This window comes from Mirounga leonina, unplaced genomic scaffold (genome assembly GCF_011800145.1).
Source record: "Mirounga leonina isolate KUSES-001 unplaced genomic scaffold, KU_Mleo_1.0 Mir_200, whole genome shotgun sequence".
NCBI lineage: Eukaryota > Metazoa > Chordata > Mammalia > Carnivora > Phocidae > Mirounga > Mirounga leonina.
Window position 1 is genome coordinate 28,678,865 of NW_023270503.1, and position 136,608 is coordinate 28,815,472.

Here is a 136,608-nt window from a genome sequence, read left to right on the forward strand (position 1 = left end):
CCTGGCTTCCATGATGTCATAAGTAGGCAGACCCCCCCCCCCCCCCCGGCCCCCGAGCCCAGTCCCCATCCCATCAGCTCTTGTGGTCAGACCTCCAGCCAGGATGGCATGGAATGACGGAAACCGGGTGTACCTCCCCCCACAAGCTCATGGCTAGACCGGGGAGGCAGGGCAAAACCCCCCCCACCCCATTCGTGAGTAATAAAAACTCTGGCAGAGAGTGGGAGGAGAAGGGCAGACAAGTAAGGGAGACATGGAGCAACGTAAGGACCCAAAGGCCACAAGTTCACAGTACTGCCCTGCAGGTATCTGTCCCTCAAAAACTCCCTCAGAATTCCTAGGGAGTCAGGTGTCCCTTTGAGGGCCTCTCTGGAACCTGGACTCCGGCATCACCAGGCAGCCTTCTCCCCAGTCCTGAGCACTGCAGCCTGAGGTCCCCTCCTCAGGTCACAGATGGCCCGGGGAGTGGTCTGAACCAAACCCTGGGAACCTGAGCTTGCCTAGAATCAGAGATCTGTTGCAAAGACCTCATCAGAGCTGCAAACCCACACATCCCATCCCAAGGCACAAAAGACCTCTCATCTCGACCCCTCCTGACTGGACCATGGCAGATCACTTTGCCAGGCGGGCCTCCAAGAGCTCCCACCACCTTGTGCCTCCCCCAGGGTGGGCCACCAGAAGCCCAGCATTATCAGAACCAGGAGGCACTTGGATGTCCAGGCCCCAAACTAAGGGAAGGGGGAGATAACAGGAAAGGAAAAAAGGCACCAGGCTGACAAATTCATTTTTGCAATCGGCCCATTTCTGTTTGTCTGCTCAGACGCAGCTCTAGGCATCTGCACAAGCCAGATGGAGGAGGCTGCTATTTCTAGAAAAAAAAAGGGGGGGGGGGATGAGAGGGGAGGGAGGGAGGAGGTGGAGGCAGAGGGCAGAAGACCGGGTCTGTTTGCCCTAAAACCTCAGGCAGACCCATACCCCTTCCCCAGCACTACCAGACAGGGTCCCCCATTCAAAATAGGGCTGGGGCCAGGGCTGGGGTGAGGTGGGGTAGGGGAGAAGAAAGGCAGAGAAAGTTTAATTAGCCCAAGTCGACTACAATAGGCCCCCTCATGGGCTGCATCAGGTTTTCATTCATGAGCAAGCGACAGTGATCCAAAAATGCCAAGAACCGCCCCCCACCCCCCCGCAGTCTCTCCCCCCCCAACAGGAGTGCGTCCTCTAGCAGGCTGGCTGAGCCTGATGCTGTGTTCCAGACATCCCTCCTCAAAGGGATGTGAGTAGGAAGAATTAATTATTAAAGAGCAGCTGGTACTTCGGCACCGACTGCACTCCCTCCCAAGCTCCTATAGCTGATCCCCCTCCCCCTTCTGTAGAAACACAAACTACACCCCCCATCCCCAGGCCCCATTTCTAAACACACGGCTAAGATGCCACCCCTAGGGAAGGGAAAGCAAACCTTTGTCTCTGCAGCTACTTGGAGTGGGTGGGGCATGTGATACTGCTGCCCCCCACCCCCATTACTGGGCCCAGCTACTCCGGAGGACATACTGGGGAGGAAAGGGAGGCTGGCACAGGGGGCTGACACAGGGGTAACATGTTCTCCATGCTTGCCCCCCAGAAACGTGCACCTGGTCTCTGTCCCTCTGGTCCCTGGCATGCATACAGGACAGAGTGGGGATACTGGGGGCCCACCCCTCTAACTCAGAAAGACCCCTACCTGCCCTGTCAAAACAGAGGCCAGATTTAACTCCAAGGGGAGACAGAGCAAAGAGAGGATTCAAAAAAGGGGCAGGGGCAAACTAAGATCTCCCAAGCTTTGTGTTTAGAGGGAGAGGAAGGAGAGAAGACCGGAATGAAGAGGCAGGCAGCCCCCAACATGGCTCACCCACCATCCACAGCCCAGCCCAGCCCAGCCCAGCCCAGTCCAGCCTCTCAACTTATTCCCCCTCATCTCAGGGGCCCTGGTGTCTGGAACTCCGACTGAGGACCCTCTCTGCCTCTGTCCTCTGCACCTGAAGGGGCCCAGGGCAAGACCCCGTCCCCGGCTCCAGCCCTGCAGGGCAGTCTGGTCAGGAGTGCCTCTAGCCAAGACTCCTGGATCTCCCAACGTCTGCCTCCTTTTGTTCCTCCCATCTGGGACCCTCCTCTCCTCCCAGGTGAACCCAATCATCACCATCATCACCTCCAATCACCAAAACGAATTCCAGGTCCCAGAAGCACAGTGGTCACCGTCAGAGTGGTGGGTCTCGTGAGCATCCCCTCAAAAGTAACTGCAGCTGCTATCCTTCCTCTTGGGGGACACACCTCGTTTCAGAAGATCAACGGTGGGGGTATCAGGTGGTCACCTCTTCCCCCAAATGGGGCACCCCCACCTTCCCCACTTCTCCCCCCCACACACACAACAACCAGACTCCCAAATTAATTACTTATCACCCAGCCAGCGCTCATCTTCCCCCGGGCCCCAGAGAAGGGTGGGGTAGAGAAGCAGCCTCCCTCAAGTTAAAAAGCACAAGCCGCGTCCCTGCCTTTATGAGATACAGACCCGGGATTAAAAATGGGGGGTATCCACCCCAGAGAAGGAGGAGAAATTTCATCTCTCCCTGGCTCCGTCCGGGGTGTCAGCCGGAGAAGAGGGTGGAAACAAACGCAGTAACGCCTCACGGGGGAGGGGGTGAGAATAAAGGGAGCGAGAAGTAAGGTGGGCCCGCAGGCCCCCTCCTCACGCACGGAAGTCAAGGACACAAAACCAAGGATGTGTTCTTAGGTCTGGGTGGAAGCGCTGCGGGGTGGGCAGCGCCCCTCACCTCGGACTACCAAGAAAGGAGTGTCCAGCGAAGAGGGGTCTGCACAGAATCCGTGTGCAGGGCTCAAATCGCTCTGCAACGCAACATGCGCCGCCCGGGAGGGGGCAAATCAGGCAGCCCCCCCCGGTCTCCGGGCCGTTTGAGGGTGCGGGTCGCCGGAAGGTGGGCCCCTCCCTCACCTGCAGGGAATGTGCCCCTGCACAGGAGGGGCGTGGAGGGGCGCGCGCAATAACCCCAAGGCCCGGCTCCCGGGCTGGCGATGCTCCCGGGGGGGGGCGGGGGGGCGCCGACTGGCACCGGGCGCCGGGAGGAAGGAAGGGGGGCGCGGAGCGCGGCGCGCGCGCGGGGAGCCCGCGGGCAGCGACGGCAGCAGGACGGGGCGCCGCCTCGCGTCGCGGGGCCCCGGGGGAGATGGGATCTGGGGTGGTGCGGCGCGCTCACCCCCTGCGGCTCGAGCTCCGGCTTCGCGGGCGGCGGCGGCAGCAGCGGCGGCGGCAGCAGCGGCAGCGCCTCCTCGACGGCTCCTCCATCTTTGCGGCGGCTCCTCCGGCTCCGCTCGCCGCCGCCACCAACAACAACATTCGGAGACGTCACTCCCGTCACGTGACCCGACCCAGAGCTAAAAATAGACCCAGCGCCCCCCCCCCCCCCCCCAGCTTCAGCCACCACCAACTCCGCCCCTCCTTCTCGGCCCTCCCCGCCGGGCGGGGCCAGCAGCGCCACCGTGACAACTTCTTAAAGGGCCGGCAACCAGCGAAGGGTTGGGCTGGGGAGGGGGTGGAAGACAGGAGATCCGAGCCCAGCGAGGAGTGAGGGAAGGAGCGCTGCAGCGGACCCGGCCTGGCTGCTGGGCCCTGGCCTTTGGGACAGTCGACTTGCCTCCCTGCGCTTCCTCGACTTCCTTTTCAAACCGTGGATGGTGCAATCGTTGCCTGCCTGAGCTTCTCCCTAACACGTCCTCCCGCGATGGGGGAGGGCAACTGGGGATGGATTCCTAGGGACTGGGAGGGCTGCGGAGGCCCCATCTAGGGGGCTGGGCTGGGGGCGGATGGCTGGGGCAGGTCCCGAACCCACCAGATGCCACCGCACGCACTGCATCCATGCCAGGGAAAGAAAAGACTGGGGAAGGCCAGAGTATGGCTGTAACAGTTCAAGGCCTTCAAAAGGAAGATTTCCGGTTCCTGACTGACGCCCTCCTCCTCTACACCTCCCCTGAGGACCCAATATGAATATATGTGGTTAAACCTAGACAGTTTGTCAATGACCCAGTCATTTCACTAACAAAAACTATTCTAGGGAAATAAGCATTGTGTTCAAAAATAAGTATAGACGGAAAGAGGTTGTTTATAATGATGTGAAAAGTTGCAAACAACCTAAATAGCCATCAGTAGGGGATTGGCAAAGAAACTAGTGTACATCCACTCAGCAGAATACCATACAGACACTAAAAATTATATATGTCTGTATTGACCTGAAAGATGCTCATGATACATTGTTTTCTTGAAAATCAGGTATTACAGAATTGTTCCATTATTGTAAACAACAACAAATTAGATCCAAATGTCTGAATACGTGTGTACATTAAAAAGCCTAAAAGAATATATACCAAAATATTTACCTTTTGCTTTCTTCATCTTTCTGTACATCTGAAATTTTGCAACAGTCATGTATTACTTAATCAGAAAAAGTAAATGACATAAATAAATGTTTCTGTAATGAATGATAAAGGTTCTTCCTACAGAGTATCTCATGAATCAGTCCACTCTGGCCCCACCCCTTGGTCTAAACCAGATATCCCTCGCCTGAGATATCACTAGCTGCCTCTGTGACAGGTCCATTCCTGCCTCCAACCCAAGGCCCTTCCAAAGTCAGAGTGACCCTTTTAGAACACAAATCTATTAGGGGGAGGGCTTAAAACCCTTCTAATTTGTCATTGAAATCTGTATCTGGACCAGAAAAGTGGTTTCCCAACTTTAGGGTACTTACAAATATCTTTTTCAGTGGGGATGGGGCCCACAAATATTCATTTTTAATAAGTACCCCCGGGGAATTTTGCTGCAGCCAATCCTTCCTTCATACTTGGAAAAAAAGCAAATAAACAACCTAGAAGCTTCTATGTGATCTGGTCCTTTACCACCTCACCTCTCCTTTACCACCTCACCTCTCTTCCTTTAGCTGGCTTTCTCTTATATCCTTGAACTGTGTGCCCCTTGCTCCTCAGGACATTTGCACAGGCTGGGGTTGTTTTGTTTTGTTTTGTTTGTTTTTCCCAGAATGCCCCCCTCCCTTCTTCTCTTTGCCTGGCTAACTCCTACTCATCTGTAGAACTCAATTAAATATCACTTCCTGAAAGTGGCCTTCCTTGGTTCTTTCGCTAAATTGATTCCCCTTGTTATATACACTTTAACTGGCCCTGATAACAACTTGTAAATATGCACCTATTTGTGGTAGTATAGGTTCAGTGTCCGTGTCTTCCTCTAAACTGCAAGCTTCTTGAATGCAGAAACCACACATCTCCTCCCAGCACAGTGCCTGGAACAACAACAAAAAGACTTAATGAGTATTTGTTGAGTGAAATGAATGAGTATTAAAAGATTAGGTCAAAGCAAACACTTTATGACTAGACAATGGACTCTGAGCAGAAGGACCACCCCCACAGTCATCCCATGTCACCCCAAGACAGAGATCCTCTTGCCTCCACCCCGTAATGATGGTGCCACCCATTTGCTGTCACTCTTGATCAACCTTACGTTGTCTCTAGGGCGGTTGGGTTGGGTTGGGATTTTGCTTTCTCAGTGCTTATGTTTTGCCTCCCCAAACAGAGTATGAGCCACTTGAGAAAAGAGATAAAATCTTATTTCCTTTTGCCTTTCTAGCACCTAGCACATCACCTTGTGCATAGCAGGTACTCAGTCAAGGCTCAGGATCCTGAAGAGTCTGGAATTTCTTCTCTCAAGATCTCAGAACATGGGGAAAGAATCTCCCTCTGTGGGATGATAGATGTCAGTAACTTTCATGGAGTACCTTGGCTAAGCACTGCCCATTTCATAGAGGAGGGGACTGAGGCTCAGAGAAGCTAACTAACTTGCCCAAAGTCACAGAGTTCATGCAAGCAAGAACTGGGATTCAAACTCAGGTCTTGGGGTGCCTGGGTGGCTCAGTTAGTTAGGCCTCTGCCTTCCACTCAGGTCATGATCCCAGGGTCCTGGAAGCCTGCTTCTCCCTCTGCCTGCTGCTCCCCCTGCTTGTGCTCTCTCTCTGTCAAATATATAAATAAAGTCTTAAAAACAACAACAACAACAACAAAAATCTCAGGTCTCGGGTGCCTGGGTGGCTCAGTTGGTTAAGCAGCTGCCTTCAGCTCAGGTCATGATCCCAGGGTTCTGGGATGGAGTCCCGCATCCGGCTCCCTGCTCAGCAGGGAGTCTGCTTCTCCCTCTCTCTCTGCCTGCCTCTCTGCCTACTTGTGCTCTCTCTCTCTATCTCTGTCAAATAAATAAATAAAATCTTAAAAAAAAAAAACCTCAAGTCTCTCTGGCTCCCAAACACAAGGGACAGGGCTTGAAGGAGCTGGGCTCCCAGCATTCTAGACCTCTCCTCCAGAGGTCCCTGAAATTATGACCTCAGTCTCCCAGGGGCCAAATGCCCCAGAAGTTATATGATTTCACCATATTGGGCCCTGATGAGCCTTCAGATTTCCCCTTCTCAGGTAAGTGGGGGTTAAATAATCCTGCACTCACTCTACATGTGTTTTTGAGTACCTGGGGTAGGTGTTGGGGGTATAGAAATGAATCTGCCTTTAAGGAACTTAGAGTTCCTCACAAAGAATAAAACTGTCTTTTGTTATGACTTATAGGTCCTTGCTAGGAGCATTCTGCATGGAAACGAGGGTCATGGGGCTGTCTCATTAAATGCTGCCTCAGTGGGGCGCCTGGGTGGCTCAGTCATTGGACGTCTGCCTTCCTTCGGCTCAGGTCATGATCCCAGGGTCCTGGAATCGAGCCCCGCGTCGGGCTCCCTGCTCTGCGGGAAGCCTGCTTCTCCCTCTCCCGCTCCCCCTGCTTGTGTTCCCTCTCTCGCTGTGTCTCTCTCTGTCAAATAAATAAATAAAATCTTTAAAAAATAATAATAAATAAATGCTGCCTCAGTTTACCAATGTCGAGTGAGACTACAGATAGAATCGAGTAGCTGGTTAGGGAACTTCCGCCCCAGGGATCCAATAGCGAATTTGGCTTCTTGAAAGAAAGAAAGGAAATCAATTTTGGAGGAGAGCTGGGCCTTTAACCTATAGCCCGACAGGTTGGCAGCACTGTTGGACTTTAAGAAGAACGCATCAGGGGAGAAGACTGAGGATGCTGAGCAACACTGCTAGGGGCTCTGGGAGTTGCAACCCCCATCTGGAATCATGAGAAATGTCCCAGCCAGTACCTGGATCAAGAGAGAGAACAAGCTTCCTCCGTGCTCAGTGGACGCTGTTGAACTGATAGCACCCATTACCGCCACACCCCTCTTGCTCACCCAGGCCTAGGCCCTCTAAAGTTAGCATTGCCTTGGGGAACCTGGCTGGCTCAGTTGGTAAAGCATGTGAGTCATGATCTCGGGGTTGTGAGTTCAATCCCAACGTTGGGTGTAGGGATTATTTAAAAATAAAGTCTTGGGCGCCTGGGTGGCTCAGTTGGTTAAGCGACTGCCTTTGGCTCAGGTCATGATCCTGGAGTCCCGGGATCGAGTCCCGCATCGGGCTCCCTGCTCGGCGGGGGGTCTGCTTCTCCCTCTGACCCTCTTCCCTCTCGTGCTCTCTGTCTCTCATTCTCTCTCTCAAATAAATAAATAAAATCTTTAAAAAAAAAATAAAAATAAAGTCTTTTAAAAAATTAAAGTTAAAAAGATAAAGTTAGCATTGCCTACGGAACAGACAGGGCACCCAGTTCAAACGTGCCATCACTTCCATACTCTAACCCAGAATTTCTTATGCAGTGGAAATCCTCAGATCCATGGACAGGATTCCAGAGGCTCCGGCCAGAGTGGTCTAGCCCACAGTTTCAGCCTCGGGTAGAGCCACACTTACGTGGTCCTGCTGGCCTGCAAAGAGTGCCTGGGGTGAAAATATTCCAGTTGTGCCTAAATATAGCCTCAGGAAGAAAATAATATGGAACAAGGAAAAACTGAGCTGATAAGCCCAAGTAATACACATTTATCAGATATTTATCAAAGGAAATATGCATTCTTTAAATCTTGTATCAATTACCAAGGGTGATTTGTACATAGACATCTTGTATCTATTCCATCCAGCAAGAACTTATTGAGCATGTTGGGGTGCCTGGGTGGCTCAGTTGGTTAAGCGACTGCCTTCGGCTCAGGTCATGATCCTGGAGTCCCTGGATCGAGTCCCTGGATCGAGTCCCGCATTGGGCTCCCTGCTCTGCGGGGAGTCTGCTTCTCCCTCTGACCCTCCCCCCCTCATGTGCTCTCTCTCATTCTCTCTCTCTCTCAAATAAATAAATAAAATCTTTAAAAAAAAAAAAAGAACTTATTGAGCATGTTGAAAAGTTATGAGAACAGCACAGTGCAAGGTACTGTGGGGACAGCAAAAATAAATAAGGAAAATAAGAAAGCAGGACAGGAAGTGAGACAATCTGGGTCCTAGGATCAGCTCCATCACGGTGTGTTGTTGGATGAGTCATTTTCCCTCTGGACCTTGGTGTCCTTATCTGGGAAACAGGACTTGGACTTCTGTCCTCTGAGATCTCTTTCAGTTCTGACATTCTGTGAATTCCAAATTAGATGTGATGGCAGATGTGACTATATCCAGCATAGCTCCGGACTTCAAAGTTTGGGCTGGACCTTCATTCCTTGAGATGCTTTAAGGTCCAGTCCTGCCCTTGGGCTGTTGACAATATGTTCAAGAGCCAGAAGAGAGTTTATTTCAGGGCAAACAATTCATGTGCCCTGAGGCACAAAGCAAAGGCCGTCACTGGGGACTGAGTTATGCAGAGTATAATGCAAACAGCCCCCAGGATGCCTGAGTTGGGCTCAGGTCTCCCTGTGTGACCCTGAACAAGTCACTTGCTCTGACTGGGCCTCTGTTTCTTTACCTGTAGGACGAGAGGGTTGGACTGGATTTCCTTCCTTCCAGCTAGAGACATTTCTGGATGGTCCAACAAGGTGAAGTTAAGAAGGAAGGATGGAAAAGAAGTTCCTCCTTCCTTCCTTTCCTCCCTTCCCTCTAGGGTCCTCTTCTCTGGGCTTAGGGCTAAAGGGAACTGGTTTCAGGCCAGCATCCAACAAGAGTCATCTTGACTGAGGGGCGCCTGGGTGGCTCGGTCGTTAAGCGTCTGCCTTTGGCTCAGGTCATGATCTCCAGGTCCTGGGATCTAGCCCCAAGCCGTGCATCTGCCTCCCTGCTCAGAGGGAGCCTGCTTCTCCCTCTCCCTCTGCCTCTCCCCCTGCTTGTGCTCTCTCTGTCTCTCTTTCAAATGAATAAATAAAATCTTAAACAAAGTAAAATAAAATAAAATAAAAATAGACTGTTCTGGGTGCAACCACCATCATTTGTCATAGTGCAATAAAAAAAATACACACGTACACACACACACACACAAATACACATTTACAGAGAAAGAGCAGAGAAAAGCTGCCAGTCCTGTGGTCTGCAGGTCCCAGGTCCCACATCCACCAAGAGCCTCCCATAGCAGCAAGGTACCTGCTAAAGGACAGCAGGTGACCAGAAGGCCTAGGACAGAGGACTAGGCTTTTTAGCTCAGATCACCCCAGGAGCCTGGAGTGGTTCACATAGGACCTTCTTACCCCTCCAGCAGCAAGCAGAGCAGGAGGTCCAGGGAGATGACTGAAAAGGAAGCCTAGCCTCTCCCCCACATCCCTGCTAGGACCTGGAAGTGAGGCCCACGATTTCCTGGACGGTACAGGGTCCCTCCCTGTCTGCTCAAGAGTCAAGGCCACATGAACACAAGAGCACAAGGGACAGTTGTGGCCAGTCACGTCCCACATGTCTGCAGGTTCCTCTGGAGTGTCTTCCCTGGGCAGAGAATGTGTGTTGGGGAGGGAACAGAGGATGCAAGTGTGATCTCAGAACTTATGATCCTTTGGAAACAACAGAGCCCCACAAAGCAAGATGGGGCAGTGGGGAAGGAGGGAGCCTGGGAGACACAGGCCTCTATAGAAGCTCAGGCAAATAATTTGCCCTCTCTGAGCCTCAGTTTCCCCTCTGTGATTGGAGGGTTGGGTCCTTGAATTCTGGAAGGCTCCCTTGGCCCTGAAGTCATGAAACAATAGAGGACAAGACGCAGTGAACCTACATGCTACATGGAGGGGCATGGACCACAGCCACTCAAAAACTGGCCTAACTGTCCTCCCTCCAGCAAGCAGTCTTCAGGTGACATACATTTTGCCCCCCTTTCTTTGTACACATTTATTGAACAACTTCCTTTTGAAAGGGCTTGTCTCCTATATTATCATTCTCACAACTCTACAAGGTAGATATTATGCCCTCCATCTTCTAGATAAGGAGAGTGAGCTCAGGGAGGTTAAGTAAGTGGCCGGGCCAGGGCACAACCCAGGCTCTCTGGGTAGAGAACCAGGGGAGGTCTCCCCAGCTTTGAGGGGGTCTTCCCCAAATAGGCAGAGACAGCTATGTCCTCTTTCCCCGGGGAACTCCTTGAGGACCCAGGACCGCCACAAGAAGTCCTAGATTCATGTGTCTGGAAGGCACATTCCATCATCCTTAAGCAGCAGGGTCTTTGGTACGTCCATCCTGGCCAGCAGACAGCAGCAGACAACAGACTTTACCTGTACCGTTTCATTTCATCCTCCAGCCCACAAGGTGGGCGTTATTATTATTATTTCATTTTTAAGATGAGGTTCAGGAGGGGCGCCTGGGTGGCTCAGTCGTTAAGCATCTGCCTTCGGCTCAGGTCCTGATCCCAGGGTCCTGGGATCGAGCCCCGCATCGGGCTCCCTGCTCGGGAGGCCTGCTTCTCCCTCTCCCACTCCCCCTGCTTGTGTTCCCTCTCTCGCTGTGTCTCTCTCTGTCAAATAAATAAATAAAATTAAAAAAAAAAAAAAAGATGAGATTCAGGAGACTTTATAAACCTGCCCAAAGCCACAAACCCAGTAAGCGAAGATGCCTTCCTGGCCCAGACATCAGGAGCAGACCCCTGTCTCTAAATTCAGCAATGGCCACGCCTGGGGAAAGCCAGCATCATGGCTTCTACAATAAGCTATGAATTTGTTTAAAAACAAAGACTAGGGACGCCTGGGTGGCTCAATCAGTCAAGCATCTGCCTTCGGCTCAGGTCATGATCCCAGGTCCTGGGATTGAGCCAGGAGCCACTTCTTGCTCCGGCTCCCAGCTCAGCGGGAGCCTGCTTCTCCCTCTCCCTGCTACTCCCCCTGCTTTTACTCTCTCTCTGTCAAATAAATAAAACCTTCAAAATAAATAAATAAAAAATAAATAAAAACAAAGACTATTTTGGGTGCAGCTATAGCCCAGGTGAGTGGGGCGCGGAGCCTGCTTGGTTTAACCACTGGATTCCACCCTCCATGAGAGGGTAAAAACCCAGTCAGGACTGAAGCTCGGCCACTTCCTAGCTGTGAACTTGGAATTTTACTTAAACTCTTAAAATCGATTTCCTCACCTCCAAAAATGGGTAACATCCTCTTCCCTGGGTAGCTAGGGCCAGACAGGAGCACTTGTGTGAAAGGCTGCCCCCTCCCCCCCCAGCACAGGGTAAGCCCCACCCTCTCCCCTCCAGCCTCTCTGTTACCACTCCAGGGTTCTTGGGTGGTGGATAGGCTACTTACTGGCCACTCCCACTCCCTGAGCAAGGTACTCACCCTCCACACCTGAAATGACTCCTGTCCCCACCTGCTCTCACCTTGCTGTTTCTAGCTCCTGAGCTCCCCAGCCCACTCTCCCAGGCTTTGTAGAATTGCCCTGGGGATGGGTGGGGATGCAAGCCCCTACGTCCACCCCCAAGTCTGTTTCCCTGCTCCAGGAATCCTGCAGGAGCAAGGACTCCAGGCTGGGTTGGCCAGAATTAGCAAATAAAAATACATACAGGATGCCCAGTTAAATCTGAATTTCAGATAAACAAGGAATAATTTTGTATACTTATATTAAGAGTTCATGACTTTTGGGACACCGGGGTGGCCCAGTCCTTAAGCGTCTGCCTTCAGCTCAGGTCATAATCCCAGGGTCCTGGGATCGAGCCCCGCATCGGGCTCCCTGCTCAGCCGGGAGCCTGCTTCTCCCTCTCCTACTCCCCCTGCTGTGTTCCCTCTCTTGCTGTGTCTCTCTCTGTCAAATAAATAATCTTAAAAAAAAAAAAGAGTTCATGACTTTTTAAAACTTATTTATTTTTATACTTATATTAAAAGATTATTCCTTATCTGAAATTCAAATTTAAGTGGGTGTCCTCTATTTTATCTGGCATCCATACCCCGACCCCCTTGGAAGACTGACCTTAATGGCAGACAGCCCAGCAAATGGCTTTTATTTAGACTTTTTAAACAATTTTAAGTATCTTTTACATAATATAAAATTTACCCATTTTAAGTATACAAGTCAATGTTTTTTAGATTTACCAAGTTGTACAACCATCACAAAATCCAGTTTTAAAACATTTTCATCACCCAAATAAATGCCCACTTACATTAATTCCCATTACTGCCCCCACAAATTGTTTTTTTAAACATTTAATAAATTAATTGTTTCTTCTGCTGTAAAAGGTCACAAACTCTTAAATTTTTTTTTTTTTAATTTTATTTATTTGACAGAGAGAGACACAGCGAGAGAGGGAACACAAGCAGAGGGACTGGTAGAGGGAGAAGCAGGCTTCCCGCAGAGCAGGGAGCCCGATGCGGGGCTCGATGTGGGGCTCGATGTGGGGCTCGATGTGGGGCTCGATCCCAGGACTCTGGGATCATGACCTGAGCTGAAGGCAGATGCTTAACGACTGAGCCACCCAGGCGCCCCATAGGTCACAAACTCTTAATGAAGAAATTCCGGGGGAAAAAAATCAGAGAAAGACAAAGAAGAAAATAAAATTACTCCCAAGTCCATAGTCTCACGAGAACAATTGTTAATAATTGTTTCTGGGGCGCCTGGGTGGCTCAGTTGGTTAAGCTACTGCCTTCGGCTCAGGTCATGATCCTGGAGTCCCGGGATGGAGTCCCACATCGGGCTCCCTGCTCGGCAGGGAGTCTGCTTCTCCCTCTGACCCTCCTCCCTCTCATGCTCTCTGTCTCTCATTCTCTCTGTCTCAAATAAATAAATAAAATCTTTAAAAAAAATAATAATAATTGTTTCTGATCTTTTCTCCATGCTCATATTTTTAAGAGAAAAATGGTATCACACTGTATACAATATCTTACAATCTAATTTTTTATGTAATACATCATGAAAATATTCCCGTGCCATCAAATCTTCTTTCACAATATCATTTTCAGTGGCTACATAGTATTGTTTTGTTACTGTACCACTTTCTTTATTCAATCCCCTTTTGATGGACATTTAGGTTGTGTCCAATTTTTTCACCATTGTATTTTATTTATTTATTTTTAAAGATTTTATTTATTTATTTGAGAGAGAGAGAATGAGAGAGAGAGCACATGAGAGGGGGGAGGGTCAGAGGGAGAAGCAGACTCCCCGCCGAGCAGGGAGCCCAATGCGGTATTCGATCCAGGGACTCCGGGATCATGACCTGAGCCGAAGGCAGTCGCTTAACCAACTGAGCCACCCAGGCGCCCTTTTTTCACCATTTTAAATAATGCTGTGGTGCATGTTCATATAGCTAAATCTTTGTACACATCAATTATTACTTTCTTAAGATAAATTCTTAGAAGTAGAGTTGTTTTGTCAAAGGGTGTACACATTTTTAAGGCTTTCGATGCTATTTTCTGGACCAGTAAGGGACACCAGTATGGGGCCAGCTGTCCAAGTGAGAGGCCTCAGATAAGGTTCAGTCCAAGAGAAGAAGGCTGACTGAGAGGAGTAGTGGTATATAGGTGGTGGGGGGAACAGGTTGGGGAATGCGGAGGAGAGAAGCTACCAGGCTTTGAAGATTGCCTGGTACTGGGGAGACACTATGTGGGACTTCTCTGGAAACTAGAGGAATACTCTTGCCCCCTCTAGATCCCCTCTTCACCAGCAGCCACCCTCCAGGCAGTACCCCTCAGGGACGCCTTCCCTGCCACTCCCTGTTCCTCTTGATGCTCCTCCAAGCAAGCTGGATGACAGCTCCCTGAGACCCAGCCAGCTGCAGCCTGCCCTGAGCCCTACACACCCCCACAGCCTTGAAAGGGTCAGCCTGGCTTCCAAAGGCAGACCCTGGCACCTCATCAAGGGTCCAGCCTCCCTGCGCCGCCCCCACCCCCACCCCAGCCTTGGAGGAAGACCAACTGGGAGAGGCTAGAGCAGGTGGGTGTTGGATGGGGGGGCATAGATCTTGAGATGACTCACATGCCACCCGAGGGGAGAAAGGGGCTGGAGGATGAATGGATTGCAAACCAGAAGGAGGAGCTGAGGAGATGAGCTTTGGTGCCTTGATTCGCCCGCGTCAGTTTCTTCAACATCTGCAGTGCGTGGGGTTGAGCGATCCCACTGGGGGGTTGTAGGGGGGTAGGGCTGGGAGGCTGGCTGACGTTTGCTTCCCGCCTGCTGGGTCGGCCGAGCAGTTCATGAATGACTCACCTCATTGTCAGGCTGATTCACTGCTCTCCTGGGGACTTGGAGGGCGGGGGGAGGCCGCAGCAGCCCCCTCGGTACGACTCATACAGTCGCACACACGCGCGCACACGCGCGCAACACGCACACACGCGCGCGCGGGCGGGGCTCCAGCGTGTCCACTTACCTGCTGGGGCCAGGACCCCATAAATGGGTTTCCGGGGGGAGGAGGAGGGGGAGGCACACGGCTTGGTCTGCGGAGAACAAGTTTGAGGTTTCTGTCTAGTCCACCCATGGCTCTTTACATTTAAACTGATTAAAATTAAATACAATTAAAACTTCAGTTCCTCAGTCTGACTAGCCCCATTTCAAGTGCTCAGCAGCCACATGTGGCTAGGGGCTACTCTATTGGACACAGCGGATAGAAAATACCTCCATCGGGGTGGATGGGTGGCTCAGTCTGTCTTCTAAGCGTCTGTCTTCCCCTCAGGTCGTGATCCCAGAGTCCCGGGATCCAGCCTCTCCCTAAGCAGGGAGTCTGCTTCTCCCTCTCCCTCTGCCACTCCCCCTGCTTGTGCTCCCTCTCTCTCTCTCTCTCTCAAATAAATAAATAAAATCTTTTTTTTTTAAAGATTTTATTTATTTATTTGACAGAGAAAGACACAGCGAGAGAGGGAACACAAACGGGGAGTGGGAGAGGGAGAAGCAGACTCCCTGCCGAGCAGGGAGCCCGATGCGGGACTTGATCCAGGGACTCCAGGATCATGACCTGAGCAGAAGGCAGTCACTTAACCAACTGAGCCACCCAGGCGCCCCTAAATAAAATCTTTAAAAAAAGAAAAGAAAATACCTCCATCAACACAGAATGGTCTATCAGTAGCGCTGGTCTATACAAACTTCGCACACACAAAGCTGCACAAGCAGATCAGCCCTCCCCCGGCCCCAGACACTCGGCACCCCCACCCTCTATGCAGCACACAACAGACATTTAATTCCACTCACTCACACAACACCCACCCACCAACACGGTTAGGCAAGGCTCTCAATGTGTATACACATTTGCGGTGCATGCCGCTGTCCATACCAAGGCGAATGTAAATATAAACACTTAAACACACATCATCGCACTGATTCACATACAACGGCTCATACAATAAAAATACAAATTAGGGCAAAATGCATTTGCAAATATGCTGAAATAGATACAAACTCAAACCATGTGGTTCTCATAACAAATCTCAGCACATTTTCGCAAACTCAAGTACGGGGAAAGGGAACCCACATTGTTGAGCCCCTGCCAACGTGCCAGGCATGGAGTTAGCCATTTTGATGTATTAATTCATTTAATCTCACAGCAACCTTGCAAGGAAGATGTATTATTCCATTTTAATAGATGAGACAGCTAAGTTTCAGAGAGGTAAAGTAACTCAGTCACACAAGCCAGGGTCAAATATAAACCAAGATTTGTCTAACTTCATAGCCAATATGCAGCATGCTATCTCCAAACACATGTGCATAGGCGTGCACGTGCATGCACACACACACACACTCAAGGTGTACCCTCCTTTGTACCTAAGAAGGTAAGTCTTGTCGGCCAGCAACTGCAGGGATTTTTGGAAATAAGCATGGAGTTGCCCAGATTCATTTACATTCCCTCCTGAGACATGGCATTAAGTCATTCAACAAACACTTGCTGAGTGTCTTCCATGTGTCAAATTCTATGTTAAATACTGGTTCACAAAGGAAATGCCACAGTTGTTGCCCTGAAGGAGTTCAAAGTGAAGGTGTGAGGTGTGAGGGAAACCTAAAGACAATACAGGACACACAAGAGACCCAAGCTATAATGAAAGTAGGCCAAAAATGCAGGGAACCAAAGGGAAGGTAAGCTGGGTCTCCTGGAGCAGTAAGGGAGGCTTCTTAGAGGAGGCAACCCGTGAGCTGGGGCATAAAGAAGGAGTGGGGTGGAGAGGGATTGGTATGGATTGGGAGATTGGTTGAGAGATTAGCTAGGGCAGGGAGGCAGATGCCAAGACATTGCAGGCCCTGGGGATTTTATATGTCATCCCCCAGCAACTGGGGGAATTGAAAAATTTTTACAGTGGGAAATAGGACCCCATTTGCATGTTAGAAAGAATGGACAGAAGGGAAGAAAGCCTGGACTAGGGAAATCATGCAGGAAGCTACCACAATAGCCCAGACAGGAGTTGGTAAGGCTTGATGTACAGTGAAAGGCATCTAGACAAGGTGAGGGATAGACAGGGATGGGGGAGTTGGGGTCTATCCTGGTCCCGAGAAAGAGCATTGCAACAGGTTTCTGACCCATGAAAATGTGATGAAAGCCTGGATTCTCTCTCAGAACAAGGCATATATTCATAGGCACACTATCTTTTGCACATAATTATAGGGATTTTTAATCCCTGAAGCCCCAGGTTAAGAACCCAGTTCCTTGGAATTCTAACAGGCAAAACAACATGGTGGTTAAACCTGTGGAGGCTAGAATCAGCCAGCCTGCTTCATCACCTCAGCTCCACCACCTATTACTTATATGAACTTGGGCAGGACATTGACTCTTTCCTTTTGTGCAAAGCAGAAGTGAACCTAGCACCTATATTGAGGCTTGTTACAATAATCAAGTGAACCAATACATGGAAAGTTCCAGAATCTTGCTCAGGAAGTACTGGCTGCTATTACTACGGGTTAAATCAGAGTGTTATTAAGATGCACACATGGGGCGCCTGGATGGCTGAGTTGTGTTAAGCATCTGATTTCAGCTCGGGTCATGATCTTGGGGTCCTGGGATTGAGCCCTGCGTTGCTCAGTGGGGAGTCTGCTTCTCCCTCTCCCTCTGCCCCTCCCCCCCCCACTTGTACGCTCACTCTCACTCTCTCTGTCTCAAATAAATAAATAAAATCTTGTTGGGGCGCCTGGGTGGCTCAGGTGTTAAGCGTCTGTCTTTGGCTCAGGTCATGATCCCAGGGTCCTGGGATCGAGCCCCGCATCGCATCGGGCTCCCTTCTCAGCAGGAAGCCTGCTTCTCCCACTCCCCCTGCTTGTGTTCCCCCTCTTGTTGTGTCTCTGTCAAATAAATAAATAAAATCTTTAAAATAAATAAATAAATAAAATCTTTTTTAAAAAGACCCCCTCACTACACTTACTCCCCTTTGTACCCCACTTCATAGCTGGGGAATCTGTTGTCTTCTGGTGTGGCCCTCCAGCCTGCGTCCTAGCACCCATTTTGCCCTTTCCCAGAACCCACCCCTTCCCTTTTGGCTGAGTCTCCATTATCCTCAAGCCTGGTTCTTAGAATTAACATTAACCTCTCTTCTAGGAGGAGGGAGAGGCACCTGGGTGGTTCAGTTAGTTAAGCATCTGCCTTTGGCTCAGGTCATGATCTCAGGGTCATGGGATCAAGACCCTTGGCAGGCTCCCTGCTCAGCAGGGAGTCTGTTTCTCCCTCTGCCTCTGCCCCTCCCCCCTGCTCATGCGTGCTCTCTCTCAAATAAATAAACAAAATCTTAAAAAAAAAAAAAAAAGAAGAAGAGAGAGAAGAGGACATAGGCCCCATCACCATGGAGACCCAGTCCTTGCCTTTCCCATAAGATGACAGTAGGAAGAAGAAGACATTTGATTTGGGGGAAGGGGGACCCTTCAGCATGGGGGTCCTTCCCAACTCTAAAATCACAGACTACCTCCTCACTGTGTCCTGTCAGCTCCTCTCTAAAGTGTCCCAGGTCCTCATTTTCCATTTGCTCCGACCACCTACCCCCACCCCCATCCAGGTTCTAACAGGAGTTGGGGGCAGTAGATGCCAAATTTATTGAACTTAGAAAAGTGATGGAGAAGAAAACAGGATTTCCCATCAGAAGATCCACCACTGAGTGACTGTGTGACCCTGATGGGGTCTCTTACCCCCTGGGCCTGAGTTTCCTAATCTGTAAAATAATACTGGCCCCCCACTCTTCATGGGATCTTTGTAAAGACAAAATGAGCTAGCGGTTAAAATTGGAAGCTGCAAACTTCAGTGTGGGTAGGAGTTGCTCTTAGTCCTCTTGGCCTTTTGGGCTCTGTGATCCCCCTTCAGCTGGAGCTGACAGAGCCCAGAGGTCCCAGGACCCCTGCAACTGGGTCTCCAGGACTATCTGGAGCTGAGCAGAATGAGCTGCTCTTGAGAAGAGAAGCCCTGTAAGCGGGAGAGTTGGGGTTTTGTACCCCAGCTCAGAAGAAGCACAGAGGCTGTGAGGGAATTCCTAACTTGGATGAGAGTTAGGGGTCCAGCTTCCATCTCCCATCGCCATTCTGGCTTCCATTCTGACATGGGACAGGTAAACTGGTCCACAAGAAGCTATGATGGTTGCCCAGAGGTGAGGCCAGGCCAAGCCACTCTGGGGAAGATCCAAAGCTGGTTCAGATCACATCATTAAGAACCTGAGTCAGCTACCTTCCTCCTGCCTTTTGAGTCCTCAAATCTATGCGGCCCTAGCATCACTCTAACTAGCCCTATAATAACAAGCAAGAAGAAGAACAGAGAGAGGACTGAGGGCTGGCTCATGAGAGCTAGCTTTGCCAGCTCACTGGATCCGGGCCCATCTCTCTGCACAACTATCCTAGACTATCTTTTGACCTGTGTCTCCCTGACTTGTGAACTTGAGGACACAAGGAGTCTTATTAATTTCTCTACCCCAGTGTTAAGTACTGTGCCGGATACACATCAGTCATTGTACCATTCCTTCAATAATTCTATTGAGCATTGTGCTAAGTGCTGGGGACATAAAGTTTAACAAGCCAGACCAAGTCCCTGCCCTCATGGAGCTCATTTTTGTTTGGTTTTTGGTGCTGAAACCCGGGAGCTCATATTTTAGCAAGGAAGACAGACACACAATAGAGATGTAAACCATGACCATTATAAATTATGAAAAGTGCTGAGAAGGAAATAGAGTGTTGGGTCGGGGGATGGATGTTACTTGAGAGATGAGTGACAGGGAAGATCTGAGATCTAAGCTGAAATATGAAGGATTGAAAAGAGCAAGACCAAGAACATCTTTGCTTAATATATGTGTTGCAAGTATGGATGGCTAGATGAACAGACAAACAACCAATGGGGCGGATTCTAATGTGAACGAGAGTTAAGCTTCAGTACCCAGTCCCTAGCGTGCTTAATTCAAGAGAAGAGAGTGGGCGGGACTGGAGACCCAGGATTCCCAACCTGCTCTCCCAGAACTCCAGTTGAACCAGCCGGCCTGGCCCGAGGGGCCGCTGGGGGGCGACCGAGAGCCCACTCATTTCCCTTTAAGGCCGAGGCGGAAGACAGACGGAGGAAGGGCCTTTGTGTCGGCGGGATAGAAATAGGCCCGCCCCTTTAAGAGGGCGGAGACGCTGGAGTGGCGGCCACTTCGAAAGCGGTCCTGGGCTGCGGTCCCCGGCCTCCCGGCGGCCCTCTCTCGGCCCCCTCCCGGGTCGCAGAGTCCTGTCTTTGCGCCCTCGCACCAGAGACCCCGCTGCCCGGACTCCGCCTCTCCCGCCCGGGACAAGTCCGAGGCCCCGGCGACCCCTCGAGTCGGGGCCTGCCCGGCTAACCCTCGGTGGGGAGGCCGCCCGCCGTCGCCATGGTAATGCTGCGCCCCGGGCCGCGGAACTGCCTTCGGGCTTGCGGCCCCGCACTCGTGCGCGCTGCACGGCCGGGTTAGGGTTTGGGTCAGAGCGTGGTGGCTTCGGGACACCTGGGCTCTAGTCAGGGCTTGCCTGAGACCCTGGGAAGGCTCTCTCCACACACCTCCCTCTGGGCCTGGTTCCCTCCTGCTGCCTTCCATCTCTTCTTGGAGAAGTGCTCATCGTTCTCGGGGCGCTCAAACGTCACGCCTCCAGAGCCGACCCCCTCCCCCTAGCCGGTTACCCTCTGATCCTTGGACGCTGGGGGGTGGGTATGTCTAACTGCAGCTCTTGGCTGCTCTGGCATCTGGCGTTAGGCACAGCCCGCCGCGCTGGGCTTGACACATGCCTCAGAATTGGCTGCCCCAGCCCTGCTGCCTAGAAAGAAGGAGCTGTGGACCAGGGCATCCTGCCCTCCTGGGACGCTGGCTTTGGTGCATTGGATTAGATAGAAGGAAACCACTTGTTTCAGAAACAAGGCCACTGTGCTGGGCATGCCTGGATTTATGGTAACCTCTCCTACGTTTTTTTTTTTTTTAAGATTTTATTTATTTATTTGACAGAGAGAGACACAGCAAGAGAGGGAACACAAGCAGGGGGAGTGGGAGAAGGAGAAGCAGGCTTCCTGCAGAGCAGGGACCCCGATGCGGGGCTCGATCCCAGGACCCTGGGATCATGACCTGAGCCGAAGGCAGATGCTTAACAACTGAGCCACCCAGGCACCCCTCTCCTACGTTTGACATAGGTTCCCCAGGCCAAATCTTTGGGATGTTGCAAAATCCTTAGGCCCATGTGCACAGCGCTGAGTCTAAAGAATGACCCATGCTCCCTTTGTCAGCCTTCCCCTTGCCTCCTCCTCCCTCTTGCAAGGCGAATGCAGATGGACCCGAGTGGATTATTTTACAAGAAAGGACTCTAAATCATGTAAATCTTTAAGTAAATCCCATCTCTTCCCTCCTCATCCCTTATTCCTCCTTCAGCACTAGCAAAAAAACAAAACAAAACAGTACACCTGATGGTCTTGTTAGAATTGGAAGAAGCATAGTGAGGACAGAATGTACTTGCAAACAGTATCTCTCCTCCAACCTCAATTGCTTTGTTTTCCTTCCAGGCATGCAGTTTGCAGAAGCTGTTTACTGTGGAAGAAGAGTTTGAAGATGAGGTAAGGAAGTGTTGGTGATCAGAGATAGCAGAGGAGGTCTTGAGCTGTCAACACCCAGACCCAGAACATTTTGATGCAGTCTGCCCCAGCCTCCTTTTACTTGACACGAATAGCTTTTTTTGGCTGTGACAGGCTGAGAGAAGACGAGACATGTAAACAGCCTACTTAACTGTTTTAGAGGCAGAAAAACAGAGCTGCCTAATTGGCATACCTTTAAATTACAAGGGCCTTTGCCTGGAAGCTGGGTCATGTGGATGATTCAGTTCACCTTTATGATGGAATACTTGAGGTGGGAAGAAAGTTTATGGAGAACCAGAGACAACACAGTTAGTGGATGACAGGAGGCCTGGGGTCACCAAGTGGCTATGTGAGCCAGGGCAGATTACTTCACTCTCTGGCCTTCTGTTTTCTCTTCTGTAATAGGAGGGATGTTCTTTTGCCTCAGATTTTCTTCGCTTCCCTCTGTCTCAGAAGATGAGGGATTAGACTAGATCGGAAGCTGGCACATTAGAATCACTCCTGCTGAGGCCCTGACACACACCAATTAAATCGGAATTTCTGGGGATGGGCCCAGGCAGGGCTATTTCTAATCTTGGGGTATAGTCAGAGATCACTGAACTAGCTAGCAATCCCCACAGCTCTCTTCCCACTCAGATCCAATGGATATGGTTTCATCTGGGAGGTCCAAAATTGCTACCTGAAATCCTTCTCAGAAAGAGGCAGGATTTAAGTGAGTAAAATGCAAAAAAGGTAAGAATACAGCACCAACAACCAGGGTGAGGTCTTGGCCTCCTGATTCCAGGCTAACATACGTAGATACTAAACTACATTTATAGAGTAGAATTACTTTATTTATCAATGACAAGCCATTCAAACTTACTTTTTGTCTCCCAGTGCTGTGCTTTAAAAATCATGTTTAGAATTTGTCGAGATGCCCCATTTGTACCTAGTATGGTGATGAATGCTGCACCAGGGACCCAAGCCCCACGTTCCCCTTCCTATGAAGCTTTTGGAACCTAAGGTTTGAAAAGGAAAACAGACCTTCCTCAGACCTCTTAAAAACCGGTCTCTGGCATGTCTCATTCATTGAGGCCCTAAGACATGGTGACAGGGACACATATGGGTTCTAGTCCTGGTTCTGTGAAGTTACTTAACTTCTGAATCTCCACTTCTGCATCTGTAAAACAGGAATAATAACACCTATTAGGGCCATCATGAAAACTCATTGAGAGAATTCTGGTAAAATGTTTACATGGTCCCTGGCACCCAGTGCCATTTCAAACTGTTAGATGTTCTTGTCATCACTTGGGGACTTGAATTTTGTTTTTATATAAAAATTCAAAATTGCCAGCTTTGTTGAGGAGATGTGTCCTTGTCTTTGTCTTTCAGCTTTGGAAATGTGTAATTACAGGCTGAAAAAGTGACTGCTAAGTGCCCCACTTGGGTCTTACCAGGTGATGGGAGGACTGCTGAGCTGGCAATGGGATTAAGAGTGAAGGTCTCTGGAACACCTGGCTGGCTCAGTGGAGCATGTGACTCTTGATCTCAGGGTCTTGAGTTCGAGCCCCATGTTGAGCGTAGAGATTAAATTAAAAAAAAAAAAAAGAGTTCAAGTTTCTGTTCCAAGACCAGTCCCTTTCCCCCTTCCCCAGGCGGATGACGTCATGTCTAAGAGTGAGCCCTTTAGGGGAAAAGGGATCCATCAACCTCCAGGATCATCAGGATTTCATTGCTGCTATAATTCTGATATTGCTAAACCCCATGGTAGTCCTGCTGGAGTATGCTACTCCTGATAATACACAAAGCAGGAAAAAACCTTGCCCTGGCCCAGACAGTCCAATGCAGCGGCAGAGGATGGTGGTGGAGGGGACCTTCCTGTCAGTTAAATCAGCAGCTCTGACTCAAAAACACCCTCAGAACAGGTCTGTTGCTCTTGAAGGTGTCAATCTCACCTTGCTTCCCAACTGGAATCCGTACTTAATTTAACTTGCTTGAAAAGCTATATTTAACTTCTGCCTATTTTGCTAGATCCAAGGCCTCTGGCTTACTGAAGGCTGTGTGTGTGAGTGTGTGTGTGTGTGTCTGGTGGGTGGGGGGAGGAGTGGGTTGAGGACAGGCAGCATGACCAGCTGGAGAGACCCCTATTGCACAGGCTGGACACCAGGAAACTTGTTTCCTTGAGATGCGTGTGTGACCTTGGGTGATTTGATTCTCGGTGCCCAGGTATGTTTGCTTCTGCTGCTCCCCCGCCCCCCAGGAGAAGCTACCTAAAGACTTAGCCTTAGAAAATTTCTTTTTTTTTTTTTTAGGACTTTTTTCCTCAAGTTTTTAATTAATTAATTTGTTTATTTATTTTTAGAGGGGGGAGGGGCAAAAGGAGAGGGAAAGAATCTCAAGCAGACTCCCCACTGAGCGTGGAGCCCAGTGCAGGGCTCGATCTCACAACCCTGAGATCATGACCTGAGCCGAAATCAAGAGTCGGACGCTTAACTGACTGACCCACCCAGGCGCCCCTCTTCAAATTTTTATTTAAATTCTAGTTAGTGGGGCGCCTGGGTGGCTCAGTTGGTTAGGCATCTGCCTTCAGCTCGGGTCGTGATCCTGGGGCCCTGGGATCGAGCCCCGCATCGGGCTCCTAGGTCAGCAGGGAGTCTGCTTCTCTCTCTACCCACCCCTCGCCACAGCTCGTGCTCTTTCTCTCTCTCTCTCTCTCACAAATAAATGAATGGAATCTTTAAAAAATAAATAAAATAAATTCTAGTTAGTTAACATATAGTGCTAAAGATTTTATTTTTAAGTAATCTCTACATGCAAAGTGGGACTTGAACTCACGACCCTGAGATCAGGAGTCACATATTCCACCAACTGAGCCAGCCAGGCACCCCTGAATGTTTCTGGGATAAGTCTGGGGGTGCTGGGGCACCTGGCTGGCTCAGTCGGTGGAACATGCGACTCTCAATCTTGGGATTGTTAAGTTTGAGTCCCACATTGCATGTAGAGATTACTTAAAAAAAAAAAAAAAAACTTAAAAAAATAAAATCTTTAAAAAAAGCGGGGGAGTGGGCTTATGGGCAAGGTCAAAGGTGGTGAGAGACCCCACCACAGCCTTCCATGCCTTGGTTTCTTGCTTACGTGTATCTGTGCCTACAAACATACCACATGCCTGAAACAGTAAAAGCAGAGTGTTTCTTGATTTCTGGATGCCAAGACCCACCGTCTCTGCTTCTTTGTAGGACTTCTTGTCTGCTGTGGAGGATGCAGAGAACCAGTTTGCTGGCTCGCAGCCTGTGAAGGCTGGGTGCCTGAGACCCGTCTCTTCCAGGCCACAGGACTCTGTGCAGGCACAGTCTTCTGGGCAGTTGCCATCAGGCCCCACTGCTCCTTCAGAGGTTTTGCGCCTGTCAGCTCTGGGACTCCGCCTTCCTACCTCCAGCATGCCTGGGGCCATCAGGGGTCCACCTTCCGTAGGAACAGCCCCCCTAAGGCCCGTCTCGACTTCTAGCAGCTGGACTGGCCATCAGAGACAAGTGATACTGACCGAAGTGCTCAAGGAGCCAGCCAGACCCCAGACCTCCGCTTCCTGCCCCCTGCTCAGGTTTGAGAGCCAGCAACCAGTGACTGGGGGCTTCGAGGGGCCTGAACAAGATGAATTTGATGAGGTCCTGGCAAGCATGGAGCTGGAGGGGCCTGGCATGGAGCTGGACATTGGAGTCAGCAGTGAGGCCCCAGGAATCCTGCCCACCTGGCATCAGGAGGACTCAACAGTGGCTAAAAAGGCCCGGGTAGCTGATCTGAGCAGGTCTTGCCAAAAGGGGCCCATACCTGCTCCCCACATACCTAGTGTCCTGTCAGCCCACGATGAGCCTCCAGAGCCTGTTGTCCACTGTAGGACTCTACAACCCCCCTTGAGATCTGGTGCCACCAGCAACCTTCCCATCCCAACTGCTTCAGTGCTTCCTGCTCAGCAGCCCCCCTGGGAAGCCTGTCGGAAGGGCCCCCCAGTTCAGGCACCACAGCCTCCCCAAGCGGCTGGCAGGCCTGTTTGGAGCAGGCCTCAAAACCATTTCCCTGGTCACTCATTCCAGTGTCCAAATGCCTCCATACCTGGCAAATCTCATTTTCCCGGACCACGAACTCCCAACTCGATCTGTTCTACTCCCTCAAGGACTATCTCTGGATCATTTCCCCAGAGCCCCTTACAACCCCGAGCTCCAGTGTCTTCTGTCAAGTGTCCTCTCAGCACCCCAAAGAGCCCCCATTCCTCCCCGGCTCCCCAGGCAGTTCTGCAGACGCCCATCGTCACCAACCGCCTGGTGCAGCTGGTCACTGCCGCCCACCGGACACCCCAGCAGCCCGCCCACGCCAAAACTCGCCGCTTCCCCGGCCCGGCCGGGGTCCTGCCTCATCAGGTGAGGGACAGCTTGTCTTGGGCAGAAGCTGGACCTGTCCCGCACACGGGCGGGGCGGTGGGGCGGGAGGGAGAAGCAGGAGTTCCAGTGCCATCCAGTCCCACAATATCCTTACTCCTGGGGGGTGGGAGGGAAGGAAGGAAGTGTAGAGAGGGGGTTTCCAAAGCTGCAGAAGTTCAAAGAAGTGGGAAGGAAGAATTGAATGCTCGAAAAGCCACAGGTGAGAGAGCGCTTCAGGCTCTGAGAACTTCACGACTTTCCTTTGTTGAGCGCCTCCTGTTGCTAGCACTGGGGCGGGAAGATCCGTTCACTTATATTTACTAAGGACTTGTATGCGTTGGGCGATTTGCTTGGAACTGAGAACGCAGAGGTTAAAATAGAAGTAGCTCCTGTCCCAAGTTGTTCACGGCACAGCAGAAGAAGCCAATGTGAAGGAACGATGATACGTAAAATGCAGTGTCCCTGGGTGCTGTGGAGACACTGGGCTCCTTGGGCTTCCTGAGTGGGCTTTGGAGGGTCAGGGAGGAGGTTAACAGGTGTGTGTAGGAAGGCTGTGCTCTGGGAGGCATTTCAGCAGTGGGAAGACAGGGAAGAGTGTGTGCGAAGGCACAGAGGTGTAAGGGCAGGATGCTGTCAGAGGTACACGGAACAGGTCACTGTGGCTGGCGTGTGGGGTCCGCGTGGGGAAGCTGCGCTATGCTGACAGTTTGGATTTCAGCGATGGTGGAGGGACAGTATCCATCAAATCATCTTGGATCAGATTCCAGATCATGGGACCCTGAGGGTCCACTCTGGTTGTGATTGGTGTACTCCTTTTCTCGCATTTTAAGGGTGATTCAAATAATTTCTGCCCGTTCCTTGCCCTTTGCTAGCACTCTAAGGAAAATCCAAGGAGGCCGTCCACATTCCTCCTGGGCTGGAGCTCTGTGGGGAAGGGGTAGGTCCCTGAGAAGGGCCTTGGGGAAGGCTGCCCCTGGGCCTATCCCAGGCCTCTCTATCCGGGTCATTGCCTCCTTCAGGAAGCCCTGGGTTCTGCTCCTGGGCCAGCTCCAGCTTCCTCACATTTCCTAAACAATCCCCAAAGCATCTTTTTTGAGCTGCCAACAAGGCTCCCGAGACTTCGTTAGGAGAGATGTGATATGTGTTAATTGTCCCTGATAGTTTCCTGAACTCATTATGTAAGCCAGACAAGAAGCTGTACTTGTAGGTAACAGCTGCTGTGCTTGCTCTCACCTTCCCCTTCCCTCTCCCCTTGTAGCACAGTGAGAAGAATCTGGAGGAGATCGTGGTTTCCACACCCCAGACTCCGACTCACAGTGCTCGGGCTAAATTCCGGACAGAGGTAACTAGTTCCACGCAAATGCTGATTTCCTGGGCATCGTTTAAGAGCGAGCAAGGGACATCCCTGTGGGTTCCAGAAGGTGGGAAGCAGTCTACGCTGCTAGGCCTGTTCCCGGGGTCATGCACCAAAGGTCACGCACATGGTGAAGGCCGTTTGGAGAGGTGGCGGTTTTACTGGCCTAAGGGGAAGCCTCTCCTGATGCTGCCCGAAGTCATGCGTCCAGTCTTCTTTCTCATCTAAGAAAGGCCCAGCTAACTTCCATCTTCTCTCGGGGGAGGGAAGTGTCAGAAGTATGAGGAAATTGTATCTCAGGATCCCCTCCTCTCAGGTTTCGGGGAACTGAGCTGGGAAGCATCTGCCTTCGTCTGGCCTCCAGTGGGTTTCTTTTTGGTGGGTGAGACCCATCTTCCCTCCTCACTGGGATTCTGGTTGACCTGCTCTGCCCTCAGACCTACTTTTGCTTTTAATTCTCTTTGCTGCACTTCCACAGATCCACCAGCCTGCTTCAGATCCAGAGTAGCAAATACTCATCTGGATACAAAGCATTCTTTTTTTTAAGATTTTTTATTTATTTATTCGAGAGAGAGAGCGTGAGAGCAGGGCACAGGGAGGTGCAGTGGGAGAGGGACAAGCAGATTCTGCACTGAGTGAGGAGCCCGATGTGGGGCTCGATCCCATGACCTGATCATGACCCGAGCTGAAACCAACAGTCAGACACTCAACCAACTGAGCCACTCAGGTGCCCCAAAGCATTTTTTAATATAAGGAGGTTAATAGTCAAGCCAGAGGCATCCCAAATAAACTATGACTGGTTTCAAAATGGCTAAGGCACTCGGGGCGCCTGGGTGGCTCAGTCATTAAGCGTCTGCCTTCGGCTCAGGTCATGATCCCAGGGTTCTGGGATCGAGCCCCACATCGGGCTCCCTGCTCAGCGGGAAGCCTGCTTCTCCCTCTCCCACTCCCCCTGCTTGTGTTCCCTCTCTCGCTGTCTCTCTCTCTGCCAAATAAATAAATCTTTAAAAAAAGTGGCTAAGGCACTCTGGAAGCCTGTCAGTGTGTATGGGGGCTCCCTGGCCCTAAGACTTCTCGAGTCTATTACACAAGAGACGTAGCCTTTTGCTTCAATGCAACTAAAGTCAGGACTTGATTAAAATAAAATAAAAAAATAAAATAAGGAGCACCTTTGCTATCTCTGCTTAGTGAAAGATGTGCTATGCAACAAAATCTCACATACTGTTTTGTGATGTAGGAGAGGAGAGACTGGTCACCATGCTATAGGGAATTCGCCCTTCCCTCGCAGCCCCCCATCCTGTCTCAGCCAAGGTCTGTAGCAGGGTGAATCCATTAATGTAGGCTCCCCCTCTGCTCTGTGGTGCCAGATTGTTACTAGTTCCCAGGCATCGGCGGAGGAGGATTTTGGGCGAGGGCCCTGGCTGGCCATGAAATCTGCTCTGGGCCTGGACGAGAGAGATTCTACCTGCTTCCTCTGTACCTACAGCATCATCATGGTGCTGCGGAAGGTAAGGATCCTGGGTGCTGAGACGTGCAAGAAAGACCATTTTTCTCCTTTTCACCAACGTGCTGTCCTACTCCACCTTAGGAAAGGGGCTGTCCATTTGCTCCCTCTTACCCCAGGCCTATCTCTGAGCAGCTGCATGGAGGCCCTTTGGTTGTATCTTCCACTCACCCAGCATTTCACTACTATTGGGCACAGGTGGAAGGCGAAAGTGGGGTATGGGTATGTCTCTGCATGTCCAGGCCCTGGATGAGGTGGGGTGAGTACACGGCTACCTTTTAAGCTCCCTAGAGGTCCAGGGTCCCGTGCAGACATGTGCCCATGGCCCACGGTGATGGAGCTCTGTATAAATACATATATGCTGGAGAAAGGAAGCAGGGGGGATAAATGAAGGACCTGCCAGCCTCGGGTCTGCTAGAGAGAGACAGGATGAGTCCTTCAGACTGCCTTTTTGCCCTCCACAAATGGCAGATCCTCACCACATCTGTACTCTGCGCCCCCTCCCCTCCCCCCCAGCTCCCGGGTTGCCTTGGCACACTTGGGAACCTCACAGGTAGGACGTGGCTTGCTCAGCAAATGCCTCTCCTTGTAACCAGGCAGCCCTGAAGCAGCTTCCCAGGAACAAGGTCCCCAACATGGCAGTGATGATCAAGTCCCTGAGTCGGAGCACAATGGACGCCAGCGTGGTTTTCAAGGACCCCACGGGTGAGGAGTCAGGTCCTGGGAGAGTCTGATGAGTGGCCTTCGTTGAGTTCAGGAGATGAGGAGGAATCGTCCTCTCCATTCGCAGACGGGAAAATTGAGGCAGTGAATGGCCCACTTCCCAGCCAGGGCCCAAACCAGTCCCTGTGCTGCCCTTGACCCAGACTGATGGGCCATGTGGTATTTGCAGGAGAGATGCAGGGCACGGTGCACAGGTTGCTGCTTGAGACCCGTCAGAGTGAGCTGAAGCCTGGCTCGGTGCTGCTGCTAAAGCAGGTATGGGGAGCTCCGAACGGGGACCTGCTCTCCAACCCTCCCACCCTGGAGAAGGCCCCTGAGTTGTCTGCCTGGCTCCCATTCTTCGGAGGTGGATGGGGATGAGGGGTTGTGCTGTGAGGGCAGGAGGGTGGGTGCAGTAAGTGGTTCTTCTCTGGCCCAGGGCTGGGGCAGAAGCGATTTGTGTGACCCTGGTGCTGAGGCCAGCAAGGGGGAGGTAGGCGGAGGACCAGGTGGCATCTGAAAGCATCTAGTGCTCCATGAGGGCTCTGACCTTCCCCCTTCCTCGGCTCCAGGTTGGAGTGTTTTCTCCTTCGCTCCGAAATCACTACCTCAACGTGACGCCCAACAACCTGGTCCATATTTACAGCCCAGATTCCGGGGATGGGAACTTCCTCAAGCCATCTCAGCCCTTCCCCAAGGTAAGAGGAGCAGGATGGAAAGGAGACTGACAGGGCCTCTTTCTGGCTGGATCTTCTGGTATCTTCCCGTCCATCACCCTGGGGAGCAGAGGCGTGAAGGAGGCCGTTGCCCTGAGGTGAAGCGATGCCTGCGGGGACGGGGCCATCTCCTCCTGTTCCTGGTGCAGCCGCCTGCCAGCCGGTACAGTAACAGGACCTGGAGTAGCTGGCTTCTCGGGGATCTGATGGCAGACTTGGGCATCGGAGAGGATAGGAGTTACCTGAGAACTAACCAGGTTGTGGGTTTCCCAGCGGGTGTGGCCCTCAGATCTGACTCAGGGTCAGATCAGCTACAGGCGGCAGCGTGGAGAACAGTGAGCCACGTACGGCCTGACGTGTGAGCCAGCCCTTGCCCTGCGTCTGCCCTCTGGGCCTCCACCTCCACTGGGTGAGGGGGCACCTGCACAGAACTCAGGTGGGGACACCCCCCTTTGGGGAACTAAAGGAGACTGGGGTTCCAGGGAGCTCCACTCCAGGATAAGAGTGCAGAGCCAGGCCTTGACTTGGCATATGGTGTCCCCTCTGTGGCCACCTCCCCCCTTCCTGGGATCCTGGGTTGTTGTCATGGCCTGGCCTGGGGGTCAGGAGACCTGGGTCATGTCCCCGCTCTGCTGGTAATTTGTAAGTGACCTTGGGCAAGTCCAAGTCCTGTCCCCACCCCTACTGTTGCTTCTTCTAAAAAGTGAATGGGTTAGACTTGATGACTTCTACTCAAGTTACACCTTTAGCTCTAACGGGCTACTTCCATTGCTCTCATCTTTCCCCTTAACCTTCCACATTTTCTCAAAATCACCCCACTTCCAAAAAATCATCCTTCTTTTTCTTTTAAATTTCAAGGTATCCACACACACTGACAAAAATTGAAATGGTACAGAATAAAGCAAAACGTGAAACTTACTCTTCTCCATTCCCATCCCCTAGGGCTAATGATAGTTAACAGCTTAATTACTAATTTCCATTACCTGCCTGTATATTAGCTAGTGTGCAGATAGTTGGTGTTTTGGGTTTTTTTAGATTTTATTTATTTATTTGACAGAGAGACACAGCGAGAGAGGGAACACAAGCAGGGGGAGTGGGAGAGGAAGAAGCAGGCTTCCCGCGGAGCAGGGAGCCCGATGTAGGGCTCGATCCCAGGACCCTGGGATCATGACCTGAGCTGAAGGCAGACACTTAACGACTGAGCCACCCAGGCGCCCCTAGTGTGCAGATTATTAAAAGCTTTTCTTCTTCTTTTTTTTTTTAGTAGGGGAGGAACAGAGAGAGAGAGAGAGAGAGAATCTTAAGCAGGCTCCATACCCAGTGCATTAGCCCAACATGGGGCCCAATCTCACAACCCCTGAGATCATGACCTGAGCTGAAATCAAGAGTCGGACGCTTAACCAACTGAGCCACCCAGGTGCCCCTCAAAGCTCATTTTTAATCCCCGGCTAAATCCTCAACATATTTCTGAATGGCCTCTTCACTCTGCTCCAGCTATATATAGATTTCCTAAAACACTAGATACCAACAGAATTAGGAAAGAAAATCGCCCAAAAAAGTTTTTTGTGTTTTTAATTATCTGCTGTTTGGGGTGTTTGGTATTTCAGCTCCCTCCCCTGGGGGACTGGCCTCTGCCACACTCCTCTGTTGTGTCTTTCCTGAACCCCTACCTATTCCTTTGAGGTTGTCTGGGTGGACATGGAACTGTCCAGAAGGATGTCAGGGGCACGGGCATTAGTAACCAGGCTCTCTGTCCCCAGAACCCAGGAAGCTTCCCTGGCAGCCTCCATCATGAGACTGCAAAGTCTGGAAAAGGCCTCAGAACAGCACGGAATGCAGAGGCAGTGGCATCCCCTGAGGAAGAACTCCCAGAAGCAGGTAAGGCAGGCAGCCCACCCAGGAGCAAAAGCGGTTCTCCTTCTATTTCCTCTTGGATAGCACAGCCAGGAGAATCTGGCTGCATCTTTTCCCTCCTTCTGTGAATCTTTGGGCCTTATAGAATCTTACAGAAATCAGATGTGGTATCTTTTCTGGCAAGGCTGTAGGCCACAGACTAATTAGCAGTGTGACCAGGGGCCACATAAAGCAAATACAGTGGGATCCACAGGTCTCCCCCGTTTCTAGACCATGTGGTTAGCCACAAGGAGGAGATGGGACTGGCACCATCCTTGTACCTCACCTTGGGTCTTCCGGGGGCTGATTTCCCTATCCTGACTAAGCTCAGATACCCTTCAGGCAGTGCTGAGGAGTCAAACCTCCACGTGGTTAGGGTGGGACCAAGATACAGACCTGAGAAGCCCAAAAACATACCTGTCAGGGTATGGCCAGCTTGTTCTTCAGGAGGCAGCATCACCCAGGTGAAGCTAGCACAGTCCAAGTCTGATCCTTAGCTTTTGGATTCCATAAATTCAACCCTGTCTGGCCCCCAAGTTCATGGGATTATGGGTAAGTGTCTCACATTAACCAAATTCACATTAGACCAATGGATAAACCACAAAGCCCATTTACTTACAGCCTATGAAAAAGTATCTACCCCTTATGCTGGAATCTTCTCTGGAATGTTGCACTCGTTCCTTATAAGTAAGCTGGCTGACAAGCCAAACCATCATCAGAAGGTTGCTGGTGGTCATGAAATAAGTGAGGAGAGTTGCCTGTAGAATATTGTGGCTGGTGTCACATCTCCATTGTAGGGACAGACTTGCCAAGCAGGTAACCACTGGACAGGGTGGTTAACTGGACCACCCTGTGACTGGACAGGGCTGGGAAACACCAATACTAGCTCTTACTCTGATTCCCAGTTTCCTAGGCCCACAATGTCTGCTCATTCGCCTTCATTTAACATCGAGTTTCCCCAAACAGTCATAGTGTAGCTAGTGAGGGGCACTTTTTTTTTTTAAAGATTTATTTATTCATTTGAGGCGGGGGAGGGGCAGAGGGAATGGAAGAGAGAGGATCTCAAGCAGACTCCCTGCTGAGCACGGAGTTGAATGTGTGGCTCAATCTCAGGATCCCAAGATCATGACCTGAGCCAAAATCAAGAGTTGGATGCCCAACCGACTGAGCCACCCAGGCGCCCCATCACCTTTTGCTGTTAAAATCAAATTCCAGTCTTACTTCCCCAAGTACGGTGCTGGGCACCTTAATTAAATTTTGAATGCCAGCAAATGGACTTCCAGCAGTGTGTTTGTCAGGTGTTCTGTGCCAGACTGGAAGCTGGTCTCTGCAGGTGTAATGCCTAGTTCTTCTGACTCCGTGGGCTGCCTGAGCCCAGCCCTCACGCGGGACTTCTCTAGTTGGGAGCCATGACTCTGGCATCAGATGGAGCTTGAGTATGCTCCCCACGGGCAGGCTGTTTGACCTCTTTAAACTCCTTCTCTCAGATAAAGTGGGGATGGCAACAGGAAGAACCATGCCCTGTAAAGGGTACTGTGAGGACTGAAAGGGACGAGTACAGCAGGTGTGGCCCTGAGCATGCGCTCAGCGAGTGGTAGCTGCTATTGTTAACAGTAATAGTACCAGCAGGGATTGCTGAGGTCAGCTCTATTTCCAAGTTCACAGACATAAGCACCCAGCTGAGAACTGCAGTCAGGGACAGTTACTTTCATTCCACACGCCCAGGAAGGCCCATCAGGGAAGGGGCTGATGTCTCGCCCTCTTCAGGTGAGAAACCAGATTAATGGATGCCATGATTCTGAATGCGTCTCATGGCTTTTCCCGGCCTTTTGTCTTCCTCTGTCCAATGAGCGCGTCGCACTAGCGGACCTCTGAAGCCTATCTGCTCAAGCGCTATGCCTCTGGATGGCAAAAGGGGTATCACCAAGGCCAAGGGGAGTGTCTTTCTTGACTGAAAGGCCCGGGCATTTTGTCCCTGTCTCTTGTGGTGTGTGCGTGTGTGGGAAGCAGAGGGAAGATGGGGGTCAGGCCCGTTAGCCCAGTCACCACTGCCCGGGGGAGCTACCTCCCCAGCTGTGCAGCCAGGTCCAGGCCCCCCGAAAGGCAGGAGCTCTGGACCTGAGTCCTTTGGAACCCTAACGTTGTCACTAATTCTGTTTACCCTCTCCACGACCCCTGCAGATGACCTGGATGGACTCCTGAGTGAGCTCCCTGAGGACTTCTTCTGTGGGACCAGCAGCTGGGACTGCCCCACGGCAAGGCCCCCACCGTGAGCAGCCAGCCTCTTGGCACCCAGGTAAGGCTCTGGTTGGGTCTGATTGAGTCCCAGGGAGAGAGGAAGCCCAGCATGATGGGAGAATAAACAAAGCTCGGGACTATGGCTGCCCCTACCCAGGATGCCTTCCCTAGGAACGCCCTCGTCCCTCCGATTCTACACTGCTCTCACTTTGGGTCTTCTTTTGGCATTCCAGAACTCAGCCCAAGGATGGCCCTTCCACTCTACTGTCCTCCAAGCCCTTGGACGCAGCCGTTGTTCCTTTTCCTCCTGCCAACAGGGAAGGTGTGTCCCCCTCCGGCCTCCCCTTGACGTTAGAGGACCCCGATCCCTTTACTCCCTATTCCCTGGACAGCTGAGTCATCACACCACAGCCGTGGCGACCTGTCCCTCTGGTCAGGGGAGGAACACTCTCAGACTTCCCTCCGCTTTGTCTCGAGAGGCCTGCAGCTGCCCAGCTCACCTGTGCTCAGGTTCCCAGGTGTGGGGGCGGGGCTGGGGCTGCATGCGGCATCTTGTTCGGAAATAAAGCAGCTGCCCACTTCACTAGCCTCCTCTCCTTTCCACCCACCCCTGCTCCTTGTCCATCTGTCTTGCCGGTGGTGCTTTGGCTGGGGCGGAACCAAGCTGCTCCTTTTCCTTTTCTCTCTCTCTCTCCATAAACTTTCCTTTTAGACAGTTTTAGATTTACAGAATTATTGCAAGATAATCCAGGGAGTTCCTATATACCCCACACCCAGTTTCCTCTGTCATTAGCCTCTTATACTAGGATGCACACTGCTTACAACTAACCAGCCAGTGTTGGGACATTACTATGAACCGAACTTCATGCTTTATTCAGATGTCTTCAGTTTCCCTGTCGTCCTTTTTCTGTTCCAGGACCCCACATTCCATTTAGTTGCCGTGCCTCCTTAGGCTCCTCTTGGCTCTGGCATTTCCTCAGGCTGTCCTCGTTTTTCATGACTCTGATAGCTGCAAAGAGTACGGGTCAGGCATATTCCAGGATGCCCTCTATTGGACTCTGTCTCCTTAAAAAAAGACAAGACCGGAGTTACGTGTTTTGCCGAGGAAGGTATATTCTCGTCACACATCAAGGGTTGATGGTGACCTGATGACCTGGCTCAAGTAGCATCTGTCAGGTTTCTCTGCTGTAAATTTGCTTCTTCTCCCTCTTCATGCTGTCCTCTTTGGAAGGAAGTCACTAGGTGCAGCCCACACTTAACAAACAAGGAGTTATGTTCCACCCTCTCTAAGGACAGAATATCTATATAGTTTATTTGGAATTCTTCCTCATTTCTTAGTCCTACATTCATATCCGTCTGGATTCATGGGTGTTGTCTTATGCGTTGGGTTGTAATCCAGTGCCACTTTACCGTGTGGCCAAGCAAGTGCTTGTCACTGTAGCTTTGCTGTGCCACCTTCCAGACCAGAGTTGGACAAGGGCCATGTGCGGGGTGTAAAAGGTGTAATTATACCAAGTCGCCAACCTTGTTTTCCTTTCTGGGATGAAGGGAAGAAAGGAATTATCCCCCAACTCGTGGTTGAGGGGGTGTGGGTTAAAGACCCTAGTCTGACCACCAGCCTCCCCTGCCTCAGCCCCAGCCTTCCCGAAGGGGCTGTGAGTCCGAGGCCGCCAATGGGCTTGGGTACTGCTCTGGGGAAGGACGCTCATCTCTTTCTTCCCAAAGAAAGCCTGACCCCCTGGATCCCCGTCTCAAAGCTGAAGTGAGTGAGTGCTGCAAGAATTCCATGTTCAGCAGGCTGTTAGTGGGGCCCTGTTCGAGAAGGCTTTTGTGTTCCAAGCCCAGGAGCAAGAAGGGGCTAATTCACTAGCAACCCTCCTACCTGAACAGGTCGTGCACTTCCATCTCTTCTACCCACTGCTAATTCCCCAGCTCTGCCGATGCAGCTCAGATCTGGGCCGCAGCCCATCTACCCTGTATGGTCTTCCTGCACCTAAACCACCCCATACCCCTGGCCCGCACTACCATTCCCCACTCAACTCCCTTGAGCCCTGATCTCTACTTCTCACAGTCCTGACCAGGGTCCTGGCCTCTTGTGTGCTTCATCACCCTACAGGCTCAGCTCCCAGAAGGCAGGGTGGGGAATCCAATCACCTAGCATTGTTCTATCACTAGACCTGGGTTCCCTGTGGGTTCGTGCGTGGGCTGGAGTAAAAGCCTCCTCTTTCTGCCCTCAGGAAGCTAAGGACAGGAGACAGAACACAGGATATCTCTGGGGACTGGGTTGTAGTCAGAGTACCTTCAGGCGCATATGACAGACAAGAAGGCTGCAGAGAGGCTGAGGAAATCAACACAGCCTTGCACCCCACACGTCATGGCTACTGTGCGCCTCAGAAGGGGACACCCACCCCACCTTGGCCCCTCTTGGCCCCACCCAGCCTTGTCAGCTCCCAACCCTGGGAACTCAGCTGTGGGTGCTCAGCCAGGCCGTTGGCGGGGCAATTAAAACACCAAATGGGTTCCAACAGGGTTAATCACAGCTGCATTTATAGAGGCGCCTTTCTCTGAGGATCTCGAAGACCTTGCTGTGCATGATCTCATCCCTCCCTCTGGGATCCCCCACCCTGGAATACCACCAAGAAGCTGGGGCCAGAGTGGGTGAACGGCAGGGTAGGGGCAGTGCCGGAAGCGGCCCAGGCTGCTGCCACCCCCCTGGGCAGGCAGATGAGCGTTTGCTCTGGCAGAGAACAAGGGCCCCCAGTCGATGCCCTACACACGAGGGGCCAGCACGCGACGAGCCGAGCGCTCCCAAACACCACATCCAGACCTACTGTGTGCCCGGCCCTGCTGGGTTGCAGAGACCCAGCTGACTACATTCAGGTCCTGCTCCGGAGCCCACATCCAGCAGGGCGGGCTTCTGTCCAGGGCACATTGGGACAGGCCCTTCACAAAGTACGTGTGCGGTCCTCCTGGAGCACCGAGGGGGGCATGGCGGGGAAGGCTGAGGGGCCGCCACGAGAATGCCACGTGCACGAGGCCCTGAGCTGAGGCGTCGGGCTTACCTGGAGAGGGATGATGTTGGAAGTCAGCAGAAGTTTTCGAGCTAGGAAATGAACCGTCTTCGACAGATCCTGCCACCTGGGCGGCAGAGCCGAGAGGCTGTGGCCAGAGAAAGGAACACCGGGAGGCTGGGCTGGTCCCGGTGAGGGGCACTGCGAGGGTGACCGACAATGTGACAATGGGAGCTGGAACTTGTTTGCGTGAGGGGACCAGGGAGAGGAAGAAGTCCGAGGTCACTGTGCACGGGCGGGTGCAGAGCCAGGGAGGGGAGGAAGTGGGGCGGGCAGGGGGGCTGGGAGAGCCGCCGCGCTGGGGGACACAGACCAGGCCGACCCGAGGGGCTGAGGGGCTGCCCGCCCGCACACTGGGTGAGGTGGGGTGGTTAGGAGAGCTTCCGAGGCCTCCCGGGGCTAGCATCCCCCGCTCCGCCCGCCCCTTCCCTTCCCGGGCTCCGCAGAGCATCAGCCAGGGCTGTTTCATGGCCTCATTCCTCCCCCTAGAGGCTCCTGGAAGCAGAGCTGCTTTCTCCTGAGAGTGAATGGGTTTGTGGCTTGAAGGTCTCTTCGGTCAGAGTCCCCAGAGTTGCCAGGTCAACCCCTCGGCCTTCCTCAGGCAGGCAGGTGAGCCCTTTTAGGAGCTCAGGGATGGAGGGACATGAGATTTGTGGCGGGCAGTTTCTAGAGGCCGCGCTGTCCTGCTAGGGGGGCGGGGAGAGGCTCTCACCCCTGGCCACCCTCAGGTGGCCACAGCAGCATGAGCCAGTGCCGCATCTATGCAGTCCGGCCAGCTGGGGTCCTAGTCCTGGCTCCGCCGCTCACAAGCTGTGACCTTATTAAGCCTAAGTTCCTCATGGTTAAGACCGACACAAAAGCACCCATTTCAGAGGTGCTCCACTGTGATCATTAGCCTGATTGTGTACTTTATGGTCAAAACCAAGCTTTTTACCCTCAGGGAGCCAGGAAGTATGGCCCTTGGAGTGAAGACGGATATAAAAGTGATGTCCTTGGCGTAAAGCCCCGTGCACACATGCACAGTTACCCAGACTACTGCGGACACCGGAAGAGCTGTTTGGACCCGTCTCCGCCTGCCCTTACTTCCTGGGCTGGGGTCTGCCCTCCAGCCAACAGCTGAGAGGCTGGGGGCCTCTGGCTCTTCCTGTCCTGCCCATCTCCCAGATCGACTGTTTCACTCCCCTCGGACCTTGCCAACCCAAGCCGCTCCCTCCGGGCAAGTGGGAGGATGCCGACCCTGGGGTTCCTGCTGCCCCCTTGGGAGGGCATCAACAGGGCAGGGGTTGGCCTTGGCCCTGGGCTGGGGGGGGGGTTGGCCCAATACCTTCTCTGCACCAGGATCATGACTCTGGGCAAATGGCGTTTACCAGGCCGGCGAAGGACCTATTTATAGCCTCAGCTGCTCCTCGGGCCGGGTCACAAGGGAGGGGCAGGGCGGCTGCTCAGAACACGGGGGGTAGGCGGGCTGGGGGAACCCGGCTCTGCCCAGCTGCCGCCGCCCAGCCCCCCCGGCGCCCCTCCCCATGGCAGAGGAGACCTTCCCATTCACCTCCTCCACGCGGCGGGCTCTCCGGCTACAGCGGGAGTGGCTGGAGTGGGAGGACCGGCGGCGGGCCGCGGCCCAGCAGTGCCGTAGCCAAAGGTGCCCCCCCAGTGCCCGGGCCCGCCTCACCAGGCCGCGCCACTGCTGCCGAGACCCAGCCGTGCACAACGCTCTGTTCTCCGGTGACCTGCGCCAGGTCCAAGCCCTGTTCCAAGAGGAAGACGCTGCCAACATGACTGTGGAGACTGTGAGCAACCAGCTGGCCTGGTCAGCTGAACAGGGTAGGGAGCACCCGGTGGGGCAGAAGAGGACGAAGGGAGAAGAGGGTGGGGGTGGGGATGGGGGAGAGATTTGGCCCCATCCCCTCCCTCCAGAACACAGACTAGACCACTGCTTTCCACACCCATTCTAGTTCCCTCCTCAGCAGAGAGGAGGCGTAGTGGTTTGTATGTCTTTTCAAAATTAAAATTATATTAACATATCAATTACATAGGAATACAGTTATATTCTAATGCAGTATTTTCTCTGAATATATATATGTAAATAAATATATACACATATATATGTTTTTTAAAATTTTATTTTTAAGGGGCACCTGGCTGGCTCACTTGGTAGAGCATGTGACTCTTCATCTCAGGGTCGTGAGTTCAAGCCCCACACCGGGTGTGGAGCCTACTTGAAATAAAATAAAAATTAAAAATAAGTAAGATTTTATTTTCAAGTAATCTCTACACCCAGCGTGGGACTTGAACTCACAAACCTGAGATCAAGGGTCGCATGCTCCACCAACGGAGCCAGCCAGGCATCCCCACATAATATATATATTTTTTAATTTGAGAGAGAGAGTGTGTGTGTGCAGTGGGGAGGGGCAGAGGGGGAAGGAGAGAGAGAATCCCTAGAAGACTCCCCGCTGAGCGTGGAGTCCAATGTGGGACTCATCTCAGGACCCCAAGATCATGACCTGAGCCAAAATCAAGAGTGGGACACCTAACCGACTGAGCCACCCAGGCACCCTGTCCCCACAGTGCATAAATTATATTGTATGAGGGTGCCATGATTTATATAACTAGACCCCAAACAGACTGGGTAGATTGGGTTCCTTTTTTGTAAAATTAGTTTTAATAGCAATATGATGAACATCTTTGTGTACTTGCCAGATAATTTCCTTAGGCTCTATTCTGACCAGTGGGTTTGTCCACGTAAACCAAATACCTCAACTGAGATCACCCTGCTCTTAAGACTGGCAGAGATTGCCCCAAGCCCCACTCATGGATCTGGGGGCCCCAAATCCTTGGAGAGTTTACATTCTCACAGTCACTGCAAGCTCCAGGTTCCTGCTGGGCTTTAACTGTTAGAGATATAACCCTACCCAAGGTATTTTGGTCTTGTCCTGCAGTATGTCTATCATCCCCCAAATGGAACTTGGCCTTAATTTCAATCCTAATACAAAACAAAACATGCTTTACCCAAAATTTGACAAACCCAGGAATTTACTTCACCATAATACAAACAACTTAAACAGTTAGATATTAGGCATCTATATTCTTTATTTTTTTAATTTTTTTTTTTTAAGATTTTATTTATTTGGGGGCACCTAGGTGGCTCAGTCGTTAAGCGTCTGCCTTCGGCTCAGGTCATGATCCTAGGGTCCTGGGATCGAGCCCCGCATCGGGCTCCCTGCTCACGGGAAGCCTGCTTCTCCCTCTCCCACTCCCCCTGCTTGTGTTCCCTCTCTCGCTGTGTCTCTCTCTGTTAAACAAATAAAATCTTTAAAAAAAAAAAAAAAAAGGCAGACGCTTAACGACTGAGCCACCCAGGCGCCCCTAGGCATCCATATTCTTTAAACAAGTCCTTGGCCACTTCTACAATTTAGATCCGACACTAGTCACAAGATCAGCCACTCACCCAACTCTTCCTTTCCCCACCCCCATCTCTTATTCTCCCCTCCACCTTTCCCCCACTTTCACCCTCCTCTCCCCCATCTGCCCCAGGAATATCCTAGAACTCCAAGCTAGGCTCCTTGGTCATTCCCAAGCTCAGCTCCAGGCCCTCCTATGCATAACTCAAACCCACCCCCAACACCAGAACACCCTAGTGAACAAGAACCAAGGAATCCATGAGGAGCTCAAAGACCCAGAGGTTTCCTTAACAGGATTAACTCTCTTCAGTTGCCCTTGTGATTTTAAAGAGCAATTACCTTTTTTTTCTTCTATGACATACATACTGTTTTGTTACAGATTGACAAACCATTCTAAAAGGCTATTCCAGGGGTGCCTGGGTGGCTCAGTCGGTTAAGCGTCTGCCTTCAGCTCAGGTCATGATCCCAGGGTCGTGGGATCGAGCACCCGCATTTCTCCCTCTCCGTCTGCCTGCTGCTCACCCTGCTTGTGCTCTCTCTCAAATAAATGAAATCTTTAAATAAATAAATAAATAAAAGGCTGTTCCAATATACACTCCAAGTTCAGGGCTTGACTGCTTAGCCCCTCCCCATAGTTACAGCCTGGCACATGATTCGTGCTCAGGCCAAGGGTGCAGAGGGACGGCCATGGTCAGGGCCTGCCCTGGGAGTCTCACACACCACTCCCCAACCCTACCTGCTCTCCCCAGGGTTCTGGGTGCTGACCCCCAAGACGAAGCAGACGGTGCCCCTCACCATCGCTGCTGCCCGAGGCTACACTGACTGCGCCCGCCACCTGATCCGGCAGGGAGCTGAGCTGGATGCCCGGGTTGGGGGCCGGGCAGCCTTGCATGAGGCCTATGCCCAGGCCCAGTCTGACTGTGCAGCTGCTGCTGACCTTTGGTGCCAAGGCCAACGTGTTGTCCGAGGAGGGCACGACCCCCTTACACCTCTGCACAGCCCCTGAGTCCTTGAAGTAGGTACCCAGGGGAGGGGTGTGTGTGTGTGTGTGTGACTCCAGCTGACACGGCCAGGAGAAGGGGAGAAGCACCTCACATACACACATCCTCATGACAATCTAGGAGACAGGTCTCATTCCACTGGTGAGAAAACTGAAGCTCGGAAAGGTTTAGGGACTTGTCCAAGGTCATATGAGCTAAGCCCAGGAGGCAGAAGCCTTGTTGCCTTTTTGGAAAACCCTGTTCCAACTGCAGTCCCCTATCCCCTGTGAATCCTCTGTAGCCAAATTCCTACCTGTTTCGAGGTGGGCATCAAGAAAGATGTAGCCCGGGCGCCTGGGTGGCTCAGTTGGTTAAGCGACTGCTTTCGGCTCAGGTCATGATCCTGGAGTCCCTGGATCGAGTCCCGCATCGGGCTCCCTGCTCAGCAGGGAGTCTGCTTCTCCCCCTGACCCTCCTCCCTCTCATGCTCTCTGTCTCTCATTCTCTCTCTCTCAAATAAATAAATAAGATCTTTAAAAAAAAAAAAAGAAAAAGAAAAAAGAAAGATGTAACCCTTGGGCGCCTGGGTGGCTCAGTTGGTTAAGCGACTGCCTTCGGCTCAGGTCATGATCCTGGAGTCCCGGGATCGAGTCCCGCATCAGGCTCCCTGCTCGGTGGGGAGTCTGCTTCTCCCTCTGACCCTCCCCCCTCTCATGTGCTCTCTCTCTCCTCTCATCCTCTCTCTCAAATAAATAAATAAAATCTTAAAAAAAAAAAAAAAAGACGTAGCCCAGTGTTTCCCAGCCTTAGTACAAGGCCTCCCCCCACACCCCCCCTCCCACATTTTTAAGATCAACAGGTTTTTTTGGGGGGGGTGGAAGGTTGAGCAAAATGGGCGAAGGGGAGTGGGAGATACAGGTTTCCAATTATGGAATGGGTAAGGCTCAGGAATAAAAGGTTCAGCATAAGGAATATAGTCAATGATACTGTGATGGCGATGTAACAGGACACGCGGTAGTTACACTTGCGAACATGGCATAATGTATAAACTTGTCAAGTCACTAGGTCCTGCACTTGATACTAATGTAACATTGTGTGTCAACTATACTTAAAAACACAACAGGTTTTTCGACCCCCTGCCTGATGGTATTTGTACTTTTACAAATCAGGTCCACAGCCGGGGCTGGCCGTGGTGAGGACACTCCACAGCCCACATGCTGGGACTTCTCCCTAGCTGGATCTAGAGCAGTGATGGACCCAGAAGTGATTTTGATTTTCCAGCCCTTTCTTGAATTCTTACGAGCACACAGTGTGCTTTCCAAAAGACTATCCTTTTAAGTGAAACTTACTGAAACCCTACTGAATGAGCTTTTCAGGGTTATTTAAATGTAGTATTTAGAAACAAAACTTAGGGGCACCTGGGTGGCTCAGTCCTTGAGCGTCTGCCTTCGGCTCAGGTCATGATCCCAGGATCCCGGGATCGAGCCCCGCATCGGGCTCCCTGCTCGGCTGGAAGCCTGCTTCTCCCTCCCCCACTCCCCCTGCTTGTGTTCCTACTCTCACTGTCTCTCTCTGTCAAATAAATAAAATATTTAAAAAAGAAAGAGAAAAAGAAACAAAACTTAGCCCATGATTAGAATTGGCTGAGGAAAAAATTCAGCAGTTTATAGATGGCTGGCTGCTACTGCATTTTTGGCCACTGAGCCAAGCACCTACTGGACCTATACACTGAAAGGAACAGAAATTCTGGCCATTTTGGGGGAGGGACACTGGGTCATCAGGGTTTCGTCGGGGTTGCTGTGTCTACTCCTGAGCTTCCAGTGGCTGCCATTCTGGCTTTTTAATTATAAATTACTCTTAGTTTAATTACATCATTAATTTTGTTTCATATTTGGTTTACCCCCTGGTGGTTAATGATGCATATTTGCCTCAACAGTGTTCTGGCCTATAGTTTTTTGTTTGTTTGTTTTTTAGAGAGAGAGCATGCAGGCCCATGAGATTGGGCGGGGGGAGGACAGGGAGAGGGAGAGGGGCAGGGGGAGAGAGAGAATCTTAAGCAGCCTCCACACCCAGCACTGAGCCGGCTCAGTCTCACAACCCTGAGATCATGACCTGAGCCAAAATCAAGAGCCAGACGCTTAACCCACAGAGCCACCCAGGTGCCCCATGCTCTGGCCTATAGTTTTTCCAGGAACTAGGAGACCATGATACAGGTGCTCCCTAAAATCTAGTTTTTGTTGTTTGGTTCCATTTGTTTTCTCTAGGGGAAACGAGCAGACTGATCCCCAAATGCCTTCCTTTGCTTGAATGGGTATCACTGGTCTGGAGGGGTGGTCTTCAAGTTTGGCAGCATGAAGAAAATATTAGGACTTCTATGCCTTTTTCTTTCCAGCTCATATTCTAATTTTCTATGTGTAACATTCATAGTGGACACAGTAGTGGGTTTTCAAGTTTTTTGCATTATCAAAATGTTAGCAGACCACTGGCAAGTGATTCAGAACTAGGCCTTGAGGTCTCAGTCCACTCTGGGAGTCAGGTTTTGGAAACAAAAAATTAGCCCATGATTGGAACTTACCGAGGAAATAAACAGATTCTGGGAGGGACCGTCTGAGGCAGTGAGTACCCATTCTGACGCAGCCTCTGACTTGCTGTGTGTCCTTGGCTGTCCTTCCTCGGTCGAGTTTTCCGTCACTGAAGATGCTCCTGGGACATCATGGGCCTCGCGACTCTGCTGTCGGTCATCGGGCTTCTGTGAGTCTGATGGTGGACGCCAGGCTCGCCTCGATGGCGTGCCGGGTGGGAAGAAACGGGGAAGGGGATGACAGCCGGCCAGGCCGTGGGCCCTCAGGATCGGTCTCTGGGCCTTGCGCCTTGCCCCCCAGGTGCGCCAAGCTGCTGCTGGAGGCGGGAGCGGCCGTGAACGTGGCGGCGCGGGACAGCGAGGTGACGCCCCTGCACGTGGCGGCGGCCCGCGGCCTGGACGAGCACGTGGCGCTCTACCTGGAGCACGGAGCCCACGTACCTGCGCGCCAGCCAGGGCGAGACGGCCCTGAACGCGGCGTGCGCGGGGGCCGAGGGCCCAGGCAGCGGCGGGCGGCACCGGGCGGCAGCGCGCCGGCTCCTAGCGGCCGGGGCTGATGCCCGCGCTGCCGGCCGCCAGCGCCACACGCCGCTGCACGACGCCCGTGCCAACGGCTGCGGGGCCCTGGCCGAGGGGCTGCTGCGCCACGGCGCCTGCGCTCGAGCGCCCAACGCGGCGGGCCACGCCCCCCTGGACTGCGCGCTGCTGGCCGTGCAGGGCGCCCCGGCTGGGAGCCCGAGGGCCTCTTGGCCGCGCTGCTGGACTACGCGGCCCAGCCTGTGCGCCCTGGGGGCGCGGGGAGGGCCTGCGGAAGGAGGCCCCAGTTGAGCGGGGGAGCCTGAGGCTGGAATTGCCCTGCCGCCGGGGAAGGTGGGCGTAGGGGGTAGGGGGTGGGGGGCAAGAGACTAAAAGCCCGGTCCTGTAGCCAAAGGTCTGTCCTCACCTTGGGAAGGACCACTGAGGGCTATGGGGGAGCGTGTGGAAGGACAAAAGAGCTCCCAAGGAAACTGGCCAGGGCCAAGAGGTTGCAGCCCACAGAAGTTGGGGTAAACTGAGGCATAGGAAAGAGGAGAGACTCAGACCTTAGCCTCCCAACTTTGGGTGTGAGTGGGGCTTTGGCTTAGGCTGGACTTGGTTCTGCCCTTGGCTGGGAGAGCCATGGTGACCCTAACACCCTCTTTTGATTCCTAGATGCTGAAACACTGTGCCAACTTCCCTCGGGCCCTGGAAGTCCTGCTTAACGCCTACCCTTGTGTCCCCTCCTGTGATACCTGGGTGGAGGCAGTACTCCCAGAGCTGTGGCAGGTATGTCCACCCCAGGGCACAGCTCCTTCCTGGGCTCTGGGGGAGATGGAGAGAAAGGATGAGCCCTAGGCCTTATCCCTGCAGGATGGGCTCCCCTCCCTCCCCCGGGGTCTCCTGCCGCCTAGCAGCTCAGAACACCCTCTAATCCCACACACCTCTCCAGCCTCTCTCACTGGTACCAGCGTGGACATTAATCAGGTATCCCTGACTCAGCGGGCACTGTGTCCGCATCTTTGGAGTGGTGGGTGCAGACATGGCCGAGACCCTGCCCTACAGTGTGGTCCCATCTCCCATGACCCCTGCCGGGCCTCTGGGTTCTGAATCTGAGTCTTTCAAGCTGCACCAGACACCTGGGTGGGGGCATATTGCAAATTCCCTGGGGCCCCCAGTGCTAGGTCATCCCCAGATGGAAGGGCAGGATCAAGGGTGCTGGGCCATCTGATCCTGTTCCACTCCTGGCTTAGGAGCACGAAGCCTTCTACATCTCAGCCCTGAGCATGGTGAACCAGCCGAGGCGGCTGCAGCACCTGGCCCGGCTGGCTGTGCGTGCTCAGCTGGGTAGCCGCTGCCGACAGGCCGCTGCTCGCCTCCCGCTGCCCCCGGTCCTCAGGGACTACCTGCTGCTGTGTGTGGAGGGGCGGATCCAGTGAGCCCCATGCCAGGGTGCTCCCGGAGCTGGTTCTGCCCCCTCCATCGGTCGTCTCCCTACAACCCTGGAGGACCAATCCCTGGCTCTCTTGCCCTCCCCAGCCGGCTCCCCCCTTCACTGGCTTCTTGAGCTACTCACTGACCTCCCGCCCGACCCGAGCTGCAGCTTCCAATGGGAAGGTCTGCACACTGAGCCTTCACCCGCCTCCGACTCCTTTGCTTAAGTGGATGGCCCCTCCAGCCCAAGCCACGTGGGGGTGATCCTTGTTGCTCCTCCGTCCCTTGCCACCTATGTACCTGTTTGGCCTCCTAAAGAGTGACCGACTCCGTCTATACCTGCACTGCCTCTGCCCAAACTGTCTTTGTTGCTTGAAGGGAGGACCTCCCTGCTTGGTCTTGAAACCCGAGCCCCACAAGGATGCCAGAGCCCCTTCGGGAATCACAACTCTGATCATGCCCTTCGGTGGCTCCTCACCACCTTCAGGCTAAAATCTGAATTCAGTAAATAGACAGATCTTCTACCCCCGCCTCCGCCAAGCTCTCTGGTCTTCTGATTCCCCCTTCCCCCTCTGAGGTTCCTGTAATCCAGCCTCCTCAAACTGGGCAGCCTTGCGGCTTGCTGGATATGACCTGCTCCGCTTTGCTTCTAGGCGTTCTGCATGTGCTGTTCCCTCTGCCTGGTCTACCCACCAGTGATGCATGATGTCTTAAACATGGTCACTCCACTTGTGGTCTCTAAGGGCCTGTGACAGGAGGACAAGCCAATAGCTGTCCCCCGCCCCCTCACTTCCTCCTCTGGTCCCAGAGTCAAAAGTACCATCCTTCATCTTTAAGAACCTTTTACGCCAAGCCAGTTTTTGTGAATGCAAATAAATGATGTGTGCCCAGAGCCCAAGCGTGTATGTGTTAGGTTGGCATGCGGCTGACATACCCCTCACTCCATGTTTATCGCCCCACCACGGAGCACCTATTACTCTTGTGATAGGAAAAAGGGTAAAGGAACAACAGAAGGCCGTTGCCAGACCCCAAGCTTGTAGTACCCACCGCAGGAGGGTCCTTTTGCTGAGGGACCCTGGGCTGTCCACTGCCATTACCATTTGGAATCAACACAGTAGAGATGGGTCAGGAGTCCCGGGGTCGGCCTCCTGCAGCTGTTGCCAGCCTCCTCGCCTCTGTGGAGAGTTGTATCTGCGGAGATTCCCTTTCACCAACACGAAGACGATTTCGTACCTTGTTATGCAGAGCAGCAACCTCTCCTTTCTGGAAGACATGTTGGCTTTCATTTCGTAGAGCCAAAAGGCGGGAGGGAAGAGAAGGAGACCCTCTGTACTCCTGGGCCCAAGCTGACAGCCTCACTCTCGGGGGAGGATGTTGAGCTGTCCACCCCTTTACAGGAGGCAAACGCCAGCGAGCTTAGCCTTTTCTGTTGCATTTACACCTATGACAAAAAAAACCCACTTAGAAAAAAAACCCCAAAAGATACATGAGATTATGTGTATTATTTGGGGGTAGGAGATTTTCCAGGGTGAAAGCAGAAAAGATGAATAAATCTGGATACAGAAACAATTTAAATTTGGTTATAAAAGCACCAAATTATAAACACAAGTGACAGACAAAGTATTGGGGGATTTCATTTCTGGACGCCTGGTGGCTCATTGGTTAAGCGACTGCCTTCGGCTCGGGTCGTGATCCCGGAGTCCTGGGATCGAGTCCCGCATCGGGCTCCCTGTGCTCAGTGGGGAGTCTGCTTCTCCCTCTGACCCTCTCCCCTCTCATGCTCTCTCTCACTCTCTCTCACATAAAGAAGTAAAATCTTTTAAAAAAATAAAAGATTTCATCGCCTTCATCTGTGTTATTCGCCACTGGTGACTTGCTGCTTTGCAGAGAGTGGACACTCAGATAACTGCGGAATCAACGAATCAACCTCACCAGCCATCAGGGAAAATGCAAATCAAAGCAATCATCAGGTACTGTTCCCCCACCAGATAGAGGGAAATTGTAAAGATCAATAATAGGCAGTACCCATGAAGATCTGAAGATGTAAGTAAATTCTTGCTCATCCTATTGGTGGGAAAGGAAATTGCTTTTTTGGTAGGCAATTTGGCAGCACCCTTAAACACTTCTCTCCGGTTACATAAAATGCTGGTACACACGGAACATTCACCCCAGGACTGCTTGTAACGACGCAACACGTGGGAGGTGGTGGACAAATCCTTACTCTGGAATACAATGCAGCCCTTACAAAGGGTAGTCCCTGCAATGGGAAGGAACTAGGGAGGCATGCCGAGTGACCGTTGTAGGCATGGCCTTGGAAGGATTGCCAAGACTGTTGTTGAAGAGAAAAAACAGGTTGGAATACAATATGTACAGCCAACAAGGCCAAACCCCATGATTGTAGATGAAGAGAAAAAGGCCCAGAGGCAGGTGCCCAAGAATTGTCCTCTGGGGAGGGGAGAACGACTGTGCCAGGGGGGCGTTTTATGGTCTGTATTTGAAATTTAAAAAAAATTTCAACCCCACTGTGTTTTTTTTTTTTTAAGTTTTTATTTCCCCATATTTAAATTTTTTTTACAAAGAGATACCCATGGATTCTTGTGAAATTAATTTTTTTTTGAGGATGTGAAGTAAATTTAATCACCACCCTCAGACAGCAGAAGTGTCTAACTGGCGGCCCTCCCACCACCCCCCAGGAGTGGCCTGGGTAAGCATTTTTTTTTTTTTTTAAGATTTTATTTGTGGGGCACCTGGGTGGCTCAGTTGGTTAAGCGACTGCCTTCGGCGCAGGTCACGATCCTGGAGTCCTGGGATCGAGTCCCACATCGGGCTCCCTGCTCGGCGGGGAGTCTGCTTCTCCCTCTGACCCTACCCCCACTCATGTGCTCTCTCTCTCTCATTCTCTCTCTCTCAAATAAAATAAATAAAATTAAAAAAAAAAGATTTTATTTATTTATTCATGAGAGAGAGAGAGGCAGAGGGAGAAGCAGGCTCCCAAGGAGCAGGGAGCCCGATGTAGGACTCGATCCCAGGACCCCGGGATCATGACCTGAGCCGAAGGCAGATGCTCAACCATCTGAGCCACCCAGGTTCCCTGGGTAAGCATTTTTTTAAGGGAAGAAAACGCAAAAGGCCCAACAATTAATTTACGAAGTGGTGGATGAAACAAAACTGAAAACCTCACTAGTGATCCAATGAATGAAATCAAAGGAACAGACATGCTTTTGTCTATCAGATTGGCAAATGTGGCATGAATGACAGAGAGTGGTTAGGGAAGGAGCAGTTTTAGTACAACAGATTTACTATCCACACATTGGGTTAAGACAGCATTCCAGGATTCACAAATATATTCACCATTCGAGAGCCATCTTAATTGCACATAAAAGTATAAAAACACCTAAGTTCCATAGTGTAAGAAAAGCAAACATCTCAAGAACTCTATCATGAGGGGCACCTGGGTGGCTCAGTCGTTAAGTGTCTGCCTTTGGCTCAGGTCATGATCCCAGAGTCCTGGGATCGAGCCCCGCATTGGGCTCCCTTCTCTGCGGGAGGCCTGCTTCTCCCTCTCCCTCACTTGTGTTCCCTCTCTCGCTGTTTCTCTCTCTGTCAAATAAATAAAATCTTAAAAAAAAAAAACAAAAACTCTATCATGAAAAATGTCCAAGGAGTTCAGATCCATTCAAATACAGTTATGGGGCACCTGGGTGGCTCGGTCGGTCAAGGGTCTGGCTAGGCTTTGGCTCAGATGGTGATCTTCCATCGTGAGATCGAGCCCCACGTCGGGGTCCGCACTCAGCGGGGAGTCTGCTTGGATTCTCTCTCTCCCTCTGCTCCTCCCCACCCCCCTTAAATAAATAAATAAATCTTTTAAAACAAAGCAACACAAACACCACAATGCAGTTTGCTAAGTGTTCTGGCAGAAGTCAGTCCATGCAGCTTGGGAAACAGACTGTAGGTACTGAACCCCAGACAGATGAATCAGGTACCTGGAGCAGTGAAAAAGCCAGATTTGCCGGCTCCTGGGCAGGGCAGGCCTGGCCACGGGCTCCACCCTCCTGGGCTTCAGAGGTCACTGCTCAGTCATTTATTCCCTTCTCAGATTTCACTTCCCCTCTTTTCCTCCGCTCTTTTCTCCTTATAACATCTTATGAACATCTTTAGGACCTCCCCCCATTTATTCCCTGTTCTCTCTCGCCTCCAGCCTGTTTTTTGGAAGAGAAACAGTAGTAGGTGCCTACTCACGCTGCTGTGGGAACAGAAATAGGCACACCCTTCTGGGGGACGGTGTATCAAAAACCTGAACAATGTGAACACCCTTTGATCCAGCAATCCCATTTTCAGGAATTTATCCTAGGGAAAACATCATGGATGTGTACAAAAATCTGTCATCAGAGATGCACAAAGATGTTTATGCAAACACTGTTTAAAAACAAAGTACTGAAAACAATCTCAATGTCCATCCAAATGAGATAATTAGCTGAAAAATTATGGTGCACCATGGAAGATGATACTGTTGAGCAGCTATTTAAAGCTATGCTATGATGCTATAAAAATATTCAATGACACAGGAAAAGCTTCATGGTATATAGTTGAGTGAAGAAAGGAGGGGGCCAAATATTGACAATAAGATCATATATATACAGAGAGAGAGAATGAGAAAGCGAGTTCAAGCGCAAGCACTAGATGACTTTAGCTATAGCACTAATGGCGTAATTTGGACAATTATTTATCCTCTGTGAGCCTGTTTCCAAACCTATAAAATGGGTATTTTAAGAGCTACTTGACAGGGCTCTGTAAGATAATGTATATGAAGTACTTAGCACAGTACCTGGCACATAATAAACTTTCAAAAGCTTTAACAGTGGCTCAGCTCATTGATTTATTCATTCCCTCAAGTATTTATTGAGAGCCCTTGAACTTGCTACTCTCTCTGGAACTTTGCTTGGTAAACCTCAATTCATTCTTCAAAACTCTGTTTAACTGTACTGTGATGCCCTACCCCTCCTGCATTTTTCAAAATAAAAACACTAAATTTTAGACCCCCAAAATACATGTATGCAGAAATTAAAACAATACCTTTCATTTCACAAACATACAGTTCATCAAAAGAAGCCAGACAAAAGAATTGGAAGCAGGGACTCAGATACTTGCACATCAATGTTCATAGCAGTACTATTCACAATAGCCACGAGGTGGAAACAACACAAATGTCCATTAATAGATGAGTGGATGAAGAAAATGTGCTATATACATACAATGGAATATTATTCAGCCTAAAAAAAGGAATACAATTTTGATAGGCTCTACAACATCCTTGAAAACATCATTAAGTGAAATAAGCCAGATACAAAGAAGGCAAATATTGTATGATTCCACTTATATGAGATACCCGGAATAGGAAAATTCATAGAAAGTAGAATGGAGGTGGGAAGAAGGCATGGGTATAGGAAATGGATAGCCGTGATGGGTGCACAAAATTACGAATGTATTTTTTTAAAAATATCTTATTTATTTGAGAGAGAGAGAGAACACAAGCAGAGGGGAGGGGCAGAAGCAGAGGGAGGAGAAGCAGACTCCCTGCTAAGCAGGGATTCCCAATGCGAGGCTTGATCCCAGGACCTTGAGATCATGATCCGAGTTGAAGGCAGACGCTTCACCCACTGAGCCACCCAGGTGCCCATGAATGTACTTAATGCCACTGAATTAGCCACTTAAAATGGTTAATTTATGTGTATTTCACAATAAGACTTGGAAAAAAGAATAAGAAGACAGACGGCTTGATTCCATTTATACAAAGTACAAAAACAGAGAAAACTAATCTATGGTAACAGAAGTCATAATAGTGTCTACTCTGTAAGTTAGTGGCTGGAAGAGGACATGAAGGGGGACTTTGGGGTCATTTTCTATTTCTTTATCTGAGTGCTGGTTCCATTGATATGTTCAGTTGGTGAAAACAACCGAACCCTTCACTTGTGAGTTTGCCTCGTCTGCCTTTTTCATGCTTCAATCAAAAGTTCACCAGAAAACAACAAAAATCCTAACATATCTTTTGAAAAAAGAATTTTTTTTAAGATTTATTTCTTTATTTTAGAGAGAGAGAGAGTGCAGGAGGTAGAGGCGAGGGAGAGGGAGAGAGTACCAAGTGGACTCCTCGCTAAGCCTGGAGCCCCTGGGTGGGGAGGCTCGATCTCACTAACCCTAACCCTGAGATCACGACGTGAGCTGAAATCAAGAGCCCGATGCTAAACGGACTGAGCCACACAGGGGCGGCTCCCCCAAAATCTTTTAAGTAATCTCTAGGACGAGCGTGGGGCTCGAACTCACCACCTGGACTGAGCCAGCCAGGCCCCCTGAAAGAATTTTAATTGCAAAAATCCGGCTAAGTTTTTGGGAGCTGAACTTTTTCCCTCTCTTCTTCTGGGCTCCTTTTCTTGTGCCTTAAGCCTGCACTGAATCCTTCTTTGAAAGGCTTTCTGTCTCACCTTACTTACCAAGGTCCCACACTGGCTGGGGCCGCATTCTCGGGAGCACCCGGACGGTAACTAAATTGCCTCCTGTCTCCTGACTAGCCCTGAGTTGAACTTTTGGAGGTCAAAGAGACCAGTTCCTACTGATCCCGCTCAATGCGCGTTACAGAGCAGTAATAAATCCAATCAGCTCTGGAGGCTGGGAACAAGGCCGGAAGAACAAGCCGGTACGAGGGAAACGCCGCTCACGTTCTGCCCAGCTCGGCCCGCACGCCGGTCTTCCAGAGGTGAAGCCACGCCTTCTCCCAAGCACCTCCCCCAACCCCATGTAGTCCCGCCCTCACCCATGGGCCGCTTAGGCCCCGCCCAGTGAGCGTGGCCCCGCCCCCGGAGGGCGACGATCCCGCCAACAATAACTCCGCCCCTCCTTCCGCTGAGAAACCTGTCCCTTTTAAAGAACACGTTTACGTCAGCCCGCCTTACGTAGACTAACGTCATCGGTGCAGAGCGCGGAGGCGGGACTTCCTGTCTGATTCAAACAGCTTCCGGGAGAAGCCGGAAGAGACGAGACCCTGGACAGAATCGGGGATAGCCAGCCCCTCCCCCGGCCCCTACGGAAAGGTGAGTCCATGGGCCGTCGTGGCGAAGTCAAAATACTTAGTCTGGCCGTTTCAGGTGAGGATCTCCTTCCCTATCCAGGCACAGTACCGGTCCAATCCCCCTTAATTTCCCATGACTCCCCGCGTACGCAAGCCCCGCCCCCACGTCCCCAGCCCCGCCCCGAAGTTTGAGGGGTGTGGATGGTTTGTGACCCCCCTCACCGGACTCTATCCCTATGGGCTGGGAGAACTGAGCTTGGCCGCCAGGGACCAGGTAGCGTTTCGTCTCGGGTGGGCCCACCGACTCCTCTCCAGCGCCGCGGGAATAGGGCCGCCCCACGCGGAGCCTTCGCCTCAGAAAAGGCAGGGTCGGGACCCCTCCTCACCGCGCGTCAGGGTCGCCCACAGACTGAGGAGACACCAAAGGCCTCTGAGGCGGGAGACCAGGGGTCCTGCCCGGCCCCTGCCCACGAAAGTGCCCTGTGTCTGTGCCAGTCGTTTTCGCTTCTGTCAGCCGCAGTTTCCTTGTCTGTGGATTAGGGTGGGTGACATTAACCAACCTTACCATTAGGGGCTAGTTGTGGGAGCGATAAGTAATTGCTACCATTTATTTACTGAACCATTGCAATGTGCCAGACACTGTGCTAAGTATTTTGCTTCGATGATTTCCCGTCACCGTCAAAACAACCTTATGAGGTAGGTACTATTTTTAACCCCATTTTACTGATGAGAACGCTGAGGCTCTGAGAAAGTTGTCCGAGCTTACAGAGCTAGTAAGGGGCAAGACCAGGATTATAATCAGGTTTTTTGTTTTTTGTTTTTTACTCCAGGGCCCATGTTCTAAATAAGGATGTGGAAGCTATTCAGATGTTGATATGTTCCACGAATATTCTTTGAGCAGCTAGTATGGCATTATGCTGGGCACTAGGGTACATAGAAAAATACACGTGATCCTTGTCTTCCAGAAGTCTCGTAGAGAGAGGTGGACAGGTGGAAGAGTATAATGAAGTTTTATAGGTATTGTGAGAGTAGTCTGTTAATGATAATCATCTGATTGGATTTGCCCCGGGGACAGCTGTGAAAGCCACACATTCTCCGAGGGAAAGAGTAGGTACTCTAAGGTCCTTCCTGCCTTTCTAAGAAACTGCCAAGGGAGAAACTACACAGTACACGAAGAGAGATAGGGATATGGATTATGAGAGCTATTTTGGAATCTTTTCCAAATCCTTTCCACTTAGTGGTTTTGCAGTTGCGAACCTATGGTGACCCAGGAGGGCGGTGTTTCTGGTGTCTGTCCTCCTTAGCTCCCTGGGACTTGTCAGAAGAGTTTCAGAGGTGGCAGACACGGTCCCTGCTGCATAAGGTCTGCTGATGGCCCCTACAGATGTGTCCCTTTGGGGTGGTCTGACTGTGCTTCTGATGAAAAATTAATTTTTTGGTTCTTGACATCTGAACCTGAAAACGTGACCGTGAATGAGGTAGGGTTCAAACGGGACAGTCTGGCAAGAGTGGCTGCACTATGCATCCAGAAGGCCCTAAAATAAAATATTTGGGGCTTTTTGGTCTCTCTCGAGCCACCTTGGAGGCTTCTCAGGGGGGCATAGCTGCTAGAGCAAGTGATAGAAATCCTAGAGAAACTCAGGGCTCAAAGAAGCAAGTGTTTTTTCTTTTCCCACCTACCAAAAAAGCAACAGCCAGTGGCAGCAACAGTCGCCCCAACAAGGCCATGAGATTTTCCTGATGATCCATGCTCTTTGGGAGCTCGAAATGTGAGAGAGGAAGGATGTGGAACCTGAAAGCTAGTGTTTCACAATAGAGGCAAAGGGTAAGTCCTTAGCTTTAGGTTAGGGGTCCAGAGGTAGGAAGGTTTGTTCCCTCTTCCCTAGGACACTGACCTCCATTTTCTTTCAGGGCTGAGTCAGTTAGGACCGAAACAAACTAGGAACCCGGTTGCAACCCCACGTACCCTGCTGATGCTATCCCCCTTTGTTCCTGCAGTGTCGACCCAGTCAGCAGCCAGGCCATGGAGTTCTCTGATGTCACCCTCATTGAGGGTGTGGGTAATGAGGTGACTGTGCTGGCAGGTGTGGTGGTGCTGATTCTAGCCTTGGTCCTAGCTTGGCTCTCTACCTACGTAGCAGACAGCGGTAGCAACCAGCTCCTGGGCACCATTGTGTCAGCTGGAGACACATCCGTCCTCCACCTGGGGCATGTGGACCATCTAGTGGCAGGCCAAGGCACCCCAGAGCCAACCGAACTCCCCCGTCCATCCGAGGGTAATGATGAGAAGGCTGAAGAGGCTGGCGAAGGTGGGGGAGACTCCACAGGGGAGCCTGGAGCTGGGGGTGGTATTGAGCCGAGCCTTGAGCATCTGCTTGACATCCAAGGCCTTCCCAAAAGACAAGCAGGCCCAGAAAGCAGCAGTCCAGAGGCCCCTCTGAGATCTGAGGATAGCAGCTGCCTCCCTCCCAGCCCTGGCCTCATCAGTGTGCGGCTCAAATTCCTCAATGACACCGAGGAGCTGGCTGTGGCCAGGCCGGAGGATACTGTGGGTGCCCTGAAGAGGTGAGTGGACTGGAGAGTGGGAGGCTGCTCATACCCCATGCCCTCAGCCCTTGGTCACCTGAGAGGAGGCTGGTATCCACCTGGGAGCGGCAGGGATGTATCAGGTCCAGCCCCCACTAGGGGTGGGTGGGATACTTCTTAGAAACTCACCCTTCAGTTCTTCCCTCATTGCCCCGTTTTGTTGGTCCAGGCCTGTTTGCCTTCTCATTCGTCGCCTTCTGTCTTTCCTTCTATCCTTTCATCCTTCCAGTAAGTACTTCCCTGGACAAGAAAGCCAGATGAAACTGATCTACCAGGGCCGCCTACTGCAGGACCCGGCCCGCACACTGCGTTCCCTGAACATTACCGACAACTGTGTGATTCACTGCCACCGCTCACCCCCAGGGTCGGCTGTTCCAGGCCCTTCAGCCTCCCTGGCTCCCTCTTCAGCCACTGAACCCCCCAGCCTCGGCGTCAGTGTGGGCAGCCTCATGGTGCCTGTGTTTGTGGTGCTGTTGGGTGTGGTCTGGTACTTCCGTATCAATTACCGCCAGTTCTTCACAGCACCTGCCACGGTCTCCCTGGTGGGGGTCACTGTCTTCTTCAGCTTCCTAGTATTTGGGATGTATGGACGATAAGGACATAGGGAGAAAATGAAAGGCATGGTCTTCCTCCTTTATGGCCTCCCTCCTTTCCTGGCCGGAGCTGGGCCCAAGGGCTTGGGAGGGACGGGTGGAAAGGATGTGGCAGGTCCTCCTCCATAGGACATAGGAGGCAGGTACAGGGCCTCCCCTTCACGTCCACAAGGGTACAGACGTCCCATCTCTGTGCAAGCACAACTCAGGTAGAAACGAGGATGTCATCTTCCTTCCCTTTTAGGGTCCTAAAGTTCAGAGCTGAGCTGGTAGCCCAGCTCAGTGGGGAGCCTGGGCTCCGTCCTCCCAGCTGTGGCCCTAGCTCTTTCCATTGTCCTGCATGTCTGCTCCTCGGTACCCAGGGCCGCCTGCCAGGGCAGCTCAGCATGGCCCCAGCATACTTCTGTAGGGAGCCTGAGTATTTTTCTGTTTCTTAAGGGAATATCCATCTTTTGAGACTAAAGTCACGCAGCAGGAGTGAAGGTCGCGTCTGCTTTCCATATAGGCACCTAGCCGCCTCTACCTTCTCCCTCCACCCCTGTAGCAGGAATAGGGTGTTCTCTGTGTTCTGGATAGTTTCCAGTGTTCTCCCCTTTTTTGAAAGCACTTTGCTTTTTTTTTTTTTTTTTTTTTAATAGTCCTTTATAGAGCTCAGTCAGAAAGGGGATTGGGGCACAAAGCCAAGCCCCCAGCATTGGGAGAGGCCAAGCCACAGCTGCTGCTGCCCTAGGCCTACGGCTGTAAGCGAGAGACAGTTCTGGCCCTCAGCCAGTGTCCTGCCCTGCCCAGCTCCAAGGACGAGCTCTGGGTATGGAGCCCTGGGCCCCAGGCCCTTGCCTCTGGGGTTCTTGGATGGAGGGTCAGTGTCTGTGACTAAATAAAGTTCCATTTTGTGGCTGTGGAGCCGCCTCCTGTGACATTAAGAGAATGGCTTTGCTCTGCCCCCGTCAACATGGTAATGAGGGTGGGTAGGCCGGGCTACCAACGGGAGATGCAGTTTATTTACACCAGCAGCCATGGGGGCAGGGGAAATACACAGCGTTTACAAAGTTAGCTACCTGTACAGGATGGATTACATATGCAAAAATAAAAATCTCAAGACCACAGGACAGCGTGAGCCCCTCCCCCCTCCCCCAATGACCCCAGCATGCGGTAATGCCAGGCGGGTGGCCCCTGGGCATGCGGGGGGGAGTGATGCATGGAAGGAAAAGCCACCGGCCATGGAAATTAGTACAGAACCCCCCCACACACACTCAGACATATGATAGGATACAGGGTGGACGACACCTAGCCGGGGTGGGAAGGATGGGAATTGAAACCCACACAGCCTGCTGTTCGAGGGAGGGGAGTGGAGAGCTCCTAGCCCCTGTTCAACTACATGGTAGGGGGGGCACACTCTCCCCAGAAGGAAAGGGGTTTGCTCCCTCAGGGTCCCTGCTGGACCAAGCCCATCTCTTACCCAGCTTGGGCAGGGGGCTCTGCCCTGAGGGCGGGCCAAGGAACAATGGGGAAGTGGATGTGGACAAACCAGTTCCCAAACTACTTCCCACTTCTCCCTCCTCTAACCAGAGGGGGGGAAAGGGAGAGGCCAGAGGGGAAAGGGTATGGTAGGGCCTGAGCTGCAGCTGCCTCTCGGAAGGGAGAATGGCCCATGGCCTTCCTCCCTTCACCTTCAACCCACTCCCAAAACTTCATTTGGAAGCAGGCTGGAGGCTGGCTGAAATCCTCCTTTCCCTCTGGCTTCCCCTTAGAGGGAGAAGACATTGGAGGGTCAAGAACAGAGGAGCCCAGGCCCCAGGATTTATTCTAACTCCTGCCAAAATCTGTTTGGCTTTTTAAAAAATAATCACAATTCTTGGGTTAAAAACCAATTTGTAACCAGGCATCAGCCACAATCCGAACCACCCCAGGGGGAGATTGGGGTTCCAGACAGGGTACTGCAGCCCCATCTCTCGTTGTTCCCTTAACCCTCTAGGGTCCCTAACCCAAATCAGTCCAACCAGTCCTGGGTACTAGCTACCCAAATGTGGGATGGCTCCTCGTGGGAAGAGGGCAGGGTTCACATCCAGCAAATGCCAGAGAACATGGCTCAGGGTCAACTCCATCCCTGTGTCAGTCAGCTCTGCTCCTAGCCCAGACTAGTCCTCCAGCTCAGCTCCTGGGAGCGATGGTGCCCATGTGGAGGTGGGACAGTACATCTCTTCGGGATGTAGACCAGGCAGGTGGGCACACTGGCATGATAGTCCCACAGAGGGGCAATGCCTAGGCACGACACCCCTCTACTGACAACCCAGAGCACAGAGACTAGCCTCTTCCCACCCCAACTCCTAGCAAAGGGGGAGAGGTAAAAGATCAGGATTTTCCTCAGAGCCCCAAACCACAAGTACAGAATAAATAACTTAAAAGCGGCTAAGGAAGGGGAAACAGGGCAGGCTTCAGAGGCAGGAGCATCGAGAGAGGAACTGAAGCTGGTCAAGGTGAAGGAGGGGGGTAGCAAGCAGCAGTTGGGAACTTGGACTGCCCTGCTAGGGCAGCGGGGCAGGGTAGGCGGGAGGAACATGGGGCCACCCCAGGAGGGTGAGGCTGGGCCCCTTCCTGGGGCAGGGAATGAGGTAAGAAAACATTTCAAATAAAGCAGCACCGTTCCCTCTCACCTTGGGGCCCCACTCCTCACCAGCCCTGGGTCAGGGAGGAAAGGTAGGGGGAGGGGAGTCATTTTGATACACAGCTCCCTCTTCCTACCCTCCCTTAGCCCCTTCCTTGAAGCTGTAGAGGCTGGAGGCCCTTTCCTGGCACCCAACAACGAAAGGACAGCTCCTGCTGCCAAGGAGGCCCATGGGGACTGAGGGGAAAGGGCTGCCCCTGTGGGGGGCAGGGAAGGCGGTGGCAGCTCTGGACGCCCACCTCAGCAGACAGCTTGCTGTGCCTGCCTACCCCTGGGATTGGGGGCATTTGATAGGATTCTGCACACAGACAGGACACGCCCAGCCCTGCCCCTCAGCTCCAAGCACCGGACCCATTCACATTGCTGAGGGCAGCTGGGGGAGGCCCCCTCCAGGCTCAGCTTCCAACCCACAGCCTCCCGGGTAGCCACGATGCTTCTCGGCAGGGCTTAGTCCAGTTCCTGGGGTGGGGGGCAGGCAGTGCCCTGGCACAGTGCCCAGGTCAGGCCCCTGGCCTAGCTGGACATCCAGTAACTCACAGAATAAATAGGAAAACCGCCTCCCCACCAAACTTATGTCCAAGGCATAATATGTCCAGGTCTGAGTCCTGCATGCCAAGGGGTCGTGCTCCATTGCAGAGGACCCTGACACCCCCCAGGGGTGCATAATTGGATCCTCTGCCTGCCTGGCCCACCAAGCTTCCCAAGCCCAAACCCCCAGCAGCCGTCCATTTGCCAGGCTTTGCCACCTGGGTGGGGGTTGGGAGAGAGGGCTCTGCTCAGCCAAAGGCTATCCCTGCACCCAAGTCAGTTGATGTCATCGTAGATGCTGGGCGTCGGGGGTGCCGGTGGCTTTGGCTTCTTCTTCTTGTTGGAGCCTAGGCTGGAGGCAGTCCCTACCAGGCTCAGATGGGATTTCTTTTTCTTGGTTTTCCGTGACTCAGAGCTGTTGGTACCTGAAGAGAAAGAGGCACCAGGGATGAGGGTTGGGCTGTGTCAGGAGAACACAGGTGTCCCCACAACCCTGGCTTCGGGCAGAAAGCCCGTGGGGCCCAGATAGATCACCTACCTAGACCCCATCCCTGATTCTCACTCGTCTTGGAGGAGCCTGAATCAGAGGGTGAGAGATCAGAGGAGCCGTCCCACTGAAGCCGGCTGATCAGGGCCTGGCTGTCAGTCATGTCAAAGCTGTCATTATCCAGGGAACTCTCGACCTCTGGAAGGACGCTGGAAAGGAGAGGGGTCAAAGAAGGGCTTTAGGGATACCAATCATCATCCTGATCTTCCACAACCCACCACCCTCCTTGGAGGGTCCCTTACACTGAGGGTCCGAGGAAATAAATCCGCACGGCTCGCCGCTGCTCATCTGTGTGCTGGGGGCAGCGCAGGGACCTGGTGGGGAGAGAATTAATCAGAGCCTGACAAGGCACGAAGGGTCTGAGGACCTCAGGTGAAGCCCCTTTTCCTCAGCAGAGGCGGGAGGAATGGACTCAGACCGGGAAGGGATAAACAGAGTGCCCCCAGATTGTGGCACAAGGCCTGACCATGAGAGGAGGGAGGGGAAGGGTGGGAGCCCCACTGCTCAAGTCCAAGGGTACTCCCGACCCATGCCCAGGGTGAGCGTGCAGGAGGGCCCCCTGCCCCCTTTCTAGGTTCTGAGCTCACCTTGTGCACATCTTCTTGGTGTGTTCAGAAATCACCCCACATTGCTAGAAGAGGAATAGAAGCTGAAAGGAGGGATGGAGGGAGCCTACTCTAGACGCTAGATATTCTCTTCTGTAAAAATGCTGCATTGCACAAACAGAAGTGGCCCCAAGGTGTCCAGGACAGTCCCAGACCACCACCGGCCAGGAAACCTGATTCCAGAGAGAGCAAGCTATGTGGCCCTGACTGCTGTCACCATCCCCCCCCCCCCGGGGACGTGACCACTGCCTGTGGCTCCAGCCCACTCCCAAGGGCCTCCCCTTCCCTGGTCTCTCACCGTGGTGAGCAGGTTACGCAGCTCGTCCGGCCCCAGAGTCTCGTAGCTGATCCCAGTTGAGTTGTTATACTGGGGGAGAACCAAGAGTACAGGTCAAAGAAGAGGCAGCCCCAGAGGGAGGGGGGAAGGGCCGGATGGGTGGGGGGAACCAGTCTCTCTCATCCGTCTCTATGTGGGAGGACCTACGACCGGCCCAGCGGTTTTCCAGTGATTCTGCCCATCCCACCGGCATGTCGGGGAGGGGCCAGGACCCAGCAAGAACATAAATATGCCAGACCGAAATACCCCATCTAGTGCTTCCGGCATCGGCATTCTGATCCCCACCTGTCCAAACCCCACCCAGCTCACAGCAAGGAAAACGAGAGAAAACCTGAGAGGGGCAGCACCTACTCACCTTAAAAGGATCCGAATTGCTAAGTTCCCCTGAAGAAGAAAAAAGAAGGGGAAGGGTGTTTGATGCAGAGGTACAGACAGAGAACCCTGAAAATAACCAGAGAGGAAGTGGGGGTGACAGAAGGATCACAGGCCCTCCCTCGATACCCCTGTCCCCCTCAGCCCCCCACCTCCCCCCTCCAGCAATGAGTCCCAGCAGACGCAGCTAGAACCACCCCCATCGTTCAAGCCCCACTTACCATTTTTGTGTTTTAAAGACTTGGATCTTCGAGGGGAATTGGGGTTCTGGAATGGGAGATACCACAGCTTTGGGGAAAGGGTAACGATAAGGGGGAGCCGAGAACCCAGGGAAGGAAAAAAGATTTGACAAAGAAACATCCTCAAATTCCTACTCTTCCTCCCCAGTAAGAGGCCCACCTACCCATATTCCCTCCTCCCCTACTCCCCCAAGGCCTCTGCTGCCCTCCAGCCCACCACAGACACCCTCATCCCAAAACCCAGAGAGGCACCCCATGGACCTCAGACTTGAGTCAAGATACCAGAGGACTCCCTGCCCAAAGGGGAGGGTATCTGTCCTTCGCCCAAATTTCCCTCATGCTTGCCCCGGCTCTCACCTTGTCTGATTTTCTCTTCTTGGCTGAAGAAGACAAAAACCAGAGGGCAGGGTCACTTTAAGTTCTCAATCTAAGGACCCCCATGGAAACACACAAAGCTACATTCTCCCCTCCTCATCCATTATAACAACTTGTGACCCTTATGTACCCAGTTCCCACTTGCCCACCCACCCCAGCTTCCCCAGATCCCCAAACACCTTTCTTCTCTGAGCCATAGGACCAGTCGTTATCATTGATGTCATCGTTATCCTCTTGGTCACTCTCGGACTTGTTCATATTGTTGCTATTGGCAATCCTGCCAACGGAAGGGAAGACAAAGGGTCAAGGCGGCCACCTCTCTCTGCCCCCGGCCACAGAGGCCAAGCACGTGCCACCCTCTGTGCCCTACCCAGGCGCCAGCGCCGCGGCCCAGGGTGCGAGAGACGAGCCCAGCAGCTCTGGGTCTAGGAGCGGCAGAAGCCCGAAGCCCTCACCGGCGGTTGGCGATGCGGCTGCTGTTCCGGCCCATTCCCAGGCACTTCTCCAGGTGGGGAGCGAAGCGGGAGGCAGCAATACTGCGGCTGCAATTGGGGCAGACACACTCCTTGCTCTTCCACTGGTTGAAAACCTGTCCAAAGATGTCCAACCCCGGCTGGTCCACGATCTCTGGGGACAGGAGAGGCGTGGCGATCAGGGCAGGCAGGGGACCCTCACCTCTTGTTTCCCCGCCCGTGGCCTCTTGAAACCCCCTGCCTAGGCTCACAGGAGCTCCAGGCGCTGTATCTGGTGCAGTTTCCAGAGGAGGAACTTCCAAGGATCCCCGGGGCAGGGGCCGGGCGGCTCTCCTTCAACCCTGAAGCTCACCAAAATCCTTCATGCTATCAGGGTCCGTGTCGTCCAGGAAGAAGTAGCCACACTTGACAGCCCGGTGTACCTCGAAGCAGAATCCCAAACAAGAATCCTCGACCAGGTCCGCGTATATCTCCTGAGCTATGGCCTGGGCCCAGGGGAGAACATCCGCGGTCAGGAGGGTCACGGCCCCCTGGCCTGAGAGCAACTCTCACCAACCAAACCTGTCAATTCACCCTGGCCAAAGATAATGCTTTCTTTGCCATTTTCCCCGTCTTGACGTCGCGTCCTTTCTTCTTCCAGATCCTTGGGCCTTTTCAGCTGGCTATTCCCTTTAAGGAACCAGGCTGACTACCCAAATTCCTCTTTGGTGTGAACGCCAGATATAGCGACGTAGAGACATCAAGAGAAAGAACTAGAGGCACACGTGGGGGAGCCCTCACCTCTAGTTTGCTGTTATCCAGGCCAGACAAAGACATTTCCTCCATTTTCATTTGTAAACTCTTGTGGAGACGGCGCTCTGACTGCTCATAGCACAGCGGGCGGCAACACGGCTGCACACATGGGGGTGGGGGGTGTTGGTGTGAGGCCAAGCACCTCTGCAGACCGCCACCTCCCCTCTGCACCCCACTGCCCGGAGCTTACTCCTGCCATCAGGATATAGCCCTCCCCAAGGCCTAGGCTCACTAAGTCCGGATGGTCCTTCAGGGCCTGAAACCCAAAGGTGGCCTAGTCCTTCCCAGGACTGAACTCGGGCCCTGGACTCTGCCACCAGTCAAAGTCTGGGTCTATAGGAGGCAGCAGCTCACCCAGGTCCCCCAAACTCAAACCCCTCTTCGATACCCATGGTGCAATGCAGCAGGGGGAGGAGAAGGAACTCTAAGGCCTCAAAGCAAACCCACAGGGTGTGGCAAAGAACTGCACAGACTCCTAAATACACCCCCCCCTTCCCTAGGCTCTCCTCAGAGTCACCTCTGCTTTCAGCCAGGATGTCCACTTGGGGGGGTACTGCTACCAGAAGTAGGAATGGCCCTAGAACCCTACAACCTTCACCCCACTCTGTCTTCCCCTGAAATAAGCCTGTGACTACAGAAGGGGAGCAGAGCCCACAGAAACCTAGAGCTGAAGGAGCATTTCTAGCCACCATGAGCAAGAAGAGGGGATAGAGCCCGGTTGGGATGGCATGCCGGGAGTGGGCACTCCCCTTACCTGTTCTCCTTTTAGATAACCACCCTCCCTCCCTCAGGACCAGCCCGGAAGTCTCTCCAAGAGCCCCAAAGTCCAGCAATCCCCACCAAAGGATTCAGAAACAGCGCCCACAGTCCGGGGCCCCTCTGAACGGTGGGTACGAGTTTAAGGAGCTGCCGGCCTAGAGTGGGGTGGGGACTGACAAATGAGCCAGGGGCACTGGGGAGGGTAGGAGGCCGGGCCTCGGCTCTTCCCCCGTCCCTGCGGCACTGCTGCTGCATCATACCGACTGGGGGGAGGAGAGCCGAGCCGCCCGAGGCCGGCGCCGGTCCGGGACAGACCGACCCCTAGAGAGTGGGCAGAGTGGGACGCGTCCCGGCCCCTCTCCTTCCCCGCCCGCCGACAGCCCCAGCCGGCCGGGGAGAGGAGTCCGGGAGGGTGTCTCTATTGTCCCGGGGGCTGGGGCCTGGCTCCCTAACAAAGGCCCCGCGCCCCCTCCCCGGCCGGCCCTGCCCCGCCCAGGGGGGACCCAGACAGGGGGAGAGCTGGGGGCCCGGGCCGGGCCGGGAAGCCGGGGGAAGCCGGGCGTTTCCGCGTCGGCCCGGGGGGAGGGGAAGGGGCGCTGACCCAGACCTGGGGGGAGGGGGCCCAAGCCCCGCCTCGGGCCCCGCCCCCCGCCCCCCGCAGGCCCCTCCCCCGTCCCCGTCTCCGTCCCGTACTCACCCCGCCCGGGGGGCCGCGCCGGGGCCCGGCGGCCTCTCAGGGCCGCGTCCTCCGGCGGCGGCGGCGGCGGCGGCTGCTGCGGAGCCCCATGTCCGTCGGTCCGTCCTCGCCTCTCCCCGGGGCCCAGGGCCCGGGGCCGGGGGGTCGGGCCGCCCCCCCGCCTCGCCGCCTCACCGGGCGGCCATGGCCCCTTCCCCTCCCTTCTCGTCCCGTCGCCGCCTCCTCCTCCTCACCTCACCCCGCCCGCGCGCAGTCCGCGCGCCGTCCGCGCGCCCCTCCCCCCGCCCCCCACTCCAGCCCGCCTCTCCCGGGCGGGGGGTGCGGCGCGAGCCCGGAGCGCGCGCGCGTGCCGCGACCGGAGGATGGATGGATGGAGCGAGCGAGAACGCGAGCGTGCGCGCGCGCGCCCCTCTCCCCCTCCCTCCGCGCGGGCGCGAGGCCAAGCGCGAGCGCGCTCCAACCTCCTCCTCTTCCTCCTCCCGCCCCTCTTCAACACCCCGCCCCCGCCCTCCCTTCCTCTTCCTTCTTTCGCTTTCGCGCGCCCAGCGACTGCTCGCGCCTGCTAGAAGGGCCCGAGCGCGTGCATCTGCCCCGCGGCCGCAGCTCGGCAGCATTTGCTCCAGGGGGCGGGGACCGGGCGGGGAGGAGGGGCGCCACGCCGCCGTCCAAAGTACCGGCGGACGGGGACGGGGGCGGGGAGATGGGCGGGGCCTTCGGGAGCAACCTCGGCCAATCGCCGTCTCGCCTCGGTCCGGCCGGCCCAATAGGATAGCGGTGGGTGGAGCGACGTTCAAGGTGAGGTGCGCGGTGCGCTGGGGGCGGAGACGTTGTGCCGTCCCGGCCGGCTCCGGGGCGGGGGCAGCGGGTGGCGTCGAAAGAGAGCGCCGGCTCCCAGCCGAGCCTGGGACGCCTTCCGGCCCAGGATCCCCCGCCCTTCCCTCGGGGCTCCCAGCTCTTCCCCCCCTCCCGCCCCCGGGCGCCCCCACGCCGGCATTTACCCCGTAGCGTGCAGCCACTTCTCTGAAGAGGCCGGAGTTGAAGTGGGGCTCTGTGAGCACCTCAGGGCAGAAAACCTATGGAGCCAAAGGGGCTCGTCCGAGCCTCCGTTCCCCTGTTTCTGGGCGGGTCTCAGCCCACTCCAGGCCTGCGAGCCAACGAACGCCCGAGATGAGGGTCCTCGGCTGAGGGCGGAGGCCGAGCTGTGCCCTTCTGAGCGGAGCGTCCTCCCGGCCCTCGGCCTAATTTAGATCCCACACCTGCTCGGCTTTCCTGCTTCCGGAACCCACGCTGGACCCCCCACCTCTCGGACAGCCTGCCTGGCACTAGCCAGACCCTGCCCCCGACCCCGCGCTACTGCCCCGGGTGTGCCCGGATCCGCGCGCTCTCAGTCCCCCTTTACCTTCTGAAGGGAAAGGCCTTTCCTAGCCGCAACCGATGCCCAGACTGGCGCTTCTGTCTCGGTTATTCTCTGGGTCTGGAGTGTTGGAACGGGGGTCTGACAGCCCTCTCCCCCTTAGAAGAGGGGATTAAACGAGGAAAGTCCCAAATCATACACTTGGGGACCATCATTGGCTGTTTGGTCTTCCGCAAACATGTGTTGAGGCAATAGTCCTAAGTGGTTAAGACCAGATTTGAATTAAACCTATGGACCTGGCAAATAAACTTGGGCAAATGAGCTCTCTGTTGCCTCAGTTTACTCTGTTGTCACCGGGTATAATGATAGTACCTATCGTTAGGTTGTTGTGAGCACTGACAACTCAGTGCATGTGAAATTCTTAGCTCACTGTAAGTGGTTTATAAATTTTAGCTGCTATTCTTACGTGCTCTAAGAATCTTACAGTGCCCTGTGCTGGGATACAAAGATGAAATAAGACAATTGTGCTTCCTCAAGAAGTTTACAATTTGTCGGGTAGACAGAACTGTAGGAAAATAATTGCCAAACACTGATAAAAACAAGAGAGAGGGTACCTGGGTGGCTCAGTCAGGTAAGCGTCTGACTTCAGCTCAGGTCACCATCCTGGGGTCCTGGGATTGAGCCCTGTAGGGCCCCTGCTCAGTGGAGAGTCTGCTTCTCCCTCTCCCTCTGCCCCTACCCCTCTCCGGCTCTCTCTCTTTCAAATAAATAAATAAAATCTTAAAAAAACAAACAACAACAACAACAAAAAAAAAAAAAAACAAGAGAGAGATGCACAGGGGATGGGGTCGCCAGGAGGACAGTTAAAATTATGTAAGAGAGTTGGTCAGTAACGGCTTCTTATAGTGGGAGATGAACTAGGTCAAGGCAGGCCAGGAAGGCACTAGACATCCCAAAGAGCAAGCTTCAGGAGTATGGTTCAGTTTGGGGCCTGGCTGGAGCATAGGAATGGGTGGGGAAGCAGCAGGAGGTGAGCAGGTCAGACCATACAGGACTAAAGGTGTGCCTATAGGCCATGAGGAGTCCTCAAGGGGAACCATTTGATCAGACTTGAATTTTAAGTAGATTATTCTGGCATGCTGAGTCTGTAGATTGTATTTATTTATTCATTCACTCATTTATTCGGGGGGAGAGAGGGAACACGAACAGGGGTTGCAGCAGAGGGAGAGGGAGAAGCAGGCTCCTGGCTGAGCAGGGAGCCTGATGCAGGGCTCGATCCCAGGACCCTGGGATCATGACCTGAGCCGAAGGCAGACGTTTAATCAACTGAGGCACCCAGGTGCCCCGAGTAGGTAGATTTTTGTTATCGATTGAGGTGTATGAGGTAAAGGACAAGCCCCGAAAACACCTTTAACCAAGATGGGGAATTCTGAGGAGGAGATATGAGGATATAAGGAGAAGGACAAGTTCAGTTTGGTATATGTTGTAGGTACTGTGGGACCAGCTGGTGGAGACTCTCTGAAGATCACTGAAGTGAGGCCAGGCCTTCAGGAACCTCCAAAATGTGAATCAGGAATTCTCAACTCCGACGATGATGATCTGTTTCTCAGTCTCTAAATATGCCCAGTATATCTGCCCTGAGGAATTTACACATGCCCAGGAAGACTTCCTGTCTCCTCTCTGTTTACCTAAATGCTTCCTCACTTTCCCACCCGTGGCCATCCTCACACCAAACTCCTTTACAAGTGGATCATTTCTATTCATCCAGCCCTTGGCCTGGGCTGCTCAGTGGTGGTGACCTCTTTGGGAACGTGCCCGGTCTCCACAGTTAGCATCAGTCAGTCAATAAACACTAAGGACTGCGCTGGTCTGGGCTCTGGGCGAGGCCCTGGGGTGTAAGCAGCGAGCCAGAGAGACATACAGACTTTGTCCTAGTGGAATTTACACCCCAGCAAAGCCTGATGTGGATGAAACAAGACTGAGTGTGAAGGCATCCGGGCTGCTGAAGAAACAAATGGCATGATTTTTTTGTCAAGGGGTCAGAGAAGATCCCCCCCACCCGGAAGAAGTGATCTTTTAAGGGGAGCTCTGAATTAACTAGACAGTGAGGTGAAGAGGAACATTCGAGGCAGAGGGTATGGTGATGTGCACAGGCAGAATGTGGCCCTGGGAGAGAGAGTGGCATGTTTTGAGACCTGGACGGCTAGTATAGCTGAGTTGGTACAGAGGCCAGCAGGGGCAACGGATCCCCCAGGAGCTTGTCAGCCATACTTAGTCACTCATTCAACAAATGTTTCTTGAGTGTCAAATGTATACCAGGCAATTTTAGGTGCTGGGGTTACTGTAGTAGACAAGCAGATAAGGTGTCTTCTACTTGGGGAGATAGACAATAAACAAGTAAACAAATATAGAAACAAAGATGTAGGAGGAGGCCTCACTAGAAAGGGTTGTTAGGGAACGCCTGTCTATGAGGTGACATTTGAGCTGAAGCCTGCAGGATGAGAAAACCAGCTGTGTGTAGAATTGAGAGATTAGCATTTGGGGCAGAAAGTACAAAGGCCCTGTGGTAGGCATGTTTGAAGAACAAAAGAGATCATTTGGCTGGATCGTTGTGAGTGATTAGGAAGAGCAGGGTGAGAGAAGGTGGGAGATGGGAAGCAGGGGCCAGGCCTTGTGGAGTCATGTAAGTTGTTAGTACAGAAGTAACCAGATTTCTTTTTTTTTTTTAAGATTTTTATTTATTTATTTGACAGAGAGAGACACAGCGAGAGAGGGAACTCAAGCAGGGAGAGTGGGAGAGGGAGAAGCAGGCTTCCCGCGGAGCAGGGAGCCCGATGTGGGGCTCGATCCCAGGACCCCGGGATCATGACCTGAGCGCCCCATGAATAAAAAATTTTAAAGAAATAAAGTGAAAAATCTGAGGGGCGCCCGGGTGGCTCAGTCATTAAGCGTCTGCCTCTGGCTCAGGTCATGATCCCGGGGTCCCAGGATCGAGCCCCGCATCGGGCTCCCTGCTCCACGGGAAGCCTGCTTCTCCCTCTCCCACTCCCCCTGCTTGTGTTCCCTCTCTCGCTGTGTCTCTCTCTGTCAAATAAATAAAATCTTAAAAAAAAAATTTTTTTTTATTCATTTAAGTAAGCTCTACACCCAATGTGGGGCTCAAACTCATGACCCAGAGATCCAGAGTCGCACACTCTTCCAACTGAGCCAGCAGGATGCCCCCAGATTTCTTTTTTAAAAATAACTTTGGTTGCTGTGTGCAGAATGGACTGTAGGGGGCAAGAGTGTAAGCAGGAAGACCAGTTTTAGGAAGTCTTTGCGGAAGTTGAGCAATGATGGTGGCCTTGAATAGGATGGGGATGACAGCAATGGGGAAGGGTGCACAGATTTGGGAGAGATACAGGAAGTGGAATGGACAGGTCTAGGTGAGCAAATACATATGGAGGTTTAAGAGGGAGAGAGAAGTCAAGGCTGATACCCTAGTTTCTAGTTTGAATAACTAGAGGTTGGTGATCATTTTGGGCCTTGAGGGATGAGGTGCCTGCAACATATCCCAGAGGATACACAGAAATCTACACAGGTTTGCAGTTTGGAAGAGCGGTCTCTGTAGATACCACCTTTTGGATTAGTTACCTATGGGTGATAATTGGAGGTTCATAAGGTGACATGAACACCTAGGATAGAATGAGGAGCCAATGCTAGCAGAATAGACCAAGAAGTCAAGAGATGGACAAGTGTCCACTGGATGGAATGATGAACATGCTGGTGAATTTAGAGTCACCCTCAGGAGAGTGGTGAGTGAGAGGTAAGGAAATGGGAGACCATGAAGGGCAGTGAGGTTTCCAGCAATTTGGCCAAGAACACCAGGGTGTGGGGCCAAGGGAGAGCTCCTGGATGGGGACTAGGTCTCCAGCCCTTGGTGGTTCCAGGAACCTGGCCAAGGCCTATGCAGGGAAGGCTGTCTATCTTCCTTAACCTCAGAGGGCAAGTCATCTTGGCCCAGCCCACTTCCCATAAGAGCCCTGGGTGGAGTTAGGAAAGTCATCTCTAACCCTGGGTGAGGCTGACCGCTCAAGACAGGAGGGTCACCCCAACTCCCAGTGATAAATCCTTACATGACCAGGGTGAACCCGACCCTAATAGTTCGTTGCTCCCAATTTCCCAAGGCAGTGCACTCTGGGAGAAAATAATGTATCCGTTCCCCAAATTCTGTCTTTAGTGGTCTGACAACCCAAGGTGAACTGAAACGGAAGTGCAATAATAGCACAGAAAAATGTGAAGGTAGGCTGCCTATGGAATCTTTAGGAAGAGAAAGATGGTTCTAGAGAGAAGGGGCAAACAAGCTGGCTTCGAGAGTCTTTCCCCGCTGAACTTGGTGCATCTCCCCCGCACCCCGCCCTTCATTGATTCCAGTGAGCAGACAGCAAGTCAAACCTTTGTTTTTCACTTTATTGTACAAAAAGAGGGAAAACAAAACTTCTACAGTTGGCCTTAAGCTTAGGCAGACACCTCTAAGACATTCCCTCCCACCTCCCATGATACAAATTCAAGTTGTGGTTGTTGCTGAAACCTACAAAAACACTCCTTAAATATTAGAAAAAAAGGGGAGAGAGTGGGGGGGGGGGTCCTCCCACTCCAACCATCCCATCCCAGTGCCAAAATGCACTCAGAGTGACCTCTTACAGCACCAACACCCCCATCCCCACAGCCCTGTTCGTACTGTAAGAATTTTCGATTTTTAAAACAGGGAAAAAAAAAAGTGCCCCATTCAAAGTTGTTTTTAAATGAAAACACATTCCACTAAAACACAACAGTATAGGGGCATTCAAACAGGAAAATGGGGTTCTTTGCAGGGGCTCTTGGGAAGAAATAGAACCTATGAACCCCTATATCAGGGTCAGGACAAAGGAAGGGGAGTGGGAGTGGGGAGTATCCTCCCCTAATTCCCCCACCCCCAGCACCACGTCCAAGGCAAAGCAGATTGTCTGCTTTCCTTTGGGAGTGGGACCCACCTTTCCCATCCCACCCCCTGGGTGGACTCCCACTCTTCCTCCACCCCTTGGCTTTCATTCAGAGGGAGAAGGCGGAAAAGCACAAAGCCCCAACTAAATAGGTCATTGACATGATTGTAAGGGGGGGAAAAAGCGCCAAAATGTAATCAGAAAGTAAAAATTTCAATCCACAGAGATAAGGTGGCTTGGCTTATTAAGGGTCCAAGGAATTAGGGTACCAGAAATTTCGAGATGGCCAGGAAGGGTTAGAGGGACAGCTGCAAAAGCAGCCTTTGCAGACCCCTTCCCCAGCTGGGGGTTTGGAGGGGTGGGGAAGGGAGCAGACCTGAGAAATCAAAGGGAATGGGGGTGGGGGGTTCTGGAGGTTTTCGGGAAGGGCAGGAGGGGGGGTGTATGTTAAGAGCTTCCAATATATTTCTCGAAGCCCAGTTTCTGAGCCTAAGGTGGCCAGGCAACCTCTCAGGTGAACGGGGAAGGCCTTTCCCACTGAATAAATGCTCTTAGGTTCACCCAGTCTGGCCCCCTCCCCATGCCCCGCTGGAGACCAGCGGGCTCAGAGTCACGTGGCCCTCGAGGGAAGCGGCTACAGGAAAGTTAGAGTGGTTTCAGTACCCGCCCCCCCCAACTGAATCAGAGATTAGGCAAAGCAGAGAATGTGGAGAAAGGGGCTGCCCCAGCCTGTTCCCACCAGGATCAAGGTCTCCCTGGCCCTCACCAACCCATTCACTAGATTCACAGACTGAGGTGGGCTCCCCCTTCTCTTACACACGCGCGCACGCACACACACACACGCCTATGCACACATCCACAGGTGCATCCATGCTATGTACAGGCGGACACACACACGCACACACTTTTCCATTCGCATCAAGACCGTTTTAAAAAAGTCCCAAACCTACCCCCTAAACCCTCCCTCTCCCAGAAATGACAACAGAGACGGCAGCCGAGATCGGTAGGAAACGTCTCGTTGACAGCTCAGAGCTTAAAAAAAAAAATATATACACATATATAAAAAACACTTCTGCCCCCTCCCCCCGCGAGTGGGTCCAGGCAGCTCCTTCCTGCAGAGGGCAGGGGAGAGGGCTACAGGGCAGCGCCCGTTTTCTCTGAGGCTCCTGCCCTCCTCCCCCCACGTTCCCTGCCTCCAGTTCCAATGTAGGGGTCCAGTCGGCAAGCCCCTCTGGGAAGGGAGGGGTCTTCCCCAAGCTTCCACCCTCCCACGGGTCGGGCGGCGGGCATGGAGGGCCTCACCGAACTCTGGGAACCCCCCACCCCACTCCCAGGTCCATTGTCCATGACGGAACCGCAAGTGCAGAAGAGGGCTGGGCCGGGCCGGTCCAGTGGTGGCTCAGTCTGATGGTTGCGCTCCCTGGAGGGCCCCCCAGGGCTGGTGTCTCTGAGGCTGCAGAGTCCTGGCCTGGGCTCCTCCAGCCCCTCCCCCGCCGGATTAAAAAAAAAAAAAGAAAAAGAAAAGAAAGTGGGGGAGGCCAGGGGGCAGGGGACAGAACATGGGGGAGAAACAAAGGTGGTCAGCTGGGGAGGGGAGCCCTGGGTGGGACTGAGCCTCAGTTGGAATCAGAGTCCGAGGAGTCCCCCGAGGAAGAGGAGCTAGAGCTGCTGCCCTCAGACTCGTTGTCCTCATCCTCATCATCCTCCTCGTCGTCGTCCTCGTCCTCGTCATCCTCCTCGTTCTGGGGGGGGGGGCAAGGAACGCGGTCACCAGGTGGCAGTCCTGGCAAGCCCCCCCCACCTTCCCCCCCGCCGCCCCGCCCCGCCACCTGACCTCATCTCCATCCTCGCTCTCATCCTCACTGCTCGACTCGGAGGAGTCCCCGCCATCCTCAGAGGAGTCCCCGTTCTCCTCGTCCTCCTCCTCTTCATCCTCGTCCTCATCCTCCTCGTCCTCTTCATCATCCTCCTCAGACTCCTGGGAGGGGCGGAGGCACATCAGTGGTCTCGGCCACACCCCTCCAGGCACGGAGGATCCCCCCACCCTACCCCGTCTGGGAGGAGCTCCTTACCGACTTGGACTGCAAGGCAGTCCGGCTGGACTTGGGGTTTGGGCCTCGCAGCTTGGTCATGCTCTTACGTTTCTGGGGGAAAGGATGGGGACACAGACAAAGGGAGCGGCCGTGAGTTCCAGACATTGGCCCCCCCCAAACCCTCCCTTTCCCCGGCGCCGCCCTGCTCCCAGACTCACATTGGAGATGTACTCTTTATATGCTGCCCGGTCCTGGGGAGACAGACTCTGTGGGACATAGAGGGGGAGGTAAAGGTTGGAACGCCACCCAATCTGCAGGTGACCCAAGCGCCAGGCAGCGGGCTAAGCCCTCACATACCACGACCCCATTCTGCCCCTGCTACTCTCCCCATACCTTGGGTCTCTGTAGACAGCCCCCCCAGGATCCGAGAACACAGCTCCAATACTACTTCTCGAGATGCTCCGAACCCTTTTCTGGGCTACCCCGCCCTAGGACTACTGGTTTTCGTGTCCCTCCTGTTGTTCTGCCCAAGCAGAGGCTCCAAAGTTAGTCCTTCCTCAGCTCAGAGAAGCCCCCACAACCATCACCACACCCTGGTATCAACACTCCCACCCTGCAAGCCTGGAGCCACAGATGAGGGGGTCTGGGGCTCCCCAAATCTCTAGACACTTACACCCTGCTATCTCCCAGGGCCCCTGGTTAACCTGCCTGGATAGCTGGGGAACACATAGGTGACCCTCCCCACGTTACAGATCTGACTGCTCACCCAGGGTGCAGAAGGGGAGCCGGTCCCAGCTGGAGTTGGAAAAGGCAGTCTGACCTGGATTATTCTACTTACTAGCTGCGTGACCTTCGGTAGATTACTTAACCTCTCTGAACCTTGGTTTCTTTGACAGCAATCATTACCCTATAAGCCTGCTCGGACGCTGAATGAAATCATGAATGCAGACCAGCCTGACGATGCCTCCTTCTTCCAAGGGTCCCCAGCCCTCTCACCTTGACCCAGAGGTCCAGGTGTACTTTGTACTGCTTCTGCTGTTCCTCCGCCAGTTTTTTGTAGTGCTCCTTCTGGCTCTGGGAGATACGCTGCCAGCGACTACCGATCTCCACCATGCGCTCTTTCAGCGGCAGGTGGTTCAGCTCCCCGTTGGACAGCAGTTCCTGGGAGAACTTCTGGTAACCGTTCCTACGAGGTGGGGCGGCGCAGGGAGGGTTAAGACGCCGACCCAGCAACCCTCTGGCTGTGACCCTCCCCGCGGCCAGGGTGGGCTCCGGCCCTGACTCACATGGGAGGCTTCTTCGGTTCTCCTTGGAACTTCATCTTCTTGGATGAGTTTGCAGCAGCGGGAGGCGCCCGCATCTCACTCAGCTCTCTCTGCGGGGACACCCGGGAGGGTCACGCTCGCTGCACTCCCCCACCCGGAAGTACTTCTGCCTCCCGCCCCAGGCCATCAGTGCCTTAGAAACCAAGGCAGAGCCGGGGAGCTCACACCTGGGTCAGGCGCCGCTGCTCCCAAGTGCTATCACAACTCCACTCACAGGACACGTACCACCGCCCCCATCTGCGGACATGTGACTGAGGTTCTGAGCGGGAAGGTGGGACGTTTGCTCAGGGTCACACAACCAAGGCTGGGGCTCCTGGCTCCACGGCCCACCCACCGAGGAAAGGGTGCTCCGGCCACTGAAGCGCAGGGAGGCGGCCAGCTCCCCCGAGCCCACCGAGCAGGCCAGCAGAGCCCTTCTTCCTACCTCGTATCGCTTTTGGTCTTCGGCTGCCTTCTTAATCCACATCAGTTTCTCCTTCTTCTCCATGTTGTTCCAGGTCATCTCCATGGCTTTCAAGGCCTTCACCCGGTCATTCTGGAGACAAACAGGGGTGTCAGCTATGGGAGGGGTCACCTGGGGCTGGAGGCGGCCCGCGTGGGCAGGCTGCGGAACAACCCCTTTGGGCCCCCTGCCACCTTGAAGCGGGCCAGGTAGTCCCCGATGACGCTCTGCTGCCAGATCTCCTCAGCTCTCTTGGGTGACTCCGGCAGCTTGCCCCGTTCCTCACGGTCCCCGCCCGGCTTCCTCTCGGACTGGGCCTTCAGCGCCGCCTCCCGGGCCTTGTACTTGGCCTGCGGAGGGATGGCAGGGGCGTCAGCCTTCCGGCCGCCCCCAGGGGGCGCGCGCTCCCCGTCCAGCACTGCAAGGCTCCCCCCACCCCCTTGGCCAGGGCGGGGCGGCTCAGAGGCTCAGAGGCTCAGAGGCTGGGAGGCGTGGGCGGGGGCAGATGTCTCCAGCCTGGGGCTCAGTGCACCAACCGGCTCTGCTCCCTGGGGAGCCCGGGCCCTTGGCTGACAGCTTCCCGCCTTCCGGCTTGCGGAGCTCCCAGGCTCAGCATCTGAGCCCAGGCAGACGTGTGGCTCACACAGGCCAAGGCTGAGGAAGTGCAGCTAGCCCCTGGGGGAGGAGCGGCCAGGACCGGCCCTGACAGCCCCTGTGGGCCGAGGGAGCCTGACCTTCTTCTTTTCCGACAAGTCATTCCACATGCGGGCCAGAAGCCGGGTCAGCTCGCTCTCCGAGAGCTCGGGCCGCTCCTCCTGCAGCTGCCGCCGCTTCTCTTCAGAGAAGATGAACATGGCTGACACTGGCCGCTTGGGCTTCTCGGAGCCGCCCTGTAGGTGGACAAAGAAGGTCTGGGTCCTGGGGCTGTTGGCGGGGAGCCCCACTCCCCCCCCCCCCCCGTCGGTTGTGCCCGCTGCGCACCTTGCTCCCTTCCTGCGAGGGCTTCTTGGAGGCTGGACTGGTGGCTTGCTTCTTGTTGATGCTTAACATCTTCTCCTCCCCGAGGACCCGCTGCTGTTCCTCCTCAGGCAGGCTCTGGTCCGGAGACAAGAGGTGGCATGGGGCTGCGCGCCTGGTGGCCAGCTTGCTCCCAGGGGGTCCAAAGGGCCTTAATCCCAAGGCCCGCGTCTGCCCGATGCCCCACCTACAGGAACACTCACCTCTAGGAAACGGAGCAGTTCCACCTCATAGTCTTTCTTTTTCTGGAAAAAGAGGGGGAGTCAGGGTCAGTCTGGGGGCGGACCCGCTGGTTCTCAAGGCACAAGCACCGTCTACAAGATGTGCACAGCCTGGACAGGGCCTCGACTCCCTCTACGGGCCGCAGACACAAGGCCTGAGGCCATCCATCCACTTTGAGCAGCCCAGGTGCTAGACCCAGGACACCACCGAGTTTGGAGCAGGGGCCCGAAATCCGTTTGCCCAGTAACCGACTGACCCTAGCCGGGGTCAGATCTCCTGCTTCAACTCCCAAGGCCAGGCCTATGTGTCTCCGGAAGTCCTCCTTAGCACCGCTCACCTGGTCACACTTCTTGTGGTAGGCATCCTTCTCCTTCTGGGAGAGCAGCTTCCACTGCTGACTGCACAGGACCATGCGCTCGGTGCTGGGCACGTCCTTCATGTTGGCCATCAGCTCGGCGCAGTAGAGCGAGTAGCTGTTCCTGTCAGAACCGGCAGGGAAGGAGACGTGTCCTCCCTGAGCGGCCTCCCCGAGGGACCAGGGCAGCTGGCTTCCTCGGCTTCAGAGCCTGGCCGAGCTCCCTAGGTGCTCACTGGCCCACTCACCCCCCACCCCCACCCCAGGGCAGCGCTCACGGAGGTGGCTTGGTGGGTCGCCCATCAAACTTGTCCTTGAGCTGGCGTTCGGCCTTGGTGAGGGTGGACTTGGTGATGCCCTCCTCACTGATGTTCAGCTCAGGGTGCTTCTGGATATAGTCACGCATAATCTCCTGCAGAGTGAGGTGGGGGAATGGAGGGCAACGGGGTGTGGGGTTAGCCGGGGCCAGGGTGGGGGGGGGGAGAGCCGCTGGGGAGGGGAGGCAGGGAGCAAAAGCTGGGGGGTGGCCGTGTGTCTGCTACGTCACACGAGACATGGCGCCCTGCCCTGCCCTAGCCTGAGATCTCATGGGGGGGGCAGGGAAGGTAGGGGCAGAGGTGAGGGGCCCAGAAGGCCCCTCCCTCAGTGGAGGGACAGGGAGTGACTGCCTCCCGCAGAGTGCGGAGGCCAGAGTCAGAGGGCAGAGGCTCTTGAAGAGCCGGATGGGGAGGAGCGCAGCGGAAGCCTAACCTCGTACTCCTTCCGCTGCTCCAGGGCCTTATGAATCCATTTCAGCCTCTTTTTGTCCGAGAGCTGAGACCACTGCTTCCCCAGGGAGTCCTTCACCTCCTTCGTAGTGGCCTGCAAACCAAAAGCCGTCAGACACACACAGGCAGCCAGGGGCAGGGAGAGGGGCGGGGGGAGGGGGGCACAGAGGCCCCCGCCCCCTCAGGCCACAGGAGGTCACATGAGTGTCCCCCACAGGCCAGGAGGGGAAAAGTGGAGAGGCGGGGGTCCCGCCTAGGTGCAAGGGGACAGGCTCACGCACGCACGCACGCACGCACTCACACGCCAGCTGGCCCAGGCCCTGTCCATGCAGCCCAGCCCTGGGGAGGGGCCTCCTCTCCTGCTCCCCTGCACCGTGCCCGGCCGACCTGGCGCGGCTCCCCCCTGGCCACCACCACACCCCCTCCCCGTCCCCCCCGGCCGGACACTCACGTCGGGCCGCACTTTGAGGTACACCTTCTTCTCGTGGGTGTACCACAGCTGCTGGGGGGTTTTGGGCTTCTCGGGGATGTCCGACTTCTTGGCATTCTGGATTAGGTCAGGGTGATCCTCCCTAGCCAGGGCGTGGGGAGCGACAGTCAGCGGGTGCTGGGGGGCCCTGCCAGGGAGACCCCGGCTAGCTGCCCCACCCACCGAGGCTCGGTGGCCTATCAACTGGGGCCGAGTGGGACAGTGGCTACCTGCCTGTCCCTGCCCTTGAGCATGACCCACTAGGGTCTACACGTGACCCATCCGTCTTCCATGCCTCACAGATGGCAAGCCTGAGGCTCTGGTCGGGGTTACCCTATCCTGCCACACCCAGTGCCCTGTGGCCCTCCTCTGGGCTCCACTGCCTTACCTGAACCGGGCCAGGTTTCGCTCGAACTCCTGTTTCTCTCTCTGGAAGTCCTGAATATATTTCATCTGGGGGAGGAGGGGATGGGGTCATCCACGACCCAAAGCCTGAGCTATAAAAGCCACTGAATCCTTGCTATTTTGCCTCCCAGCGGTGATGTGGACAAACCGAGGGTGGCGCGAGCTGGCAGGGGATGGTGGCCTGCCTTCCAGTGGGCTGGGGAGACTCAACCGTAGCCCAGACTGTTGGCTTAGAACCAAACAGTGGGAGCTACTGGGGTCTCCCAGAACACATTCTACATCCTAGTCCCTCCTGTTGAGAGGGAGAGTCCCAGAAGTGGGACCCGGCCTCACCCAGTCCCAGTGAGCAGTGACAGCGCTGGGACTCCCCCTGACCCTACCAACCCTACCTCCCCCAGTTTCCCCAACACCGCAGAACTCCCCGTGATGAGTCAGGAGGTGGTGCAGGCCTTGCCCCTATCATTCCCTCCTCCCAGGTCTGTGGCAGCCGGCATTGGTCTGCTGCCTCCAAGGTGGCCCACAGGGCCAGGGGGCAGGCTGAGTCCTGCTTTCAAGGCCTGAGGGGAGACGGTGTTGAAGGCACCCAGAGTGAATTCTTGCAATGTAAATGACACTCTAACAGACTGGTCTCCTGAATTTGGATTTTCTTCCCGATCCACTGAGTGGTAGTACCTCCGGTCCCCTGGCTATCCTTCACATGCCTTCCCCATTCTGAACCCCTTCCTGTCACCTTCTTCCCGGCTCCTAGCTGGCAGGCTCCTCCAGCCCTCCCTCCCCCACCCCACTGGCTCTCCTCTGCCTTGGCTTCTCTTCGTTCTCCTCCACCTCCTTCTGTAGGGCTGGCTCCCTCCCGCCATCACCTGACTACTTCCCTGTTTTGTTTCTGCCTCTCCATTCCTCACCCTTCCTTTCCCACCGGTCCCTTTCCTCTCCTCTTCTACTGGCTACCACTCAACGTCCAGCTCTCTTTTCTCTTTCCCCCTGAGTCACAAGAGTCAGCCTTGGAAGGGTCCAGGGGCTCACAGCAACTGAGCTCAACCCCTGCCTCTCCCAGAAGAGGCACCAGGCACAGGAAGAGACAGCCTCACTTTCCCCTGTGGTTCCTGCAGAAAACGGGGAACAGAGCCCAGTCCACTCTGCCCCAGTCTCAGTCCTCCTTACACAGAACAAGAAGTCACGCACAGGGTCGGGCTTACCCTCCGCACCTCAGATAAAGACCAGGTCCAGAGAAACGAAGGAACTTACCACAGGTCACACACACAGCAATTCAGGGGTAGTCACGAGAACGGGCCCAAGTCTTGGGTTGCCCAGGCCAGCACCCTGTCCGCTCTACTGCGTAGTGTCTTAGCCCTCCCTGGTCCTGGGACCCTTGGCCTCTGCCTCCCACACCCTGAGTGTCTGGGTGTCGTGTGTACGGTCTGCTCTGCGACCTCCCCGTCAGAGGGGCCAAGGAAAACTCCGCCACTTCCTACCCCGGCTGGGCCTGGGTGGCAGTGGAGACAGCTGGCTTCACCCCGCCAAGCTGGCTCCTTTTCGGGTGCAGAACCAAGGGGGCATGTGAGCCTGTAGCCAGAGTGCACGGACCGGGAAGACGGAGGACTACGCGTGGGGCGGCGGCCAGTGCCGCCTCCTGAGAGCTGGCTATGTGCGGCTTGGTCTCTTCTTCCCCCAGTGTGCCCGCTTCTCTCTCCCGCTGCCCCTCACTGACCCCTCTCCGTGGCTCCGCCTCGCAGCCCGGCACCCTTGCTGTCCATCTCCCCACCCCACCCCCATCTCGCTCAGGGCCCGGCTGCAAACCTCAGGGAGGGTCCATTTGACCTCACCGTGCAGGACTGGGTCCAACCCTGCCTGGGAGACTGGGGTAACCTCTGCCCAAGGTCAATGATCTCTGACGGCCTGGGACTGCAGGAGGCCACAAGGGACACGGGGCATCCTCGGGCGAACGTGTGCGTGGAGGAAGGAAGCCCATTTCACGTGTGGATGTGGCAGCGAGAAGCACACCCGGGTCCTGCTCCGCTGTCACTAGTGGGGGGACCCAGGACACGAGTCCTTCCTGAGCCTCAGTTCTGTGCCCACACAATAAGAATAATCCCTTCTCCAGGGGTTCCCTGTATGGGAATACTGCGTGCATCAGATGAGACCACAGTGGGAAACGTCAGAGGATGAACCGCTGGGCCAGCCTGACAGAGCATGTGAGCACAGACGCCGAGCTGTGTGAGAGAAACTGTGGACTGTCTGTGGGGTCAAAGGCTGGACTGAGCACCTGCCGCAGTCCACGTTACGCCTTCGACAGTCCCTGCACCTGACTGTGTGTGGGACCGGGAGGAGGAGATCAAGTGTGGCTACCCGAGGCCCTACACTCTGCTCTGCTGACCGCCCCCCCCATGCCAAGTCCCTCTAAGCCTCCCCCCACAGTTGACCTACACTGCACAGCTGCTCCCTGCCTTTTCCCTCCTCCCCATTTCACCCCCCTCCCCCCACCTTCTTCTTCTCCGGCAGCTCCTTGTATTTCTTGGACAGAATCTTGGTCAGGTCCAGGTTGCTCATCTCAGGGTGGAGCTTCGCGTACTTGGCCCGCTTCTCCATGAAAAAGCGGAAATAAGGGGTCAGGGGCTTCTTTGGGAAGTCCGGGTGTTTCTGGAAGGAGGGTCAAGGACACGGTGAAAGTCAGACAGTATCTGTTCTTTGGCCCATTCCTCTCCTACATGTCATGCTCCTCCTCCTGGAAACTCACCTTGAGTTTTTTGCCTTTGTAAGGATTTTTAACGTGTTCCTGAGCATCAAGGATCAATTCTGTCAATGTTCGGAACTTCCTCACCTGGAGGAAGAAAGGAGGTGAGTGCAAGGGGAAGTTCGGAAAGGGAAACACCACCCCAGAGCATATCCCCCTTTTCCAACGGGTCTCCTCTATTTTCCACTAGACTGAATTTATCAAAGGGGGAAGGGCAGAGGCCAACAGCCACCACTCAGCCCCTGACACCGAGGTGCTGGCCCATGCCTCCGGCAGAGGACCAGGCAGTCCACACACACCAAAGGACAGCAACAAGGTGACCACCTGACCTCGACGTGTTGTCCATGCCAGCACCTCATTCAATCCCCAGAACAGCTCAGGCGACAGAAGCTCCAAGACGGTAAGTATTCAAGGCCACACAGCTAGAAAGTGGCAGAACTGAGAACTCTAGGCCGGCGCTGTCAACCGTGCCACCTCCCAAATGCACAAGGGCGACCACGTGAGCACCTCGCCTGGTCTCTTTCCTTCCTGTTTACAGACTTCTGTTTCCTCTCACCCACCAGGAAGGTTGAGGCAGGGGTTCGTGAAGATGTGTCAGGAAAGGGGGGGGATTCAGTTACCTCATTAGAAATCTCCACCCATTTGAGCTTGCACATGTCTCCAGAAAAGTCTTTAAATGCTACTTTTTCCCAGTCCATATGTGACTCGGTGGTTTTGAACTTGGAGCTGTCGTTGGATGGAAGGTTGTTCTTCATACATTCCAGCAAAGTCAGCATGTCTTCCTGAGACCAGCGGTCTGGGGAGGGGTAAGAAAAGCAATCATGCCCAGCTCATGCTTTCCCCTCATCTGTTCCCCAGTCCTTAAGTGCTCAATCCTTCTTTCCCAGAGCATCCCAAATCCCTGGTTACCTCCGATCTGAAGGCAAAGACAAGACATGATCTAGTCATAAGGGAAAACTGTGACCATATGGATTAGAACAGGAATTCCAGTCCAGACAGCATCATACCTAGAAAGCCAGACTTGAAGTCAGGTCTGGCTTACTTCAAAACCATGATCATTTCTAACATGCCAGACTGCCTCAGGCTACTATTTATTGTGGGGAAGAGAAAGAAATGAGGCTGCGGTGATTTGGGGCCTGGTGGGCCAGCAGCGAACTTACTGGGAGAGGGGAGAGAAGCAGGGAGGCACAACACATCTAAATGTGTTGCCTAGTTTAAGCTCTAGGTGGATCCCATAGATGTGCAAGGACTGAGGATGAAGTGTGGGAAGTAAGAACCCATGCAGACGGTTCTCTCCTGCACAACCGTAAACTAACGTCAGAGATTTGAGTAATTTGGGGCAAGTAAGAAAAATGGAATGGAAATGGAAAAACCATACAGGACAGCTGGGAGGCAAGACAGACAGGTGGGCAAAGGCTGTCAGGGCCCTGGCTCCAGGGAGAACCCCCAGAATTCTGAGTTGTCTTCTGGGTCCCACTCCCCATGGAGGCCAAAAAAGGGGTCTGAACCAGCTATTTCCGGCCACTGAAATACAGCTCCAGTAGGCCTCTCTGGAGGGTAGCGACCCTGGAAGGTAAGCTGGGAGAACAGACATCCAGGGCTAGGAGTCAAAAGGGCTCTTCATTTGCATCTGCATCTGCTAACCTGGGTCAGGGCTTCCACACGGTGGGTCACATGGGCCAATAATCCTCTCTCCTCCCAGTGTCCCCCAGTCATGGCCAGATGCTCAGCTTCATCCTACCCCCTGCCCTCATACACACAGGATCCCCACTGGATGGGGTAGGGTCTGGTTATGGACCTTCTTCTGGCTTGGAGTCTCAAACCACCAAAATACCCTCTCTCTCCACCTGCCTGACCAAGAACCTTGTCCTCTGAATAACAATAAAACACCTGAAAAGCCTCCCCAATCCCTTTCTTGTCCCCCTTCCCCCGCATTCCTCATCCTTCCTCCCATTCCAGGACACTGGGTGAGGACAGGACACACTCTGGCCTGCCTGGGAACCCCAGAAAGAAGGCTGGCACAGACCTCCTTCTCCCGCTCTAACCCAAGAATGGAGCGTGAAAAATACGGTTCACAGCCTCAAGGCCAAATAACTTGGGTTTGGCCAAACTCGACTCATAAAACTGAAGATGTCCCCCCTCATCTCAATTCAGAGAATGCAGACGACCCCTTTGGAAGGGGAGTGGGCCCTGCAGCCAGCCATGTGGGAAAAGAGCACATAAGTTAAAGAGCTCCTACCTTGGCCTTTGGGGGCGGCCATTTCCAGGTCTGTGGGGCAGTCGGCTTCTCCGTTCATTCTTCAGCCGTCCAGCCGCCTCCTCCAGCCACCTCCTCGGTCGTGCTGGCCGGGCAACCCGCGGTGAAACCCACCTCACCCTTAACGAGAAACACCAGTCCCCACTCAGGCGGGATGCGAGCTGAGGGACTTTCTATTCCTCCCCCCCCCCAAAGGGGAGGGGGGCACAAGTCCACCTCTCGCGGAGACCCTGCCAAGACCCCAGGAGACCTAATGGGTCGGTGGGTGTGGGAGTGCGCCACCCCCCCCCCGCCCCGCAGCCCGGCTCCACCGCGTGCGCCCTCCCCTGCCCACGCGAGAGACTGCTCCCAGCTCCCGCGTGCAGCTAGCGCCCGCCCTCCGCCCTCCTTCCCCCACCCCGGCCAAAAAAAAAAAAAAAAAAATCTCCTCCTCCTCTGTGCGCCCGCCCCGGGGAGGCCCCAGGCTGGAGGGCGGGGGAGGAGGAAGGGCGGGTAAAGGGCGCGCGCGGCCGCGGAAGCGGGCACGCGCTGCAGTCTCCTCCTCCCGCCTCCCCCCGGCCGGTTCCCCCCGCCTCCGCAACCCGGCGGGGACCCGGACGCAGCGCAGCCGCCGCCAGCCCGGGAGCGCAGCGGCCGCACCGCCCCCGGGGACCGGATCCGGATTCCCGCCGCCCCCCCCCTCGGGCTCCCGACGCCGTCCCCGCCCGCCTGGGCGGGCGAGCAGCCGGAGAGAAGCGGCCTAGCCTGCCCCCCCGCCCCCGAGCCACCCACCCCGGTCAGAGGCGCCGCCACCGCCCAGCCACCCCGACGCGCACGGAGGAGCCCAGCGCAGAGGCGCGACCACGGCGGGAACCGCCGCCTCCTCCCCCGAGCTTGCGGCCCAGCCCCGCCGGCGCCCCCGCCCCGGCCTCCGGGGAGCCGAGCCAAGGAGAGGGCGGGAGGACGGCGGCCGCGAGGCGGGGGCGCAGCGCTCACCGGCCCCGCCGCCCCCTCCGGCGGCCGGCGAGAACTGCGCCTGCCGGCTCGGAGAAGCGCGGGCTCCTGTGCCCGCGGCCGGGGCTCGGCTCGGGCCTCGCTTCCTGCCCTCCCCTCCCCCGGCTCTCGGCGTCCTCTCCAGTGCCCTGATCCTCCTTCGTCCAGTCCCCTGCCTGGAGGGCGCCCCGGGTTCCCCCCCGGCGTCTACGGCACCCGCGGTTCGCTCCCCGCCGCCTGGCCCCGACCCCGGAGCGCGTCCTCAGCCGCCTCGGTTACCCGGCGCAGCGCGGCCTCCGGGCTTCCCGCTCCGGCGGCTCCCTCCCCGGCTCTGAGCGGCGGCGCCCTCCCCCGCTCGGCCGGGCACAGCCGCAGCTCCCTCCCGCGGCGGCAGCGGCTCCTCCTCCGGGCGCGGCGGCGGCGCTGGGGCGGCGGCTGCTGCTGTGGCGGCGGCGGCTGTGGCTGCTGCTGCCTGCTGCTCCTCGCGGCGAAAAGCACAAAGCACAGCGCCCTCCGCCTGCAGGCAGCCCGCCCGCCGCCCGCCCGCCGGCCCCGGCCTCAGCTCGCACACCCCCCGCCGCCGCCGCAGCCTCCGCCGCCGGAGCGGGGAGGAGGAGGGAGAAGGGAGGAGGAGGAGCGGGAGGGGGGGCGGGAGAAGCGGGGCAGCGAGCGCGTCCTTCCCCGTAGAGCGCACACCGACCCCCGGGGAGCGAGCGCCAGCCCGCCCGCCTCGCCGGCTCCGCTCCCTCCCACAGCCTGCCCGGGCGGGCTCCGCGGGGGGCAGCTGGGAGGAGGGGCGGGAGCTGGGGGGACCCGGGCGGCCGAGGCGGAGGGAAGGAAGGAGGGGAGGGGGGTGGTGGTGGTAGTGCTGGTGGTGGTGGCGGCGGCGGCGGCTGTTGCTGCTGCTGCTGCTGCCGCCGCCGCCGCCGGGGAGGGGGGGGGGCCGGGGCAGGGAGACACGCAGCCGCCCGGATGGCGGCGGGACTCGGAGCCGAGGCGGGCGGGCGGGCGCCGAGAGCGACCTCGCCAGACCCGCGGGGGAACTAGCAAGCTTGGCCGGCGCGGGAGGGAGGGCGCGAGGCGCGGCCGCAGAGAGGGTGCCCGGAGGGCCCCCCGGCGGTCGGGGAGGCTGAGGGGTGCCCGCAGCTCTGCTTCGGAGCTCTCCCCCAAGTCCTCCCAGCTGAGATTCGGGCTTCACGGCAGTCCTCACTTCGCTCCCCTCTCCCGCCTCCTGGAGCGGGCGCTCCGCGCCCACCCTCTTCCCCGGAGCGTGGCCACCGGCTTGGGGCGCACGCACGCCCATCGCGGCGCCAGGCTTCGGCGCCTACCTCGCGGTCCCCTTGCTGCCGAACGGAACACACACGAAACTTAAAAAAAAAAAAAAAAAAAAAAATTACCCGTACAAAATGCCCTCCCTGCAAATTAAAAAAAAAAAAAAAAAAATCCCCTTTGCTCCTTACACCCCGAAACCGCGAGGGAGCGACGGGCTTCGGCGGAGGACCCGCGCTGGGAGCCGGTTCAATCCAGCCCGGCATGGCTCCCCAGGCCTGCCCGGGCGCATGGAGATCGGCGCCGCCGCCACTCGCAGCAACCCCTCTCCCCCGAAATCCGCGGAGCCCGGGCTCACTTACCGAGCGTGTGAATGGGAGCGCGGGCCAGGGGCACCGAGGGGTGCGGCGGGCGGAAGAGCGGAACCGCAGCTCCGCCGCAGCCGACGCCGGGGCAGCGAGTCGCCAGACAAAGCCCGAGATGGCGAAGCGGAGCGACGGCTAATGGCGAGCCCCACGCGCCGCGCTCCGCCCGCCCCGCTCCGCCCGCCCGCCCGCCTCGGCGCAGCGCAGCGCCGCTCCGAGCGCTCGCCCGTCAGAGCCGCCTCGGCGCCGCCGCCTCCCGGGCCACCCCGGCCTCGCCTGGCCCCTCCGCCTCCTCCGGGCCACTCAGCCTCACCCCCTTCCCTCCCACCGCGATGGGGGCTGCACGAAAATTAAAAAAAGAAAAAGAAAAAATGCTTTTCTTTCTTTTTTTTTGGTGGGGGGGCAGGGCGGGCGTGTTGAGACTTTTGGGGTTTTTTGCCCCCAGCTCGCACTCACCTGCGGAGCCGCCGGGAGGGCTGGGGGTGGGGGCGCGCGGGGCTGGAGCCGGCGAGCGCGGGTTGAAAGCTAGCCAAGCTCTGCAGCGCCCGACCCGGGCGTAGACGCCGCCGCCAGTCCCCGCAGAGAAATCGTCCTCCTACCCCCGCCTCCATCGCTCTGCGTTTCTCTTCCAATCAGCCGGTCGCTTGGCGGCTCCTCCATTCTCCGGCCAAGCCCGCTGCCTAGAGCGAGCTCCACTCCTCCATCTGCTAGCCCGGCTCCTTGCTCCCCTGCCGGGGCCGGCGAAACGACGTGGGGCCGGAGGGGGATTTGCGAGGGAACCTGCCTGCTTCCCGCTCCCATTGCTCCCTCCCCGCTGCCTCCTGCCTCCTGCTTCTCTCCTGCGTCTTTCCAACTCTCCCCTGTCGCCACTGGTGTGTGTCTGAGTGTGTGCGCGGTTTTTTTTTTTTTTTTTTTATTGCTCTTTGCTTTTGCAACCCTGAAGCCAAAGCGAGGGGGTGGGGGATAAAGGAGGGGGGTGTTACAAAAAAAAAAAGGGCAAGAAAGAAGCTCTTAGATTTGCAACACATTGAAAACCGGGGGAGCACCCCGCCTCGCCGGATCTCGGCTCCCCGCGCGGGCCTTCCGGGTTTTAGAGCGAGCCTCTCGTTGTTCTCAAAGCCCCTCACCTCCGCGGGGTTTAGGATCCGAGGTGTGCGAGCAAAAAGTTCTCCCCCTGGGCCGTAGCAAGGGGCGTCAGGGTGGGAGTTAGGGGGATTTCTCAAGAAGCAGCAGCCATTCCCCCCCCCCCCCTGTTTCGGTAGTTGGGCCGGGGCTGGGGTGGAGAGCCTAATCCCGGTGGGTCTGCGCGAAGGGGCTTCCGGGGCGAAGTGGGAGCCGGGAGACCGCGCTTCGCGCATGGCCCCCCTCGGCCGCTGCCTCCTGTCCCCAGCCAGCTCCCCCTTTAATTTCCCCCCCCCTTCTCCTTTAATCTAATTTCTTCCAACTCCACCTTTGTTGTTACCGGCGTCACGCCCGGACCAGCCAATCCCCGCCATGCAATCAGCTTGTCAAAAAGGCTCGGCCAGCCCTGGGAAAGCAGGCCGCGGGCGCTGCTCCCCCCCCCCCGCTTCTCCCCCCGGCGGCGGCGGCGGCGGGGAGCCGCGAGGGGAGCCTGGCACCCGGGCCTGGCCGCCCGAGCCGCCGCGGGGCAGCCTTCGCGTAGGCCTCCCGCACCCCACCCACCGCCCTTCGGACCGCGGGTCGAAAGGCCCGGGCGGGGACCACCATCCACCCTCCCACTGCCGACGGCTGCGGTCGTGCGTCTCTGCCTCCCCTCCTCGGAGGAAGGGTTGTCAGGAACGCAGGCAGCCAGAAGACTGGAGAGCGCCTGCTTCCCACAGGCTCTCCTGCGGTCTGGGCCGTCGCTCCCCGGGCAGCGCCATTGCTCCGGGCGCCGGGGGCTCGCAGGCTGCCGGCCTCCCGCGCCCACACTGCGTGCTGCCCACAGCGCGGCCGGCTGGGTCACCAGCCCCTTTGGACTCTCCCCTGGCACACGGCCTTTTCCATCCTCACTCAACGGCCCCGCTGCTGCTGTAATTCCCATCGTCTCCTGGGAGAAATGGGATTCCTTTCCCAGGACTTCCACAGCCCACATCTGCCACGTTTTACAAACAGGGAGGAAACCCCGGTCAAGATCTGATGTGACCGGATTTTTGAGAGGGCTGGGCACGTAGGAGAGGCCGATTTACCTTGTTGCTAATGATGCTTGAGCTAATGGCCCCTCATTTGCGGGCCCTGTGCAATGCCCTGTTCTTAATTTTATTTCATCATTTGGTATTATTTTTGTTAAAGACCCCCCTCCATTGTACAAGTTAAGCCTCCACAAATCCAGCTCTGCCCTTGGAACGTACCCAGGGCATTTTGCGTAGGATCAATCCATCTCAGACTGTACTTAGAGAAGGCAGGGACTGACTTTCTTATTTTGACTGGGAAAGAGCAAAGGGTTTGGAGTCAGAAGTCACAGCTCCCAGCTTCTCAGCTTCCCCACCTTTTTAAACAGTGTGTGTTTGATCAAGTCTCTTAACTTCATCTGATCCTGTTTCCTTGTCTATAGAATGAGAATAGCAGTCCTGTGTTCTCTGCTTTCCTCCCAGGGGTTGGAGGGGCAACTGAGAGGATGTATATAAACTGTAGAATGCTCCACAATGTCACTTGCCACAATTGAGAAACTTAGATCCCAAGAAAGTTCCAAGTCTTCCACACAGAGATCTGGAGTCCAGGTGTCCTGGATGCTGGCCCTGAGCTCCTTGGCTGGGACAAGGGGCCTTTCGGTAAAGTGCTCTGGAATAAAACAGGATGAACATGAATCATAAAAATGATTATTATTGATTTTTCATTCCTTGGGCAGCAAAAGTCATGGCTGGCGCTCTTCCCACTTGGAAACCAACTGCCTTGTTTTACATCTATTGCGTCTCTGGTGAGGTCAGGAGTCTAGGACTTGGGCTATGGGCCAGAGCATGGGGAATCTGCCCTTGGTCCTTTTTCTTTGCCCCCTCTCCCAATTTACCCTCCCTCCCTTCCAGTTTTCTGTCGTGTACCTTGAAGCAGAGTCTCAGCATTCCACAGGCCCAGCCCAGGCTGGTGACAAGGCATGATCCTAGCCACACACTCTCCACTTGGGCCCAGCCCTTCCCTGGTTGCTGGTATCCCAGCACCAGCTCACATCAGACCCCTAAGTGTGCCTGGAACGCATTAACCCAAGTGTGGTGCTTGAATTCCTAGTGAACGCGGAGCGGTTTGTTTTATTTATTTGTTTGTTTGTTTGTTTATTTGATGGTATACAGATGAACATTATTTTCAAAGTTACGTATTTTAACATGTATTGGAAATGTTCTGTTTTTTAATGTTTATTCAAGATGATGACATAAAGAATTCTTCCTTTTTTTTCCGAGCTGCTGTCCCTTATTTCTTTTTTATTTTTCTCTTAAAGATTTTATTTATTTGAGAGAGGCAGAGACAGTGCTTGTGCACTAGCAGGGGGGAGGGGCAGAGGGAGAGGGAGAAGCAGACTCCCCACTGAGCAGGGAGCCTGACGCTTGATCCCAGGACCTCAGGACCCTGGGATCATGATGTGAGCCAAAGGCAGATGCTTAACCAACTGAGCCACCCAGGCGCCCCTATTTTTTCTTTTTTTATAGCTAAAAAATAAAAAATGATCAATTTTTTCCCTTTTTTACAGATAATAAAGTGCCCACATTATAAGTTCACTGTTTGATTTTTATACATGTATACATAGCATATCATTATACGTGTATAATATAACTGCCACCCAGATCAAGGTATGGAATGTTTCTAGCATCTAGCAAACTTATTCAAAGTCAGTATTCCCCTCCAAATGTCTCCAGTATTCTGAGCTCCATTGCCCTAGAGAGATAAATTTAGCCTGTTTCTGGAGTTCATATATGTGGAATCATATGTATGTAATTCCTTTACACCTAGCCTCTTTCATTCAACATTACGTCAGAGATTAATTTGTGATGTGGGGGACGCCTGGGTGGCTCAGTCGGTTAAGCGGCTGCCTTCGGCCCAGGTCATGATCCCAGGGTCCTGGGATCGAGTCCCATATCGGGCTCCTTGCTCAGTAGGGAACCTGCTTCTCCCTCTCTCTCCCTCTGCTTGTGCTCTGTCAAATAAATAAAATCTTAAAAAAAAAAAAATTTTTAATAAAAAAAAAATTTGTGATGTGGAATGTAGCTGTGGTTCCTTAATTTTCATCGCTATGTAGTATTCCATTGTATGAATACGTCACACTTTATCCTTTCTACTTTCCATGGTCATTTGGGATGTATCCAGTTTTTTATTATTAAGAAAAAAGATGCTTCAAACATCCTTGTGCATATCTTTTGGAGGATATATGCATTCATTCCTCCTGGGTATATTTCTAGGAGTGGAATTCCTGTATCATAGAATATAAATATATTGGACATTAATAACATTGCCAAATGGTGTTGTCAATATTTTTGGATTTTAGCCATTCTAATACATGTGTAGTTGTATCTCATTATTTTACTGCAATTCCTTAATGGCATATGATGTCAAATATCTTCATACGCTTAGTTGCTCTCTGCAGATCTCTTTTGGTGAGATGTCTGTTCAGATCTTTTGCCCATTTTTCGATCAGGTTGTGCGTTTTCTTTTCTTTTCTTTTCTTTTTTTAAAGATTTTATTTATTTATTTGAGAGAGAGAATGAGAGACAGAGAGCACGAGAGGGAAGAGGGCAGAGGGAGAAGCAGACTCCCTGTTGAGCAGGGAGCCCGATGTGGGACTCGATCCCGGGACTCCAGGATCATGACCTGAGCTGAAGGCAGTCGCTTAACCAACTGAGCCACCCAGGCGCCCAGGTTGTGCGCTTTCTTATTGTTGACTTTTAAGACTTCTTTGTGTATTTTCAATAATAGTCTGTTATCAGATATATCTTTTGCAAATATTTTCTTCCAGTCTATGGCTTGTCTTCTCATTCTCTTGACATTGTCTTTTGTAGAGCAGAACTTTTTTTTTTTTAATAAAATGCAGTTTATCAATTATGTCATTCATGCCTTTGGTGTTGTATCTAAAAAATGATCACCACTTCCAAAGTCATCTAGGTTTTCTCTTATCTTATCTTCTGGAGTTTTATACTTTTGTGATTTACATTTAGAGCTATGATCCACTTCGAGTTAATTTTTTGGTGACAGATATAAGGTATAATTAGATTAATTAATTTTTTTTTTGCATGTGGATGTCCAGCACCATTTGTTGAAAAGACTATCTTTCCTCTAATGTATTGCTTTTGCTCCTTTGTCAGACAGTTGACTGTATTTATGTGGCTCTATTTCTGGGCTATTATGTTTCATTTATCTATTTGTCTATTCTTTTGCCAATACCACACTGTCTTGATTACTGTAGCTTTATAGTATGTCTTGAAGTCGAGTAGTATCAGCTTTCCAGTTTTGTTCTTCTCCTTCAATACTGTATTGGCTATTCTAGGTCTTCTTCCTCTCCATATAAATCTTGGAACCAGTTTGTCAATAACCACAAAATAACTTGATGGGATTTTGATTGGGATTGCTTTGAATTTACAGATCAAAATGGCAAGAATGACATCTTAACTATATTGAGCTCTCTGGGGCACCTGGGTGGCTCAGTGAGTTAAATGTCTGACTTTAGCTCAGGTCGTGATCTCAGGGTCCTGGGATTGGGCCCTGTGTTGGGCTCCTCGCTCGGTGGGGAGTCTGTTTGTCTCTCCCTCTCCTTCTGCCCCTTCCCCCACTCGTGCTCTGTCTCTCTGCTTCTCTCTCAAATACATACATACATACATACATAAAATCTTTTTTAAAAACCCAAAACAATATTGAGCTTTCCTATCCATGAACATGGAAATTTCTCCATTTAGGTAGTTCTTTGATATCTTTTCTCAGAGTTTTGTAGTTCTCCTCATATGTTCTTATACATATTTTGTTAGATTTATATTTAAGTATTTCACTTTATTTGAGTGTTAATATAAATGATAATACATTTTAAATTTTAAATTCCTCTTGTTTATTGCTGGTATATAGGAAAGTGATTGACTTTTGTATATTAACTTGGTACTACAAACTTGTTATAATCATTTATTAGTTACAGGAGGTTTTTTATTGTTGTTAGTTCTTTCAGATTTTCTACATGGATGATCATGTCATCTGCAAACAAAGACATTTTATTTCTTCCTTCCCGATTTGTGTACCTTTTCCTTTGTTTCTCTTCTCCTCTTATTATATTAGCTAGGATTTCCAGTATGATGTGGTTTTTTTGTTTGTTTTTGTTTTTTTAAGATTTTATTTATTGATTTGACAGAGAGAGAGACACACAGCAAGAGAGGTAACACAAGCAGGGGGAGTGGGAGAGGGAGAAGCAGGCTTCCCGCCAAGCAGGGAGCTCGATGTGGGGCTCGATCCCAGGACCCTGGGATCATGACCTGAGCCGAAGGCAGACACTTAACGACTGAGCCACCCAGTGCCCCTCCAGTATGCTATTGAAAGGCAGTGGCAGGGCGCCTGGCTGGCTCAGTTGGTTGAGCATCCGACTCTTGGTTTCGGTTGAGGTCATGGTGGTGTATAATTCTTTTTATACATTGTGGAATTCAATTAGCTGATATTTTGTTGAGGATTGTTGCATCTATATTTATGAGAGATATTGATCTATGGTTTTCTTATAATCTTTGATTTGGGTATTAGGGTAATTCTGGCTTCACAGAATACATTAAGAAGTATCCCCTCTGCTTCTATCTTCTGGAAGAAATTGTAGAGAATTGGTATAATTTCTTCCTTAAATGTTTGGTAGAAATCAGCAGTGAACACATCTGGGCCTAGTACTTCTTGTTTTGAAAGGTTATTAATTATTGATTCAATTTTTTTAATGGAGATAGGCCTTTTCAGGTTGTCCATTTCTTCTTGTGTGAATTTTGGCAGACTGTATCCTTTCAAGGAATTAGTTCATTTCATCCATTTATCAAATTTGTGGAGTTGTTTATAATATTCCTGTATATCCTTTCAATGCCCATGAGATCTGTAGTGATGTCCTCTCTTTCATTTCTGATATTAGCCATCTGTGTCTTCTCTTTTTTTTTAGTTAGCCTACCTAGAGATTTACTGATTAAAAAACAAAACAAAACACAACTTTTGGTTTTGTTGATTTTCTCTATTGATTTCTTGTTTTTAATTTCATTGATTTCAGCTCTGATTTTTATTCTTTTTTTTAAGATGTATTTATTTATGTATTTTGGGGGGGAGGGGCAGAGGGAGAGGGAGAGAGAGAATCTCAAGCACACTACCCCCTGAGCCCAAGGTGGGGCTTGACCTCAGGACCCTGAGATCAGAACCTGAGCTGAAACCAAGAGTCAGTCACTCAACTGATTGAGGCACCCAGGCACCCCTCAGCTCTGATTTGTATTACTTATTTTCTTCTGCTTAATTTGGATTTAAATGTCTCTTCTCTTTCTTGTTTCCTAAGGTGGAAGCTTAGATTATTGATTTTAGATCTTTCCTCTTCTTCTTCTTCTTCTTCTTCTTTTTTTTTTTTTTTTTTAAGTAGACTCCATGCCCAGCATGGAACCCAGCTTGGGGCTTTATTTTTTTATTTTTTATTTTTTTAAGATTTTATTTATTTGACAGAGAGAGACACAGCGAGAGAGGGGACACAAGCAGGGGCAGAGGGAGAGGGAGAACCAGACTCCCTGCTGAGCAAGGAGCCCGATGTGGGACTCGATCCCAGGTCCCTGGGATCATGACCTGAGCCTAAGGCAGACGCTTAACGACTGAGCCACCCAGGCGCCCTACAGCTTGGGGCTTTAACTCACCACCTTGAGGTCAAGAGTCCAATGCTTAGCCAACTGAGATACCCAGGTGCTGCAGATATTTCTTCTTTTCTAATATTTGAATTTGATACTATAAATTTTTCTCTAAGCAATGCTTTTGCTGCATTCTACAAATTTTGATAAGTTGTATTTTCATTTTCATTTAGTTCAAAATATTTAAAAATCGCTCTTGAGATTTCTTCTTTGACCCATGTGTTATTTAAAAGTATGTTGCTTCATCTTGAAAGCTTTTTTTCCCTCCAGCTATTTTTCTGTTGATTTCTAGTTCAGTTCCATCATGGGCTGAGAGTAGACATTGCGTGATTTCTATTCTTTTAAATTTGCTGAAGTGTGGTTTATGGCCCAGAATATGATATATCTTGGTGAATATTCTACATGAGTTTGAGAAGAATGTGTTATCTGCTCTTGTTGGATGAGTAGTGTATGGATGTTAATTATATACAGTTTATTCATTGTGCTGTTGAGTTCAATCATGTCCTTACTGATGCTCTACCGGCTGGACCTGTCTATTTCTGATAGAAGGGTGTTAAAGTCTCCAAATATAATACTAGACTGATCTCTTTCTCCTTGCAGATCTATTTGTTTTTGCCTCATATAGTTTGATGCTCTGTTGTCAGGCTCATACACGTTAAGTGTTATTATGTTTTCTTGCCCTTCTCCATCCTTGACAACTTTCCTTGTTTCTGAAGTTGACTCGGTCTAAAGTGCATTTCTTATAGATAATGTATAGCTGGATCTTGTTTTTTGACCCACTCTGATAATCTTTGTTGTTTAGTTGGTGTAGTTAGACCATTGACATTTAAGGTGATCATTGATATACTTGGATTAATATCTACCATATTTTTACCGTTTTCCATTTGTTTCTATTTTGTCTTCCACACTTTTCTGCCTTTTGTGATTTTAACTATTTTATATGAATCCATTTTCTCTCCTTTTTTATCATGTCATTTTTTTTCTACTTTTTTTTAGTGGTTACCCTCGAGTTTACAATACGTATTTACAACTAATCCAAGTCTACTTTCAAATAACACTCTACCTCTTCATGGGTACTGCAAGTACCTTGTAATAACAAAATATTCCTAATTCCTCCCTCTTATCCCTTGTATCATTGCTGCCATCCATTTCACTTACACACAGGCATACATAAGTGAACTTCACCATGCTTCTGATTTATTTTCTCCCTTTAGGTGGGACAGGATGGCTACAGGGGGCTGGAGTTGGATATTTCCCTTCCCAGTTAGGTTATGCTCTGATAAAACCCCAGCAGGTTAGGCTCTGGTAAAATAGTTTCTCCTGAGGGCAAACCTAGTAAAGAAGAACAAAATGCGTGCTCGCTTCGGCAGCACATATACTAAAATTGGAACGATACAGAGAAGATTAGCATGACCCCTGCGCAAGGATGACATGCAATTTTGTGAATCGTTCCATGTTTTTTGAATCACAGACCTGTACCTCTGAAACAAATAATACATTATGTTAATAAAAAAATTAAAATAATAAAAAAAATTTAAAAAAAGAACAAAATGCTCTGGCATATTTCAAAATGGCTCTGTTTCCTCTCTCCCTGCATGAGGGGATTTTTCTCTGATATTCACTATGAGGACTGGTGGAGCCCCTGGAGATAAAACTCACAGAGGCTTGGGGTCCCCCTATGACTGGGTCCCCCTGGAGTTTTTACCTCTCAGATATGTCTACACGAAGCCTCCAGAAATTCGTCAATTGTAGTTCAGGTTTTCCTACTCTGGCACTGCTCCCTGTGGAGGTTTTTGGTCAGGTAAGTTGTGATTCTCTTCATCTGCCTGTTTGTCTCTACAGTTTGGGCAGGGACAGTTTGCCCTGTGACCTCACTTCTCTGACAGATCTAAGAAGAGTTGTTGATCTTTCAGTTTGTTCAGCTTTTTACTTGTTGTTAGGATAGAGTGAAGATTTCCAGGCTTCTTATATGCTGGACCACAATCCAGAAGTCTTTATTTCTTTGTTGTTGTTGTTGTTCTTTTTGTTTTGTTTTTGTTTTTTCCTCTTTGCTATACTATTTAATTTAATGTATTATTTTTCCCATTTTTAAAAATTGTGGTAAAATACATTTAACATAAAATTTACCATCTTTACGGGCGCCTGGGTGGCTCAGTTGGTTAAGTGACTGCCTTTGGCTCAGGTCATGATCCTGGAGTCCCGGGATCGAGTCCCACATCGGGCTCCCTGCTCAGCAGGGGGTCTGCTTCTCCCTCTGCCCTCTTCCCTCTCGTGCTCTCTGCCTCTCATTCTCTCTCTCTCAAATAAATAAAATCTTAAAAAAAAAAATTTACCATCTTTACTATTTTTTTTTTTAAGATTTTATTTCTTTGACAGAGAGAGACACAGCGAGAGAGGGAACACAAGCAGGGGGAGTGGGAGAGGGAGAAGCAGGCTTCCCGCTGAGCAGGAAGCCCGATGTGGGGCTCGATGTGGGGCTCGATCCCAGGACCCTGGGATCATGACCTGAGCCTAAGGCAGACGCTTAACGACTGAGCCACCCAGGCGCCCCCCATCTTTACTATTTTTAAGTCTACAGTTCAATGGTGTGAAGTACCTTCATAATGTTGTGCAACCATCACCACCATCTGTCTCCAGAACTCTTTCTTTTTTTTAAGATTTTATTTATTGGGGCACCTGGGTGGCTCAGTCGTTGGGCGACTGCCTTCGGCTCAGGTCATGATCCCAGGATCCTGGGATGGAGCCCTGCGTCGGGCTCCCTGCTCAGCGGGAAGCCTGCTTCTCCCTTTCCCACTCCCCCTGCTTGTGTTCCCTCTCTCGCTGTCTCTCTCTGTCAAATAAATAAAATCTTTTAAAAAAATAAAATTAAAATAAAGGTTTTATTTATTTATTTGTCAGAGAGAGAGGGTGAACAAGCAGGGGGAGGAGCAGAGGGAGAGGGAGAAGCAGGCTCCCTGCTGAGCAAGGAGCCCGACCCTGGGATCATGACCTGAGCCGAAGCAGACGCTTAACCAACTGAGTCACCCAGGCGTCCCTCCAGAACTCCTTTCATCTTGTAGAATTGAAACTCTGCCCCTGTTGAACAATAACTTCTCATTCCTCCTCCCCAGCCCCTAGCAATCACCATTCCACTTTCTGTCTTTATGATTTTTGACAACTTAAAGTAATTCCTATAAGTGGAGTCATACATTGTCTTATTGTGAGTGGTTTATTTCACCTAGTGTAATGTCCTTAAGGTTCATCCACGTTGTTGCATGTGTCAGAATTTCCTTCCTTTTTATTTTTATCTTATTTTTTAAAAAGATTTTACCTATTTGACAGAGAGTGACACAACAGGAGAGGGAACACAAGCAGGGGGAGTGGGAGAGGGAGAAGCAGGCTTCCCGCTGAGCAGGGAGCCCGATGCGGGGCTCGATCCCAGGACCCTGGGATCAGGACCTGAGCCGAAGGCAGACGCTTAACAACTGAGCCACCCAGGCACCCCTTTCTTTCCTTTTTAAAGCTAAGTAATATTCCATTGTATGTATATAACACATTTTGCTGATCCATTCATCTATCAATGGACACTTGGATTGCTTCCAAGTTTTAGCTATTATGAATGATGCTGCTATGAATGTTAGGTATATAAATATCTCTTTGAGACCCTGCTTTCAATTCTTTTGAGTATATACCCGAAGTGGAATTGCTGGATTATATCGTAATCCTATTTTCAATTTTTTGAGGAAGCACCATACTGTTTTCCACAGCAACTGCACCATTTTCCATTCCTACCAACACTGCACAGGGCTTCCGACTTCTCCACATCCTCGCCAACACTTGTCATTTTCTGTTTCTTCTTCCTTCCTTCCTCCCTCCTTCCCTTCTTCCTTCCTTCCTTCCTTCCTTCCTTCCTTCCTTCCTTCCCTCCCTTCTTTCTTTCTTCCTTCCTTCCTTTCTTTCTTTCTTCTTTCTTCTTTCTTTCTTTCTCTCTCTCTTTCTTTCTTTCTTTCTTTCTTCCTCACAATGAGGTGGTATCTCATTGTAGTTTTGATATGTATTTCCCTAATGATTAGTGATGATGATGTTTTCACATGTTTATTGGCCATTGGTAGATCTTTTTTGGTGAAATGTCTATTCAAGTTCTTTACTCATTTTTGAATTGGGTTGTTGTTATTGTTGTATCTACTTCTTTTTGAATGAGCTTTAACAGTTGGCGTTTTTCAAGGAATTTGTTAATTTCATCTAAGTTGTGAAATTTATGGATATTTATGTTTGTAGTATTCCTTGCTATTTTTTTAATGTCTTAGAGCCTGTAGTGATGTCCTTTAATTGCTATTATTTATAATTTACAGTTCTCCTTTTTTCTTGGTCAGTATGGCTAGAAGTTTATCAATTTTATTAATTTTTTTTCCCAAAGAACTAATTTTTGGTTTTACTGATTTTCTCTATTGTTTGTTCTCGATTTCACTGATTTCTGTTCAATTTTTCCTTCTTTCTGCCTGACTTGGTTCTAATTTGCTCTTCTTTTCCTAGGTTGTTTTTTGTTTTTTTTTTAAGTAAACTCTATGCCCAACGTGGGGCTCGAACTCACAACCCTGAGATCAAGAGTTGCATGCTCTACCCACTGAGCCAGCAAGGCACCCCTCTCTAGTTTTTTAAGGTAGAAGCTTAAACTACTGACTTGAGATCTTTCTTATTTTCTGACCTAAGTATTTAATACTGTTTCCCTTGAGACACTGCTTAATTGCAACCCACAAATTTTGATCTGTTTTCATCTGCATTCACTTTAAAATATTTTCTAATTTCCCTTATGACTTCATCTTTGATCCACGGGTTATTTACAAGTGACTTGCTTGGTTTTCAAATATTTAGAGTTTTCTTCCAGATGTCTTTCTGTTATTGATTTCTAATTTAATTCTGTTACAGGCATAGATTATACTTCCTATGATTTCAGTTCTTTTACATTTGTTAAGGTTTGTTTTATGGCCCAGAATATAGTCTGTTTTGGTGAATGATCCATGTGCAGTTGAAGACAATGTGTATTTTGCTATTGTTAGTTGGAATGTTCTACAAACATAAATCAGGTCAACTAGGGTGTTAGTGCTCTTCAGGTGTTCTATATCCTTAGTAATTTTCTGTCTACTTGTTCTTTGGCTTATTGAGAGAGTGATTGTAGTTTCCTACCATAATTGTGGATTTATCTATTTTTCCTTTCCATTCCATCAGTTTTTGTTTCATGCATTTGAATTTGTGTTTAAAAATTACGTATGATCTATTTTTTAAAAATAGGTAAATTAGGGCGCCTGGGTGGCTCAGTTGGTTAAGCGACTGCCTTCGGCTCAGGTCATGATCCTGGAGTCCCTGGATCGAGTCCTGCATCGGGCTCCCTGCTCTGCGGGGAGTCTGCTTCTCCCTCTGACCCTCCCCCCTCTCATGTGCTCTCTCTCATTCTCTCTCTCAAATAATAAATAAATAAAATCTTTAAAAATATAAATAAATAAATAAAAATAGGTAAATTAGTGTTCACATATAAATCAATCTGCAGGAATATCTAAATGATTAACAGTGATTACTGGGGGTTTTTTTGGAGGCTTTTATTCTCTGTGTTAGATAGGTCTATAATTTTAAGTGTTCTATGTACAAATTTTTAATAATTGAAATATGAAGTTGTGGTTTAAAGTAAAAAGAGAGATTGTTGCCTGCCTATGAATGTGTCCTGCAAAGCAGTCTCTGGACCACTGTGAAGAAGAGTCAGCTGGGCGCTCTCTGCCTGACCCATTCCTGCCAAGCTCCCTGACCGTGGCCCACACCTCCTGCTTCTGCTTCCTTACCAGCACTTCCTCACCTCCTGTCATCTGGCTTTGCGCCCAGGTACCCAGGAAAGAAACACCTTTCTGAGATCACCATGTGGCTTGCCAACCCAGCAGGCTTTCCACCATGTCATTTGACTTTGCTGAGCAAATTCACCCACTTTATCTTCAGGGTATTTCTTGAATATATTCATTTTCTTTCTTTCTTTTTTTTTTTCTAACTAATCTCTACACCAAACATGGGGCTCAAACTCACAACCCCGAGATCAAGAGTCGCATGCTCTACAGACTGAGTCAGCCAGGTGCCCGTGAATATATTCATTTTGTAGACCCTTGTTCCCTCAAGCCATTCCCCCTCTCTCATCACTGGGCCACCTCTTACTTTTCCCTTAGGAATCAGAACAAATATCTCTGCCTCCAGGAAGCCGTGCTTAATTCTAGCCCCCTCTGCTCCCCCCGCTCCGTGCAGATACTCATCATTCTTGTTGAATGCCGGGCTCCGTGATGACTGGAGGTCCTATGGGGGCGGTGGCTACGTGGGCTTGCCTCTGCCATTCACTCACTGACCTGCAGATTCCCAATTTGCCTCCTTGTAGCCACTCCCTCCTGTATGTAGCTCCCAGGTGAATCACTTTAATCATGTCACTCCCCAGCTCAAGAACGTGCAATGACTCGCTGGTATCTACTGACTCAAGTCCAGACTCTTCTTCTTGGGTGTATTTAATAACGTCAAAATTAAAGATTTCTGATCAATGAGGTGAACAAAATTAAGAGAGAGATGACAAGACGGGAGAATATTTTAGCAAGGTCTAAAACCAACAAAGGGTAGGGTCTTCCAGAACCTCTTGCAAATCAACATCCAAAAAGGCATCAACCTCAATAGAAATATGACCAAATGATATGAGAAAACAGTTTGCATAATAGGAAATCTTAAAGACTAATCAGCAAATGCAGAGATGCTCAAAGTCTTTAGTGACCAGAGAGATGCAAGAACCATACCAAAACAAAACAAAAACAACCCAGTGAGGTAATACCTCAGTCAGACTAGCAAAAATCAAAAAGGCTGAATAATGTCACTAATATGGGGATATAGGAAACTCCTGGGCTGCCTGTGGGAGTGTGGACCGGTGCAGACAATGTGAAGAGAAATATAGCCATATTTAGTCAGGTCGAGACAGTCTATACCCAAGACTTAGCAAATCCACTCCTGGTCCCTGGGTACATAACCCAAAGAGATTCTCACCAGAACCCTAAGGGGACATGCCCTTACTCGCTCTTCAAGTCCTTTGTGGGAAGGGAGTAGTGTGCAACTGGGTGTACCTCCCTGGAAGAGTAAAGAGGGCAAAGACAGCGGTGCCCCATGAGAGCTAAAGCAACTCAGTGTTCAAGAGCAACTTCTGGATCTTAAAACCATAGTGCAGGGCGGGAAAGAGGACCAACAGAGCCAAGACTAGAACACGATGATGATAATGTATAGAAACACACACACGCACAAGACCAACCAATTGCAAAGAGACATCTTGAGAAATTTATTATAGATTGGATATTGGATTATTGCTCATTTTCTTGGATGTGGTAGTGGTGCTGCAGTTGATAAGAAAATGTTCAGTGTTGGTGGGAGGATGCATAGCTGAAGAGTATAGGGTGAAATGGCACGATGTTTGAGGTTCATTTGAAAGTATTTAGTTCAGCAAAAGGAAAAAAGAGAAAGATGAAAGAAATGTACTTTAGGCAAAGATGTAGGCAAGATTTCAAGATAAAGTCTTTTTTAAAAAAGATTTTGTTTATTTATTTTTGAGAGAGTGAGTGAGCATGAGCAGGGGCGGGGGGCAGAGGGAGAAGCAGGCTCCCCACTGAGCAGGGACCCCAATGAGGGACTCGATCCCAGGGCCCTGGGATCATAACCTGAGCCGAAGGCAGACGCTTAACTGACTGAGCTACCCAGGCGCCCTCAAGACAAAGTCTTGAAAATTTTTGAGTCTGGGAGATAAACAAATCCAGGAGTGGATTTGCTAAGTCTTGTGTCTATTATTGTGTATGTATTAAAAAATTCCATAATAAAATGTAAAACAATATCAATGACATCCTTTCAAGAACGTGCCCCCACAAAAAGATATGTGTTCAACTTTTTAGAGTAGTTGCCTATGGAGGGAGAGTAAAAGAGGAGCAGGGGATGGAGACAAAAGGGAAGGAAGGAAAGAAGGAAAGAAGGAAAGAAAGGAGAATGGTCAGGAGCGCCTGGGTGGTACAGCATCTGACTCTTGGCTTTGGCTCAGATCACGATCTCAGTGTCGTGAGATTGAGTCCCCTGTCGGGCTCAGCGCTCAGTGTAGAATCTGCATAAGATTCTCTCTCTCCCTCTCCCCCTCCCCCCTGCCCCACTCTCTTTCTCTCTCTCAAATAAATCAATCAATCTTAAAAACGGAAGAAAGAAGAATGGTCAATGGTAATCTACCCTGAATTGAGGATGATGGATTTAACCCTTCACACCAGGGGTCCAGACGCAGGAGGGGAAAAATCGATATCCCCTATAACTCTACCACGGCGGCATTTTCATTTCTTCTGTCTAAGCCTCTAAGCTTCATTCCTGTGCACATCTGTTGGTGGGAAGCTGTCACCTTGAGGGTCACAGTACTTCATGCCTTGCTTAAGAAACAAGAATAAACATTTTGCTTACTAAATGCTAGCACTGGGCTAGGACCTCGAGGTATATGATTTCGATTTATCCTCTCAGTAACACTGTGAAGTATCATTACCTCCATCTTACAGATGCAGAAAACTGAGCTCGGAAATGGGTTGTCTGTCCATCTCCCACTAAATCACAAAGCTGGAATTCCAAACTCATTGACCTCAGAGACCCAGGATCATGTGATTACACCAAGCTAGCTGATCCAACAGCTTCCTCATCATCATCATTATTTGTTTGTTTTCTAAGTAATCTCTATGCCCAATGCGGGGCTCCAACCAACAACCCCAAGATCCAGAGTCCAGTGCTCTCCCGACTGAGCCAGCCAGGTGACCCTCATCATTATTATTTGTAGGACCCACCCTAGTGGTCTATTATATTGAGGTAGAGTGATTTACTGTAATTTACCACTCTCCTCTTACTTAGTATTTGGCCTCTTCCTAGTTTTTTGCTTCCACAGACAGTCCTGTAAAGAATATCTTCAGGTATAGGGGTCAGCTCAGTTGGTGGAGCATGCAACTCTTGATCTCAGGTCCTGAGTTCGAGCCCCATGTGTGGAGTAGGTTTTACCTAAATTAAAAAAGATATAAAAAAGAATATCTTCAGGTATAGAGTTTTTAGATTCTGTTGAATTATTCCCTTACCTGGAGTGGGGTTATACTTTGTGCTCACACAAAAGTGTGTACCTCATTCCAGCAACCAATTCACAGTGATGTGGTCTTCAATAAGAGGTTGAACAAGGGGCACCTGGGTGGCTCAGTCGGTTAAGCATCCGGACTCTTTTTTTTTTTTTAAAGATTTTATTTATTTATTGGAGAGAGAGAGAGTGAGAGAGAACATGAGAGGGGAAAGGGTCAGAGGGAGAAGCAGACTCCCCACCGAGCAGGGAGCCCGACATGGGACTCGATCCTGGGACTTCAGGATCATGACCTGAGCTGAAGGCAGTCGCTTAACCAACCGAGCCACCCAGGCGCCCAAGCATCCGGACTCTTGATTTCAGTGGTGATCTCAGGGTCTAGGGATCAAACCCCTTGTCGGCTCCTCCGTGCTCAGTGGGGAGTCTGCCTGAGATTCTCTCATTCTCCCTCTGACCTTTCCCTGGCTCATGTGTGCTTGCCTGCTCTCTCTCTCTCTCTCTCTCAAATAAATACATCTTTTAAAAAATGGGGTTGAATGAGTGAGCAGGATTTAAAACTGCAGAGATTTTGAGGGAGTGTGTATGTATTGGGGGGTGGGAGTGGGGCAGGACAGCTCTCAGAGGAAATGCAGGGGGAGTGGAGAGAGTGGGTCAGGGCATCTGTGGGGGCGGGCAGGAAATGCAAGGGGAGGAAGGCCTCAGGACAGGCAGGAAGTCGATGGGATTGAATTCTGCAGCCTTCACACTTCCCTAATGCCTTCCCGGGTCAAGGTGGCCAATGAGGTTCTGGCAAGCCCTGGGGACAGGCCAGCTGCTGCAGGGACATGAAGCTGCTGCACGTAGGAGTGGACAGCCGGGACTGCTCTCCCTGGGGCCAAGGTGGCTCTCTGGCCCTTGGGCGGCTGCTCTGGGCAGCCCGGGAGGGGTCAGCTGGGGATAGGCAGCAAGTAAATATAGATGCAGGGAAGGAACCAGGTGGCCCAGGCCTGCACTGACCTCTTGCAGGAAGGCTGAGAAGGTGGGGAGGGATTAGGTTCTGGCAGCCTCCTCTTCAGGGCTGAGTGACCCCTGGGCTCAGCAGCCCCCTAGAATTGCCGGAAGCAGCTGGTCCTCCATGGGGACCAGAGTGAGGGCTCGTGGAAAGGCTGGTGGTGAGGTGTTGCTCCTTTGTGACGGAGGGCAGACTGCATTCCCTCCCTGGTGGTCCCCCTCAGAGGCGCTGCCCTGCGTGATGAGTGCAGGTGAAGGCGCTGACCAGCCCAAAGGGACGTGGGGCCCACAGTGCAGGGGTCTTGCTTATTCTGAAGAAGGATGTCTGGAGCGTAAACGTGTCTTCCCTCGCTCTCCCACCCTCTCACTGGTGGCTGGCCCTCTCCACCCCAGGACTCCGGGCCCCCAGTTCTGGCCCAACCCCCAGAGCCACTGCCACCCCCCAGCCTGGTTCTCCCTGCCCCCACCCCGGTCACAACTCTGGCACCAGCCCCCCGGTCCAACCAAGACCCCTTAGCTCCCCCCCTTCGGCTCTGGGAGGGAAAGGCCAACAAGACAATCACTCCACCACAGACGTGTTTATTGGCAAAACCTATAACCAAGCATCAAGGGGAAGGGTGATAGCAGAGTGGTCTTTCCACTTTCCTTAGCAGGGCTCAAGGAGCGGGGGTGGGGGGGGGTTGGGGTGGCATCCCAGTGAGGATAACCACACCAGCAGCTAACGTTTACAGAGCGCTTCCTCTGAGGCCTGAGGTCAGGCTGTGCTAAGCATGCGCTTTACTGTCTCATTTTATCCTTACAACAATCCTACAAGGTAGGTACCATTATCGTCCCCACTTTCCTGATGAGGAATCTGAGGCATAGGACGGTGAAGTGGTGAAAGGCAGCTGTCAGCCTTCAGGGCTGCACCTGAGAGCCTCCCGTCAGGGGCCCCCAGCCCCTGGTTCTCCGTTTCAACCAATTCTCACCACTTCCAGTTCTTTCAGCTCTTTTTTATATTTTTGTTTTGTAAAAAAAATAGATTATGCCCATACTCTGCAGAGCCCACTGGCCTTTACCCCAGTTGATCAAATCTGGGTTCTCCCCAAGATTCAGCTGGGGTGAGATCGTGGACAGCGCGTCTCAAACTAGAGGCCTGGGTGTTTGTGTGAAGCCAGAGTACAATCAGAGCTCTTAGAAAATACAATCAATAAATTACAAACCTCCCTCCCTTCCCCCACCCCGTTTCCTCCCACCCCCCATCCAAATCTAGAACAGACTGTGCATTGCCCCCCACCCCCCCACCCTGCCCCATGTCAGCGTCTCGTCTCAGTTGCCTCTGTATCTGCGGGGTCCGGGGGCCCTCCATAAATGTTTGTGGAATGAATGAATGTTTGTGTGAATGGGAGGAGGGAGTGAGCACTTTGGAGTCCTGAGTCCCCGCCTTGATTGTATCCCCACCTGCACTTTGCCCTCAGCAGGACACCTCCCTCTGCCCCCGAGAAGAGGGTCCCCGGGATGGGGCTAGGAACAGAGAGGGGGAGGTGGGGAGTCAGCAGGGACATCTCTAAGCATGGGAAGGTGGGTGACTGAGGTAGAGCATAGGGCTCTGGCCTCGGAGTCAGGAGACCTGGTTCAGATCCCAGCTGTAAGGCTCAGGAGCTGCGTGACCTTGGGCTGGCGGGAAGAAGAATGATGACTACCATATGATAGTCCTTTCAGAGTTGACAAGGCCCCTTTTTCACACTTATCTTTGGTCCTCAGTAACCATCCTGTAATGTGGGTATTATTATAAATATACCCATTTTACAGAAGAGGAAGCAGAGGCTGGAGAAGTCAAGGGACTTGACAAGGTCACACAGCATGCAGGAACTTGAACCCCACCCCCTCTACCTCCCTTGCTACTGCCCCTGTCTTCGCTGTGAAGAGGTTGGCTCAGATCTAAGTCCTCCAGCTTGGGAGCCCCACGTGGCAGTGTGGTGGCAGGAGAGACTGCTCAGTGAATTCCCCGACCTAGATCCTACTGACCATCTCCAGCCATAAAAGCTGGTTTACCCCTCATGGAAGGGTTTCTAGGCACCCCTTCCATCCCCCACCCACAACCTCGGGGCTCCAGTTCCTACCCCAGGAGGAATCTGAGAGTCCATGAGATACCCATGAACTTCTGCTTTTCCTGGGAGAGTGGGGAAGTGGGAGGGAGGAGGGAGCTCGGAGGCCCATGCCTTCCCCTCACACGGGCATGGTCACCTCGTTGTATTCATCCCGACCCTCCTCTTCATCGAAGGTCGGCTTGGCATCGTCAGCGTCCAGCTGGAGGGTAGAATAGGAAGGAGAGAGGGTGAGCTTCCGGGGAGGGCTGGGGCAGATGAGCCCTCCCCCCAGTACCGAGAGCACCTCTGGAATGAGGAGACGGCCTGGCTCTCACCGGACCTTGGACAAGTCATGTCCTGCCCTCTCAACCCCTAGGTTTGGTCTGGATGAGTTGTTTCCAAAGGGTGAGGGGCCCCTGGGGATGTGGCGCCCCGACAGGGGAGGGCCTACTGAGGGTGGGCAGGACACCCCTTCACCAGGGTAGCCCCACGGCAACTCTCACACCGTGGGAGAATTCCAAAATGACTCAGAAAACCACAGGCTGAGTTGCTCCACGGTTAGGACAGCTCACGGGGAACACACCCTGCACGCTTCTTCACCCCTCCTTGCCCCCAAGCTCTGGGGTCCGGGCCTCCTGCCTCTGCCTTTCTTTGCCCTCCCTCCCGCCCCTGGTCCGCAGGGTAAGGGTGGGGAGCAGCCACGCACACACTGGAGCTCCAGCGTCCTGAAGATGAGAGGCAGCAGGAGGCGGCGCAGAGGCACCGTGAGGATAAGGACGAAGGGCAGGGCCAGCGAGGTGCTGGGGAAGCTCTTCACCGTCCACAGCCCTGCCAGGCAGATGATCTGGATGATCGTGAACAAGTGCATGCGCCAGGTCTTCACCTGCAGGTGGAGGTGGGGGTTACTGCCTGCCCCGCCCTGGGGCCTGGCAACCCCCCCCCCGCCACACTCGGGGCTGGGCAGCCAGGAGGGCTCTGTACCCGCTTGACGTAGGGCACATCTGGGTGGTACTTGGACGGCTTGAACAGAAGCAAGACGCGGTCAAAGAGCTGGATGCCGCTGAGGGACGTGACCCCCATGTAGAGGAAGATGCCAAACAGCACAGCCAGGGGGATGCGGGACAGGATGGGCGCCATGAGGATGGACAGGCCTGCAGGGAGAACCACGAACTCTTAGCCCTGGGGGCCAGGGGGGCGGGGGCCCAGAGGGCTGACAGCATCAGGGGCTGGGGAATGAAGCCACAGGTACCATATGAAGCCCTTTCTGTGGATCCTCTTAATAGGTATTACCCCATTTTGCAGATGAGGAAACAGATTCAGAGAGGTGAAGCAACTTGCCTGAGGCCATACAGCTACTAAGGGGCAGATCAGGGAGTCAAACTCCTGCCTGCAGGACATCAAAGCCTATTCCTTTAGCCTCAGGGGTTCACAGAGGTCAGAGAAGCCCAACTTTTCTATCACCCCAGCCCAGAATGCCTCCGTCCCCCTCCACCTATCCAAACCCTAACCCTCCTCCAGCTAACACCAACTTCGCCTCCTTTAAGAAACTTCCCTGGCGACTCCATCAGTGACCATGGCGCAGCCCACACTGAGCCCGGCTGGACTCTCAGCTGCTCCAGAACTTGGATCTACCCCAGTGATCCTCTGTCTTCTCCTCTCCCACCCCAGATTATGCTCGGAGCTCTGCCCTTGGCATCAGTTACAGAGCAGCCAAGCTAGAGAGACCTCAGGGGCATCTAATGAACCCGCTAGTGGCACAGAGAAACTGAGGCCCAGGATGAGGAGGGATACTGAATCAGCAGCAGAGCAGGGCTGGAACCCACTGTTCACTAAGCTTATGTTGGATAAAGCTTGAATACCGGGTCCTATCTAGAGAAGGCCTCCGTATGGAGCCCCCCTTCCCCGCGCCCACGTCCTCCCCTGCTCAGATGTCTATCTCTGTGCTTGGGCCTTGGGCATTTCCTCCAGAATTCCCTCATATGAACAAAGGACCCTGGGGAGACATGGGCAGGGGGTATGTGGGGAGAGCCAGCTACGAAAGGGTGGGCAGGGCTTCAGAAGGCCCTGGATCCTAAGAGGCAGAGGCTGGGGGCCAGAAGCAAGGCTAGATGCCAGAGAGTGTGGCCAACCCTTACTCACCTACGAGCACAGCAACCAGGAGCCCACTGATCCGCTGCTCCTTGACCTCCTGAATCTGGGCTGCAGCCCCTGGGGCGCTGGCCTTGCCCATGACAGTGAGCGCGTTGGCGTGGGTGACAGAACGAACAGTGGTGGCACTGAGCCAGGGCATCCCAAAGAGGGCAGCCACACCGCCCATGCCTATGACCAGCAGCAGGTCCAGGTGGAAGCCAGAGCCCTTGATCATCTTGCGCTCTGGTTTGCTGATAATCAGCCTTGGGGGGTGTGGGAGGTCAGGGGTAAGCAGCGGTCTCCCTTGCCCCCACCCTCTTTGCCCCCTCCCTCCTTCTCTGTACTTGGGTCCCTCTGTATCTTAGTTTCCCCTGCTGTGTTCCTCTCCCTTGGAGTTCCTTGCTCCCCTCCCTCCCACCCTCTCTGGAGAATCCAGACTCTAAGAGTAGAAGGATCTCAAGATATCCCCTAGAACGTCCACAGGTAGATTTATGCTGAAGCCAATGAAGCTGAGCTGGTAAAGGTCCCTTCTGAGGTACGCCACCTCATTTTGCAGTTCTCATTTTGTATTCTTTTTCTTAAAAAGGCCTCCCCAAATTATACCCTGTCAGGTCCCACAGAACCTGCCCCTGCCCCTGCCCATCCATCACTCCTGCTCATGAGGAGGGCCCCAGGTTCGACTAAGACTAGCACTCAGTCCTTGCTGTCATGTCTGCCTGGAGCCTGTCCTTTCCCTGCCCCAGACCCTCCTGGGCCCAGCTCTGCCCGTGGCTCTTACGTGGTGATCTGGGACTCAAGGAAGATGAGGATGAAGACCAGCATGGCAGGCAGGGCGGAGGCAAACATCATCCAGATGGGGAAATGCGAATATATGCCCAGTGGGTGGATGACCCAGCCCCGGGCTGAGGAGTTGGACACTGAGAGGCCTTCAGGCACACTGAGTTTCTGTGGGAGGGGGATTCTGGTGAGAACACTGGGGCAGGGGAATGGGGGAAGGGAGGCAGGGAGAACCAGGGTCCTGGGCACTTGGGAACTTACTTATACTGAGCACCTACTTTGTACCCAGTCACTGCACTAAGCCCTTTACATACATCTTCTCATTCCCCACTTTATAGATGAGGAAACAGGATCAGAGAGGTTGTGTCGTTTGCCTTGCATCACACAGCTATTTGGTGGCAGACCTGAGATACATAATCAGATCTGCCTGGCTCCAAAGCAGATTCTTTCCTACTGCCCTGGGTTAAGGAGTAAAAAGGCAATTTGACCCAGGCCCTTGCTTCAGCCAGAGGGTTCCTGTAGGGCTGTGGGAAGAACTTGGGGCTCTCGGGGGAGGCAGGGCTGAGTAAGGAGAGTTCTAGTTGGCTTCATGTTTGGGAAAGCTGTTCTTGGGAGGGGGCATACTGGGAGAATCAGCTGACAGTAGGAGGAGAGTGTCACCTGGGTGTAGGTGTCCTCGATGAAGAAATCCACCATGACCATGATCAGAATGGAGATGGGGACCCCGAAGTCCCCAATGACCCGTCGCAGCTAAGGGCAGGTGGAAAAACCCGGTCAGTGCCCAGTTGTTTCCCCACCTCCTGCCTCCCACTTGCCCCCACTCCTGCCGCCTCTTCATGCAGGGGGTGGGGCTTGCTCTTCCCAGGGGACCCGTCAACATCTAATGCCTTGTCTTGCACCTCAAGGTACCTGCCTCCTTTCTTCTTTCCCTGGCCCAGCCCCACCGCCGGCCCCACGGCTTCTCCACCCCTTTCTAAGAACTGTCCCTGGCTCCCCACTAGGTTCTCAGCCTGGGTAGGCTGAGAAAGAGAGATGGGCTTGCCTGAAGAGTGAAAGCCTAAGTGAGGAGGGGGTTAGGGAGGCTTGGAATGGGGAATGGGAATCTAGGGTAAGAAGGAGAGCTAATGGCATTGAGGAACCTGGAAGAGTGCTTTGGACTGGGACAGGACAGTGAAGGCAAGAGCAGGGCTGTGGGGGGAGAATGTACTGACCACGCCAGGGAAGTAGGAGCTGTTCTTGAACTTTCGCAGCATCATGGCGAAGAAGAAGGTGCCAGCCATGAGCACAAGGGAGAGGAGGGCTGTGTTGGGCAGGGGACCCTGAGGTTTGGGCACCACTGTCACGTTGTGGTCATAATGCTTCTGAAGTGGATGGTCCTGGAAGATCTGCAGCAGAAAACCAAGGCATCCTATTCTTCTCATCCGTCTATCAATCTGTCCATCATCTATCCATCCATTCATCCATTTGTCCATCATCTATCCATCCATCCGTTCATCATCCACCATCCATTCATCCATCATCCAACCACCCACCAATCTGTCCATTATCTATCTATCTATCTATCTATCTATCTATCTATCTATCTATGCATCCATCCATCATGCATGCATCCATCCTCTTATCTTCTTCCTCAACCGACAGGGTAACAGAGGGACAATGGGATTCACGAGCTTGGTTTTCAGGAGTAGAGACCAGGCTCAGCTTGGGTGGGGCAGGCCACGGTGGCAATGAGTATACGTGTGCATGTGAGCACACAGGGTCTCAAGAGACATAAAGCGGGTGGGCAGGAAAGAAGTGCCAAGGATGGGGCGCCTGGGTGGCTCAGTTGTTAAGCGCCTGCCTTCGGCTCAGGTCATGATCCCAGGGTCCTGGGATCGAGCCCCGCATCGGGCTCCCTGCTCAGCGGGAAGCCTGCGTCTCCCTCTCCCACTCCCCCTGCTTGTGTTCCCTCTCTCGCTGTCTCTCTCTCTCTGTGAAATAAACAAAGAAAATCTTAAAAAAAAAAAAAAAAGAAGTGCCAACGAGGGTCCTAAAAAGGGCTTCAAAGACTTGGAAACAGCAAGCCCCACCAACCAACAGAATCAGAGGCAGACATGCAGCGTCCGCCCTCCCTCCATATCCAACGCAGATGTCCAGGTAGGCATAGTTGAAGGTGCTGGAGCCGAGGAGGCAGGGTGCTCCACCCGCAGGCCCCGTGCTTCTTGAGGGTGAGTGCCCAAGGGGGCGGGGGGGCAGCAGAGCCTCTGGAACCCCTGCTGCCCCTCCATGAACGCACTTTCCCGTGTTCAGTCTCGCACACACACTCGCCTGTGGTCACTCTGGGCACGGTTGTGACCCGGACATGCGCACACGAAGGCGCCCCCCCCCCGTCCCCCCCCCCCCACCGCCTCGGGCTCAGGCGCTCTCCACGGTCATGGCCAGAGTACCGGCCCAGAGGCAGCTGGTGTCCACGTGAATGTGGTCACAGCCACGCACGATGAAGACACGGCCACACACGTGCCATAAGGACACGTGTGCAATGACACGCACGGCCACATAGTTTGTGCAGAGTCGCACTCACACGTGCATCCGCACTGCCACGGCCCCCACCTTGATCAGCTTGATGAAGGTCTCATAGATGAAGATGAGGGAGATGAGGAAGGAGAAGATCTCTTGGGTGTAGCGGGAGATGAAGCGGACCAGGAAACTGCCCTCGAAGGCCACTATGAGCACCACGAACAGGACCAGCCAGAAGCCGATCCACACGCGGCCCACGATGTACTCCAGGTTGTAGTTAGTGCAGAACTGCAAGGGGGTCAGAGAGGCCTGGGTCAGGCAGGTGGGCCCAGGCACCGTGCATCAGGCAGGTGGGGCCAGGGCCGGTTACAGGGTCCGAGTGGGGCCAGAACAGAGCTACCGAGAAAAAGGCTTCTTCAAACACGAGCAGGGGTCCTGAGAAGCCAACCACAAGCAGGGGCTGAGCCGCGAGCAGGGCAAAGAGAATGCCCTGCACCGCAGTGGAGATGAGCAGCTCCAACACCCCCATCTGGTTCTGGGTCTTTTCTCCTGTGGGTAGAAGTTACAGTGTGGTCAAGGTCAAGAGGTCGTTTCCAGGCTCTAATAGAGCATTTCATGGGCAGGCTATGGTAGGGGTCCAGACTGTCCCATTGGGTCAGAAGGCAGGGCCGACACAGAGGCCAAGGGGTCAGAGGTGAGGGTTAGGGGGTCATGCAGAGGCACTGACCCAGGAGGCCGCCGAAGGTGATGGCAGGTGACAAGGCAGCAAAGTAGATGAAGATGACAGCAGCCAGGACCTGGGGGCTGAACGCGTCTGTGATGTCACTCAAGTAGTGGGGGTAGCGGCGCCGGATGTCACGCACCAGGCCCCCAAAGAGCAGGCCTGTCCGCTGCAGAGGGTCGTCTGGCCCAGCAGGGGCCCCTGGGCCCCCATACAAATCTGTAGTCAAGGACAGGACCACGATCACAGGGGGTCACGGGAGGAGGCGTGGGGAGAGAGGAATCGCGGGGAGAATCTTCTGATGGGAACCGGGTGGCCATGGAGGCTGGGAGGCATGAGGACAGAGAGAGGGGACCCCGGGGTGTTGGATGGGAGGAGGGGAGGCAGGGGCTCGCAGGGCCGTGCTGGGGTCTCCGAGGGTCTGTGGGGGCCGCGGGGCAGGTACCCAGACCCTTGTAGAAGCGGGGCTCAGGCTTGGCGGGGCTGAGCATGTAGCGCCTCCGCAGCAGCTCCTTCTGCAGGGGCACCAGTCTGAGCAGGGCCTGCTCGGAGGGGGCTTCGCAGGGAGGCAGCACCAGGCTGCAGTCCAGGAAGCCCTCCAGGTTGCGGACCAGCTCCGCCTTGCTCTGAGCCAGGTAGGCATCTGTGCGGAACACCTGGGGGCCAGAGAGAGGGTCAGGGCTGCCAGGACCCGCTAGACGAAAGGACCCAAGAGTCCACATCCACGGCCTCCGGGAACCAGAACCCTCTCTCCCGGCTCCTTCTTTTTTTTTTTTTAAAGATTTTATTTATTTATTTGAGAGAGAGAGAATGAGAGAGAGCACATGAGAGGGGGGAGGGTCAGAGGGAGAAGCAGACTCCCCGCCGAGCAGGGAGCCCGATGCGGGATTCGATCCTGGGACTCCAGGATCATGACCTGAGCCGAAGGCAGCCCCTTAACCGACTGAGCCACCCAGGCGCCCCCAGCTCCTTCTTGCTAGGAACTGCTTGCCCTGCTGCCCCCCTCACTTCCGTGCCCACCACAAAAGGGTTTTGGGGAGGCAGACAGGGCCTTGAGTGGGGAAAGGAGAAAGCACTAAAGCAAACAGGGTAGCTTAGGGCGGACCAGCTGGAACTAAAGTGGGCCAGACCAGGCTAGACCTAACTGGGTGGACCCAGGTCAGAGTGGCCGTAGACAAGGCCTGATCAGGCAGGGCCAGGCCAGACCACCTGCCCCTGGCCAGACAGGCTAGAAGCAGCAGGGTGAGACGGAACGTGCCAGTCTAGCACAGTTCCGGTGACCCAGGCCCGTCCAGGGAGTGACCTCAGCTGCCGCCCAGCCCTCAGGCTCCCCCCACCCCTCCCCAGCCCCTCCTCACCCTCTCGGACATGAGGGTGGCTGCCGCCCGACCGAGCTGGGTGTAGTCGATGTTGGGGGCCTCGGGTCCCAGCAGCACAAAGAGGAAGCGAACAAGCACGGGGAGCTGCACAGCCTCCAGCTCCGTGGCCTCCTGCAGCCGCACGAAGCCCAGCACCGGGCGCTCCAGGAACTCTGCTCGGCCTGCGAGGGGAAGGGGCGGTGGGAGGCGGTCGGGCCAGGCTGAGGGCGTGCTGCTGGGCCCATGCTTCGGGAGAGGGGAGGGGGAGGCTGGGCCGGGACAGGAGGTATAGCGCGGGGGTGGGGGTGGGGGGGTTGGGGTGGAGGCCCCAGCTGCTTACCCACGAGCACCAGGGTGGCCTCCGAATCTGGGGGAATCTTCTCTAGAATTCCAGACGGGGAATGCCCTTCTGTGCCCTCCTGTCCCCGTTGGAAGGAGGCCAGTGAGGGGAGTCCCCTGGCCACTCCGAGCATCCAGCCCCCTCCTTCCCTAACCACTGTTTCTTTTTTTTTTTTTAGATTATTTATTTATTTATTTATTTATTTAACAGGGAGAGACACAGCGAGAGAGGGAACACAAGCAGGCGGAGTAGAAGAGGGAGAAGCAGGCTTCCCCGCAGAGCAGGGAGCCCGATGCGGGGCTCGATCCCAGGACCCTGGGATCATGACCTGAGCTGAAGGCAGACGCTTAACGACTGAGCCACCCAGGCGCCCCGCCTAACCACTGTTTCTAACCCTGTTCAGGTGGGTCGCTTCCTGGCTCTCCCCACAGCCCTAGTACGGCCTCACCTGTTCACAGAAGAGCTCCGTCTCTAACGAGGGGTGCTGGGAGAGCAGAGGCTGTGAGGGGTTCCCGGAACGCATCAGAACCGTGGGCTTCACACCCTCCAGGGCCTCCAGGTCTCCGGCATGGCTGCGGAACACACAGGGGACACGGGCTGAGTAAGCTGTTCGGGCTGGGCTGTTAGTAGCTCAGAGACCCATGGGGGGTGGGATCAAGTAGCGCTTCCCAGTGAGCAGACTGGAGGGACCCTGGGGCAAAAGGACAGTCAGCCTCCTTTGGCAGGGTGTCGTGGATGCGAGTGGGTGGTCTCCGTCTGGAATGACCGGGTGGGGCCAGGTCGGATGGAGGGAAGGGCCTTGAGAGCCTGCCCTCCTGAGGACCAGTAGCCCCCACATCTGAACACGGAGACACGGCCTCCCCTCAAGGGGTGTCAGAGGCAGGAGCCATCGTGGAAGAAACGTGGGCCCTGGTCTGGGGGGGAGGGGCTCCCTGGGCCTCCAGGGAGAGCTCGGGGCCATGGGCCGGGGAGGCGGGCCCTTGGGCTGCCGAGTCCGGGTCAGGCAGGGACACCTGTGTGGAAGCAGCAGGACCCGCAGCAGCAGGTCTCGGGCCTCAGGCCGGATCTGCTCCTCGTAGATGAACCCGTCCAGCAGCTGGTTGGCCACTCCCGCCAGGGAGGTCTCTGGCAGATCCAGGAGGACGGTACCTGCAAGGGGTGGAGGGCTGAGCTGGACGGCTGGACGGTGGCCCCCCGGCCCGCCACCGCGCCGTACGTGCAGGTCTTGGGGAGGGGCCCGGCGGGGCTCACCCTTGGCAAAGGCTTTCTGCAGCTCCAGGAGGCTCCAGAAGGTGAGGTAGGACAGGTGTGGGCGGCTCCAGACCCCATCCTCCCTCAGGTTCTCCTCCAGCCGCACCCAGTGCGCTGCCTCCATCCACCGCAACTCCTGGTTCTTCTCATCCATCACCAGCTCCTGCAGCTCCACGTACACCTGCGGCCCCACAAGCCTGAATCAGTGTCTCGGGCCCGGGGCAGCGCCCTGCGGAGACTTGGCAGTCCAGGGCTTGGTGGGCATTCAGCAGGCTCTGAGAGATGTTTGGAGGAGGCCCAGAGTCCTGGAGCACTCAGGGCAGACCCTGAGCTCAGAGGGGACCGGCGGGAGAAGCAACCTGGGTGTGTTAAGCGAGGTAGGAAGTAGGGGGCCGGGTACAGCCCACAACTCTGGCTCTATTCCCCAAATCCCTGACCAGACCCTTACCCCATTTCAGAGGCATTTGGAGAACCTCTCGACCAAAAGAGGTGCTAGAGCGGACACTTGGGAGGGGCAAAAAAAAAAAAAAAAGGAAGCCTTTGGGGTCATCGGGTGGGTCTCCTGCCTCCAAGACTGGGCTCAGCATGCACTTGGGTTTCCTTGGGGCCAGCTGGCCGCTCCCAGGGGCCTAGCTGAGGGCAGATCCAATTTCCTAACCAGCTAGACAGTCTGATGCCCAGCAGGGACGCGTGGGGCCTGGGCAGAGGGGCACGTATTTAATCCTGTGCTTCCCCAAGGAGCCCCTGACAGCCCGGCCAGGGCCAGAGGGCTGCGGGAGCGCAGCCCTCTGGCAGTCACTGTATCTCTGCCCAGGGAGCTCCCTGCTCAGTGGAAGAGGGACCCAGGTCTCCCCCCTCAGCAGGGGTGTCCTCTTCCCTTCTGCCTATTTCCCGGCTCCTTCTCCGCCTGTTTGTGGGGTTCCCCCATGCTGAAGCTGGGCCTATCCCTCTTCACCTCCCTTCTCCTGGTACAAGGGTGGGTGCCCCAGGCAGCACAGAAAAGAGAATCGGGCGATGCCGGGGGTCCTCACCTCGTGGGTGGCTGCGCGCGATGTGGCGTCTGGGTCTGGGCTGGTGTCGTAGTCTGTGGCTGTCGGCTCAGCGTAATCAGCTGAAAACCCGGAGGCAGGTTAGTGTTGCCCCCAGATAATCCCCCCCCCTTAGGGTCCTCCTGCACCACCCACAGTGAGCCTCCGAGAGCCGCCCCAGATGATGCCCCACTCCTTCCCGTTGCTGCTGGCTCGGACCCGGGTGCCCAAGCCCCGCCCCACCCCTGCTGCTCAAGGGTCTGTGGTTCCCTGTGCCTGTTCTTGGCCCAGCCTGGCCCTTTCATGCCCCATCCGAGCCTTGGGAAGACCCCTGGGAGTCATCTTCAGTGGTGACAGAGAGGGTCACCTCCAAGGTGGAGAGTCCCGAAGAGCAATTCGCCGGATTCTCCTTGGATCTCCTCCCTCTCCTGCCACCTTCTGGGACCAGCTTCCCTTCCTTCTTCCCCCCTGCCTCAGCAATCCCACCAGCCCAGTACTTCTCCCTGTCTCGTAGTGGGGCTCTGGGAGCCAGGATGGGGTCTGCCTTATATTGCCCCCCACTCCCCACCCCACTCCCAGCTCTCATTTCCCAGAGGGGCCTCTTATCTTCAGTACCAATTGCCAGCACTTAAATCGTATTGACAGTAAACAGGTCCCCACCTGGGGCTCCCCAACTGAGACCTTGGCAGGGCTGGGAAGGTTTCCTGATGTCTCTCTGCCCTGGGGGTCCCCATGGCCCCTCATTTCTCAGGACCTCTAGACCCCCAAACAGAATGATGTTCCCAGAACAGGCCCTGTGCCTGGCCTAGAAGTCAGCATGGGGCTGGCACAGATGGCATGTGGGCTCATGCCCTGTCGCAGGCGGGCCTGGCTGCCCTGTCCCAAACCAAAGGGCCCGGCCATGGGTGACTAGTCCTGTCCCCTGCCCCCCGGTCCCCTCCTGTGATCATTTCAAACAAAACTCTGTTTATCCTTCAATCAGCCAAGATTGTGGGAAAACTGGCCCTGGGGCTTGGGGGGGATTTGTGGAGAAAGGAGAGGACAAGTTCCCTTACTGTCTCTATCTGGGGCTCAGCAGCTCATCCCAGCAAGAGAGAGAGATGGGGCTCACCTACTGGCTCCTCCACCTGAAGCACAGGGACATCTGGGTCTTCATACTCCTCCTGTTCCAGAGCATCCTCCAGCCCCTCTTCATGATCCTCCTATAGGAAGTGGCCATCAGGGCTGGGCTTCCACCATGAAGGTAGGAGTCCAGGGTTGGGTTCCCAGAGCCCCCAGATAGGAGCCCGGCAGACACCACGAAAGACTCACCTGCCAGTCCTCCATGGTGCTGTCCTGATTGTCCAGTTGTCCACAGCGATCCAAGCCCCCAGCATAACCCGCACCTCGGGTCCCTGCACAGGGGAGCACAGGCTGAGTGAGGCCCAGGGCATCCTCCTCCCAGAGGAGGCTATATTTGAGTCAAGGGGGATCCCAGGTGTTGAGAGGCAGTGGGGTCAGGGGAAGGAAGTTGGGGGGGTGGGAAGGAGCTAGATTTGTAGGTGTGAGAGCAGGTATACAGGGGCCAGGAGAGCTGGGGCAGGAAGAAGAAACTTGGCTGGCATCAGTCAAAGGGTGTTTGAGAGGATGGGGTGTCCTTCAAATTCAACTTCTTCTTCCATCCACCAGTCCTCACCTGGCTTCTTTTCCTGTCCATCCCCTAGACTTAGCCAACTCCAGGGGCATGACCTGCTCTTTCTTCAGGGAACTTAATTCCCCTGAGAGTCTTCACAACATACCTTCTCCCAGAAACAGCTACTTTCTCCTAGGCATGGGGCATTGGGAGTGGCTCACAGGTGTTGAATGAGGTGGCCCTGTTTCTCTCCTCCACCCCCTCACGAACTCCATCTCTCCTGCTCGCTCCCCACCTATCCCATTGGCCTTACCAAGCCCTTTCCTGCCCCAGGGCCTTTGCACACACAGTTGTCCACATCCTCAGTGACCCTCTGCCCCCGCACCTCATCCCTTCTCACATCTCAGCTCTTCAGATTCCCTTCTTGACCACCCTAACATTCACTAACCCAATCTGTCATTTTCTGGTTTCTTGATTCACTTGTGTATATATTGTCCGAGGAGGCCTCTAGAAGGGAAGCCACTCGAGTGCTAAGATCCATGTCTCGGTCCCCATTGAATCCCTTACTCCTAGCAGAATGGTTGCCACAGAGTAGATGCTCAATAAATACGTGCTGGGTGAAGGTAAGGGTGGTTCCCCCTTGCAGGCTTGGGCCTCTGGAACTGAGGAGTCAGGATGACTAGGACCCAGCCAGGAGGAGACCGAGCCCTGTGTCTCAGGTTTGCTCAGTTGTATCTCTGGCAGAGAGGAAGGTATGCTCACCCCAGGAATGTGAGGCCCAGCCCGAGGGGAGCACAGAAGTCCCCTAGGGTGGCCCCGGCCTGGGTGTGGAGGGGTCCCTTTCCCCCTCACCCAGCAACAGGGATTGGGGTTGGGCAGCAGACGTGCCCACTCTGTGCCCACATGGCGCTGAGCAGTGGGAGCTGAGATGAACAAGACACTGTCCCTCCTCTCGAAAAGCCCTCAGCCCTGACTGGGGAGGCAGCTGGGAACGCGTGACAGGCAAAGTGCTTCAGGAGACGATACGTCCCCCAGACAAATGAGAGATGAGCAGAAGGTGTTGGGTGCCAAGGATCATATGGCAGGACGAAAGGTAGAATGGACTGGTGGGGTTGGGGGTAGAGTGTCTCTGAGGGGGGGATCCTGGGGCTGGGCCGAGAGGCACTGGTGGGATCTGAAGGGCTGACAGGTGGGGAAGGATGGTCCAGGTGTGAGCATGAGCATGCAGAGGTAGGCGCATGCCAGACGGGGCTGGCTGCTGTTGGGGGGAAACAGGGCAGGGAGGACGTACAGACAGAACAGTCCAGGGACATTTCCTCCTGGTGGTGCTGCAGTCCCGAGAGAGAGAGGGAGAGGGTATGGCAGAGCCCCACCAAACTGAGAAGGGCAGTGGTTCCTGCATTAGTAGGGGAAGGGATGACCAGGGACGGTCCCAAAGCCCGAGGACAGGGCCGTCCCTACTGCATGGGATTTGCCCCTTGAGGACCCTAGTCATGCACCTTTTCCTCTCCTTCTTCTGTCCCTCTCTTTCCTTTTCTCCCACCTCTATTTTCTTCTTCCTTCTCTGGCCTTGCTCTCTCCTCTGCCTGGGCCTCAAATCCTGAGCAGTCTCAGGCCTTAGGTGCGAAAGGTCCCGCCTGTGGGGCTGGGACTCTGCCCTCCGTTTCCTGTCTGGGAGGTGGATTGGTCAGAGGGGCCTCCAGAGCCAGAGGAGGCTGCCTGTCCGCCGCTGACTGGCTGAATAACCTTGGGCAGCCCCCAGCCTCTCTCTAGGCCTCAGTCATCCCAACTGTACAATGGGAGGGCCTTCCCACCAGGGTTCTGAGACCTCAGTGAGAGAGAAGAGGGGAGAATGGAGGTGCCTGGAGCTCAGCTGGGGCCTTAGAGGGTGCCGCCATGACTCAGATTGCAGCCCCCCCAGCCCCCCCCCCCCAGCTGCAGGCCTTGCTCTGGTACTGATAAGAGCTTGGAACCCGATCACGGCCCTGCGTCTGGAAGCTCATCAAACACCTGGCAGGCCTGCCAGCCAGGGCAAGGCCAGATAAGGGTGAGCAGGGCATCTGGAGCCCCGGGGGTGGAGCACAGCTGGTAGAGGCCTCGCGGGGTGGGGGGACCAGATGATGGGGAGGGCTCCCTGGTGGCGTAACACTGTCTCTGTGTAATCGCCCCCACACCGCACAAAGCCATACGGCCTCATCTCTTAGAATCCTCAAAGCACTCTGCCAAGTGGGTAATGTCACTAGCCCCATTTTACAGATGAGAAAGCTGAGGTTCAGAGAGGTTAACTTGTCTTGGTCCTCTGGCAGGTGGGTATCAGAGGCAAGACGAAACCCTGGCCTACCTGACTCCAGCTGCATCTCTCACCATCACTCTGAGTTGCCTTCCAGAAGAGAAAACAGCTCTAAGCTGGTTGAGTGCTAATGGGCTGAAAGCATGGACTCTCCAGTCAGCCTGCCTGGGTTCAGATGCCAGCCCTGCGACTTACTATGTGACCGTGGGCAAGTGACTCAACCTCTCTGAAAACCTCAGTTTTCTCCTCTGCAAAGTGGGGTAATAGTAATGATACTACCTTATAGGCCTGTTGTAGCACTAAGTTGATCTACATAAAGCCCTTGGAACACTGCCTGACACAGAAAGAGCTCCAGGTGGATGTTGGCCAGCATTATCAGTGTGACTGGGGATCAAGGTCAGACTTGCTATCTTCATCTCTCTCTGATCTTCCTGCAATTCCCATGGAATTAGCCTAAATGCTTTGAGATCCTCGGGTGATGGGGGACTCCTCCTTTCCCTCCAAACAATCCCTAGGCTGGGAACAGGGCCGGGTCTGCCTGCTCGACTCCCTGGAAGTGTCCCAAATGGGAAGCAGTGTCAGCGAATAACTGTCCTCACAAGAGGGGGATAGGATGGCCTGTGGGTCCCCATGCACGGAGGAAAGAGGGGGCTGGGGGGAGAAGACCTGCGTCTATGGGATCCAAGGGGCTGGTAAATAGAAGCCTGACAAGGACCCACACCTGGAGGGGGATCCGATTTGCCCCCCCCACCAGCCACACATAGCTCCGCTGCCACGTGCCTGCCTTTTTTTCCTAACACCTGCAGCCCCGCGCTCCCCAGCTGTGGGTGCCAACGGACCTGTGCCCTTAGGGGTAAGAACACACATCCTCCCATTTTCATCCCACCCACCTGCACCCCCTTGGAGGTCGGGCGCCTCTGTCCACCTGGGCACAGATTCAGGCTGGGCACCTGCAGAAACCCTCAGGACAGGTGCCTCAGGACCACCCCCAGCCCCTCCCAGCCCTGCTCACCTGCTTACGAGCCTTGGGGTCCCTCAGCGAACTCCTGCAGCCACGGGTGTCCTCCGCCACCAGCTGAGCTCACACCTGCTCTAACAGCGCCGAGTCCTGGCTCCCAAACCCCGGGGGCAGCTCCCAAACCCCTGACTCATGCCCCCGCCTCCTAATCTGCCCGCCCCACCGTCCCGGGGAGCCCCTTCCCACCCCCCCTGCCCTGCTCCTCCTGGCTGCCCAGTAAACAGAGTTATCTCTCACACACATCTGGACAGCTGTGTGTCTGGCCCACCCCACCCCAGCCGGCCAGCCCCCAAGGCCTCCTGCTGCCCTCCTGGCTCCCAAGGACTCTCCTGGGTCTTCCTTCATGGACTAAGGTTCGATGGCTGGGTTCTCGAGCTCTCAGCCTCCTGGCAGGTGTGCCCGCAGCTCCTGGATGCTCCCGTCCTGCCTCTGTCCTCACTCTGGCCAGGCTCCTTTGCTCTGGCCCCAAGAGACACAGGTGCCTTCTCTCTTCTCTCTCGGTGACTTCCCTGAACTCATTCGTGCTCTACAGCCTCGCCCACAGGGGCCTGCTCAGTGCACAGAGGATCCAGGCAGCCCCCTCGCCTTCTTGCCCCGGACTAGGGCTCCCTAGCCACCTTCTCCCTAAGACCCCGAATGCCTCCAAAGAGCCAGTCCCTGGGCGCTAAGATGCTGCCAATGAACCTGAAACAATGTCAGGTCAACACCAACAACCTTCCCCACACGAAGTTCAGAGCTCACAAAGCCCCAATGTTTGGGCACACTGGCTCTTCTGTCGGCAGCCTGGCCCAGGCCCCCAGGCCAGCGCAGTCCGCATTCTCCGCCCCCGCCATGCCCCTGCCCACACCCCCCAGCAGGGCAGCCTCGGCTCCTGGGGGTGCTGGGGCCAGTCACCTGTCCCTGGGCTCTGGTTGCTAAAGGAGCAGAGACTGAAAGATGAGTTCAGATGGGCAAGAATGAAGAGAGGCTTGAAAGCAGACAGAAAGGGGGGTTTGTAGATACTGCTCTGGGCACCAAGAGGGGAAACCATCCTAGCCCAGCACCAAAACCCACTGGCTATGGGACCCTGGGCAAGTGCCTGCCCTCTCTGGGCTTCAGAGTCCTTATTATAAAGTGAGAGGGCCCGGTTCTGTGGCTACCAGCTTGGAGAGTCCCCATTTCCAATTCAGACAGACAGGACAGAGAGATGGCATATCCAGCAATTTCCCCACACTTTCCTGGGTCTCGACCACAAGCCTGCACCGTGCCAAGCCCGTCGGAGACGGAAAGGGGCAGCCAATTCCTCCTGTGTCTGGGCACTGGCTGGGGTCTTCACCTGGAGGTCATACCTAATCCTTGCAGTCTCCTCAGTTCCCGCAGAGGGCAACTGCAGGGACAGAGTAGTCCAGCGGCTTCCAGGTGAAGAGAAGAGCTGATGGACTAATGGGGGCTCTGTGCAGGCCCTGCACCGGCCCTGCGCCCAGCCCTGCACCCAGCCCCGCAGACGTCAGGTCCTTATTGCTGTTCTCTGATGGATGAGGAAGCCAGGGGCCAAGAGGTGGGCTACTGGCCCAGGCCTCTTGGCGGGGGGAGCAGGAGCAGGGCCTTAGGTCCACTCCCTGCCTGACGCTAGGCCCTGTGCTCCCTCCTGCCCCTCCCTCGGCCTCTGTGCTAGTCGCTAATGGAGGCCTTGGCTGAAGGCAGCTAGGGGATGCCTCTCCTTCTCCAGGACTGGTGCTCACTCTGGGCTGGGAGGATCTGTCTCAAGCCCTAGCCAGACTGGGCTGTGGTGGCGACGGCAAACGCCAGGTGCAGACCCTGCCCTCTCACCGCAGCCCGAAGGGCCCGGGCACCCTGCCCTGCTGCCTGCCCCGGAGCGAGAGGTAGCTGGAGGCAGGAGGCAGCACCGGAGCCCCTCTCCCCGGCCCAGAAAGGACTGGCAGCTGGGGGGTGGCCGTGGGAACATCTGGCTTAGGAGGACGGTCGGCCCAGCTGTTGGGCTGTTCTGCAGGTACCCTCCCCTGACAGCCCACCAGACACGCAAGCAGCAGCAGAGTGGATTGGCTTCTGGTTCTTTCTACTCACACCACGTGTTCTGGGTCATTCTTGTTGCCCTAACTGAATGCCGATGTTTCCCCAAATCTGCCCAACATCACATTTTGCTTGTTTATGCTTTTCCAGGAAGAAGCGATGGCTCCTATTACTCATTTTATTCCAACTTGGGCTTCGGTTCATCTGAAGGCTCCATGAGCCTGGCACTGGGCGAGGCGCTGGGGAAATAAGAGAGGGGCTTACCTCCCTTTAGCCATGGCCCTGGGCCGGACGGAGATGGTCAGAAAGCCTGGCATTTGGGGGAATGAAGCAGGGCCCCAGGATGCCTTGAGTGTGTATCCTGATTCCCTCCTCCCATGGAGTCCCTCTTACCACCCCCTCCTGTCCCCCCACCCCGCCCCCATTTCCTAGTTCTAAGGGAAGAGCCTACCAGGTTCTCCTCTCCAAGGTTCATGGGTGTCCTTATCCAAGTCTGTGCTCATGGAAGGTTGGGAGCCAAGGCCAAGTGTCAGCAGGAACAAGGGAAGCTAAGGGTGGACCCCCGGGCTGAGCCTGAGGACGCCCACCCTGAGCAGTGACTTGGTTGCACTCTCCGTATGATGTTATTCCAGACCACACAGCCCAGATCAGGGACTGGGACCCGTTACCCCAGAGGGAGAATTTCTGGGCAGGGGGTACAGTTCTCCTGAAGGATGAGACTTTCTCATTTTCCATCATCCCCGGATGTAGTAGTCCTCAGTGAGAGGTGAGGACTTGGCAGCAGGCCTTGGGAAGGAGGCTGCCTTCTCTCTCTTGGCCTGAAGGAGCAGAGGCTGAGATTCCACGTGAGAAGGGGGGCGGGGCACGGGGGGGGTGATTCATGACAATTCAGCTAGCTATCCCTTGCAATGGACTTGGCAATGAGGTGTTAGTTGGAGCAGCTTGGGTGCTCACTGTGACCACTGAAGGCAGACGCAGCTCATAATCTCACACCTGCTCTTGGGTACCTATTGGGTGAGTTTGGCGGCTCTCCCCAAGCCCCCAGCAAAGCCTTGCTGGACAGTCCCCCTGCAGGCACTGGAGGGAAGATCTGGGCCCACGTTCAGGACAAAGAGGGCCGCGGTTTGCAGTGGCCGCTAAGGGGAGGGGATGTCCAGATGGCATGGTGTAACCCACTGAAGGGAGCCAGAAGGCTGCCAGATGGGACAGGGTCTGGCCAGGTGACGTGGAGGGGCCCGTGGGTATTTCTTGGTGAAGATATGACTTCCTGTGCCCTAATGGACTGGGGACTCAAACCATGGGAAAGTGCCCCATGGCTGGGACATCTGGGCTCAGTGGAACTGCTGGGGCAGGAGGCTTTGCGACCCAGGTGGATACGTGACCTTGAACTGGCCATATCTTCTCTCCACTCTTGGTTTTCCTCTCTGGACTGTTGTGAAGACCAGATGAAATGAAGAAGGGATTGAGCTTGACAACATCCCCTGCTCTGGACACAGGTAAGGGACTGATTATGTAGGGGGCGAAGGAGCCGTGGGGACTGAACCACACAGCACCCGCCCTCAAGGAGTCCCTGTCCAGGGCGGATGGCAGCACATAACAACCACAGAGTGCAATGACAGGGGTAGGAACAAAGGATGGGCGGGCCTGAACGACAAGTAATTTGGGGAGTGGAGATGTCCCCAGGGAGTCTTCTGAGCTGAGTCTTAGAAAAGTGCATCAGAAGAGGGAGCAAGGCCTCCCACATGGAAGGACCAGAGGTGTAAGGTACAGCATAAGTTGGAGGTGCAGAGCCGGCCGGGGGTTAATGGAAGTGGGGCGGTAATCCCTGCACATTATGAATGGACCAGTCAGCATTAGGGCAGGTGAGGGGTGTGGGGGTGGGAGAACAGGGGAGGCGGTGGGATGGGAGTGGAAGTGGAAAGGAGCTAAGGGATGAACCAGACCAGCCTTCCTCTCTGGGAATCCTATACCCCCCCCCATCTCACTCCTCAACCACCCCAGGAGCCTCCCATCTGATCACCTGGCTTCACTTGGGCCCCCTAGGGGCCCTCCAGCACTCAGAATGACCTTTTATTTTTATTATTTATTTATTTTTAAAAATTTATTTATCTATTTGAGAGAGAGTGTGGGGAGGAGGGGCAGAGAGAGAGAGAGGGAGAGAGAATCTCAAGCAGACTCTATGCTAAGCACCAAGCTGACACAGGGCTCGATCCCAGGACCCTGAGATGAGGACCTAAACCGGAACCAAGAGTCGGATGCTTAATTGACTGCGCGACTCAGGCGCCCCGCAGAGTGACCTTTTAGAAACAGGTCAGAAGACATCACTCCCCTGTGTAAAATCCTTCATGACTTCCCCCAACGTGGGGTGACACCCACTCCCTACTGCAGGCCCCTCCTGCCCTTTGCTCACCCCACCCCCCTTCCTGCTCCACTAAGGCATCTGCATCATTCTTTTTTTTTTTAAGATTTTATTTATTTGACAGAGAGAGAGCACAAGCAGGGGGAGAGGCAGGCAGAGGGAGAGGGAGAAGCAGGCTCCCCGTTGAGCAGGGACCCCCCCCACAAAGCTGGGCTCCATCCCAGGACCCCGGGATCATGACCTGAGCCGAAGGCAGACGCTTAACTGACACTGAGCCACCCAGGCGCCCTAGGCACCTGCATCATTCTTGCCTGTCTCTCTCCACCCTGCCTGGATGCTCCCTGGCTGCTCCTTCTCACCATTCAGGCCTCTGATCAATGTTACCCCTACAAAAAACCTTCTTCGACCAAACATTTAGAGATACCCCTCACCCCACTCTATCACAGTGTCAAGGAAAATCAGGGTGGACTGTGTGTGAGAGAAAACCCAAAATCTCAGTGGTTTAAGCAAAACAGGAGTTTATTTCTCTTTGATGTAAAACCTGGAGTAGGAGGTCCCAGGCTGTCCTGGTGCTCTGTAGTGTCAGGGACTCCACCCAGGTACCTTGTATTTTGTGGCATCTTTGGCAAGTGGCTTTCTCTTCGTGGTTCATTATGGCTGGTTGAGCTTCAGCCATCACTTCTGCATTCCAGCCAACCGGAAGGAGGAAAGGGTAAAGGACGGTGCGCCCCTTCCCTTGAAGGACATTTCCTGGAGGCTGTTTCTGCTTACACCCCATTAGTCAGGACTTAGTCACATGGCTATTCAGCTTCAAGGGAGCCTGGGAAATGTAGTCTTTTTTTTTTTTTTAATTTTATTATGTTATGTTAGTCACCATACAATACATCATTGGTTTTTGATGTGGTGATCCACGATCCATTGTTTTCGTATAACACCCAGTGCTCCATGCAGTACGTGCCCTCCTTGATACCCATCACCGGGCTAACCAATCCCCCCTCCCCCCCCTCTAAAACCCTGTTTGTTTCTCAGAGTCCATAGTCTCTCATGGTTCATCTCTCCCTCCAATTCCCACCCCCCTTCATTTTTCCCTTCCTTCTCCTAATGTCCTCCATGCTATTCCTTATGTTCCACAAATAAGTGAAACCATATGATAATTGACTTTCTCTGCTTGACTTATTCCACTTAGCATAATCTCCAGTCCCATCCATATTGTTGTAAAAGTTGGGTATTCATCCTTTCTGATGGCTGAGTAATATTCCATTAGAAATGTAGTCTTTATTTTGGGAAGTCTTGCGTCCAGAGTTCTAGTTCACGGGAAGAAAAGGAGAATGAAAATTGGAGGACGCCCTGTCATCTCTGCCAGAATCATATCACCTGCTAAATCCTCTTCTTTTTCTGACCAGCTGATAGTTTCCTGCTTAATTATCACTTTCCACTAGAAAATAAATTCCATGAGGGCAAGTTTTTTGCTAGACTTGTCTATCACTGTATCTCCAGAGCCTGGCACAGGTAGGCTCTGAATTTTTACTGAATGAATGAATGACTCCCCACAATAACTATTTCAGGGAAACAGATGGGGAAAATGAGGCTCAGAGAGATTAAGGAACTTGCCTAAGGTGACATAGCAGGTAACAGGGCCGTGAACCTTGCTCTCTGTGGCTCGTGGTGGTTCAACTCTTTCTACCTATTGTGCCCTCTCCTCTGAGCACTCAGCTCCACCCTGGATCAAGTTAGAAGCCAGGAAACAATCACGTGGAGTCTATTAGTGCTGTTTCCCTGGGAAATTGCACCTCGAGTTCTCAACATGGCATGCCTTTAGCTTCTAATGGGATCAACACAAGAGCTGGTTATTTTGGACACGTTTCTGTAACTCTTCCGCAGATCACTGGGTGAGGATGTTACATAGAAGCCATGAATTAGTTCGTCCTGGAACCCAGTGCTAAGAAGAGGTCTGAAACTTCAGGCCAGCTAATAGGTTTCTTTGTTTCACTTTGTTTCAGCTGAGGGAGAACTACCTACCTATCTTTTCAGATCTTCCTTTTTCCCGTGGCTGCTAGAAAATTTGGACTTTTAAGTTTCGTGCCCAGAGGCAGCCCCCACCCTCAGGAGAAGGGCTGGAGCGGACAGACCGTGTGACTTGGAACCAGGGGGCCAGGACTTGTATCTCAGCTGATGCTTGGTGAGCAAGACATTCAAACTTCCCTGAACCTTAGGGTGGAGGTTGTAAACATATCTTCCTTCCCTCCCAGGGCCCTTGGGAGGATTAAATGAGCTAATACGTGGGAAAGCTCTCTAGAAATGCCTCAGTGATGCATAGATGGTTGGCCCTTACCACATGCAGTAACAGGGAACCCTGCTCGCCAAGGCTGAGCTGCAACTGCTCAGGCCCCAGGAGTTCTCTGATTAGATTGCAAAGTGGACAGGGAAGGCTTCAAGGAGGAGGCTTCTTTCCAGACAAGTGGGACCCTCTGGTGCAGAACACTGACACTGCTGTCCCTGTCCCCCGTAGTGCTGGCTCCTTCCATTTCCCAACCCAGCAGGTCCTGGTCCAAATAATCCTTTTTGGTTCTTTCTCATCCAACACTGACCCTGTGGTCTAGCCTCTGTCCCCAGGGGTAAAGCACAGCCCACAGGTGGAGAGAGAAGCTATAGGATGGCACACAAATCCCCAGAGACTGAAGGGCTCTGGAATGAGGAAGAGTTTAGACTTGGGAAAAACCGCAGCCAAGGGTGGGGAGGGTAAATTCTAGGCCCTTCCCACCTCGCTCTTTCCCATTAACCAGCAACCTCTGACCCTCTGCTTCCTCAGCCATACGAAAAGACTTGATCACAGGGCGCAAAGACCACCCTCAACAAGGCCAGCTGTCCTACAGGCAGTTCTTTGTTAATCCTCCCAATATTTGAATAAAGTGGGGCACAGAGAGTTCAAGTAACTTCCCAGAGGTCACACTGCTCATAAGCGTGGAACTGGAACGGGATTCCCACAAGGGCAGCCAGGGTACAAAGATTAGGATGACGACAGGGAGGGAAAACCCTCAAGGAAATGGCTCTTCTCAGTCAGTGAGAGTTCCAGGTCAAGCCGCCCCAGGGAGCCAGACCCATGTGGGACCCTCAGGCTCAGGTGGGGCTGCACTAGGCTTACAGGCTTACAGAGGCCTGGAAGGCAGGCCGGACAGCTTGGCCAACCCCTTCCTTCCAGCAGAATCCACATTCAGGCCTGAATCCTTCCAACCTCTGCCCACCTAGGGCCCAGACAGCAGGGGGAGGGGTGATGCAGGCCTGTTTGTGGGGAGCTCCACACCTGAAGGACCTTTGGGGAGGAGCAGAGAACCCACAGGTGAGTGGGCTGGAGAGAGGCCCCATACCTGGAGGTTCCATGCATGGGAGCGGAGAGCGGTCCCCTCTTCCTTCCCACAGGGCTAGGGGGCTAGGGCACACGGGGAACCACACACAGGAACCAGGGGCCCCCTGACCCTGCACTCCGTAGTCCACTCCCAGCCGCTTCTGGCGACCTCAGGATAAAGTCCAAATTCTTCCTTCTCACCTAGTTTCTGTTGACATCCTGGCCTGGCCTCCTGGCTGTGAACTTGCTCTTGATCCCAGGTCCTGCCCTACTAGTCAGTCCTGGTCTCTGCACTCTCCCTTCCCCCGGTTAAATGTTTAAAACTGAGCTCCATCCCTCTCCTTCGGCAGGCCAGCCACCTCCCCTTCAGTTGACTTGCCACGTGTTCCCCATTGTGGCTGCTCTTCTCTGGGTCTTCCAGCGGGGACCCCCACCATGCGCTTCCTCCCCTTCCCGACGGCCCCCCTGCGACTCAGTCCCCCTTTCAGGGCTGACCTGTGGCAGGAGCTCCAAACTAGGTGGGGTGGGGTCCGCCCAGGCCTCACTCGGGCTACCGACCATCAGGCTCCGCTGGGAAGCTGACTGTCCCTGCCCCCTCCTTCCCAGGCCTACTCCGCAGCAGGCCGCAGCCTCTTTCGCTGGGGGCATGGGAGCGAGGGGTCGGCCCAGGCAGTATCCCTCAGGGCTCGGAGGGTCCCTGACGCCAGGAGCCAAGGTGGCAGGGTGCTGCGTCTAGAAGGCTGCCTCTGTGGTCCTCAGGGCAACTTTTGCTGTGTGGGAGGAACCCCAGCATTAAGGAAGGGTCTCCCCTAGTCACCCTCTCGGTGCCGCTTGTTTTAAAGTCAAGTGCTGATAGAATGCTGATCGTGGCAGTTGTGACGCCACAGGAAACCTTCGCAGTAGACAATGAGGGCAGCTCCACACTTGCTGGCCGTGGGCTGGGGGAGGGGGGAGGGGGGAGGGGGCCATCGCGAGGAGGCGCAGGAATTTGCTCCCATTCCGTCGCTGTGGCCAGCTGTGGCCAGACGGCGGCTGGCGCACCTGACCAGGAGCAGGATTGGGGGAGGTCCTCTTCCATCTCTCCTCTGTCTTTCCTGTCTTGCCCTTGGCTTGTGTCTTATATGTGTCCCCTGGGGTCTCTCTCTGTGGCTGCCCCTCCAGGGCAGGTAGGCCTCCCCGTCTGTCTGGGCCTCCCCTCCCAGCCCTCCTCTCACCGTCCTTCCTGGCAGAGGTGACAGATAGCTCCTCGAGAAAAGGGCCAGGCCTGACGTGAGGGACAGCTCTTCCCGCCTCGAACAGTTCCATCCCTTCTCTGTCCCTCCTATCTGCTGAGCCAGATGTTTGGTGCCTCTGCCTGACAGCTGATGGCAGGGTCTGTCCCAGGGCCTGGGCCTATGGGTGTGTCCGTGTGTGCGTGTGTGTGCGGTGGGGGGGGGGGCAGGGGCGTTGTGGTGTGCCTCTTACTAGCTGTGTGACCTTGAGTAAGTTCCCAGATATCATTAAAGTCTCAGATCCTTCATAACATTCAGCCTCCCAGAGAGGCTATGAGGTAGTGTGAGATTTCATATAGGAAGCCCTGTACAGAGCTCTAGGCACATAGTCATGTTTGATAATTAGTAGCTATTGGGGCACCTGGGTGGCTCAGTCATTGGGTGTCTGCCTTCGACTCGGGTCATGATCCCAGGGTCCTGGGATCGAGCCCCGCATCGGGCTCCCTGCTCAGCGGGAAGCCTGCTTCTCCCTCTCCCACTCCCCCTGCTTGTGTTCCCTCTCTCGCTGTGTCTCTGTCAAATAAATAAGATCTTTAAAAAATAATAGTAATAATAATTAGGACCTAGTGCCATGGTTAGGAGAAAACCCTGTCAGCACAGGGCTCTCTCAAGGGAGCCCTCCATATGCTGGACCCTGAGGTGTGATACTCCCAGCAGGTGGGGCTAGACGCCCAAAGCCCTGGCTGGTGGGGAAGGAGAGGTGCAAGGCCTCCGGGTTCTAAAACCCCGGACCCTAGCTTCTCCTCCTTTGCAGACTGTCCCAATCAGGGGACCCTGAGCTGCCCACCCCCAAACCCAACAGGAAGATTGAGCTCTGGGGAGACCTTGTGGGGGAACCTTCAGAAACCTCTATTCCTCCCGTGCGCCTCTGTGTCCCGGGGGTGGGGGGGGGGGGAGAGCAACAGGCTCCAACAGACTCAGTTCAATAGCAGCTGCTCCTCCCAGAGCCTGGAGGAGGGCAGGGAGACCCCCAAGTCCAAGCTCACCAACCTCCCCTCCCCACCCCCCCACTGCTCCTTGTTTCTTCCTTTTTTTTTTTTTTTAAAGATTTTATTTATTTATTTGCGAGAGAGAAGGAGAGACAGAGAGCATGAGGGGGAGGAGGGTCAGAGGGAGAAGCAGGCTCCCCGCAGAGCAGGGAGCCCGATGCGGGACTCGATCCTGGGACTCCAGGATCATGACCTGAGCCGAAGGCAGTCGCTTAACCGACTGAGCCACCCAGGCGCCCCTCCTTGTTTCTTTTTGAATGAGCCTTGGAGCAGCCAATCAGGACCCAGAGCCTCGGCCTGTCCCGCACACTGGTTAATTTCAACTTGGGCCGAGCCCGTGGTGCCAAAGGGGCCCTGGGTGGAGGAGGGTGGGGTGGGGAGTAGGGAGTGGTGTCTGCAGGGCCCAGGCCCCTATCTCAGAACCCAGTGCTGTCAGCTGGGAGACTTGGGAGGGGACATTAACCCATCTTGCCTTGGAGAAAAAATACTAGGTCTGATATGGGCGGGAAGCGGAGGATGGGGGAAGGGTTTCCAGTCGATGTCTCAGTTTGTCTTTGGGATAGCTGCAAGACCTGGGGTTTGCTAAGCCTCAGCTCTGACAAGATGGGGAGTTAGTTCATTTATTCATCCAAGGAGTAGGTCCATAACATTTATTTTACCCTATAACGTGTTTGGCACCGTACTAGTACTTAGAGATACAAAAGCCTCAAACCCATACTGAGGGGCCTGGGGCCTCAAGTCTGGGAGAGAGTAAACCCCATGGTCCTGGGACTGTGCAGAGAAAGGCAGCCGCCCAGAACCCATGCAAGCCTCCCAGGCACCAAGTCACACATCGTTTTGGCCTATAAACCTCAGGATGAGCAGGGATTCCCGCCCCCCAACCGTGATGTAGCAAAGAGGTAAACAGATGTGCTCAAAACGCTGTAGGTACTATGTCCACGAAGGAGTCCACCCATGGTGGGTCCCGCCATCTCGTCTCCATCTCAAATGGGAAGACCTGGAGGGCAGCTGGCAAGGTTGGCCAGGCCCTGCGGTGTGTAGGCCCCCCTCCATCTGCCTCCTCTGCCCAGCAGCCCCCAAGCCTTGCATGATCCCACCACAGGCGTGTCCTCTCACATCCAGGACTCTGCTGTGGAGGTCCTCACTCAGACTCAGACCACATGTGGCCCAACACCCAGGTTGTTCTAAGTTCCCTCTCCTCATTTTGTACTTTTTTTTTTTCTTAAGATTTTATTTATTTATTTGACAGAGAGAGAGATAGTGACAGCAGGAACACAAGCAGGGGGAGTGGCAGAGGGAGAAGCAGGCTTCCTGCTGAGCAGGGAGCCCATGCGGGGCTCGATCCCAGGACCCTGGGACCATGACCTGAGCCGAAGGCAGACGCTTAAGGACGGAGCCACCCAGGTGCCCCTCATTTTGTACTTTAAAGACAGAGTTTAGATCATTGGAAAATAACCATTGCAAAGAAGACTCAGTTGGCCTGGTAACCAGACATATTATGTTTGGAAATGACTTTGCGTCTATTTTGTCAATTGTTTAAGGTGTGTAAAGCCTTCCGAAAAATCAGCATGTTTCCATTACAGTGCCTAATTGTAGTAGAGTTACCATGGCCCAGGAGCTCATATTCCAACTCTAGCATTTTCCAGCTGTGTGAGCTTGGGCAGTTTACTTCACCTCTCTGGACTTCAGTCTGCTCAGATGCCAAACTGGAACCGGGTGATATCTAGTACCTTCCTCCCAAAGTTGTGAGGATCCATGAAATACAGCATATAAAGCACGTCAAACAGTGCCTGGCACGTAGTAAACGCAATAGTAAGCGTTCCCTTAGTTTTATTGTCATTGCCAAAAGGCAATTCGTGCTTAACATGTTTAGAGAAAAAAAATGTTTAGAGAAATTTGTCAAATTCCTAATTTGGGTGAATTTGTTGGGTGAATATTAGAGAGATGTTGATTGCTTAAAGCAATATCAATTCCTCAGTAGATTCAGAAGGTTAATAAATGGGACATGAAACCAAGTTTGCATACCAGCGAGGATTGCTCTCCACCAGTAAAGGCCCTTGGACTTCATTTTTTTATTTTTTAAGATTTTATTTATTTGACAGAGACACAGCGAGAGAGGGAATACAAGCAGGGGGAGTGGGAGAGGGAGAAGCAGGCTTCCCGCGGGAGCAGGGAGCCCGATGCAGGACTCGATCCCAGGACCCTGGGATCACAACCTGAGCTGAAGGCAGACGCTTAATGACTGAGCCACCCAGGCGCCCCAAGGCCCTTGGACTTTAAAGAATTTAATAAATAACCTCTCCTACCCCCAACTCCTGTAAACTTGTCTGTAGTGACACCACCCGCCCTCCAGGGGGCTCAGGCTGTTCCTTGGGACTCCCTACCTTTCCTGAGCACACCACCCCCACCACTTCCAGTCTTCCTCCCTCCATGTCGTCCCCCCGCCCCCCTCCTTCTCTACAGCCCCAAATGAACTTAAGCCTACCCCATTAAAATAACCGATCTTCTCTTGACCCTACAACGATTGCCCTGTTGCCAGGCGCCCCGACAGTGTAGTAATCTGACAAATGCTACCTCACCCATGAGCAAGGTCAACATCATCAGCCATTAATTATGTCGATAGTATGTATACTTGATATGATTGGATGAATATGGGACTCCATGCTCTTCCTTCCTAAAACTCATAACCTTGGGGTGCCTGGGTGGCTCAGTTGGTTAGGTGACTGCCTTTGGCTCAGGTCATGATCCTGGAGTCCCGGGATCGAGTCCTGCATCGGGCTCCCTGCTCGGCAGGGAGTCTGCTTCTCCCTCTGACCCTCCCCCCTCTCATGTGCTCTCTCTCTCATTCTCACTCTCTCAAATAAATAAATAAATCTTTAAAAAAAAAACTCATAACCTCTAATCATGAGAGAAGCATCAGATTCCAACAGAGCAGCATGATGGGTTAGTTCTACATGTCAACTTGACTAGTCTATAGTGCTCCATCATTCAGTTAAACACTGATCTAGGTGTTGCTCTGAAGGTATTTTGTATATGTGATTAACCCCTATAATCTGTTGACTTTAAGTAAAGCATAATATGGCTTGTCCTTTCCAATCAGTTGGAAGGCCTTGAGAACAAAAGGAAGGGCTCCCTAATGGAGAAGAACTTCTGCCTGTGGACTGCAGCATCAGCCCCTGCCCCACAGACTTTGGACTTGCCTAACCAGCCTCCCACAATTGAGTAAGCCAATTTCTTTGTGATAAAGCAGTAAATCAAATGCACCAAATATAAATATTTATATGTACTTATATATAAATATCTATATGTATTTTTAATATATAAACATTTATCTATAAATACCTAAAATATATTTATAAATATATAAACATATATATACATATATATATGTTCACTGAAAGAGAGACATGCTTATATATCTCTATTTGTATGTCTCTGACTCTCTATCTGTTCTACTGGTTCGCATGGTTTAAAGAAGAAACCAAAATGGAAATTCTAAAATGTTTTGAACTGAATGAAAAAATATTTGTGGGATATGGCTAAAGCAATACTCAGAGAAAAAATTATGGCCTTAAATGTATATATTGGAAAATAAGTTTATAATAAACAATTTAAGTACCATTTCTATAATTTAGCAGGAGAACAAGATGAGTCCCTTAGAAGTAGAAAAAAAAACTGAGAGTAAAAATACATAAAACCCAAAATAAAATATCATAGACAGAATGAGTAACAACAAAGTTAGTTTTGGGGTTTTTTTTAAGATTTTATTTGACAGAGAGAGACAGCGAGAGAGGGAACACAAGCAGGGGGAGTGGGAGAGGGAGAAGCAGGCTTCCCGCTGAGCAGGGAGCCCGATGTGGGGCTCGATCCCAGGACCCTGGGACCATGACCTGAGCTGTAGGCAGACGCTCAACGACTGAACCACCCAGGCACCCCCAAAGTTAGTTTTTAAAAAAGATTGATAAAATTTAAAAACCTCCATGTGATTTATCATGAAAACAAAGATCTCATATTGCAAATATCAGAAATGAAAAGGTGATAGAGCGCCTGGCTGGCTTGCTTGGAAGAGCATCTGACTCTTGATCTTGGGGTTGTAATTTCAAGCCCCACGTTAGGTGTAGAGATTACTTAAAATAAATAAAAATGTTTTTAAAAAGAAATGAAAAGGTTTCACTACCAATTTTAAGGGCATTAAAAATAAGAGGATATTATGCATAAATTTATGCCAAAATTTTTAAATTTTCAATAAAATGGACAGTGTCTTAGAAAATTATGACTTAAGGGGGCGCCTGGGTGGCTCAGATGGTTAAGCATCTGCCTTCGGCTCAGGTCATGATCCTGGAGTCCCGGGATCGAGTCCCACATCGGGCTCCCTGCTAGGCGGGGAGCCTGCTTCTCCCTCTGCCTCTGCCTCTCTCTCTCTCTCTGACTTTCATGAATAAATAAATAAAACATTAAAAAAAAAGAAAAGAAAATTATGACTTAAAATAATTCTGACTTAAACCAAGAAGAAAAAGGGAATTCTATCTCGTCATGATGAAGTTACAAGGATTGGACTTGCTGTCTTGCTGTAAACAGCTAGAAAACTAGAAAAGATATATGAAACAACTGTTTTAGACACTGATGATAGGCAGTGAAGGGCCAAGATCTCGAGGAGAAGGGGGAAAAACAAGGTGAGCCCTATGATTGTTCCAGTTTCTGCCTGGAGGCACTGTCTAGACCACAGTGCTGGGAAGTTTTCCTAAAGCAGTGGGTTTGCTGGGTTGAGTTGAGAGATCAGAGTTTGGGGAAGCTGTAACAACTGGAATTTGCAGAATGGAATACTAAAGATAAAGGAGCTATGTATGCAAAGAGCTCCAGAAATATGCATCAGAGTGTCCTAGAGACTGCTGTTGAAGACTAAGCCATGTATGTGGGGTTGAAACTCCACACATCTGAGAGAGGCAGTGGCCTGCTGTAAGCTAAAGACTTCCCAGAGATTACAGAAGACGAGGATATAGTTAAGTTGGCCATCCAGAGTGGAGAATCCTTGTTAAAACACTCAGGACAGGGGTGCCTGGGTGGCTCAGATGGTTAAGTGTCTGCCTTCGACTCATGTCATGATCCCAGGGTCCTGGGATCGAGCCCTACATTGGGCTCCTGACTCAGTGGGGAGCCTGCTTCTCCCTCTTCCTCTGCCTTTCCCCCTGCTCATGCTCTTTCTCTCTCTCTGTATCTCTGTGTCTCAAATGAATTAAAAAAAACAAAAACAAAACAAAACACTCAGGACACTCAGTAGAGACTCCAGAAAGGTAACAAACACTTTAGTTAGTAGGGCAACTTTAACCTTAGAGTAAAGGCAAATTTAGACTTTCCCTAACATCTAAAAAATAAGCTTTAAAAGAATTAAGTTTGGGGCGCCTGGGTGGCTCAGTTGGTTAAGCAGCTGACTTTGGCTCAGGTCATGATCCCAGGGTCCTGGGATCGAGCCCCGCATCGGGCTCCCTGCTCGGCGGGGAGCCTGCTTCTCCCTCTCCCTCTGCCTGCCTCTCTGCCTACTTGTTCTCTCTCTCTACCTCTCTCTCAAATAAATAAATAAAATCTTTTTAAAAATTAAAAAAAAAAGAATTTAAGAATTAAGTTTATCGTGAATAAGTTAACTAATTGCCTGTTAGAAGCAAGTCCAGCATTTTGGAAAACAACAAAATCCAGCACCTTGAGTAACGCAATAAGTCATGGTCTGAGAGAAAATGTTTGCAATATACATATCTGACAAAAGCCTTGTATCTAGACTATATAAAGAGCTCCTACAACTCAATAATGAAAAAGGCAGACAACTCAATAAAAAACATGGGGGGAGCGCCTGGGTGGCTCAGTTGTTGGGCGTCTGCCTTCTGCTCCAGTCATGATCCCGGGGTCCTGGGATTGAGTCCTGCATCGGGCTCCCTGCTCCATGGGAAGCCTGCTTCTCCCTCTCCCTCTCCCACTCCC

At 53.3% G+C, this 136,608-nt stretch overlaps 7 protein-coding genes, 1 long non-coding RNA gene and 1 other non-coding gene across 27 annotated transcripts in view; 4 read left to right on the plus strand and 5 right to left on the minus strand.

Annotated features, from left to right (window-relative positions):
- HDAC5 (histone deacetylase 5) overlaps positions 1-3,382 on the minus strand; it is a 36,492-nt gene extending 33,110 nt beyond the window's left edge. For both annotated transcript variants that reach the window (XM_035027244.1, XM_035027243.1), the window contains exon 1: positions 3,246-3,382. The gene's annotated coding sequence lies outside the window, so the exon portion shown is untranslated. The remainder of the gene's footprint in view (positions 1-3,245) is intronic.
- A 16,708-nt stretch (positions 3,383-20,090) lies between these two features.
- Positions 20,091-35,172, plus strand: HROB (homologous recombination factor with OB-fold). Its single transcript, XM_035027480.1, has 10 exons — positions 20,091-20,147; positions 21,245-21,295; positions 24,529-25,704; positions 26,963-27,046; positions 28,426-28,566; positions 29,159-29,267; positions 29,455-29,540; positions 29,837-29,962; positions 31,741-31,858; positions 34,055-35,172. Exons 1-10 carry the CDS (start codon positions 20,091-20,093, stop codon positions 34,144-34,146), a joined length of 2,040 nt encoding a protein of 679 aa, XP_034883371.1. The 3' UTR covers positions 34,147-35,172.
- An 11-nt stretch (positions 35,173-35,183) lies between these two features.
- LOC118024970 lies at positions 35,184-38,576 on the minus strand. Its single transcript, XR_004683236.1, has 3 exons — positions 38,507-38,576; positions 37,174-37,323; positions 35,184-35,648 (listed from the first exon to the last, which is right to left on the minus strand). It is a non-coding gene; the product is annotated as an uncharacterized LOC118024970 (long non-coding RNA).
- Positions 38,577-38,690: 114 nt separating this feature from the next.
- On the plus strand, positions 38,691-46,998 carry ASB16 (ankyrin repeat and SOCS box containing 16). Its single transcript, XM_035027247.1, is given in 6 exon segments — positions 38,691-39,006; positions 41,333-41,504; positions 41,506-41,598; positions 44,446-44,506; positions 45,336-45,449; positions 45,914-46,998. Coding segments are annotated over 6 exon segments (927 nt in total). The 5' UTR covers positions 38,691-38,705; the 3' UTR covers positions 46,100-46,998.
- Positions 46,999-53,097: 6,099 nt separating this feature from the next.
- On the plus strand, positions 53,098-57,253 carry TMUB2 (transmembrane and ubiquitin like domain containing 2). Of its 8 annotated transcripts, none has more exons than XM_035027258.1 (4): positions 53,133-53,179; positions 54,846-54,982; positions 55,069-55,722; positions 55,973-57,246. In XM_035027258.1, the coding sequence occupies exons 3-4, from the start codon at positions 55,181-55,183 to the stop codon at positions 56,337-56,339; spliced, it is 909 nt and encodes a 302-aa protein (XP_034883149.1). In that variant the 5' UTR covers positions 53,133-53,179; positions 54,846-54,982; positions 55,069-55,180; the 3' UTR covers positions 56,340-57,246. The 8 variants fall into 8 exon arrangements, with proteins under 8 accessions (XP_034883151.1, XP_034883149.1, XP_034883154.1 ...); XM_035027259.1 differs by having other exon boundaries at positions 53,164-53,179; positions 54,852-54,982; XM_035027256.1 differs by lacking the exon at positions 53,133-53,179 and adding an exon at positions 53,268-53,853.
- Positions 56,949-64,862, minus strand: ATXN7L3 (ataxin 7 like 3). 6 transcript variants are annotated; one of them, XM_035027249.1, is made up of 13 exons: positions 64,726-64,862; positions 63,258-63,368; positions 62,830-62,962; positions 62,460-62,631; positions 62,184-62,281; positions 61,987-62,009; positions 61,612-61,678; positions 61,374-61,459; positions 60,980-61,048; positions 60,664-60,707; positions 60,319-60,390; positions 60,068-60,225; positions 56,949-59,954 (listed from the first exon to the last, which is right to left on the minus strand). In XM_035027249.1, the coding sequence occupies exons 2-13, from the start codon at positions 63,306-63,308 to the stop codon at positions 59,806-59,808; spliced, it is 1,122 nt and encodes a 373-aa protein (XP_034883140.1). In that variant the 5' UTR covers positions 63,309-63,368; positions 64,726-64,862; the 3' UTR covers positions 56,949-59,805. The 6 variants fall into 6 exon arrangements, with proteins under 6 accessions (XP_034883140.1, XP_034883141.1, XP_034883145.1 ...); XM_035027250.1 differs by lacking the exon at positions 64,726-64,862 and adding an exon at positions 64,024-64,522; XM_035027254.1 differs by lacking the exon at positions 64,726-64,862 and having other exon boundaries at positions 61,374-61,402; positions 61,612-61,657; positions 63,258-64,522.
- A 5,648-nt stretch (positions 64,863-70,510) lies between these two features.
- Positions 70,511-86,486, minus strand: UBTF (upstream binding transcription factor). Of its 6 annotated transcripts, none has more exons than XM_035027268.1 (21): positions 86,126-86,486; positions 83,046-83,183; positions 81,427-81,602; positions 80,810-80,893; positions 80,557-80,712; positions 78,059-78,123; positions 77,653-77,773; positions 77,185-77,295; positions 76,713-76,846; positions 76,417-76,558; positions 76,061-76,102; positions 75,822-75,935; positions 75,575-75,730; positions 75,035-75,190; positions 74,823-74,933; positions 74,360-74,448; positions 74,070-74,259; positions 73,292-73,339; positions 73,113-73,184; positions 72,875-73,018; positions 72,657-72,782 (listed from the first exon to the last, which is right to left on the minus strand). In XM_035027268.1, exons 2-21 carry the CDS (start codon positions 83,101-83,103, stop codon positions 72,657-72,659), a joined length of 2,295 nt encoding a protein of 764 aa, XP_034883159.1. In that variant the 5' UTR covers positions 83,104-83,183; positions 86,126-86,486. The 6 variants fall into 6 exon arrangements, with proteins under 6 accessions (XP_034883160.1, XP_034883159.1, XP_034883157.1 ...); XM_035027266.1 differs by lacking the exon at positions 86,126-86,486 and adding an exon at positions 85,667-85,854; XM_035027265.1 differs by lacking the exon at positions 86,126-86,486 and adding an exon at positions 84,315-84,564.
- An 8,342-nt stretch (positions 86,487-94,828) lies between these two features.
- On the plus strand, positions 94,829-94,935 carry LOC118025360. The gene has a single exon (XR_004683295.1). It is a non-coding gene; the product is annotated as a U6 spliceosomal RNA (small nuclear RNA).
- Positions 94,936-105,623: 10,688 nt separating this feature from the next.
- On the minus strand, positions 105,624-117,138 carry SLC4A1 (solute carrier family 4 member 1 (Diego blood group)). Its single transcript, XM_035027440.1, has 19 exons — positions 117,058-117,138; positions 116,858-116,948; positions 115,750-115,829; positions 114,719-114,899; positions 114,481-114,616; positions 113,916-114,039; positions 113,468-113,543; positions 113,128-113,309; positions 112,215-112,425; positions 111,776-111,988; positions 111,449-111,597; positions 111,142-111,336; positions 109,764-109,937; positions 109,213-109,302; positions 108,554-108,720; positions 107,785-108,038; positions 106,627-106,796; positions 106,352-106,528; positions 105,624-105,865 (listed from the first exon to the last, which is right to left on the minus strand). Exons 1-19 carry the CDS (start codon positions 117,070-117,072, stop codon positions 105,785-105,787), a joined length of 2,766 nt encoding a protein of 921 aa, XP_034883331.1. The 5' UTR covers positions 117,073-117,138; the 3' UTR covers positions 105,624-105,784.
- Between the last annotated feature and the right edge of the window lie 19,470 nt (positions 117,139-136,608).

What these genes read in the sequence shown, in the direction of transcription:
- ATXN7L3 (XM_035027249.1), bottom strand. Translation starts at nt 63,308, where the DNA reads ATGAAAATGGAGGAAATGTCTTTGTCTGGCCTGGATAACAGCAAACTA. An exon ending in TGGATAACAGCAAACTAGAG is followed by an intron (nt 62,963 to 63,257) that starts GTGAGGGCTCCC and finishes CCCTGGGCCCAG; the next exon opens with GCCATAGCTCAGGAGATATA. An exon ending in AGCCGCATCGCCAACCGCCG is followed by an intron (nt 62,282 to 62,459) that starts GTGAGGGCTTCG and finishes TTCCGTTGGCAG; the next exon opens with GATTGCCAATAGCAACAATA.
- HROB (XM_035027480.1), top strand. Translation starts at nt 20,091, where the DNA reads ATGGTAATGCTGCGCCCCGGGCCGCGGAACTGCCTTCGGGCTTGCGGC. An exon ending in AAGAAGAGTTTGAAGATGAG is followed by an intron (nt 21,296 to 24,528) that starts GTAAGGAAGTGT and finishes GCTTCTTTGTAG; the next exon opens with GACTTCTTGTCTGCTGTGGA. An exon ending in CCGGGGTCCTGCCTCATCAG is followed by an intron (nt 25,705 to 26,962) that starts GTGAGGGACAGC and finishes CTCCCCTTGTAG; the next exon opens with CACAGTGAGAAGAATCTGGA.
- UBTF (XM_035027269.1), bottom strand. Translation starts at nt 83,103, where the DNA reads ATGAACGGAGAAGCCGACTGCCCCACAGACCTGGAAATGGCCGCCCCC. An exon ending in GGCCGCCCCCAAAGGCCAAG is followed by an intron (nt 81,603 to 83,045) that starts GTAGGAGCTCTT and finishes ACCCCTCCCCAG; the next exon opens with ACCGCTGGTCTCAGGAAGAC. An exon ending in AACTGCTCCGTTTCCTAGAG is followed by an intron (nt 75,936 to 76,060) that starts GTGAGTGTTCCT and finishes TCTCCGGACCAG; the next exon opens with AGCCTGCCTGAGGAGGAACA.
- TMUB2 (XM_035027255.1), top strand. Translation starts at nt 53,819, where the DNA reads ATGATTTCCCGTCACCGTCAAAACAACCTTATGAG. An exon ending in CGTCAAAACAACCTTATGAG is followed by an intron (nt 53,854 to 55,155) that starts GTAGGTACTATT and finishes TTGTTCCTGCAG; the next exon opens with TGTCGACCCAGTCAGCAGCC. An exon ending in ACTGTGGGTGCCCTGAAGAG is followed by an intron (nt 55,723 to 55,972) that starts GTGAGTGGACTG and finishes TCATCCTTCCAG; the next exon opens with TAAGTACTTCCCTGGACAAG.
- SLC4A1 (XM_035027440.1), bottom strand. An exon ending in CACCTTCGGCGGCCTCCTGG is followed by an intron (nt 111,598 to 111,775) that starts GTCAGTGCCTCT and finishes TTCTACCCACAG; the next exon opens with GAGAAAAGACCCAGAACCAG. An exon ending in CCTGGTTGCTGTGCTCGTAG is followed by an intron (nt 106,797 to 107,784) that starts GTGAGTAAGGGT and finishes TTCTCCCTGCAG; the next exon opens with GCCTGTCCATCCTCATGGCG.